Genomic DNA, 144179 nt, shown 5'->3' on the forward strand with positions numbered 1-144179 from the left:
TATTTTAAAATAGAGAACAAAGGGGCCAGCCCGGTAGCATAGTGGTTAAGTTCACACACTCCATTTCAGCGACCTGGGGTTCGCAGGTTCGGATCCTGGGTGTGGACCTACACACTGCTCATTAAGCCACGCTGTGGCAGGTGTCCCACATATAAAATAGAGGAAGACTGGCACAGATGCTGGCTCAGGGACCATCTTCCTCAAGCAAAAAAGAAGAGGATTGGAAACAGATGTTAGGGGCTAATCTTTCTCACCAAAAAAAAAAAAAAAACCTTGTTTAAAATAAATAAATATAAATATAAAAATAAAATAGAGAACAGAGACCAGACTCCAAAGTCCCTGTCCAGGACCAATTCTTTCTATCAGGCCCTGTGCCTTTATTCTGTAAAGTCCAGCTGCTGCCCAGCACAGTGACCCCCAAACTCCCCACATCATAACCACCTTGTAACTCCACGTATTGGCAAATTTTAATCGTGTAACAGTGACTGCAGGTGTTAGGAGCCGTTTCCGTCTGAGGAAACAGCCTCTCTGAGGTTACAGCTCTGAGGTGGTGGTACACCAGATCAATTTACAGTTATCTGGGAAGAAAGAGCAGTGTTCCACAAACCAGCTTAGAAATTCACAATTAAAGGATGAAAAACTTTCAACAACAAAATAACTATTTATACTCCTTTTGTTCCATAAAAGATTTTAGGTGGCTTATGAATTACTTGTATATACCTACATTTACAAAATATACTAGAGGAAAACGTACATTTTTGCTGCTATCTGAATAGTATTAAAGCTAAATTAGGTTAGAATTGACTTGTTTATAAGTTACAATAAAAACTTCAAGATATTAACATTTGAAATTCCATTCTTAAGTTTAATTAGACCCTCCATGATTTCTAGATGGAGGTCGAGAACGCCCCCGACACAGAGGAAGGCAGTCTGCTGTTGTGCTTTCTCAGAAGGATGACGCACCACCTTGGCGCCCACACCCTCCACACTTGCCAGGTGCCCGTGGAGGACCATGGCCACAGGGACACGTGTGCACCCGCTTCCAGTCACCTCTCTCTGGCAATCCGGATGGTTATTTCTTTTGAGCACACATTAAAACAGAATGAAATTCTGCCGCAATTTAAATAAAGCAACTTGCTTCCCTTATAAAGTGTGTGGGGACCAATGTTAAAAATCCGTGACAGAAATTTAATTAATGGTGGGATGTCAAAAACGAAGGTGAGTTTTAACACCAGACAGTTTTCTTTCCCTAGAAACATAATCGACTTTTAAAACTTCTCCAAAGAGGGACCAATTTCAGATTATATCAGACAGGAAAAGGAACAGCCATGATTAAACACCGAGGGCGTCAGGGCCCAATGAGGGGCGGGGGTGAGGACGGCGATCACAGCAGCTACATTTCACGGGGTGTAACTGCCCTTCCTTTAAAGAACAGAACTTCCCTCTGTGGCAGCAATGCGTTCTGGAGGTGCACCTGCTGTTTAGACGACTCCTGATGGGGCCGTCAGTTGACACTGCAACCCCAGCGCCACACCTCGCTGAACGCTGAGCTGGGAGGGAGTCTGGCGTTCATGACCGCCATGACAACGCGAAAACATCAACAAAGCACCAATACCACCTTTATTCATAAAGCTCAGATGTACAGTCCGCTTCTCAGTCGCAGTAAAGCAGAAAGTGTGGCCCATCCTAGAACCTCTCAATAGGACTTAAGACACAACATTTCTGTATCCTGGGAGATGCCAGTGTTCTGGAAACAATGTCAAACCAGAAATCATCCCGACATTTTAAGTAAAACCGACTATGTGGAGCTAGGAGTGTGATGTCAAAAATTCAAAGTGAAATGGGCAAGGCCTGAAATGACAGAGCTACTCCCTGCACAAGGCCCTGCGGCCTGGCAAAATGCCAGCACGAAGGTGACACGGCCCCTGCGTCAGGCTCAGGTCTGCACCAGGCTCACGTCCACATGTCACTGGGAACTCACAGGCATCTTCTGAGTGAGGAGGGCAGGATCCTCCCCATTCACAGATGAGGAAAACAAGTTAGAAAGTTCCGTAAACAAACATCTGAGACAGAAAGTGGGTGATGAGATCTAGAGCCAGCAATCTAGCTCTCCTTTCCATGCTTGCTGAGTACACTGGGTCCATCCATGCCTTGTCTATCAAAAGAGCATTAGCATCATTTTAAAAATAATTAGTCTTTGTCAAAAATAATGCCCTGCCAATAAGATTTCTTTTCCATTGCAAGGTTAACAGTAAACAGAGCCAACTAAACTTTAATACAGCACTGAATTGTATTCCCCCCAATTCATTTGTTGGAATCCTAACCCCTGGTACCTCAGAACGTGACTCCATTTGGAGATGGGGCCTTTAAAGAGGTGATTAAACTAAAATGAGGTCACACAGGTGGGCCCCGATCCAGTGTGACTGGTGTCCTTGTAAGAAGAGATCAGGACACAGACACACGCAGAGGGATGGCCGTGCGAGGACGCAGGGAGGAGACGGCGTCTACAAGCCCAGAGGAGAGACCAGCCTGCCCACACCTGGTAAGAGATCAGGACACAAACACGCACAGAAGGACAACCGTGCGAGGATGCAGGGAAGAGACGGCCGCCTGCAAGCCCAGAGGAGAGGCCAGCCTGCCCACACTTTGTAAGCAGAAATCAGGACACAGACACGCACAGAGGAACAGGCGTGCAAGGACGCAGGGAGGAGACGGCCGCCTGCAGTCCCAGGAGAGACCAGCCTGCCCACACTTTGTAAGAAGAGATCAGGACACAGACACACACAGAGAGACAACCGTGTGAGGACGCAGGGAGGAGACGGCATCTACAAGCCAAGAGGAGAGACCAGCCTGCCCACACCTTGTAAGAGGAGATTAGGACACAGACACGCACAGACGGACGACCGTGCGAGGACGCAGGGAGGAGAAGGCTGCCTGCAAGCCCAGAGACACCAGCCTGCCGACACCTTGTAAGGAGAGATCAGGACACAGACACGCACAGAGGGACGGCCGTGCAAGGACGCAGGGAGGAGACGACGGTGTCTACAAGCCCAGAGGAGAGAGCCTGCCCAAGCCATGACCTTGAACTTGCAGCCTCCAAACTGAGCGAGAATGAACTCGCTGCTTAAGCCGCCCAGTCTGTGATGTCTGTTACAAGCAGCCCGAGCTGACTGATGCACACGGCATGCACACGGCATGCACTATTACATGAAACACTCCTTCAGTGGTCGACCACATATATTTGATTCATCAGAGCACAACCCTTTTTAACAATACAACTGCCAAGAGGCCACCCGGTGGCACAGTGGTTAAGTTCACGCTCCTCTTCAGCAGCCCGGGGTTCTCGGGTTCCGATCCCGGGCACAGACCTATGCACCACTCATCGAGCCATGCTGCGGTAGCATTCCATATATAAAGTAGAGGAAGATGGGCACAGATATTAGCTCAGTGACAATCTTCCTCAAGCAAAAAGAGGAGGATTGGCAACAGATGTTAGCTGAGAGCTAATCTTCCCCCCTCCCCAAAAATACAATTGCCAAGTTAAAAAAAACGGCCAGTGACAATAGCTGTGGCATTTCTGTGTTTCTTACAAATGTGTGACTTAAACAAAGGGACATCTGGTGACAGGTGCAGTTTCCCGTGCACTGACACGATCCCTCCCCCACGCCTGCTCAGAGACAGGCACTCCAGCGGTGGGACAATGGAGTCCAGCCTCTGGACTCCATCCCCTCAGATGCGTTTTTCAGTCCTTAACATACTGCTCTCCCCTGCAGTACTGTTCTGAAAATGACCACAATCTTGTCCTTCGTAGTGTGACAAATCAGACCTGGGATAAATTAAGACACAAACCCAGTGGTTGAAACTACTTGACCACAGTATCACAGGATAACTCGAAGCAACATTTTGCTAAAACCGGGTTCCCAGTAACAGACACACATGCAGTAAACACAGTGCACACTCAAGCACAACTTTCGGGACACGAGCCCTGGCCCTAAGGGCCACTCTCCTTGTTTTTCTAGTGGGAATGCCCAGAGCCCCTCACACGTGTACGCACGGAACGGGCAGCAGCAGCAGCTACCAGATTTCTTACAAATCCTTTAGGAGATGAATTCAAGGGAAAAGCTTTCAAGTTATCTTCACAATCTATGTTTGAAGACAATTCGGAATGCTGAATTTCAGCCTCGAGTCGCTGATAACTCGATTTTAACGTCAGGTTTTGAAAAGGCCTTCCTTCTTATGTCCGCACATCATAATCTGCTTCAGCGGTTCCAACACGAAGACAGAGAATTGTCAAGTCCTACGTAAAGTACAGAGGATTTTAGGTAGTTCGCGTGGTTCTTCGAGCTCTTCTGTTCTCCCAAAGCATGAATTTTTAAAGCACAAACTGAAAGTAATGAAGAGAAAAGTGGAGGCGGGAACGCGCCCACACGGCATATGGCCGCCTACTCACCTCCCGGTAACAGCCAGCGTAAAAAAGAAACGCGTGGGAAGGCCCCATACTTCAGTGTCACCACTGCCAGAGCTGGCAGGTCAACGTGCCACCGGGTCCAGTGCCCTCTCGTGAAAACTAAGCAGAAAGAACGCAAGGTCATTTTTAGGCAAAATGCTGTGCCAAGTCAATCCCCAAACACCATCTGCCACTGAGTTACCAAAACTGAAAGTTTTGTGGCCAATATAAAAGCAGAGAGAGACTATCTAAGAATGTCTGGAGAAATAATTTGAAGACACCTAATTCTCTGAAACTCGGCAGTCTAAAAACTTACAAATATATGACATAGGACAAGCCAATTACCATAAAACTAGGTATTAGATTGTGTACTCTGGGCATACAAAGTCCAGGTTTTTAAAGAATATTAATTTAATGACATGTTTAAAATGTCTTTGAAATATAAAATAGTGTCTACATTCTTGCGATGAAATTATTCAAATTTCTTCAGCATAATTTCACTCCAAAATAAAAGATATTCGGGCCGGCCCCGTGGCTTAGCGGTTAAGTGTGCGCGCTCCGCTGCTGGTGGTCCGCTGCTGGTGGTCCGCTGCTGGTGGCCCGGGTTCAATCCCAGGCGCGCACCAACACACCGCTTCTCCGGCCATGCTGAGGCCATGTCCCACATACAGCAACTAGAAGGATGTACAACTATGACATACAACTATCTACTGGGGCTTTGGGGGAAAAAATAAATAAATAAAATTACAAAATAAAAGATATTTGTTTTTCCAGGAAAAAAATAACTCTGGGTTCCCAAATCTCACTACTTAAAGACAGAGATTCCTACATTCTAGTGACTAACCTTTTATTACACAATTTGTAAATAGGAAAACACTTTTTGTTATCAACTTATAAACTAAGGTTACAAAAAATTATCCACAGAAATGATTAATTATAGATTATTCAGATCACTCCAATGCAGTGGTTCAATTCTGAGGCGTGAACACAGCAGCTTGGAGCCTGCATGCACGCTGAGGGCCCGGGTCCTGACGGCCTCTCTAGTCCTGGACCAGAGGCTCAACCCCCATGCCTTCCTCATCTGGACAACACGGAGAAAAGTCATGCCTTCCTCACGGGATGAAGAACTAAATGAAATAATGGGTGGAAAGTGCTTGGCAAGGTCCTTACGAAGCACTTTCGAGTGCTGTGTGAGTGTCAAGGGCTTTGCCGTGACTATACTAAGAGAACAACGGAGAGGCAGCCCACCCCTGCAGTTCTCCACAGTGACGATTCCCTCAAACAGACACGATTCAGCAGTTTACACACAGCAGTCAGCAACCGCCAACCTTCAGACGAAACTTGCTGTGTTACCTCTGGGGGCAAGCATTGCTTGAGCCTACCTTCAACCGCACAGCAACTGACTGACCGTCAGGAAGAAGACTCTAAGACCTGGCTCAGGTGACGCCTGTGCTCCCCGGTCCATCTCCTCCCCACACTTGCCTGCAGCTCCTCCCACTAGGGCCGGAGAAGGGGCCCTGCGTCCCCCGGGCCAGGTCCTGGGCCATCACCTCGGCCATAGCAGCCACTGTGCAAGACAAGCCTCCCTTGGCCATGCTCTGGCAGGCGGCAGAGGTGACCTGTCCTGTCCTACCCTTGAACGTGGGATCCATGGGCCAAAGGCCCCAGGGAAAGAGAAGAACGAATCTAATTAAAGGCATATCATAAACTCTACTTTTTACCTCACTGGTTAAAATCACCCAGGAAGACAAAACACAGACCACACACAGGTCACAGCATTACTTACAGGTCTTTGCCCTTACCATTGAGAAATGGAGGTTTTCACTGCAGAATTGCACTGACCGGTACTTAAGTATTAATAAAAGCATTACAGGCAATATACAAAGCAAGAATAGATGTGAAAGTATAAAATACACATGATTTAATTCTATTGAAAACAATTCTTTTAAGCTTAAAATGTTATGATCAATTCAAGTTGCTCATTAACGGTCAATGGCGAGCTTTACTATTCTGTGCTGTATAGCACACCTGGGACATCGACTGCCGTCTCCTTTCAGGTATTAGTCACTCACATAAAATTCTTTCTTTCTGTTTCTATGTATATCTGACGTTTACATGTGGTGAAAGGGGGAAAAAGGTCATTTAAATAAAGTAAAACTTTAGAAACTGTTTTCAGAAGCAGGTTTAACACATCACATTTTGCTCATGAGCACAAAATTTACAGTCAAAAGTTGCACATAAAGGGTTTATTTTAAATGTTTTAAGGATAGGATAGAGTTACATCATAATTATAAAAATTACTTACAGAATTAACAGATTTATATTGTTTATACTTCTAAATGCAGAGAACAGGGGACCGTCTACACACTGTATAAAATAAAATTAAAAACAAATTCAAGCTTGAGAGATGAGGTCATTTACCTAATTTTAAAATGCGAACACGAAGACCTCTGAACTAGACACATTCGTTCAAACTGCACTAATGATGGAAAATACAAAAAGTGCAGCATTTCCAAGGAACCACAGACATTTCGACCATCGATGTTTTGCTATAATAATTGTTCCTGTTTTGTCTTTGGAGAACTTTCTTTTTTTTTTTTTTAAGACAATCAGCTTAAGAATGTTTTCAGGCACTACAATTTGTGACAATCAAAACAGTCTTCTAATGGGTCCACAGCGTTCAGAGAGTCAAGCCCAATGCACTTCGGGGTTTGGCACGTGAAACAACAACAGAAATGAAATCTGGTTTAGAAGTAACTGTGACTGTTGTAAGAATGCACAGTCCCTTCAAATGCTGCACAAGAGACACTGGAAAATCACCTTCGTGGGCACTACATTGCTTCACCAGTGCATTTATCCTACAACCACTAAAACAGCACAGTAAGCAAATATACAGAAAACTGAAAACAAAAACAAAGAGAGAAAACAAAAAACCTAAATATCTTTAACATGCAGTTTAGTTAGTTACATTGGACATTCTACTAGAATAGAGCATGCAAAAGGATGGTCTCCTGGAAGGTTCTCCTCTGAAGGTTATGTGGCAGCCGGACATCACACACGCACACACGACACAATAATACTATAGCAGGTCATGAGAAAGGCCGTTACATTTTACACAGAGATTCATGTCTTGTGTTGTCACAAGTCCCATGATAATTTTGGAAATTGATGTTGGATTCCTAGAACAAGGAACCAACATTCAGATACCAGGAAAATGCAAGCAACGCATGCAGATCTGAAACATGAGCCTAAAACGAAGCCTGAAACACTTGGCTAGGGAGCAGAAGTAGTCACAGCATCATTAAGTGTGGTTTAAGCCACCAAAAGACAAAAGAATGGAAAAAAAATGGAAAAACAAAAAAAAAACCCCCTTCCCCTTCCTTCAGCCCTAAAGACAATAAATGGAATGATGATCAAAATAATAATATGAATAATAATCCCATGTCACATTCATCTAGAGTGGCAGATCATGTGGTATTAAAGTTGCTAAAGGTACTTGCAGGAAAACCACAATGCAAGTCATTAAGTAATGCTGGAAATGTGTCACCTGACCCAACCTCTGGATTGCCAAAGGACTCTGTTTTCAGCCCGAAGTCACTGTGCTGTGTGTGTGCAAGAAACGCGCTAGACACACTCCCCCTCTGGGCCGCACACATCCGCTTGGGCTCGGCCTTGAGGTTCACACGCAGGGACACTTACAAGAACCACCAGGAAAACGGGACAGATCTGCAGCAGGACGCTGTTCAAGCAAGGAGGAGAGTCTAAGACCTGGGGACTGGCTGCGTGGAGAAGCTCGCCCCTGGCTGCCCGCGGTGAGGCACTGTGCACACTGCAGAGAACAGGGTGCTGTATTTACACGGTGTGCAGGGTTACATCCAACACGACAAGGCACAGCCTTCCTGAAGGCGAAACCTGGCATCTCGCAAACCACGCAGAGCGAGGCCTTGACACTACAGAACCTCTAACATCAAGAACGGCCCTGACAGACGTGCCCGGCCCTGCGGGGTCTGACTGACAGCACATGCATTCAGCCTTATGCCCACATCTCAGGTATGATCTCCAGAGACTGGTCTCACATACTGCCTTTCTCCTTGCTTTCAGACCACCAAGCTTACCCAAAACAAAGGGACAGATGGCTGTTTCGCTGCTAAACCAACCACTTTGGCAGTTCCATTTCAGTTACAACCATCTTGCAGGTATAAACCACGAAAGGACGTGGGGGCTAAGGGCTGCCAGCAGTCACACCCACAAGCTGGCACATGTGACGGCCCGGTCCACAGTGGACCTGTGGCAGGTCCACTGAATGAACGCACCCACATGGACAGCACACCTGAGCAAGAGCAGACCGCACCAGAGGCATCAGACCTCAGCTGCTACCTGCCTCGACTCTCTCTGTGGGGAAAAGCCTTCTGACCATTCATACATCAGTAATAATGCAATAAGAATAAAAGTGTCCCAGAGAACTTGTTAGAAGGCAACATGCCACTGAAACGGACATTTCTAATATAAACACACCATGCTCTTCCCGGAACTTACCACACACACACAGACCACTGGTGTTCTGCTGCCTTTAAATCTGTGTGTGAAACTCCAGATGACTGATGTGTGCAAATCATGGACCAAATGTGCTGTCCAGAACACACCTGCACTACACTGTGTGGACCAAGCACCTGGGCTTTCCAAAACAAGTATTTATGACCAAAAAAAAAAAAAAGTAAACAAAAAAATTTACAAAGCTTAGAATTAAAGGCAGCCTTTTACCCAGATTTCTAACTGTTTTGTAAAATTCTAAGGTGGGTCATTAACTGTTCACAAGTGATTCATGTTTCGACTTTTGGTTTAAAGCCTCCAGATTGAAAGGTGCTCTGAACTTCTGATTTTCAAACAAGCTGAACATCCCTATGTGCTTCCTGTGCCCAAATTTAATTTTAAATAAACAGCAGTAATATACTAATATGACTGACTTGGGTCAAGCACTCCTGTTAAACTGGAGAAAATTATTTAGCCCCTGTCCCAATCCACAAAGAAAGGACTGCCAATGACGTGTGTGTGTGTGTGCACGCGCACAGATCTATGTGTGTGTATATACATTACATATATATACACACAGATATAGATAGGTAGGTAGATATAGATACATATATATCTCAAAAAAGGCAATAACAAAAATACCAAACTATGCTTGCATTGTGGCAGCAGACTAAGAAGAGAGTGTTAAGAGTGAAGGGGAAAATGGATAAGATCCATTACAGTTTTAAATGACTATGATACTAGCTTAACTTTGACCAAACTTGCCTGTAACTCCCCTCCAGACAGACAGACTTCCTTTAAGAGGAAGGAGTTCCTCACACAAAATGCTTTGTGGTCACATAAATCTGTACTATTCAGAACAAAACCAGTTCTGCTGGCAGAGATTGTGGGTTCGCAGGGACATTTAAGCTTTCATTAAACTGGAAAGCGATCGAGTCTTTATGTCTACAAATTATACATTTAATAGTTCCACAAATTTGGCAAAGTTCATGATGACATCTAGGATGTTTTCACCAAATCGTAGACATAAATATGGAAATCATCATCAAACTTGATGAAATAGACAGACGGTTTGGCTTCTACTTGGTGAATGACCATGCCAGTCCTCTTGGAGCCATCTTCTTTGGCATATTCCACTTGTTTGCCTACCAGGCTGTCCACAACTTCTCCTGGTTCCCTTTCTGCTGGAGGTGAATCATCTGTATTTAAAGGGAGGGGAAAAAAAAGAATTTAAAGTCAATTTTTAGATACACACCAACTCACATGTCTATTTTAATAATAACTAAAAATGTTTTTAATATCCTGAATTCATCTTGATTATCTAGACCAAGAATCAGCAGACTCTTTCTTCAAGGGCCAGACAATAAGCTAGGCTCGAGGCCACGTGGTCTCTGCACCAGCTACTCAGCTCTGCCATCGTCAGCTGAGAGCAGCCACAGATGATACATAAATGAATGGTGTGGCTGTGCGACAACACAACTTCATTACAAAAACAGTGTGCCCACCCCCAAGACCTGGACATGTACACGATTTTGAAAATCATGACCAGAAATTCTTTTGGCTCATGTTTAATTATAGCTGTAATTACCTGACGAGGTGAGGACTAAAAGAAGGAAAGGGCCAAGGAAAAAATCTAAATTATTTAACTTCTTAAAAATAACTCTTGAGTTACTTTGAAATAGGATTTCAAAGCAGACAACACTCACTGGGGTGACTGAGAACATGCTAGGCACTTACAATGTCTAAGCATTCCTAGTCTTACCTGTGAAGCCTTAAAGCTTCTTTCTCCTCAACTTCACTGCATTACACATCGTCTTCCTAACCCAGTTTCAGAACCAAGAGACTTCCCGTGCTTTACACAACGGTGCCCAGTGAACTCCATCCCCAGCCCAATTACAACGGGATCGCCAAGGACGGCCAAAGCACCTGTCCTTTGTAAAAGGTCCCCAGGAACATGTGAGTGTTGGGAAGCACTGCCCGAGGACCCAGCAGGAAGCCCGACGTGCAGGATCACCCATCAAATGAGAGCAAACCAGCACCACCACGAAAACAAAGCAGAAGAGCAGGGGGGACAGAGCCACGCAGCTGCAGTTCCATTCCAGAAACCCTGCGTGGGCCCTGAGACACGCAAGCTCTCTTCCACACAGGGGCAGAGGGCCCTCAGGGGGGCGACCGGATATCCCCGCTTGCGGAAGACGGCACACGTGCATGCCCCTCATCCTGGCACAAGGTTAGCAGGGCACCACTTTATTCCCACACGTATCCTGGTTTGGACCATAGCATGTACTTTATGTCAACGGCAGTTTGCCTCTCTGATTACAGTTAACTCTCACTGAATGACACAATCCAAAACCTGCTATCCTGATCTCTGGTACTAACAGTCACACACAACACAAATACAATGCCTGAGCACGGTGTTATCAGTTCTTTTAAGCAGGGAAGTGAAGAGGAAACCTAAGCTACACGCTCTTCTTCAAAAGCACTGTTCCCTCGAGCAGCAGCATCACACTGCACACTTTCATGGCGCGTCATGTTAACAAAGGTGTTCCAAATACCTGACAGCTGTACGTTTCACAGTAATGTGAGCAAAGAAGCAAGAGACACAGAGGCCATCGCAGAACCTGTCTATCAGAGCATCACCACTGTCTCTAGTGGCGGATACACTTCCATACCACTCACACAATACGTAGCAGTTTGGAGAAAGAAAGGAGTGAGAGGGAAAAAACACGGTTGGGAGAGGCGATGGGCAATGTGCAAATGACCTCACACTTTGTATGATCAAGTCAACAGTCCTTACTTTGATGGGATATTTCTCTACAGGAAAGCTGAAAATCAACTTCATACAGGTTACAGAAATGCTTTTTTGTGTGTGTGTGTGAGGAAGATCAGCCCTGAGCTAACATCTGATGCCAATCTTCCTCTTTTTTCTGAGGAAGACTGGCCCTGAGCTAACATCTGTGCCCATCTTCCTCCACTTTATATGGGATGCGCCACAGCATGGCTCGACAAGCAGTGCGTCGGTGTGTGCCCGGGATCTGAATCGGTGAACCCTGGGCCGCCGCAGCGGACCGTGTGCACTTAACAGCTTGCTCCACTGGGCCGGCCCCAGAGAAATGCTTTTAAGGAATGCCATCATGATAATTAAATTCTTGCCTATTATATAAATACTTTCCATTACACATTTATAACAAATGTACACAAACTTTAAAAAAATGTATCTAAGAAGACGGCAAGACGAGCACACGAGCAGGTTCATAGACTGACTTGTTCTCAAGAAGAACTAAAAAAAAAGGAATAGAGATGCTGTCACACTGCTTATATATTGCGTGTCTGTCAGGCACATCTGTCCAGGGCCAGGGATCCACGTGTTTGAGGAAAAGCTATGGAATAGTTTAAAAAAGAACATGCTTACCCAAAAATGGAATTAAGAAAATAATCCGATTGACAACAGCATCAAAAAGAATAAAATACTTCGGAATAAATTTAACAAAAGAAGCACAAAATTTACACTCTGAAAACTATAAGACATTGTTGCTAGAAATAAAAAAAAAAACCTCAATAAATGGAAAAACATCCCATGCTCATGAATCAAAAAGCTTACCACTGTCAAGATGGCAACACTCTCCAAACTGATCTAGAGATTCAACACAATCCCTATCAGAATCCCAAGCTGACTTCTTTGCAGAAATTGGCAGGCTGGTTCCAAAATTCATACAGAATTGCAAGGGATCCAGAACAGCCAAAACAATTGTGAAAAACAACAAAGTAAGAGGATTCACACCTCCCGACTTCACAACTTATCACAAAGCAATGTAATCAAGTGTGCCACCAGCATAACCACAGACATACAAATGGAACAGAACTGAAAGTTGAAAAATACACCCAGTCCATAGTCAACTGATTTTCTACAAGGGTGCCAAAACCACTCAACTGGCAAAAGAAGAGTCTTTCCATTTTTTAAAACTGTTTCTTTTTCCATTTTCTAAAACTGTTAAGACGCTTAGAAGAAAACAGGGTAAACCTTCAGGACCTTGCATTTGGCAATGGGTCATTAGATACGACACCAAAAGCACCAGCAACAAAAAACAGATAAACTGGACTTCATCAAAATTAACAACTTTTGTGCTTCCAAGAACACAATTCAGAAGGTGAAAAGACTACCCACAGAAGGGAGAAAATATCTCCAAATCACACATCTGACAGGAGACTTGTACCTAGATACTGACTCTGCCAACTCAATAACAGAAAGACAACCCAACTGAAAAATGGGCAAGGGACATGAATTGACATTTCTCCAAGGTAGGTATACAGACACAGCCAGTAACAGACGAAAAGACACTCACCATCTTTCATCACCAAGGAAATGCAAACCAGAACCACATGAGCTACCACTTCACAACCACTAGGACGGTGGGAATGAAAACGTCAGGTTCAATGTGTGTCGTAAGGACATGGGGAGTCAGAACACTCAGACGCTGCTGCTGAGCACCTGTAACGGTGCAGCCACTTTGGAAATCAGTCTGGCAGTCCCTAGCTACACAGAGTGAGCCCTCTGACCCACTCCAGGGATACACCCAAAAGAACTGGACACACATGCACGCAGAACCTTCTACACACGTTTACAGCAGCATCTTCATAACAAGCAAAAGCCAGAGAACCACCCAATGGCCACCAACGGATGACTGAAAACACAAACACGGGCTCTCCACACAGCAGGGCTGTATGAAGTACCCACACGCACTGCAACACGAATGAGCCCCAAGTGAAAGGAGCTGGTGACAAAGGACCCCGTCCGTATCACACAGTCCATTCCGATGAAAGTTCCAAGTCCAGAGCAGGGAAATCTATACAGAAGGTAAATTATTCTTGGCAAAAGAGTGAAAAATCTCACATGACTAAAACAATAACCACTTATTCCTAACAACTAAAATACAAAATGTATCTGCAAAATAATTAATCAAATATCTTGTTCTAAAATTCAAATTCCTTTTGAATTATCGAAAATTACAGTTGTCAATATACACTTACTGGAATCAGGCATAATGCGAAGGTCGCCTTCTTTATAATCGTCTAAGAGCTGGTACATGTACAAGACAGGATCCTTCTCATAGGTGATGTAAAACCACGTGTTCATTATAGGGGCGCGAGCCAAGACCATTCCCCTCCACTCGTCTTTAGAGCCATCCTCGGTCTCAAACATGTGCTCCACTGCTTTGCCAATCATTGTGTCGGCCAGGTGTGCGTCGCTGATTCGAGAGGTTGCTGGGGACAAAAAGACAAGCAATGGTTGACAAAGGGTTTCACTGACCTCATTTAAGGAGACAACCTGAGATGTCGTCCACACAGTAACACACTGTGGAGCATCAGAACCACCTGGTGGCTTTAAGAAAGAGAAGCACCAAACTTAACTGCTAGGCCCAGATCTGATTCCACAGGAACCATTTTCTCCCAAGTCAGTTATTGAGAGAACCTGCTTTTTTTTCTTTTTCTTTTTCTGAACTCATCTGCTATCAGTATTGTACCTAAATTAGCTTTTAACTGTTCAAGGTATAAAGTGGGGGGGAGGAAGGGAGCAAAAGGGATGATTAGGCACATGTGTGTGGTGATGGACTATAATTAATTTTTGGGCAGTAAACATGATGTAATCTATACAGAAATCGAAATATAATGATATACACCTGAAATTTATATAATGTTATGAACCAATGTTATAACAATAAACAGAGGTATAAAGTGTTTTTTGTTATTGTTTATTGGTTATTTTAAATTTCGAGATAATTACACTTACAGAAGAGTTGCAAAAATAGTAGCGCTCCCATACACCCTTTACCACCTTCCCTCTGTATTAGCATCTTACACAACCACAGACCATTTATTAAAACTAAGAAATTAACCTACGCAAGGCAGAGGTGTGGACTCTGGCCCCTAAGGTCTGTTTTCCAGAGCAACCAGAGTGATCTTTGGGGCAGTTACACCAGATTGTGTTGTTCACCTGCTTAAAATACTCCAGTGCTCTCATTTCCTAATGTGAATACCAACTGCGGTCAAGATGGTGCTATCCAACTTTAACAGAAGAACACTCTTAACACATACGATGACTTTGTTTAAGTATGCAATAACTATCAAAAATTACATAGAATTCCCACTGTGCATGAAAACACGACACGAAAACAAAACAAAAACAAAATCCTACTAGTTTCTTCACACCAGAAGTTCTCAACTTTTGATCTCAGGACTCTTACATTCTTAAAAATTCTGAGGACCTAAAAGAGCATTTGTTTATATACGGATGATAACTATTACTATCTACTATTTTAGAAATTATAAATGACATATCTAAAAATGTTTATTTAAAAATATCTACATAGGGCCGGCCCCATGGCTTAGCGGTTAAGTGTGCGTGCTCCGCTACTGGCGGCCCGGGTTCAGATCCCGGGCGCGCACCGACGCACTGCTTCTCCGGCCATGCTGAGGCGGCGTCCCACATACAGCAACTAGAAGGATGTACAACTATGACATACAACTATCTACTGGGGCTTTGGGGAAAAAAAAAAGGAGGAGAATTGGCAATAGATGTCAGCTCAGAGCCGGTCTTCCTCAGCAAAAAGAGGAGGATTAGCACGGACATTAGCTCAGGGCTGATCTTCCTCACTAAATAAATAAACAAACAAATAAACCTACATAAACAACGTATTTTTAATTTAAAAAATAACTATATTTTCTAACGAAAATTTAGTAAGAAGAGTGCCATAATTTCACATTTTTGTATCTCTTAATGTCTCGCTTTACAAAAGGACAGCTAGATTCTCATATCTGCTTCAGCATTCAGTCTGTTACATGTTGTTCTGGTTAATGTATAAAATCCAGCCTCACAAAGAGATGCTGTTGAAAAAGAGGAGTATTCTATTAGTCTTTTCAGATTATTTCAGATATTCTTCGATGACGCTACGTCAAAACTCAACAAGCGGTAGGTAGCTCCTTAATGGTTAACCGCAATGAAGAATCTGAAATTATTACCGATAAACTTGTTACACTTAAATTAAAACTCATTTGTATCCAGAATATATAAAGAACTCCTACAACTCAACAACAACAAAAAAAATCAAATAATCTGATCAAAAAATGGGCAAAGGACTTGAATAGAGGTTTCTGCAAAGACGACAAACAAATGGCCAAAAAGCATATGGAAAGAGGCTGAACATCACTAATCATAAGAGAAATGCAAATCAAAACCAACAAAAAATGACAAGTGTTGGTGAGGATGTGGAGAAACTGGAACCCTTGTGCACTGTTGGTGGGAATGTAGAATGTTACAAACACTACAGAAAATAGCATGTAGGTTCCTCAGAAAATAAACGTACCATATGATCCAGCAATTCCACTTCTGGGTATATACCCAAAAGAATTGAAACAGGGTCCCAAAGAGTTATGTGCACACCCATGCTCACAGGAGCATTATTCACAAGAGCCAAAAGGTGGAAGCAACCCAAATGTCCATCCACAGACGAATGGATAAACAAAATGCGATACATGCAATGGAGTATCATTCAGCCTTAAAAAGGAAGGAAATCCTGTCACATGCTACAACATGGATGAATCTTGAGGACATTACTAAGAGAAAGAAGTCAGTCACAAAAAGAGAAATATTGTATGATTCCACTTATAAGGTATCTAATCAAATTTATAGAAACAGAAAGTAGAATATTGGGTACCAGGGGCTGGGGGGAGGGGGGAAAGGGGAGTTCTTTAATGGGGATAGAATTTCAGATTTGCAAGACGAAAAACTTCTGGAGATCTGTTTCACAGCAATGTGAACATACTTAACACTACTGAACTGTACACTTAAAAATGGTTCCGTAGTTAATTTTGTGTTGTGTGCTTTTTTTACCACAACAAAACAGAAATGCTGTCAGTCTTTGAACGGACCTTTCATCAGCACATGATTTCATAACATCATGCACTGTTCAGATAGAAAATATTGTATTTGCTGAGTTACGCAGATCTTCCGAGTAGTGGGAAACGCTAGTGTGTAACTGGGAAAGGACTAGTGGAGAGGGCAAATTACGTCTTGACGTTATTATGAAAATAACTGTGACCTCACGAAGCCCCTGGATGGGCTTCCAGGAACCTCGGGGTCCCGAGACCACACCTTGGGAAGCACTGCTCTGTGTCATGACACACTTTCAGGCTGACTGACTGCCTTTCTTCTCCACCTTCAGGTGCAGGAAGACCAAACTGTGCCTGCAGCCTAATGTGCTGCCTGAAGCACGTCAGGAAAGGCTGTTGTCTTCCTACACAGAGCATACGGGAAGGCTAAACAGTTTCTCAGACTACAGTATCATAGGGAATGTATAACTAGTTAAATTAGGCACGTGATATATTGCTGGTCTGCATAGGGGCCTCTGGATTTCTTTTTTTAAACTGCTTTGCTGTTTACAAAAGGAATCCACGTCTGCTGTTGGAAACTGAGATGCCCTGGAACTAGAAAGAAACACGTTAAGTAACTAACTCTCAGTCCCATCACCAGAGATACTTACATATCTGGGGACATTTTAGTTTGGTCAAATCAGTTTGGTCAAATCATTTTTTTATCAAGATAAAACTATCTTTTTCTGTCCTATGATGACAAAAACCCTGACTAACACGGGTCATGCAGCAAAATGCAGTCCATTTCAAATGAACGCTTAGTCTTGCCCTAGAAGGGGCAGAGACTAAAATTCTGGGTCAGAAAAAGAATGCATGATCATTACTTACTACAAATAACTGATATAAACGTTTGGATAATATTTTTAAGCCCTAAAGGACAGACTCTTCAATGTTAGTTTCTTATGTAGGAACAGACGATGTCAAGATCAAGAGGAAACAGGACGTGCCTCATGAGAAAGAACGAGGTGTCACTTGCACTCAGAACTGATAAAAACGTTAAAAATGCCAGATTTACTATTACACAATTAGTTACCTTTGGGAATAATAATACAGACTTAAATTTGAAGAAAGACTTCTGTGAAAAAGGAACTGTGTTTATACAGGATAAATACAGACTGGGCATTTGGTATCTAAAGGAAAGATGAGCAGAACACGTGCTGCTCTGGCAAAGAATCAACCTGCCGGTGAGGCGCGCGTGTCCCAGGAACACACGGCACAAAGGGGCGCAGAACTGGGGACGGGGTAAGCTTCCTCCCACGACCGTCTGATCCCAGAGATGCCCCCCCACCCCGCTCAAGTGTGCTGAGGCTGTGTTTGTTGACAACTCCAAAAGCCTGAACCAGGACTCAAGCGCCAGCAGCACCACTGTCACAGCAGGAGACCATTGCAGAGAAAAGACTCGGAAGACAGGCACGTTAATCTGGGTGCACCCTACTGATGTAAAAATAAAATCACATTCTATTTTATTCTCAAAAATAAAATCAGTCATTATTATTTAACTGACACCTTACGCCTTAAGGCATTTAAGTCATGCAAGGCAAAACTGATTCACGTGACATTTACAAAAACAGCTACTCATTTCCACAAACAGTGTGCAAACTAACCCTGAGGAATGTATACTAAAGCTCACGTTTTGATTGCTTACATTTTGGCTGAAAGAACAACTACTATTCATGTAATAATATACAATGAAAAACACTTCACATAAAGATTCTAAAATTAATGCATAAGATTTTCATTAGCTATTATAATCTGATGAAATGAGCACATAAGATATCTGAGCTAATGAGAAATATTCTTACCCATCAGAGAATCAGAGACCAGGTAAATAGTAAACAAAAGGTGAGAAATAACCATGTTAGAAATTATTAGACTGTAAACTTCTTGAGGAACAATTTTATACATCTTTCTATCCCTCACAGTTCCTTGAACTGTGGTTTTAAAACATCTGCTGATCAATTTCTGTGGTTTTAGGTGACTGATTTAAATGTATATAAGGACTGCTTCACTCCAATAAACATAAAAATAGAAGTACCAATAATGCAAAAGAATCATCAAAAAGCATCCATTTCAATAATCACTTTTAAAACAGCATATAACGCACAAACAGTAAAGAGGACTTACCAACTCTATCAGGGAGGACTTCGAGCGCAGACACTCTTTCATCTTTATTAAGTTCTAGTCCATAAACACAGTCAAATCCATCGTATTTTATAAGATACAAAGAAGGATTTACAGGCACCTGGTCCAGAACGGTTCCTTTCCACTGGGTGACAGGGCCATTCCCCTCTCTCCACCCATGCTGAATCCTGCAGCCTACGATGTTCCGCCGGGGCTGGGACACAGGTTTGCTCGGCCCCACACTGCTCCGATGTTTTCTGCATTCACACATATACACACGTAAGGTATCATCTCAAAAGTATGCACTCCTAGAAGCAACACACTACAGCTAGCTAGCATGCTTTCACCACAGATGAACCCGGGCCTGTGCTGGCTAAGGCTGCTACCCCGGGTTCGGGTGGCTCCGGGTGGCCATCTCCCAGTCCCACAGCCATGCAGGGGGGCTCACAGGTGGGGCCTTCCCTGTCACCGTGTGTGCACACAGTGTGTTGGCTACAGGAGTGTCTTGTGCACCCCAACTGTGGCCAGGCAGAAAAACATGACTCGTCAGGAGCAACTTAAGCTCCAACATTAAGCATCAGTTTTTCAGCTTCTGAGCTTCCCTTAATTCAGGCAACTCATAATTATCCAAGTTAACCAAAGAGGAGGGGTGACCACATGGAGCAATTACACATGCACATGGCTTTACAGAATATGAATTCATTTCTAATCAAAAAGAACACAACTATTTGATCTCACCCATTCTAACGCCCACATAATTCTGCCCCCACTGGCTTAAATAATAAGAATAAACTAGGCATTTAACTTTTCCTTAAACTGGAGTTCCGGCTGGCTTACATCCATGCATTATACCATCATTACTTCTCTAGAAAACATGTAATCTTACACACTTAAATCTGTGACAAATACTTAATATAATATTAAAAAGTACTGTGGCAACACCAAACTACATTCTTTCCAGATTATTAACAACTGAACACTACATATAATGTTTACAAATAATACACCTGGCTCTCGATATCAGGACAGTATGTTCGTTTCACCTAGAAATCCAAAGACAAGGCACAAGCCTTGGCTTGAATGCAAGCTGCAGGCCAAAGACACGCTGGCACACGGACGCTGCTAGACGCCAAAAATGAAGATTTAGAAATTCCCTTCCCACACGTTTAGGGGCATAAAGCTCTCATTCGGTACACCATGAATAAAACTAGTGAACAACTGGCATAAACACAAATAAGCTTTTTAAAAAAACAATTTTTTGTAGGCTAAAATATTTAAACTATAATTGTATATATTTTAAATAGACCAGCTTGGTAAATTCAGAGGGTTTGTGAGACAGAGAAAACACGTTACAGCAAACTATTAGGGCTGCCTCGACAAGGCCTGGATTAGCTGAGGCAGGTCTTCCCCCCTAAGCAGGATGGGGCACACGGTCTAGAGCACACCCAGGAGGAAAACTTCTCCAGTCCGACTGGACGAGGGCTCACCGTGAGGAGACCAGGGCTCAAGCTCTGCAGACACCCAGCACACTGCCTTCCAGGAAGGCAGGGCCTGCACTGCGGACCCTGCGAACAACAGCCTACCTGACAGGCGGGCGCAGGGAAAAGGAAAGACAGGGCAGACGCCAACAGGGCAGGGCCCAAAGGAGGCTGGCCTCACAAGGTGTGATGAGACAGACCGCACAGAGAGGCCTTATTTTAAGTGTGCCACAGGAAAACCGAGGAGCTTCGAGCTCTGCATCGAGGATAGCTGTCCTGGAACGGTCTCACCCTCTTCCTGTACAGGATCTCAGGAGAGGATCACGGTGACCACAACAGAGGACGATATGTAACAATCACGACAACGCACGACGCACAGACGGGCAGTGCAGGCAGACCAAAACATTCGCCCCATAAGGTAGATGGAAACCACCACCTGACATTACGCACAGAGGCCGTGGAAGAGGAGCTGACATCAGAACAGAAGAGCCAAGAACCAAGAGCTGCACAAGAGAAGACGTGAGAAAAACAGACTGTCAGGAAACAAGGAGGAATCTTAGAACTTGTCAGAAATGAAGACTAAACTAGAGGAACATGAGAAGAAATAGACGCCCTGGGGTATGAAAGGGAAATTGATGATAAAGAGACAGACGGGGCAAAAAATAAAGAATCAAGAGACGGTGACAGATATGAAATTCCAACTTCTATGTAACAGAATTACCCAAAAACTAAAATCAAAGAAACAGAAGACTCAAATAATTCAAAAAAATTTCCTGAAATAAAAGACTTAAATGTACAAATGTACCCCTGGAAAAACTGACCCAGAACTACTGACACTAAGACATTCTAGTGAAACAAACGGACTTTAAAGAAAATAACAATTCTTGGGCATTCAGGCAAAAGAACCATACCATGTGTAAAAAAAAGAAAATCGGAATGCGACAGTGACACTGTGTGTCACCAGACAACGGAGTGACAAACTTAAGGTTCTCAGGAAAGAAAATGTGAGCTAAGAGGTTTATAATCAGCCAAGAAATCTATACTGACCTCCAAGTAGAAGGCCACAGATAACACCGTGTGCGCATGTAAGAACTCGGGGAATACTGTTCTCACAGACGCTTCCTGAAGAAGGCACAGGACAGAGCTTCAGATAACCAAGGAACGCTGAGGGAAGTTTCAGCACGGGGCCAAAAGTAGGCCTTGAATATATCTACTGCAGGACACACAGGACTAGAACAGTACATACCTGCTACCTGCTCTGACAGCAGCGTCAACCCCACTCTGAAAAGGGGCCGGAGCGGATGTGTACAGTAGAAGATGCTCGCTGATCAAAAGGGTAACACTTGGAACAAGCTACCTTACACTGGATGCAGAGAGAAAGGAGAGAGCCGAGAGCTATTCAATACTGCCCTAAGTGAGGAACTAATCTACACCACGGAAAAATAAACACATAAATAAAAGACTCTGCAATGGAAAACGCAGCGGAGAGACTAAAGCTTACCACGGCACCATTGGGTCTGTAACTGGTAACTACTAACAACATTCCAACCCAAAGCAAGTGACCTTCCAGACCTGTCCATAATCCCCGGGAATGTGCACTACACCCACCCGGCCCTCTTTGGGAAAATGGCTGGTGGAGGTGACTACATTTCCCCTTGAGAATACAGGCATCTTTTTAGCGTTACGTTTTTCTTCAAATAGACAATCAATTACCTATCTTCTTTTGATCTTTAGGCAAAAGTCCTTGTGATTCATCCTGTGTACAGGATCAGGCTTTCTTCTCAGCAAAGGCAAAGGCTGGTTCCCAAACCTCACTGAGGAAAGAATTCAGTCATATGCACCATTTGGTAATTACACAGACATTCCACTATTACTACCAAAATCATAAGCAAATACACTGTCTTCACCAGTGTGACGGTTAATTTTAATGTTTCGACTTGGCTGGGCCACAGCACTCAGGTATTTAGTCAAACATTACATGTCTTCTGTGAAGGTATTTTTCTAGATAAAACTAACATGAAAATCGACAGACTGTCCTCCACAACGTAGGTGGGCCTCGTCCAATCTATTGAAGGTCCTTAGACAAAGGAAGAGGCAATTCTACCTTTGGACTCGAGCTATATACATACCATTGGTTCTGTTTCCCTGGAAAACACTGACTACGATCGTTAAAGGCTCTCCCCTAGATTCAGAAGCATGACACTTTTCTACTACCATGACGCTCAACAAAACCAACAGAAACCTAGCCAACGATGGTAGAAAAGGGGCCAGCGGCAGGCTCAGAGCAGTCACACATCCCGTCTACACACGTTAGTGGCGTTCCCCTGTAAGCTACAGCTGCTCCTGAGGAGGCAGACGCTGGATGCTCCCTGAGTCACCTTCAGAAGGCATGGTCCCCTCCAGTGGTCGTCCACAGGGCTCCCCTCCCTCTTCCGAGCATTACAAGGAACTTGAATCTGGCCGGGGCGGCCCTTTTCAAAGTGGCTCCTGTATGATTCAATTCTGAAGACACACGATCCTTCCTTCAGCATGGATTTTATTTTCTCACCTTCACTAAGGGAACTTTGTCACCTTGTGCTCTGGTGAATAACACGCCTGTCTCTTCTCAACATTTTGTTTTGCTCTTCTGTTTGCAACGCTGTTTTCACGTCCGCTCCTCCTCCTCCCTTTATCTGTACAGACAGGATGAGCGAGGTTTCTTTGCACCAAATAAAGCTTCTAAGAGAAACTACAGGTCTTGCTTCTAGTCTTACAGCAATTACCTCTAACATTCAAAATGTCATATTTAAACATACGTTTCTCTACTAAAATCTACAATTAATCAAAATCTATACTTTCCCTTCCCCAGCCCAACTAAAAGGACTAGCCCAAGACTGACAACTTTTTAGCCCAAGATTAAAACCTGACAAAAAATTCTTAGTAAAAGGAAAAATTGTAAAAAAAAAAACCAAACACCTCAGCACACAGTAACCCCATCTGGTCACTTTCACCACACTGCTGAAATTTAGGCTTTTGTTCCAAATTGTTATTTTTCATTTCGCTCCTACCTTAAGAATAATTTTTTTAAACACTGTCTTATTTAGAAATAAACAAGGATTTTTGTTGCTTTTTGCTTAGCATTTTCATATATTTTCTTCCCTTGTGTATTTGGCCTTTCTAGATACATCCCTGGTAAATCAGACGGAGTTCATAAATGCAAACTCTAAATTCGTGCAAGCCTCAAAATACTATTATTTTGTCCTCACCCCTGAATTAGCCAGGTATACAAGTCAGGTTCAAAACCCTTTTCCCATGGGAAAAAAGTACTTTCACGGTCTTCTCTCTTCCAGTTACAGATATCAGATGCAGTTTGGTCCTTGTTCCTTGGAGGGTAACTTGCTTTTCTCTTCCAGTCGCTTTCAGAATTTCCTTTGTTCCAGGATTGTGAAACGTCTCCAGAACATGTGACATGTTTTTAATTATCCATCACTAGGACTTGGTCAATTTAAGGAGAGCTATGCAAAATCACCTGCAGTATTTATTCTTGATTATTTTCCCCTCCATCCCCCTTTGAAACTCTTACTAGACGAATGAGCACTTCCAGATCTATCCCCCATGACTCAACTTCCCTCTCACACTGTTCATCTTCAAGAACTCCTCACCGCCATTTCTCTTGAATCAGGTAAAACAGAGGGGCTTGAATTTCAGCCTATCTACTGAATATCTGATGTAGTATTTTTAATTTCTACAAACTGACTGTTTCTTTATCTTATCTCGCAGGGTTTTTCCTCTGAACGAACCGAGAATACTGCTCCTTCCTTTCCTGACTCCTCCGTGAAGTCTTCGGGTCGGCCTCATCTGTGCTGGGTCTGAGTGCTGGTTCTCTTCAGTTTCCTGGCTCCTGGTTAGCTCTCCTGTTCCATGCACGACTTTCTTTCGTGCTGTCAGTCTCCTCAGGGGCCTGACGCCTCTCGGTGTTCGTATTTTAGATGCAGGGCACAATCCCGTGCTCGCTGTACTGCAGTGTGTCTCCTCAGGCCACGGCGGGTCCCTGGCGTCTGAACAGTGACTAGTGCAGGGTCTGAGGAAGCAGCCGTGACCCAGGTAGCTGCAGCACAGCGGGAGTGAACGGCCGGCCGCCTCATCGGGGAGGCAAGGAGAGTGTCTGCCGCCCGGCAATGCAGCCGATGCCTCACCCGTAACGCCCGCAGCAGCTGCGCCAGCCTTCGCGTCTCTGACCCACACAGATTCGAGGGGTCTGGCTCAATATTCACTTTTTGGAGGTCTTTCTGTTCAGCTCAAAGTAGCTGAGAGTTCCTCAGCTCAGATTAGTTTTTCTATAAATCTATTCCCATCTGCTTTGTATCTTCCAGAAATTTCTCAGTGTTCTGGTCTGCTGGTAGGATGACTTTTCTAAATCAATAATAACAAAAACTGTAAAATTTGAGGAGCTGTTTTAATGCAAATTATGATGAGGTACTGTTTTCTGTCTGCTTTAGAAGACACAACCCTCCTACTGAACAATTTGGCAATCCATCGTGCCAGTGATTCCATGTCTAGGAATTTACCAAAGAAAATAACGCACAAGCACCAAGACACAGCTACAGTGATGCTCTGAGCAGTGTTCATAACAGAGGAATGGAAACAGAAAACACTCAACAACAGGTCCACTGATTCGATCATTACTGGTATATCTGCATGATGAAATAACACACAGCTATTAGAATCACAGAGAAGAACATAAAGACACTTTAAAAACCCACTCATGTAGAAAATATGACCAAATGAAAAATCTTATACACACAACTATCCATACAGATATGTAGAAAAAAGACTTTTAAAATATACATTAACAGCCATAATCCCCGGATGATGGCATTAGTTGTCTTCCTGTGTTTACACCTGTGTTTTCAAAATTTTCACGACTTAAGCTTTCCACTTTTACAGATAAAACACAATTTTTAATTTAATTACTACTAAATTAACGCACTGAATATCCTAAATTCTGCAAAGAATTATATATAAAAACATTTATATATTTTAATGTTATCAATTCCAAATTTTATTTCTACTGCCTTTTTTTTTAGTCAAGGGTAATGCTACTTTTAGAATGTCATTTCATTAGTTCTCTAAGAATTAAAGAGCTAATATACTATTTCTGCCTAATTTATTTAATAAACTCAATCTGACTGAAAAGGCGGAGGCAAAAAGATAGTTTCCTCCCAATGAATACTAAAGGCTAAAAATGAGTAATTAGAACAATATACTACTTTTTAAAATCATTAGTCAAGCTTCCCAATTACTGGGCCCTTAAGACCCCAGCTGCTTGAATGCCCTTGCAGCCAAAGTTTACAAAGAAGACTGTTTAAAAATATTTTAAAATATATATTAAAATATTAAATATTATTTAATATTAAGAGAGTAGAAATATGTAAGTTGATGATAAATTGATTTAAGTTCTTCGAACTAGCATCTACAGGAAGACAAGGTTTAGAACTTCTCTAAATAACAAGTAATACACTAAGAATATCTAATATTGGGGAAAACGATAACTGCTGAAGATGGGTAACAGGCAGTCAGGATTTACTGCGTACTCCTCCATATTTGTGTCTATTATATTTTGTGTAGATTTAAAAATTTTCTATACTAGAAAAGTTAAAAATTACATACTAAACAAGTTTTTACATTTAATTTCTAATTGCTAATGTAGATTTAAAAAAATCCACAAGAAAAACTTTAATAAAAACTAAAGCTTATTTACACAACTTGAAATAGTAGCTATGAGAGCTAGTAATAGGAACACGTCAGATTAGTAGAAAAAGGTACAGAATGAACAAACACCCTTTGGTCATCTCTAGACAGTTCAATATAAGAGCAGCATAAACAGAGATGTGAGATTAACAGCTTAAAGGAACTTTCTTGATTCAAAATGAGAGCTCTGTGAATATCGTGATTTTATCTATGTTCTCCATTGACACATGCATTTTCAACAGCTCTCAATCTCGGGTATTTTCTTGGGAAAGAATCTAACATGCTCTTAACTATCACATTCCAGGAAGTCAATAACCAAACGGCAACACTGCAGGCAAATACCAAGACGCTTCACCCAACCGAGGACGCTGGAGTCACAGCGGTGCAAACCAAAGGCCGCGCGTGCTGGGAGCCAAGCGAAGATGGACACAGCAGAGAAACCGGAACTAAACGAGTCTAACAGCGTTCCTTGTCCTCATCTCCAGAAGCGTTTCTCGAAACACACGGTTCAAGGAGAAAAATAAAATGACTGAAGGTATCTGGCTTCCTTAGGGATGAAGGATCTCTGTCCCGATGGCTACCAACAGCTTTTCCTATCGTCTGAAGGGGCGTCAACACTGACGAGGACACAGTCCAACCACTCTGCTCTAGTTGTGCGTCATTTCCACACACCCTGGCGGAGTTCTCTGAGGTGCCTAAGACATCACCTCTGACAACAGAGTTTAGGCCAGTGCTTCTCAAATCCGACAGGCCTCACTCACCTGGAGATTGCCAAGCCCTGCCCCAGAGACTCCGAATGCACCGAGCAGGTCTGGAGAGGGACCAGGCTAGTTTCTAACAAGCTCCCAACACCAGCTGCTGCTGCTGGCCCGGGCACCACACCGCGGTGGCAATGATTTGGAACACTCATTTCTATGTACCTGTGTTCCCAAAAGGGTAAACTGAGCATGTCAGAGACATCCATGCACTTTGCTCAGTACTTTAAATAAGTTCTGCAAGTACCACTCTATTTTGTCATCAAGAAAAGAAACCCTGTGTGGGAAGCCCTTTCATCCTTCACCTAGACTCCCTTAATGCCTTAAAATCACCCCTATTCCTTGTCAGTAGTGAAATGTCTTGTTTTGGCAGCCAATATTTAGAGGCACTATACTTGTTAAATTTTCGACTATCACAATTCTACTATGAACCAGTAATGCCTGTCACACACTAGGTACTTTGTGGTGTGAATTAATTACTGACACTTTTTCCTTATTATCCTTAGTACTGTAATATAAAAGCAATGCCCCTTTTCTGTGTTATAGCAGATCTCAGAAGAAAATACTGATTAAATCAAATTTACTGTCTTTCTGTGAGATGCATACTAGCAAGCAGAGAGAGACAAAAACACGTTTCTGGTACCTGCTGCTTAATCCAAGTCCTACAGCAGATACTGTCATTCTCAGTTTACAGTGAGGAGTAAGCACAGGAGGAGAAAAGGGTCCGCTGTCCACCCGGATCACTGTGGCTTCCTTCATTACTCTGTCTACACCGTGTGCCCCGAGGACACCGGAGAGGTCCACAGCTAACAGCCAGATGCCTCGAGGGTCTTCCTAGGTGCTAGTCACTTCACTGTGTGAACAGCAGTTACTGCAAGCTGATGAAGAAGTATTACATGTTTTGACAAATTTAAGATTGTCAAGACCATGCTTCATCTAGACGGCTGCTCCAACAGTTATCTAATCTGTGTCTTTATGACTGAAATAACCCGTTTTTCAGATATGAGACAACAAAACAGGCAGCTTGGGAAGTATGGCGTGGCTGCTGTGTGTTCTCGTCAGACGATCCTCTGTCTGTATCCTAGCCCGGTCACCTCTCAGCTGCATGACCTCAGACAAGGTACTTAACCTCTCTGTGCACAGAAGGGCTCAGGGTTCCCACCTCGCAGGGACACCACGAGGACTACACGGACCACACCAGGGACATGAGGAGGAGGAGGACGAGGACAGTCTTTGTCAGGCACAAGTATTTGTGTCATATGAAACGGAAGGAAAACACTCCCTGGAAATCCCAATAGTCAGTGTGTGAGCTCCTGCTCCATTTTCTAAAGATATGTTAGTGGGAAATATACCAACGCCGGGTCATGTCTTCCAACAGTGCCCTGAAATGGAAATCTATCCACTATTCAAATCAGAAAAAGAAAAAACACAGATTTACATCTGAAAACTGAAACACAACCACCCTGGCTAAATTCACCCGTGACACGCCCCCCATCTACACTTTCCCCTCAAGATGTTCTTTTTTTTTTTTCCTGGAGACAAGAGCCTGTTTATTGGGCAGGTGGGTGGGCCAAACCCTCACTCCTTGAGGGAGAAGCGCATCTTGTCCATCATCCTGCGCTCCAGATTGAGGCGCCTGAGGATCCGGGCAAGCACGCTGACCGTCTGCTGGCTGCTCAGCCCATCTTCTTGGTCTAGAACTTCTTTACCAGGTCCTGGGTGGTCATGGGCTTCCACATCAGGTAGTGGTGCACGGCGTGGTCACCTGCACGTCCCCGCTGCTGGGGGTCAACTTCCCGGACCAACTGCAGTGCAGGGTCCAGCCTCCAGCGCTCGGCCATCAGCGCCTCTCTTGTCCGCTCGCCCTGCTCCAGCTTGCTGGCGGCCGCCTGCAGGGTGGAGGAGGCGGTGGCACTCTCCATGCTGGGCGTGCCAGGCCGGCTGCTGCCTCCTGAGGGCTTCCGCTCCCTCTCGGGGGGCGTCGTCTTCTCCACGAAGAGGGCTGAGGCGGCTCACTGTCACTGCCGCTCTCCTGTGAACTGTGCGACCATCGCTGCTGTCTCTCCTCCACTTCTCCTGAGGCGTGGGCACCTCCTCCTCCTCCGCGGGCGGCTTCTCCTCCTCGCCGCTCTGGCTCTGCTCTTCGATGGCCTTGGGGCCCTCCTCCTGCTGGGAGGCCTTGGGCTTGCCCTCCAGCTCGTCCAGGGAGCTGCTGGAGCCATCAGACACGTAGTCCACCTCGGGCCCTCGAGGTCCCCGTCATCGCTGTGCTCCGAGGCCTCGTCATCTGATCCCTTCTTCTTCTTTCTGCCTAAATTGCTGGGCGGTGCCTTCTTCTTGGCCTTGGGGGCTCTGCTGCCCTCCTCACCACTGGCCTCACTGTCCCAGACGACATCCCCAGGTCGTGGATGTGCAGCTCGCTGGCCTTCTTCCGGCTGTGCTTCTCTTCTCCTTGTCCTCCTCCTCCTCGTCGTCCTGGCCCTGGTCCTGGTCCTTGAGCCGCCGCTGCTGCATGATGCTGGTGGTTCAGGACGTTGTGCCGCCTCTCCCACTCCTCCTCGGCCTCCTCGGCAGTGAGCACGCGGTGCCGGGCCAGTGTGTGAAGTTGGACCAGTCATGCATAGGGAAGGCCTCGAGGGCCCCGTCGGGGCACTGGGTGAAGATGTGACAGGATGTGTTCTCTGCCACGCCTCCCTTCTTTTTGCCCTTGAACCTCCTGCCTGCTTTGCTGTTGACACGGAGCAGCCAGGGCTGGTCCTCTGGCCGCAACTCCTTGAGGATGACGTCGAACTTCTTCCTGCGAGCCTCCTCCCAAAGGCTGTGGTTGAACCCGCTGCCTGCGCCCGACTTGGGTATCTCCCCATCTTGGTAAATCTTCTTGTTGCTCAGGTCACGCTCCAGCCAGGCCTGATTCCAAGAGGCGAGGTTGACTTTATGGGCTCACGGAAGGCCATGATATTGTCTTTTTTAGTTGTGTTTTTTGGGAACTCAAACGACATACTCAGTGACATTCTGGCTGCCGGGGCCGAAGGCTGCCATGGTGATGGTCTGTGGTTCAGGTCCAGCCCGATCCAGGTCTTCTGGCCTCCCCGGGGTTCCATTTCCCTCAGTCCTGGGGAAGCCACCCTCGTGGTGTCGGTTCTCTGGCCCCGATCAAGGAGCCCAAGCCCGAGACGCCGCCGATCTTGGGAAAAATCAACCCGGAAGCCCAAGATGTACTTTCAATGCAGACACATTTCCCAACCTCCCTCCTGGGAAGCCAGGAAAGGCTTATCCATCAGCTTATCCCCGAAACACAGAGAGCGGCCCAGCCTCCAGAAGGCACATACATTTGTTACTATTGACTTTAAAAACAAAAACAAGACCCAGCCCCATGACGTTTCTGGGTGCAGCAGCCCTGCTCCAAGCACTGCAGACCTGATGCCCTGAACTCCCAGCACCCACAGGGACAGGGGCTGCTGCTCAGGATGACGGCTCTGCCGGCACTCGTCTCCTGGACGTTCCTGTCTCTCTCTCAAGCAAGTAGAGGTGTCTGCACTGGGGTTATTGCTCAGCCCCCTGGGCCAGCAGGGGAAGCACGAGGACGCGGCAGTGGCTGCACACGACGAGTCCCCAGTGCCCTACTCCCTGGAGCACCACAGTGGGGGCAGGCAAAGAATGAGGCTCCAGTTCTGCTTTTCTCTATTTGGTGTCCATAAACATTTCATTTGTAGAAAGGACTCTAGGCTGAAAGGCTGAAACCCCACTGTTCCAGCCCAACACTGACTTCAGACACGACATGAGTAAGCTGAGCAACCAGGCAGACGAAGGAACGTGCGACAGCCCACAGCTGAGCCAGTAGGCTTCCCAGGCCACGGCCAGCTCCTAGGCAGAGGCCTCTCCGCCAGCCACCAGCCCTGCTCGCCCCCCCCCATAGGCTACTAATAACAGCCATCCTTTCAGAAACGTGGAAACGTTCATTTCAGTCTTTTCTTCCACTCCACCCATCTTCATACTTGCATTAAGATTAGAAAAAATAGGAAAACACAACTGCCAACTTTTCCTTTCATTTCCACTTCTGCCTTTTGCTAAGTGACATGTTCAAGGCTTCCAGTCTGTGAGTGGGACAGCACGCCTCTTAGTAATGCAGTAGATCAAGCTCTCCGCATCGCACGACATACAGGACAAGTACCTCCTTCAGCAAGTACACACGTGAACTGCACACATTTAACAGGCAGATGTTTATTCTTTGTGCTTTAGGGGAAAAAGACAACTAGTCCACCAAAGCCACAAGTTAACGAACAACACTGCTCAGGAAGAGGAACATGACATCTCCCTCACACAAACGCATTTAATAACAGGCCCCAGAGCCCAAACCCGTGCATGTCTAAAATCCAAAGTAAACGGACTTTAATCACAAATATCTGGAAATATGTAAAAACGGATAAAACAGAATGCACATTACATTCTCAAAGCCATTGATTTTAACCTAATTGGCAAAATCTACTTTGCATGACTGTTGTGGTCTTACAAAGCTAACATAATTTGCTTTTATTCCCCATTGTATTTAAGTTTTTATCATTACCTAATATTTATGGCTTGTATTTCTGTTTTTATCGTTACCTTCTATTTGTGGCAAGAGATGGTTTCCCAAAGATGGTCATGATATGCTAGCGAGTGGAGATACACAAGTTATCAGATCTCTGGATATGGCAGAACCATGAAGGTGACGGGCAAATGAACGAAATTTGAGAAACGCTTTATCAACCCGCAGAGACACGAGAGCATACTTATGCTACCTTCACAGCTTTACTCTCCACACTGAATAGCACAGATAGCTACATGACGGATCCACGTGTTCACTTACGCAGAGGCAGGTCTGCTTTCACCACACAGTCCCTGAGGGCACTTTACCGATGCAGGCCTTCCGCCACAGTCAGGAGGCCTCTCACACCCTCCCACCACTACAGCGTGCTGACCAGGGTGTGTGAGCCTTTCCATACAAATAACTGGGCATGACTGCTACAATGAGAGGCTCGGGGTGCTAGGGCCAAGGAGGGTCTCTTCCATATTTAACAATCTATGACTAAGACTCACACAATCAGAACTGATTTGTTAAGTGGTTTCCATGTGGAGCGGCAGTCACCAGTACCGGTGGGTACCTGTGAAATCTATTAAGAGAATATAGTACAAGTGGATGTTATTATTTAACAAAGTATCTCGATTTTCTTTTTGGATATAACTATGTCACACAAAAAAAGATTTCAGGGAGAGAAAAGTGGCTTCTGCATTCTGGTACCTATGGACATTAGGATTTATAACACATTTGTCACTTAAAATACATGGCTATTTAATTCTTTCAACATGCATATGCTTTCTCTAAATTATAAGCTCTTCATTCACTTGAAAATGCTATACAGCAGTGAGTGTACCCAGCAGCGTGCCAGCCAGGCCCTCAAGCATGAGCTATGGGCTCTGTCCACAAGAAGCCCCTTGTCCAGCAGCGGATCCAAGACCCAGAGAGGAACCTGCACACCGAGAGTGCAGCCCTTTCAAGGAGAGATGCACGAGAGGGTCACCGTGCCCCACTACCCTCACCACAACTGACACTTCCATCAGTCCAGCTCCCATCAGGCTGGAGGGGAATCACTGCCCAGGGGCTCCTCAAGGTGGAAGGACAGACCGAGGCACACTTAGGACAGGCCAGGGAGAAGGGAATGGACGGGGACATGATGGCACACTCCTGCTCAACGTGCAGTGAGGTACATGAGGCTGGCCACTGCGAGCCAAGACCTCCTCTCTATAGGGGAGAGAGGGCCTCACGCAGGTGATCTCACATCCCACACAACCAAAGGCACACCTGCCACCTACAAGATAGTTTCCGAATTGCTTACTTGTGGGACGTCCTTTTCTTCATCATGCTTGCAGATACACCAGCATGGCCTAAAAGAGAAGTGAGTATAAGTCAATGAAAACTGGTTAAAAAAGAGTTCAAACTTGGGAAAAAATAAACTTCTGAAAAACTGCTATATAGAGCATGAAATGAAAATAAACTGCAAATAGCCAATATGTAAAAAGTCATTTGTTTACTTAACTTTAAAAAGGAGACATAAGGAGTTCTGGAAAGATAAATGACAGGGACACCAGTTCATCTCCCCAAATCGGCCATAAAACACAAAACCAAAATCCCATGCACAAGAACTACCCCAAAAACAAAGTGACAATCCTAGCCATAAAGCACTAAAGGTAGAGAACTTGTCTTCCTGCCACAAACAACTAGAAAACGGGACAGAAGATATGAAACACCCAGAGGCAGACATGGGGGCGACAGGCAGCACAGGCCTACGGAACCAGGGAGCTCCCTCGGGGCCCACACTAACCCGGACCACGTCCCAAGAGCAATTTGTGGACAACGGTACAGGACGGGGAAACCACGACCTGGTTTTGCTACGCTGAGTCAGACTGCAGCTGGGGAGGGCGAGGCGGCTGGAAGTCGTGGAAGAGAGTGCTGGCAACAAGGGAGATCTCCAAACACCTGGGGTGTCTTAAGTCTGGCTAGATACTAATTTGGGAAGGCATGAAAGTTGTTTGAAAGTCCACGGGGGACAGTCAGTAAAAAACACAAAAAGATGACCCCTTAGCAGGAAGGCAGCAGTGGCCTTAAGAATAAAAGCCGCTGCAGACCCATCCCAGCATCTGCTCGCCAAAACAAACTCCAATACTCACTAAAGGACATCAACAAACCCCAACGCTCCGCTCCACCACATATTTCCAATGTCCAATGCCCCAACAAAAATCACTATATGCAGAAAAGCAGCAACTATAACCCCAGAACCAAGCCAGTTATAACCAAAATGATGTAATTAACAGCCAAAGATGTTAAAAGAACTATAATAAATATGCTCAAATATTTAAAAGAAAACACACTCAAAATAGAAAAACGGGGAAAAAAGAAAAGACACAAATGAAACTGGTGAAAAACACATGATCCAAAATGAAAAAAAAAAAAAAAAAATCACTGGATATGATTAATAGCAGATTAGATCCCGCAGATAAAAAGATCAGTGAACGTCAGACATCACAATAATGCAAACTATCCAAAACAACACACAAAGGAAAAAACTGGGGAAAACGAACAGCCTCAGTCACCTGTGGGACAACATCAACTGGCTTAACGTAAACAGAACTGGACTCCACGAAAAAGAGGACAAAGTGGTGAAGGAAGGAAAAATCTGAAAAAAATAATGGCAGAAAGTTTTCCAGATGCGGTAAGTATACAACCACACAGCCAACAAGCTCAACAAAGCCAAAGTAAGATAAAAACAAAGAAAACCACGCCAAGGCACATACTGATCACATTTCTGAAAACCACTGACCAAGAAAATATTTTTAAAACAGCCAAAGAATAAAGACACATTAAATACAGGGAAAGAAAGAAAATATTGGCTCCAGATCTGCTGTCAGAAACCATGTTAAGCCAGAAGACAGGGGAATAAATCTTTAAGGTGCAGCTAAAAGAGATAAACAAAACAACCTACATGTGGACTAGAATACTATATCCAGCAACAATACCTTCAACCCAACAATATCAATGATGATATTAAATGTAAATAGTCTAGGGCCGGCTCCGTGGCTTAGCAGTTAAGTGCGTGCGCTCCGCTGCTGGCGGCCCGGGTTCGGATCCTGGTGCGCACCGACGCACCGCTTCTCCAGCCATGCTGAGGCCGCGTCCCACATACAGCAACTAGAAGGATGTGCAGCTATGACATACAACTATCTACTGGGGCTTTGGGGGGAAAAAATAAAAATAAATAACATCTTTAAAAAATAAATAAATAAATAATAGTCTAAGTGTGCCAATTAGGAGATCATACAAAAAAAGGAAGAGATAATTATTAACAACATTTTGAAATGATAAGTCAATTAATCAAGAAGCCATAACAATCTTATGTGTGTATGAACCTAATTACAGAATAGCGAAATACATAAAGCAAAAACTGACAAAATTGAAAACAAAAATCGACACACCCATAATTATGCTTAGAGAGTCTAACTCTTGTCTCTCAGTAACTGACATAACAAGTGGGCAGAAAATCAGAGGCTACAGAAGACCTGAACATCACAAACCGCAAACTTGACTTAGTTAACAGTTTATAGAACGCTAACCCAATAATGCCAAAATACACATTTTTTCCAAGTTCACATGGGACACTAACCCAGGTACATTACATGCTCCTCATAATACCAACCTTCAAAACACTTCAAACAATGTGAAATCACACTAAGTATGTTCTCTGACCACATCAGAATTAAACTAGAAATAAATAAGATACTTGGAAATACTCCAGTATTTGAAAATTAAACAACTATCTTCTAAAAATCCATGGTTCAAACACAAAATCACAATTAAAACTCAACTATTTTGAAGAAATAAAAATGAAAACACAATCTATCAAAATCTGTGGAATGCAGACAAGGAGGACTTCCTACATTGATCAAAATTCACACTAAGGAACAAGAATATCAAGAAAACAAAGGACTTCTTACCATAAACTCAGAACGGTGGTTCCCCTGGGCGGAGGAAGGTGGTTTCTGGGTTAACTGCAAAGTTTTCTCTCTCTGGCCTTATATTAAGATGTGTATTTTTTAAACACGAATTTCTGTAGTAATGTTACATTTACAATTTAAAAAAGTTAACTGAAAAAGAAGTTATTTGGCCAACTGGTGTGGGTAAGACTGTCCGTTCCGGTTCACAGATAAAGACGGCGCGACACAGCCCTGACTGCTGAGAGAGCCGCGCTCCCCCACTTTCACCCCGCATGTTTACAGGCACTGAACCAAGTGGCAGCTCATGGATGAAGATGAGACACAGATGGGAGAGAGAGCAAATCTACCTGAAGCATCCCTGGAACCTCTCTAGGCTTAAGTGGACAAGGACAAGGAGGTAAGAAATGCAAAAGCAGACGTGAGGACACAGGACTTGTTCAAGATCCCCTGGAACTGCACCAGGCGTCAGGATCCCAGCCCTCCCACACCAGATACACGAGGAGAGGGCAGCTGACCTGAGCATTCAGTACCCCTCAGCCACACCCCTGTTCCTGCATGCCTGGCAAAGCGTATCAGGCCCACACATCACACAGGTCCCCACAAAGTTGCCTCTCCCATTTAGAAGAATACCATGGCAGACACAATCTTCTACTGATCACTCAAGAAAAGGTAAGCCATTCGTAATTAATCCTTAATCCTTAAGCATGAATGGACAATGATCAAAAGTCATGGGAAAAAACCTCCGTGGTATGACCGAGAAAGACAAAAACAAGCAGCACCACTGTTCATAAAATCACCCAAGAACCAAGAAGATTAAATAACAGAATTGGCATCCTCAAGGAAACGGAAGACATTACAGTCACAAAATGGGAACAGGAGGCCATGAAAAGAAAAAACAAGAGCTCTTGAAAATGTTTAAAAAATGAATGGAGAGAACTTCTCATTTTGGTTCAGCACTTTAAAAGCCTGGAAGTCATCACTCCATCCTAATAACAGGTAAAAAGCTGAACAGGCTGAAAAACCAACAACTCTTCTTAGATGGGTCAGAGAAGGAAGGTCACAGGGCACACCGCTGCCCCCACAGCTGGAGAAACAGACCTGCAGATACAGAGAATCACGTTTCTTCAGAGCAGAGACCCACAGGGACGAGGGCTGGAAGAGGAAAACCTCCATGCTAACTGACCAACTGCCGGAGGCTCAGTGTGGACAAGGCCGAGACAGAAACTCCAGGGAATCCCGTCATTCTGGGGCATGGGGGGTGGCTCCACATTGTTATGAGTTTTACCTCCAGGTGCCCTACCAGGTTCTCACAGTAAAGATCAGAGGAAAACCCTCTCCCACCTCTAGCTGAGGGAGGGGACAAGGATGCATTCTGAAATACACCAACAGCATTCTGTTCTTAACAAGGCCTGCCCTAAAGAGAAACTATTTCATCAGAGCCTAACCGACTGGCGTTTGTATCAGGGCCCAACTGGCCTCAGTGAAGGGAAATACTCAACTCCAACTCTCTCTAGTTGTCCCCTTGTGGGACAGGAATTTCAAAGCTCAGCCCCCTAGCCACCCTGTATCACACAAGGGGGGAGGAAACTGAGAAGCACTAGTGAATAGTGAAGGTCACAGCCCAGAGGCACAGACTCACTATGGACTGAAACCTAATCACAGCAGTACAGACTGTATCGCCCATCCCACACCTCACCACCATATCACTGAAGGCTCATTTACTGGAGTTCCTTTTACCCAGTACACGTCTGGCTTTCATCACAAAATTATAAAGCATATTAAAAAGCAAAAAACACAGTTTTGATGAGACAGAGCAAGCATCAGAACCATACCCATTTATGGCAGGGAAGTTAGAATTCTCAGACCAAGAATTTAAAATAACTCTGAATAATATGCTAAGAACTCTAATGAAAAAAGTAGACAACATGCAAAAACAGATGGATAGTGTAAGTAGAGAGTCGGAAATAAGAAAAAAAAATCAACAAGGCATGGTAGAGATCAAAAACACCGTAACAGAAATGAAGAAATGTCTTCGATGGACTCATTGGTAGACTGGACATAGCTGAGGAAGGAATCCCTGAGCTTGAGGATATGTCATCAGAAACTTCCAAAACTGAAAAGCAAAGAGAACAAAGAAACAAGAAGAAAACAAAACAGAATATCTGAGAACTGGGACAACAACAGGTACAACCTATGCATAATGGGAGGGCCTGGAAGACCAGAAAGGAACAGAAGTAATAACAACCGACAGTTTCCCCAAATTAACATCAGGCACCAAACCACAGACCCAGGAAGCTCAGAGATCACCAAGTAGGATAAAGGCCAAAAAAACCCACATGTAGGCATATCATATTCAAACTTCAGAAAATCAAAGATAAAGAAAAAATCCTGAAAGAAGCCAGAGGGAATAATACCTTAACTACAGAGAAGCAAGGATAAGAATTACATTCAACTTCTCCTCAAAAACCATACACGCAAAAAGAGAGTAGAGTAAAACATTTCAAGTGTTGAGAGAAAAAAAAACCTAGAATTTTGTGTTCTGCAAAATTATCCTTCAAAAGTGAAGGAGAAATAGATTTGCTCCAACAAAAATTGAGGGAATTTATTGCCAGGAGATCTGCCCTGCAAGAAATGTTAAAAGAAATTTTTCAGAGAGTAGGAAAATGATATAGTTCAGAAACTCAGATCTACATAAAGAAAAAACATCAGAGATGGAGTAAGTGAAGGTAAAATAAATTTGATTTTTCATATTCTTAACTGATTTTTGTCCAAAATAACAGTAGCAACAATGTATTGGATGATTATAGCTTATATATACAAGTGAAAGACAGCAACACTACAAAGGACTGGAGGGAGGAATAGAGTACTTCGTTGTTATACCAGAGAAGCAACAGCATGATCCGAAAGTGGGCTTGGGTTACTTGTAAATGTATCTTGCAAACTCTAGTGCTAAACAAGTAAAAAAGAAGTATAACTGATATAAGAAAAGAGAGAAAATGGAATCATGTAAAATGCTCAATTAAAACCATAAAAGGCAGGGAAAGAGTGGAAGACAAAAATAGGAAGAAGGAACACTGGCAATGAATAGAAAACAGTAGCAAATACAGCAGATATTAATCCAATTAGCACCTTAAATGTCAATGGTCTAAATGCACCAATTAAAAGACATGGTCAGGGTGGATCAAAAAACAAGACCACACTGTATGCTGTCCACAAGAAACTCACTTTAAATACAAAGATATATTTAGATTCAAAGCAAAGTGATGAAGAAAGATATCCATGCTAACACTGATCAAAATAAAGTGGGAGTAGCAATATTAATTTCAGAGAGATTTCAGAGCAAGGGAAGTCATCAGGGATAAAGAGAGGCATTATATTAAGATAAAGGAGTCAAGTGTCCAAGACGACGTACCAATCCTTAATATACATGCGCCTGACAACAGAGCATCAAACTACGTGAGGCAAAAAGTGATAGAACTACAAGGAGAAACAGATGAATCCACTATCATAGTTGGAGACTTCAACACCCTTCTATCCAAAATGGACAGATCCAGCAGGGAGAAAACCAGTAAGAACATAGTTGAACCCAACAACACCGTCAATCAACTGGATATAATGGACGTCTATAGACTCCTTCATCCAACGACAGCAGAATACACCTTCTTCTCAAGCTCCTATGGAGCATTCATCAAGACAGACCACACTCTGGATCATGAACACACCTCAACAAACTCAAAAGAATAGTATCATACAATGTATGCCTGCAGACCACAATGAAATTAAACTCGATTCAATAATAAAAAGCTGGCTGGAAAATCCCAAAATACTTGGAGATTAAACACACTTCTAAATACATAGTTCAAAGAAAAAATTTCAAGACAGATTTAAAAATATTTTGAACTAAATGAAAATGAAAATACAACTTAGCAAAATCTGTGGGATGCAGAGAAAGCAGTGCTTAAAGGGAAACTTAATGAATGCATATATTGGAAAAGAGAAAAGATCTAAAATAAAAAAATCCAAGCTTCTATTTTAGGAAACTAGAAAAAGAAGAGCAAATTAAATGTAAAGTAAGCAGAGGAAAAGACATTCTAAAAATCAGAGCAGAAATCAATAAAATTTAGAACAGGAAATCAACAGAGAAAAGTCAACAAAATCAAAAGCTGGTTCTTTGAAAAGATCAAAACCGATAAATCCCTGGCCAGAATAACTAAGAATAGAGAAGCCACAAATCACTAACACGAGAAATGAAAGAGATCACTACAGATCCCATATACAAGATCTGGATGACGAAAACTACAAAACTCTAACAAAAGAAATCAAAGAAAAACTACAAAAATGGAGAGACATTCCATGTCCACATGAAAGAACGAATATCGTCAAGATGTCAGTTCTTCCCAACTTGATCTACAGATTCAATGCAATCCCAATCAAAATCCTAGCAAGTTATTTTGTAGATATCAACAAACTGATTCTAAAGATTATATGGAGAAGCAAAAGACCTGGAATAGCCAACACGATATTGAAGGAGAAGAACAGCTGGAGGACTGACACTACCTGACTTCAAGGCTTACTGTAAAGCTACAGTGATCAAGACAGTGTGGTATTGGCCAAGAAGAGACATCTAGATCAATGGAACAGAATAGAGAGCCCAGAAACAGACCCCCATAAATATAGTCAACTGATCTTCAACAAAGGAGCAAAGGCAATACAATGGAGAAAAGATAGTCTCTTCAACAAATGGTGCTGGAACAACTGGAAATCCACGTGCAAAACAAAAAGAACTTAGACACAGACCTTATATCCTTCACAAAAATTAACTCAAAATGAATCACAGGCCTAAATGTAAAATGCAAAACTATAGAACTCCTCTAAGATAACATAGGAGATAACCTAGATGACCTTGGGCATGGTGATGATTCTTTAGATATAAGACGAAAGGCATAATATATGAAAGAAATAATTAATAATTAGAAACTTCTGCTCTGCAAAAGACACTGTCAAGAGAATAAGACAAGCCACAGACTAGGAGAAAATATTTGCAAAAGACATATCTGACAAAGGACTGTTACCCAAAATATACAAAGAACTCTCAAAATTCAGCAATAAGAGGGGCCGACTCAGTGGCACAAGCAGTTAAGTGCACGCGCTCCGCTGTGGCGGCCCGGGGTTCGCTGGTTCGGATCCCGGGCGCACAACGATGCACCGCTTGTCAAGCCATGCTGTGGCGGCGTCCCATATAAAGTGGAGGAAGATGGGCATGGATGTTAGCCCAGGGCCAGTCTTCCTCAGCAAAAACAGGAGGATTGGCAGATGTTAGCTCAGGGCTGATCTTCCTCACACACAAAAAAAATCCTGAGGCCGGCCCGGTGGCGCAAGCGGTTAAGTGCACGTGCTCCACTATGGTGGCTCAGGGTTCGCCGGTTCGGATCCCGGGCACGCACCGATGCACTGCTTGTTAAGCCATGTTGTGGCGGCGTCCCATATAAAGTAGAGGAAGATGGGCACAGATGTTAGCCCAGGGCCAGTCTTCCTCAGAAAAAAAAAAAAAAAAGAGGAGGATTGGCATTGGATGTTAGCTCAGGGCTGGTCGTCCTCACAAAAAAAAAAAAAAATTCAGCAATAAGAAAACCTGATTAAGCAACCTCGTTAAAAAATGGGCCAAAGACCTTAACACACACTTCAAAGACATGGCAAAAAAACACAAAGAGGTGCTCCACATCATATGTCATCACAGAAATGTAAACTCAAAACAATGAGATATCACCCCACAACTATAATGGTGAAAATCCAAAATACTGACACCACCGAATGTTGGAAAGCATGTGGAGCAAGAGGAACTCTCATTCATTAATGATGGGAATGCAAACTTGTCGTTTCTTACAAAACCAACATACTCTTAACATGTGATCCAGCAATTACGCTCTTCGGCATTTACCCAAAAGAGCTGAAAACTTACGTCCACACAAAAACCTGCACGTGGATGTTTACAGTAGCTTTATTCATAACTGCCAAAACTTGGAAGCAACCATGATGTCGCTCAGTAGGTGAGTGGATAAATAAACTATACCACATCCAAACAACAGGATATTATTCAGTACCAAAAAGAAATAGTCTATCAAGCCACGAAGAGACATGGAGGAACCTGGATTGCATACCACTAAGTGAAAGAAGCCAACCTGAAAAGGCTACATACTGCATGATTTCAACTGGATGACATTCTGGGAAAGGCAAAACTATGGGGACAGTACAAAGTTCAGTTTGCCAGGGAGTGGAGGGAGGGATGAACAGGTGCAGCACAGAAGACTTTAGGGCAGTGAAAACTACTCTGTATGATACTATAATGGTAGATACATGTCATTATACACTTGCCAAAATCCATAAAATGTACAACACCAAGAGTGAACTCTAATATGAAGCATGGACTTTGAGTGATAATGATGTGTCAATGTAGGTTCATCAATTGTAACAAATGTACAGTCTGGTGGGGCATGCTGCTAGTTGGGGAGATGGGGGAGAGGGGCAGGGGGTATATGAGAAACCACTGTACCCTCTGTTCAATTTTGCTATGAAGTTAAAACTGCTCTAAAAAAATAGTCTATTTTTAAAAATCCTTTTAAAACAATAAAGAGGTACTAGACTTTTCTTCCACCATCGACACTGGGCTAGACAACAAGAGATAAGTGATGACTTCAAAGCTGAGGTAAAATGATTTTGAACCCTGAATTCCATACTCTAAATTACCAACTGACATTTACATTCATGTATGGGCTCAAAACTTACATCTCACACACATCTTCTCTCCAAGTTGTTGGAGGATACCCTTCAGGAAATAAGACAAAAAAGCATCAAAAACACAGAGGATCCGAGAAACCACAGATACAACCTCTGAGAGCAGAGGTCCAGCACGACTTCTGTAACGTAGCTGAGACTCAGAGACAGGAGCAGGAGACCAGGGACTGAAGGACGCTGTCTCCAAGAAGCCAACTCCACACGGTAGGAAGAACAAGATAAACTACTCACACCACAGACAAAGGGTAATAGCTCTAACATTAGAAGAGCTTCAGAAAGTAGAGAAGAAAAATGGGTGAGATGAGAAAAGAAAAAGCAAGGCCACAGAGGCCCTTACAAGTAAGACAAGATACTCCACCTCACACATAAAACCACACTGAGAGATCATCTCTCACCCCTCAGATGGACAAAACCCAAACATGCGACAACACACTACAATGGCAAGACTGTGGGAGAGAAAAACGCTTCCATGCTGCTTGCTGGGAGGAATGGAAAATGTACAGGGCTCGTGGAGGGGGATCCGGTGACATCTCAGAGAACCACATTTGCATTTAAGATCTGACTCAATCCCACTTCTGGAAATCTATCCCCATGACACAGTGGCAAGACAAACGGACAAGCCTATTCATTGCAGTTATTATTTCTAATCGTCCAATAACTGACTACTAAACAAACTAATAAGGAGCACTATTCCGCTGTAAAGAGCCCTGAGCAAGAACTCTCCATCCTGCTGAGGAGTGGGCACCAATACACACTGACAAGTGGAAACCGAGTAACAAAGAAGTAGGTTTGTATATATCCACAGGCACCAATATCAGCTTGTCATCGAAGTGGGTCATCCCACCCATCTGAGGATCACAGATCTTCCAGTGGAAAAAAGAACAAGGTTCCTTCCCAGGAAACTACATCTACATCTATCTGTTGACTGAAGTAAGAAAAGAAATAGAGCAATAATTTATAAAATAAACTGTTCTGACTCACAAACCAGTTATTTAAACTGTAATAAACTATGACAGGCAAGAAAAACTATATACACTCAGACTGTTCTAACAGAGCCTCATTCAGATACACATTCCAAAATAACCAACTTTTAACCTAACTTTGTGTGCACTCAGATGTTCCAAAGATAAAGACCAACCTCTGTTCCAGCAACTCATTTGGATGACAAATCCTCACCAACCCTCTCCACACCACTCACTGCTCCAACCTATCAATTCACTCACTTCTCCCCTGTGAGTACCTTTCCCTCTTGTGAAATGTCCCTGGGAGGCTGTCAAGGTGACCCTATCCTGCTGCTCAGCAAATTGAATAAGCCCCACTTGGTACGACCAGCAGTGGTCTCTGGGGATGCTGTTTCAACAGACGGTAAAGGAGTATGACACTATAACTTTAAGGGAAGAATCAGAAAATCTGAGAGGTGACAAACAGTCTCATCATACAAGAAGGAAATTGGAAAATCCATAGTAAATGTGAAAACACCCAGAAACACTGACACTTGGAGGCCCCAATGTGAGTGAAGTTCACCAGGCAACAAGGCCCACTTGGACATACAGCTTCCAGTCAACATTTTTTATCTTGCTAGAGGATCCATCTCGGATCACAAGAGATTTAAGGAAAACCTCCAGATGAAACACAGAGACTAAAAGCAAAGAGACACAAAGACACTCCTAAGAGGCCGAGCCAATTCAAGAAAGGCTTTTTAAAACACCTTCATAGCCTCAGAAACGTAAGCTACTTGCATCTATGAAACAAATATGAGAACAAAAAAGAGCTCCTAGAAATTTAAAATGCTTACTGAAAATTTTTTTAAAAGATTAGAAAATAAAGTCAGCAAACTCCCTCAGAAAGAATGAGAAGATGGAAATGAATAATTGGAGGTAAAAAAAAAAGGAAGATCAACCTAAGAGGCATAACCTCCAAGCAGCAGGTATTCCAGAGAGAAGAGAAGCAATGGAGGATTGTCAAGGCAATGAGGATGGCAAGGCCACGGAGGACGGGCAAGGCCACGGAGGACGGGCAAGGCAATGGAGGAAGGCCAAGGCAACGAAGGACGGCCAAGGCAACGGAGGACGGCCAAGGCAATGGAGGACGGTCACAGGAGAAGCACAGTCCACGTGGTTAAAGGATGAATCCAAGGACTGAAAAGCCTGAAACAGTAAGTGAAGAAGGCCCACGCTAACATACATTGTCGTAACGTTTCAGAACACAGAAAAAGACAATTCTAAAAGTTTCTAGAGAAGAAGGAAAAACCACTGGACACATACAAAGGTTCGAAAATGAAAATGGCATCCAACTTCCCCAAATAGCAACAGTGGGATCTCAAAGACAACGAATGGAGCAGTGTCTGGAAAATGCTGAACGAAAAGTCATTTCCTACCCAGAATCTTTGACCCCACCAAAGCCTGAGCATGAGAGTAAAATAAAAACAATGTTGATGCAAGATCTCAAAAAACTTCATCTTCTACATGCATTTTTGAAAAACTGTTGTTGGGGTGATGACAAACATGCACAAAAGTAAAGAACAGGAATGAATCACCACACACTCCACTTGTAGCAACTCATTCAGTGCCTACTCTTGAAGCTTCCTGAAGATGCACACGGGTCCCCTCAGCCGGCGTACACATGGAAAAGGAAGGCGTGGCATCCAGGAAACAAGGAGCAGCCAACATCCCAGAGAGGAAAAGGAGTCCCAAGGAGGACAACGTTGCAGCAGGTCAAGAGAGCAACCAACACAGGTCAGAAAAGGACAGACGGGGCTAGAGACAGTCTTTAAGGAAAACACGAACAGACGGAGTATCCGCCACGTCTGATGCGTAGGGAATTACATTGAAAGGAGTTTTATAAGGCTGTCGGAGAGTTTAAGAGACTTCAAATTGGAAAGAAAATTAAGCAAATAGAAAAAAAATAAATCACTAAACTCCAGGAAAAACAAACTGTTGTACAAAAAAAGTAATTATACTGCATTACTTGGCTCAAAAGTAATTTTTATTAGGAGGCTTTATTAGAAGGCTAATGGGAGAGGAGGATGTTATACGAAAAAAACGAAGTTCTCAACCGATATCAATACATAATATCTAAAACCGTCAGATCAAGAGAAATTTGTACACTCATATTATTTACAAATTTTAAAAATCAGAAAGAATGGGGTGCCTGCTTTTTGTGTAAGTCTTTGGCACTACTTGATACTTTCAACTGTGAATTTTTATTAATTTGATAAAAATAAAATCAACGTTTTTGAAATATTTGAATTAAACATAGCAAAAATAGTTGTTATACCTGAGTGTTAGGTACATGGATATCTACTATTATCATTCCCTGTACCTACTGGTATGATTCAAGTATGTCATTAAAGGAGAAAAACTGCAACCGTTGGTAAACTAGTAAAAATAGAAGCTAATTCTAGGGGAAAAAATATATGAAAAAAGTTATCATGTAATAGGACTTGCTGCCCAATGTCATTAGATATATATAAACTACTACTTCAGTAACCAATTAAATTCCAACAATTATATAGATACACCTAAGTTACTTTTAAAATAGAAATCCCTAATATGTTGAACTAGATATATAAAGAGAATATAAAAATTCAATTTTCAAATTTTTATTGATCACTCATGCTCTGTGTCAAGTATTGGGAGTTGCCTATGCAATCTATTTACCACTGTGGCGGTTTTAAAACACAGCCACAAATTCTTTGATGTTGCTCCCATCAAGCAAAGCACACGCTCCCTCCTTGAGCCTGGGCGGGCCTGTGTGACTGCCTCCACGCACAGAAGGCAGAAGTGAATCTGTGTGATTTCCGAGGCTCCCACAGAAGAGACCATGCAACTGGGCCTCTCTTTCTTGGGGTATTTGCTCTGGGAGCCTTCACATAAGAAGTCCAGCTGTGCAACAGCCCACAGACGAAGACAGATGCCCTAGGAGCCCTACTTGTCAAAGTCCCCCCCTACCACCTTTGAGATGGTACCAGCAGAGGACAGAAGAGCCACCATACCAACTCTGGAATGCCTCCCTGGGCTGCTTGTTGCATGAGAAAAAGAAACCCCCTTCTGGGGTGAATTTTCTTTATTTGTAAATGGGCACTTTATAGTTAGTGATACAGGGATTTAAAAGCAACAGACCTTGGTCTATGTTAACAAGAAGAATGATTAAGACAATTTTATAAATAACACTTATCAAGGGATCAGCAATCTTTCTAAATTGGGTTATACTACACAACAGTGAAAAACAATAAATGACCCATGGGCTCATATGGTAAACTAGCTAATGATGGGGCAGCCAGAATTTACAGAGTACCTACTCTGTCTCTACCCTGCGCCACGTGCTCTAAGAAATATCGAAGAATAAGAACGTACAAGCTCAAAGTACTGGCTGGGATTAACAATCTCTCCCTTAAAAACAGTAACCTCCCTTGGTTAGCTCCTTTGGTTACTTACACCACACTACACATCACTTTAATCAGCTTGATCAACTCCCAACAAGATGACTTCAAAATCAATAAAGAAAATTGGAATGTTGAATTTGGAATAGTGTGCATAAAAACTTTAGAAAATAAATTACTATTTCAAACGACAGAAACGTGGGAGGTTTATTGACCAACAAACCCTGACAGCAATTTTTGCAACTAATGAGATGAAATAAAAAATACTTTATTGTAAACAGTATGATTGACAATATTAATGCTTTCAATAGACCAACTATAATGTGCCAGGCACCTGGCTAAGCACCTAGGCACACACACACTCGTTTTTCTTCATGATGACCCCAACAGGTACACACTGTAACAGTCCCACTGTTCAGACAAGAAAACCAAGGCTCAAGGAGATAGGAAATACACCCGTGCTTAAACAGCTAACGAGAGAGCAGGACAGAGATGACGAGAGCTGGGATCTGAACAAGAAACTCCCAGATGACTTACACTTCAGTCTGCCGTCACTACTGCAAGTTGATCTTACTGACAAATATTGAACAGCTAAATTAATATTATCTTTATAAAAGAGGAACTAAAATCAAAAAGAGGTAAGGGGTACTCAAAAATCATAATCCCTGTGGTGGTTCTACAAAGGAATTCCAAATACTATAAAAAATAGTTCTAAATCACCTAGCAACCATTTCTGTAAAATTAATAATAATTTTGCTAGTATAATTCTCAGATTCATTTATCAAAAAACCTTAAAATGTTATGACAGACTTTTTTCAATGTTCAAATGTATTTCTGGAATGGAGAAGAACATAAGTCCTGGAGAAAATATCACTTACCTATTTATTGTGTAACCTATAAGATTTCCTTTGTTTTCGGGGTAGGTAAAAATCATGCAAAACCTAAACTTCTATTCTACTTGTACAGTAGTGCCCCCTCATCCATGGTTTCATGTTCCACAGTTTCAGTTACCCACGGTCAACTGCGGTCCAAAAATATTACATGGAAAATCCCAGAAATAAACAAGTTTTAAACTGCACACCTTTTTGAGTGGTGTGATGAAATCTTGTGCCATCTCGCTCCATCCCGCCCAGGACGTGAATCATCCCTTTGTCCAGCAGATCCACACTGCAGACCGCCACCTGCCTGTCAGTCACTTAGCAGCCACCCGGGTTATCAGATCAACTGTCGAGGTATCACAGTACTTGTGATCAAGTCAACCTTATTTTACTTAATAACGGCCCCAAAGTGCAAGGGAAGTGATGTTGGCAATTCGGATATGCCAAAGAGAAGCTGTAAAATGCTTCCTTTAAGTGAAAAGGTGAAAGTTCTGAACTTAATAAGGAGAAAAAATTGTATGCAGAGCTTGCTAAGACCTACAGTAAGAACGAATCTTCTACCTGCGAAATTGTGAAGGAGGAAAAAGAAATTTGTGCTAGTTTTGCTGTCTCACCTCAAATATGTACATATAGGAAAAAACACAGTACATATAGGGTTCGGTACTATCCACGGTTTCAGACATCCACCGGGGTCTTGGAACGTATCTCCCAAAGATAAGGGAGGACTACTGCATTAGCTGTGTGTCACAAAAATAAAAATTTCTATTAAATATTCATTTCACTTCTATACATTTCATTCCAGTAAAATTCTTTCAAATATACAAAAAACTCAGTTTTTTTTTCCCTTAAAATCACCGTAAATCTCACTAAATCTAATACTCATCTACTCACCTCACTTTCACTTCTTTCAAAAAGAAATGACAAGTCCTTTATTTACCACAATCCTATTAAATAGGTATACACAATTCACTTACTAAATTTACTGGACATCTATAACCTGCTGGAAGGTGAGACCACAGGAAAAAAAATTAACATGATCCCTGCCTTTCAAGAAACTAAACCTGGTTATTCACATCTATACGTGCATGAAATACCAGAAATCACAAAGCTTTAAAAACAGCAAATCTCCAGGACTTATGATGTGCAAGTATTCCTCAACTGGACAACTGCTTTACATTTATCGTACTCAAGTCCGTGTGGAAGCGCACTGCCTACCTGCATCAGCTCTGGACCGCTGGCCAGGTGTCTTCCCGAATGGGGTCTTCATTCATCTGTATTTACGTCAGCAGCAGAGCTGCTGGACTAGGGTGAAAATTCAATATGCTCCAATTTGAAACTTTTCACAGAATTTCAATGTTCTTGTTAATCCATCATCCAAGTTCCTCTTTTACAAGTTCAGCAAAAATACATGAAATCATAAGCACTCTGTAAAATATTGAAATAATAGTTCATATTACTAGAGTATCACAAGAGCAAAATTCTCCAAGTAAGCCATCAAACACGACATATAATTTTAAACTTAACATTAGCTAAAACGCACTTCACCCAAAAGCAATCAACCTTATTTCCTTGGCCCCAAGTGCCTAGGACAGCACAGAGCAGGGAGAAAAGGAGGTGCTAGACCCTCTCATGAGGAAAAGTGCAGTCCTTAGAGATCACCCGGAACAACCCAGTGTGCGGCTTCCCCCACGGTACCCTGACCCATTCTGCTGCCAGAAAAGATTTGGACCAGCATGGCCACCTCCGTGACGGGACACAAAGACCCAGCAAGAGGGGGCGGGTGGGCAGGTGAGGGGGCGAGGTCCCGGGGTGGGGCAGGGTGGAAAAGCAGCTGGAGGGGAGGCAGCACCCAGCTGGAGAAAGGTGAGTGAGCCAGCCGCCTTGGGCAAGAGAAGGGGTTATAACCACCAAGGCAATGCAGTCTCTTCCTGCTCTCAAGCTTCCAGAAACCAGAGGAAAAGACCCAGTAACTCTGGAGAAGCCTCAAAGAAACGTCCACACTCATGCAAAAGTTAAGTCATTTTATGGAAGCAGCTTATCATTTAGATCAAATTTGGTCCAGTTTACAGTCCACACAGCAAAACATCTGTGGAGACATATTCTCACACGACATGAAACGTCGACTGCAAACTTCCCTGAAGCAGCTGACCCCTCAGGTCTCAAGTGCCAGTCTTCAGGCCTACAACTTACCACCGGTGTTCACAGGTGTAAGAATAGGAGGAAATGCTGAATTAATTCTCTAGAGACTGAAATGTAACAAAATTAGTTACATTTATTTACTTTTTATTTATATTTACATTTACTATTTAATTGCTATTACTAATAGTTAAAATAATTTAAAATCTTAATTAATGAGGGAGAGAGGAATCAGTTTAACTGGTAAAAATTCTTACCTATATAAAACCTTTAATATTCAAGGAGGACAGATTTAAAGACTCATGGATTTTACGATGAATGCATTCAGTGATCTTCGCTGAGCGCCTAGTGTCTGGAGCTCAGGTAGGAGGGAGACGGTGCACAAGACAAGGAAAGAAAACAGACAGCTCTCGAGTGGCGATAAGCAACACCCCGAGGAACACGGGAGCAGCGCCTCTCCTGGAGGTGTGCTTCCTAAGAGCGGCACAGCCCGCCGCCCCGTCCCTAGCGCCTAGGGAGACAGCCTAGGCCGGCATGACAACTAGCTGGTCACCACCTCTCCCTAAAAGTCCATCGGACAGCTGCGCAGGGCCTGCAGCCCCCTACCTCTTCCAGCAGCAGCATCTCAGCTTCCCTCACTCAAAGCCTCCACACTGACCTACCCTCCCCTACGGGACCCTCCCGCCTCTCCCCCTGTCTGCCCCACCTGCTCCACTGCCTCCACAAGGCAGTCTGTCTTCAGGAAGCCTGTCTACAGTCTCCCTGCCCAGCAGCTCTCTCCGAGGTGGCTGTTCGTATTCCCGCTGCCTACACCCACACATCTCCCCTACCCAACACCCAGCGTGGAGGCACGAGCCACAGCAACAGTGATAAGAGCCAACCCTCTTCACTGCAGACATCTACCTGTTAATCCTCTAGCGTCTACACCACTTTTGAAGACTTTGGTACCTGGTTTACTAGCTTTCCATCACTATTCTCATCACATACCTGGCAACATATGATCCTTTCAACAACCTGCCCCTCGGTTCTCCGACAGCCTCACTTCCAAGTCCCCACCCACTCCAGGTACCTGCTCATCACCAAGGACTGCAACACCTCTGGAGTCTCTGACTCAAGCGTCTCACACGCAAAACCACCTCTGACCATTCACCTTTCCCTACACCCACACTCCTGGAGGCAACCACTACCTCCATCCACGGCCTGACCCTCTCCTCATGGTCCTGCTCTCTTCCTTGGGGACTAACCTCCCCCCCTCCGCCTCTGCTCCAATTCCACGGAGGCTCAGCGCCAGAGTGATGCCCTTGGTTTTCTCCACTTCTCTCCCTTCTCTTCCTGTCACTTCTGTGGCAAAGCCCTAACCCACTCCCTGCCTACTGCGCCCACAACTTCAGCCACTGAGCGTGGCTGAGAAACTTCACACACTGATCACCTCCTGTCTCAAGCAGGCACTGGACAGCACTACCCCACCCTCAGCAGGTAAGCGTGCCCTCTGCTGGGAAAGACAGGTGCTCACCTTCCCACCACCAAATTCACCACCTGACTGGTACCCTCTGCTCCTGCAAGAGCTGGTGACCATATTTAAGCTCAACCCTTTTGTGGTATCGCTCCCATCTCTGCCTTCGCTATCAATTTCCCCCTTACTACTAGAATATTCCCATTGGCATACAACAAATGATGAAGTATTTCTCAATTTTAAAAACATCCCATGACTCCACGCCCTCTCCTCCTCTTTACAAAGCTACTTCAAAGATTGAAAAATATTTTAATCTACACAAATATCAATGTATCCTAACTTTATAAATTAAATTGGCTCTATAACATGAAAAATTTAGCTTACTGATATTCTATAGAGTGTGCACCATTCTCACTAGCAGATTTAAGCTTATCTTGTAATATTTCCTACTGCTTAGCACTTCATTAAAATTTTCAAGGTTTGTTATACTTTATAAAAGTATAAGACGCTAGTTAAAGAAAGAGGTGCAGGGGGAGGACACAAGGAGATTTTAGAATAATGTAGGAACACAAAATGTCAGACGCAAGTCCTTCCCCATTTTTGAGTTGTAATTAATATTACAACCGCCTAATTTTATCCCAACTCCACTAAGACCAGAAAAATGTAGAGACGGAGCAAAAGGCAAACCCTGCAGAGAGCTAACTAACGGAACCCTGGCTTTGTTCTGATTCAACATTTGCCATATAATATGCTTTGAAAACTGCAGGGAATTGAAGGTTTCCCAAAACAAATCTCCTTCTCTTCTGACTGGAAAGGGCAAAACTTAACCTTAAGTTATTCTACTGAGTGGTTAAATTAGTAAATAAGACAAACTAAAGGAAAAAAATTTTTAAAAACTTTAAATGCTAACAAAGCAAAATCTCATTATCTCTAGGATAGCAGGAGTTTCAAAAGTTTTCTTCAAGTATTACAGGAAATGTCAAATGGAGCTTAATTTCAAGGCCATAAAAAAGACAGTCCTGTATTCAGAGACCCAAGAGATGCTGACACCACTGGGCGACAGGCTGCTGGAGAACAGTCCTGCATGGCACCAAAAGATCGCGCCATTACCCACTGATTGTGAGTGCTGCTTTACGATGGGGGATCACAGTCCAGCACCATTAACAGGGAGCCAACCACACTATACAGGCTTCCTGAGGTGAGTGACGCATGGCACACCACACCACTCACAAAGCACTCTTGTCAAAAACGCTTTACCTCATCTACTCAAGCCTCTAGACCTAATGTCCAGTTTACAGATGATGGAGGAGCAAGTGAGAAGCTTCTACAAGACAACTGGGCCACACTCTTCAAAAAGTCAGCATCATAAAAAAGAAAAAAGATAGACACACTGTTCTAGATGAAGAGACTACAGGGAGACAACAAACACAGTGAGCCAACCCTGAATGGACGGCTGAGGGACGAGCTGCAGAAGACATTTAAGATGAGTGTGGACAGGGACTAAATCGTAGATGACATGGAACTATGACTGACCTGTAAAAGCACAATAATGACACTGTGGTTATGCAAGAGATTATACTTAAGAAACGCACGCTGAAATTTCGAGCAGCAGACTCATGATGTCACAAGTGAATTTCAACTGGTTCAGGCAAAGAAAACAACATACATAATAAAGTGAAATGGCAAAATATTAATTTTTGAACCTAGGTGAAAGGGCATAATAACGTTATTCTTTGAATTTTTATGGCTATTTGAAATTTTTCATAATAAAATGTTGGGGAAAAAAGATCCTGGATTTTCCTTTGCTAAGTCCATCTTTATTAAACAAAGCTAGCTATCCAGGATTCCAATTTTGCTAACATCTTTAAAAAGCATCACGAATTTAGCTTTGAAACTCAAAATTCTCCTTCTGTGATGATCTCAAAGGGGATCACGAGATTTTCACAGAAAAGCAAGTGTCCCCAAGCGCATGCTGTGTATCACACACTACGTACAGGCATTAACTCAGAGTCCTCACAACCACCAGGAGGCACATGCTATAACTGTTCCATTTTGGAAATTAAGACACCGTGGCACAGAAGTTAAAATAGCACACGCGTGGACATACAGATGGCACAGAGCATTGCTGAGATATATTTCCTATTTGAAAAGTAAACACACAGATGGTTCCCATAAAGGAAGAGGGCACCACAACATCAGTGAGACTGTGTTCTGTCTCCACAGAGGTTAAGAAATGAGTGTTTCAACATTTCAGATACAAAAACAGTAATAAACACAAAGTAGAAGTTACATATCAAAATATTTGCTGCCAGTTGCTATCAGCAAAAAGTGCTATTGATAAAAAGAAAACAAATTTCTAAAACTGTTTAAGCAAAAATGCTAAGTCCCAAAGAAGTCTCAACCCCTGAACACCTAATGGAAAAGTACAGAGGAGCACTAACAGCCAAACACACCGAGTGTCAGCTGAAGCCTGGGCTGCCGATGAGCTGTCTCAGGCTGTCGTCACAGAGGGTTCAGCATGTGGGAGACACGCATGCTATCACATATATTTACATGAAGAAGGACATAAGGCTAAAATCTGAATAGGGCCTAAATATTAGATAAGAAATAATTTTGTTAATTATGATACTGTAGTTACAAAGAAAAATATACTTATTTTACTAAATGTCATGATGCCTGCAATTTATTGCAACTTGCAAATGGCTGAACAACAAAAATGTGAGTACAGCAAAATGTGAGCAAGTGAATCTCCATGGAGGGTAAAACAGTTACACATATAACCTGGCTAGAGCTCCAACTTTTCTACCTATACAAAATTTAATATAGTCTGGGGAAAAAAACCACGGAGGGAGGAGAGGAGCCAAGTCAGTACCTGGTGGCAGCAACACGTGTTTACTGCAGATGCTCAGAAGTCTGTAACTTACTTCCTAACACATGATTGTTAAACACAGATTAAGAAAAGATGGCAAAATATTTGCAGTTCCTGAGTCTGGGTGCTGAGTATACAGATGTTCAAATTGCCCAGAGTAGTTCCCTCATCCACAGTTTCACTTTCCACAGCTTCAGTTACTCAAGGTCAACTGCAGTCCGAAAATAACGCTACGTCACAATGCCTACCTCCCTCGCCTCCCTTCATCTCATCATATACGCACTGTATCACATCACAGTGTCACAAGAAGAGTATGGGACAATAAAATATTTTGAGAGAGAGAGAGAGACCACATTCACCAAACTTTTATTACAGTATATTGTTAGAACTGTTCTCTTTTATTGGTAATAGTTGTTAATCTCCTATTGTGCCTAATTTATAAGTTAAACTATCGTACGTACGTATGTATAGGAAAAAACATTGTACATATAGGTTTCAGTACTATCCTTGGTTTCAGGCATCCACTGGGGGGTTCTGGAACGCATCCCCCATGGGAAAGGGAGGACTATCGTATTTCAACTTTTCTATATGCTTGAAAATTTTCACAACAAAACGTTAAAAGAGCAAAAGGGTCAATGCTTTTAGATTTTGTAAATCTGGAAAGAAAAAGCACTGGAATACAACTTAAAACCTTCCCAGGTACCTAAAAGAATTTACTATAAAGTCCTATCACAAATCTTTCAACGGATGGTTCCTCAAGACAACGTTCTAGAGGCCTCAAGACAACGTCCCTTTGGCTAAAACCTCAAGATGAAAATGAAGGGCTCAGTCTGAATACTGCATTGTTAATTACCGAGTGTTTGGCTAAAACACATTCTAAGTGGATATCTGAAAGGCCTTCAGAGCCCCAATCTCTCACATCAATATAAACATAATTATTAAACAGCCTAAATCAATAAACATCTGAACACCAAGTTCTAATACAGGAGCTCTTAAGCTTGGACAAAATTCACAGGTATTATGACTTTGGATGAGGGAAAAATTCTATATTCATTTTCTTAACCTTCACCTGAAATATAGCACTTCCTTCCATCATAAATGCATGCACTGTACTACAGTATTATTACTAGTACCTCCGACTTTCTCAGCAAGAAATTACAGATCTTTCCATCCCACTGCATTTGTTGCAGATCTCAAAATAGCTTTTAAATTCATCAACTACTTCTAAATTAAGTTACTAGGCCTGCCACAGAACAGACATGACCAGAGTGGATCAGCCATCAGGTCATTAGTCATGAAACTGTGACAGCAGAATGGGTGACTGTTACACAACAAAGAGTTTGGCTGGCCCTTGTCCCAGTTCCTGGGACTTACCCTCTAAATCCTTGGCATTTCCTGAGTGACAGGAGTCTGATTCCTGGTGGATCTCTAGATGGTTTATGCTAACAAGACAACTCAGGATGGGGGGTAGCCACATCAGAAAGATCAATTACGGGATTAGAGGATTGGGACTTTGAACCCCATGCTAGCAGCCAGACTTCCAGGGACGGAAGCTAGAGATGGAGTTCAACCTCACGGCCAATGATTCCATCAGTCACGCCTCCATGAATGAAACCCCAATAGAAACTGGACAACGAAGCTGGAATGAATGTCCCTGGTCAACAATCCTCGGATTCCACGCACAGTTACACATCCGCAGGCAAGAGGGTGATGTTCAGGGCTCCACGCAAGAGGACTAGAAGCTTCCCATTTGGAGCTCTCCCAGGCCTTGCCCCACGCGTGTTTTCTTTCGGCTGGTCCTGCTTTGGACCCTTTTCTACCATAATGAAACTGTAATCAAAAGTACAACACTTGCTTGAGTTCTGCCAGTTGTTCTAGCAAATTATCAAACCTGCGAGGGTCGTGGAAACCCCTGAATGTGTAGCCAGCTAGTGTGAGCTGTGGGAGGCTTGGGGGCCCCGAGCTTGTGGCTGGTGTCTACAGTGAGGGCAGCTGTGTGGAGGACGGTGCCTCAGCCTGTGAAGTGCAACCTCCCTCTGGGCAGCCACTGTGCCAGGAGTGACAAAGATCTACAATGTTCTCTAGTATTCTCTATCATCAATTATTTGTCGATCAATATGTGAAAGGAAACAAGTCAAAGACCAATTAATTTTTTTATAAGCAGCAAAAACCGTCATTTTAGGGCCGGCCCCGTGGCCTAGCGGTTAAGTGCTCGCGCTCCAATGCTGGCGGCCCGGGTTCGGATCCCGGGCGTGCACTGACGCACGGCTTCTCCAGCCATGCTGAGGCCGTGTCCCACATACAGCAACTAGAAAGATGTGCAACTATGACATACAACTATCTACTGGGGCTTTGGGGGGAAAATAAATAAATAAATAAATAATTATAAAAAAAAAAACCCGTCATTTTAGTATCTTAGAATACAAAATTTTAATTACCTGTTTGCTAACAACATTGTCTTCTCACTTAAAATATTAATAAAGAAACCATATTACTACATTAAAATTGTCTTCCTATTTTTATAACTATTTAAATATAATTGATTTCTTTTGTGATCCCTTGTAATTTATTTATTGTATTCAGAAACAATTCGAGAAGGCACCCACAGGTTTCACCAAATTGCCAAAAGGCCATGGCACAACACCCCTGCCGAAAACCACTGGCAACAAGCAACTCTGAATCCTTGATGGGTCTTTAAAGGCCACCTGCAGGCATCAATGCAAAGAACGGACAACTCCCGGTAGTGACAGAATGGTCACTTAGACCACTCTCCTGGAAGCTAGAAAACCAGAAGAAAATCTAAAAGAATAGCCCTAACAAAAACTGTCAGGAAGCACGATTTCTTACAGAAATGGTTAACTCCAGGTCAGGGGCAGGAAACTCACGAGGAGCCTGAAACATCTTGTTGTGCCAGAAGCCAGGAAGACATCACTGGAGTGGTGTCAAGGAGACAAAGGGGGCTCTTCTACACTGTCGTCTTGACTTCTGTATATGACTGAAAACTTCCTTGACAGGTACTCGAACACACACACCGAAACACACACTAAACACATGCCTGAGGGCTCCAAGACCGTGAAGGCAGGAACGCTCAGAGGCAGGATCTAGGGAGGTAAACTCCATATATGGAGCTACTTTTGCCCCTGAGAGCGAGGCCAAGTGTTAAGGAGCAGCTGAAAGGCTGACAGCTTTGCAAAGCAAGGAGCCACAGACCAGAAGCCAGGGACTATCAAAGGAAGGAGGGAGCTGGTGAACCCATGTTGCTGTGAGCCGGAATCCTGAACTGCGCTCAGGAGCTGAAGGAACGGGAAGAAGCCAGAGCTAAGAACTGCAGCCCAGCGTCCAACTCATCTGTACCCTAAGACTCAGCTGAGGTGACCCCAGACTGCCCACTCCCTCAGATACCATCAGAAGCAAGCATAAATCCTCTCTATATAACCACCACTCCAGGCCCCAAATTATTTCAAACGATTTTTAAAATGTAATCGGCATGTGCAAACATGCAACACACATGCAAACTAGCCAACAAGGAGACAAAATAAAAACTAGCAGAAACAACAGGTAAGAAACAAAAAATAAGCAGACCCAAGGGCTGGCCCAGTGGCACAGTGGTTAAGTTCACGCGCTCTGCTTTGGCGGCCTGGGTTCGCAGGTTCAGACCCCAGGCACAGACGTACACCTCTCATCAAGCCATGACATGGCAGGGTCCTATATATCAAGTAGAGAAAGACTGGCACAGATGTTAGCTCAGCAACAACCTTCCTCAAGCAAAACAGGAAGATTGGCAACAGATGTTAGCTCAGGGCCAATCTTCCTCACCAAAAAAAAAAAAAAAAAAAAAAAGCAGACCCACAGAGCTGCCAGGCATTGGAGTTGCAAAATCACACTTTAATGTAAGCTGGGGGAAAAAGGTACAGGAATAAATAAAATTATTTAAAAAAAAAAAAACCTAACTGTAAGCTTATGTTCAAAGAGATAAGCTACAAGATATAAAACTTTGGTAGAAAACTATCAAAGAACCAGATTTTCCAGAAGCGAAAAAATACAATATACTCAATGGATGAGTCTAACAGTAGGCTAATCTTGCTAAAAACTAGTGAACAAAGAGAGATCAGAAGAAAATATCCAGAATTAAGCATGGAAAGGGTAGGAGACTGGGAGGGTCTAACATGAGTTTAAATGGACCCTCAGAAGGGGCAGAGGGACAGGACAGCAGAAATACTTTAAAAGATGATGTCTGCGAACTTTTCAAAAGAATGAAAGACATGACCACGATTCAATAAAACCTATAAACACAAAATACAAATGAAAAGAAATATATACCTAGACATATCAAAGTAAAACTGCTAACACCCAAGACAAAAAAAAAAAAAATCACAAAAGCATGAAGTAAGACAGATTCCATTCATGGAAGCAAATATTAAACTGACAGTTTACTTCTTATAGAGAGAATGAAAGTTAAAGATGTAATTCAATTACTTCCTTCAACACCTGATAAGAAAACTGACAAGTCAGAACTCTATACACATCAGAAACATCCTCCAAACAGGAAGGTCAACCAAGGACATCGTTAGACTGACACACAGAATTCACTAGGAGCGGTCACACAACAGGGGGACACGAGGAGTGCTCTTCAGGAAGGATGATGTTGGAAAAGGGAGGACTGGAAGTGCAGCAGGGAGTCAAGAGTGATGAAAAGGGTAAATCTAAATGGCTACCCACTGCAGAAGTTAACCTGTTGAGACAAAACACACGGGGCCAGCCCGGTGGCACAGCGGTTAAGTGTGCGCGCTCCGCTGCGGTGGCCCAGGACTCACAGGTTCAGATCCTGGGCGCGCACTGATGCACCGCTTGTCAGGCCATGCTGTGGGGGTGTCCCATATAAAGTGGAGGAAGATGGGCACAGATGTTAGCCCAGGGCCAGTCTTCCTCAGCAAAAAGAGGAGGATTGGCATTGGATGTTAGCTCAGGGCTAATCCTCCTCACCAAAAAAAAAAAAAAAAAAAACCCACACAGAATTAAAACAGCGCAACAGTGGTACATAAGTGAAAATGAGATAAATGGAGTGCAAGCACCAAGAAAGAGAGGAAAATAACCAAACATTAGATTTCGATAAGTCAAAGCTGCATGTTTTAAGTAACTTGCAAGTTAACAGAGAAAAGGTAATAAAAAAATAAGCACCCTATGAAAGGCAAGAAAGGGGAGGAAAAGGCACATAAAACAGGTACAATGAACCGAAAGCACTTATTAAAACAACAGATGTTAACCCAACTACAGCAGTTATTTTGTGAAACGTCAATAAACGAAATGTTCCAATTATAAGAAATATTGTCAAGACTAGATTTTAAAAATTCCAACTATATATTGTTAAGAGACTCATGCCATATGTAAGTAAACAGACAGACTGGAAACAAAGGGAAGAAAGACACACACTGCACACACCAGCCAAAGGACACAGTGCAGCTATGCTGATACTCGGGTAAGGAGACGTCACCTCTAGGGCTTTTGCCCTAAGGAGGGACACAGGGATTTTAAAAGACTCAACTGATGAGAAAGATATACAATTCTAAACATGTATGCACCTACTAACATATCCTCAAAATATATAAAGAAAACTCATCAGAGCTAAGGAGAAACAAGCTGAAAATCAGAGCATTAACACATTTCTCTTGGTAACCAATGCAACCAGCAGACCAAAAGGAAAAAATAAGTAAGGAGGTAGAAGAATTTAACATGACTGACCAAGCAGAGGGGCCGGCCCGATGGCACAGTGGTGAAGTTTACATACTCCACGCTTCAGTGGCCTGGAATTTACAGATTTGGATCCCAGGCACCACTCATCAAGCCATGCTCTGGTGGCGTCCCACATACGAAACAGAGGAAGACTGGCACAGATGTTAGCTCAGGGCCAATCTTCCTCAAGCAAAAAGAGGAAGACTGGCAACAGACGTTAGCTCAGGGACAATCTTCCTCCTCCCACCAAAAAAAAAAAAAACAAAAAACCAATATAGACAAATATAGAACATTACATCCAAAAAATGGAGAAGCGCATTCTTCCCAAGCACATACAGGACATTTACAAAAATTGATCACATGCTGGGACATAAAGCAAGCTTCAGAAACTTTCATAAACTTTTAATTATATAGTGTTCTGGCCATAATAAAAATAGAAATCAGTAAAAAACAAAAAGGCAGAGCACAGAGGATTCTTAGAGCAGTGAAATTATTCTGTATGATACTACAATAGTGTATACCTATTATGTATTTGTAAAACCGCACAGAATATACAATGCCAAGAATGAACCTTAAGGTAAACTATAGACTTTGGATAATAATGATAAGTCAATGTAAGCTCATCAATTTTAACAAATGTACAATCTAGTGCAGGATGTTGATAATGGGGGAGGCTATCTGTGTGCGGGGCGAGGCCCTATAGGGGAACTCTGTACTTTCTACTCAATTTTGCTGTGAACCTAAAACTGCTTTTAAAAATAAAGTCTATTAAAAAACAAACAGGTTTATCTGTCAAGACAGGTTAAGAAGTATACTATGGTTACAAACAACTCCAGAAATCTTACTTGCTTAAGACAAAACACCCACTCACCACACCCCTACCCTCCTCCTCTCCCTCTTTTCTCCACCCTCGTCCCTGTCTCCTCTCCGTCCTTCTCCTCTCTGCTCACCATAGACACATAAGACCTATACCGAGGAAAGCTCCATCTGGAAACATGATCACAGGCAGGAGGAAGGGGATGTGGCAAATCTCATCACTGCTCTTAAAAGTTTGTGAGCAGTCTCTTCTGCTCACATTTCACTGGCCAAGACAAATCACATGGCCACACCTAACTTAGGAGGCAGGAACCAGAGTAAGACACTACCACACACCCACTGGAATGAATAAACTTAAAAAGACCAACAATGCCAAGTATTGGGGAGGATGTGGATCCACAAGAAGGCATTCACTGTAGTAGGGACAGAAACTGGTATATCGACTTGGAAAGGTTTGGCATTATCTACTAACACTGAACACAGGCACAATATATGACCCAGCAATTCTACTCCTAAGTCTACCCAACAGAAAAAAGCATGCAAGAAACAGGTACCAGAATGTTCACAGCAAGTCCTCTCACATGAGCCCCATGACGGCCACAAGAATGAGCCTCTTGGATCATCTACCATGGGGAGCTGCTCCACTCTGAATCCACCGTCACCCTCCACTCGACCCCACACTTCCCACAGGCTGTTTCTAGCCAATGACTGGTTGTAGGTGGGATGCTGAAGCAGGCCTATTCCCGCAGGACAAGCAACTCCTCTGACCCCAACTTCGGCTGGAGGACTCCTCACTGGCCCTGTTTAAACCTTCTTACAGGGCCGGCCCCGTGGCTTAGCGGTTAACTGCGCGTGCTCCGCTGCTGGCGGCCCGGGTTCGGATCCCGGGCGCACACCGACGCACTGCTTCTCCGGCCATGCTGAGGTCGCATCCCACATACAGCAACTAGAAGGACATGCAGCTATGACACACAACTATCTACTGGGGCTTTGGGGGAAAAAAATAAATAAAAAAATAATAATAATAAACCTTCTTAGAAGTGCACTGCAATCAAAAGACTTCTACCGATGGAATGACGTCAGCATTACGCCACAGTGACCTCTTCCCTTAGGCTCTCCCCCCTAAGATACAACGAAAAGGACATTCCTAAACCAACACAGGACATTCGCACAACACCATAGACATCTGAGAGACCCACAGAGCCATATGTCTGAAGGTGGGGGTGCTGGACCCCCCCAGGAGGCAGTGGAAGGAGGCAAGGGGATTGCCTCTCCCTCCCATGCAGCAGCCACCTAGGGGTGGGACCTCATGGCAGTGCACAACCCTGAGAAGAGATGGAGAGAAGCCAGCCCTCCACAGGAACGCTTGCGCTCTCCAAGTTACCTCCCAGCCCGTGGGAACGCCCCACACCAAGGCGGCTAAGCAATTGCGGTGGTGTCTGCACCAAGCCAGGCAGACAGTGAGCGTACAGCCCAGGTGCGTGGGATCACACACATGAAAGAAAGCACCCCTCCCTCCCGCCTGGTGCACCAGCTTGGCCCGATGGCCTGAGCAGGGGATCCCCAACAGAGTGCCTGCGCATACGTTTATAAAGCAGCAGCCAAGAGCGGGCAAACGCAGATGGGCCCTGTCAGCACAGCTTCCAAAGGACAGGCACAGCTGCCAGAGATTGCAGCAGGCTCAGAATACATAGCTCCTGCCCGCCCCCCAGTGGCAGCAGGTGGACTCTGTGACCAGATACTACCACTATACCAAGGCACAAGTCAACCCCATCAAATAGTATGAAGAGGTATATTAATACTCCAGACAGGAAGAAAAATGACAAGCACCCAGAAATCAATCCTGAAGGCACAGAAATTTACAGTCTAAATGACAAAGAATTCAAAATAGCTATCATTAAAAAACTCAACAAGTTACAAGAACACTCAGACAGCTCAATGAAATCAGAAATAAAATTAATGAACACAGGGAATTCTTCACAAAAGAGACTGGAACTATAAATAAAAACCAATCAGAAATGTTGGAAATGAAAAACACAATGAATGAGATAAAGAAATACCTGGAGTCCTTAAATAACAGAACTGATATTATAAAGCACAGGATTAGCAGTTTAGAGGAAAGAAATACAGCAATGCTTAAGATGGAGGAGGAGAGAGAACTAAGACTAACAAGAAATAAAGAAATTCTCTGAGAATTATCCAACTCAATTAGGAAACACAACATAAGGATTATAGGTATTCCAGAGGGAGAAGAGAGGGAAAAAGGAGCAGAAAGCTCGTTCAAACAAATAATAGCTGAGAACTTCCCAAACGTGGGGAAGGAGATGGAATTACAAGTAAAAGAAGCTAATAGAAGTCCTAATTACATCAACATAAAAAGACCTTCTCCAAAGCATACGTTAATAAAACTGGCAAAAGTGTATAACAAAAAAAAAAAAAAAAAATTAAGGGCAGCAAGGCAGAAGAAAATAACCTACAAAGGAACCCCTATCAGGCTTTCAGCAGATTTCTCAGCAGAAACCTTACAGGCTAGGAGAGAGCAGAGTGATACATTCAGAATTTTGAAAGACAAAAACTTTGGGCCGAGAATACTCTACCCAAGAAAATATCCTTCAGATATGAGGGAGAAATAAAAACTTTCCCAGATAAACAAAAGCTGAGCGAGTTCACTGCCACAAGACCACCCCTTACAAGATTTGATCAAGAAGGCCCTCATACTGGCCCGGTGGCGCAGCAGTAAAGTGCGCACGCTCTGCTGTGGCAGCCCGGGGTTCGCAGGTTCGGATCCTGGGCGCACACCGACGCACTGCTTGGCAAGCCATGCTGTGGGGGTGTCCCATATAAAGTGTAAGAAGATGGGCACGGATGTTAGCCCAGAGCCAGTCTTCCTCAGCAAAAAAGAAAAAAAGAAAAAAAAAGAGGAGGATTGGCAGATGTTAGCACAGGGCTGATCTCCTCACAAAAAAGATAAAAAAAAAAAAAAAAAAAAAGGCCCTCATACCTGAAACAAAAAGAGTTTACAAAGCCTTGAGCAAGGAGACAAACAGGCAGACAAAATCAGAAAACTACAGCTCTCTATCAGAACAGGTTAGCAAACATTATAATGTCAAAGATAAAAGGAAGGAAAACATCACAAATAAATATAATCACTTCATTTTAACCACAAACTCACAACAAAAAATGGAGTAAGCTGTGACAACAATAATTCGGAAAGGGAAGAGGAAAGGGATGGAACATGCTTAGACTAAGGAAATAAGAGGCTATCAAAAAATGGACTATCTCATGTATGAGATTTTTTTATATTAACCTCATGGAACCACTAAACAAAAAATGAGAACAGAGACACATATGATAAATAATGAGAAAATGGAGAAAACCATCATAGAGAACTAGTAAACTGAACTGGCAGTCCGACATACATGGGACAAGAAACGAGGGAAATACAGAACAACTGATAAAATGGCAGCATTAAGCCCTCATAAATCAATAATCACTCTAAATGTAAATGGATTGAATTCTCCAACCAAAAGACAGAGAGTGGCTGAATGGATTAAGAAACAAGACCCAACAATATGCTGCCTCCAGGAAACACATCTCAGCTCTAAAGACAAACAAAGGCTCAGAGTGAAGGGATGGAAGACAATACTCCCAGCTAGTGGCAAACAAAAGAAAGCAGGCATTGCCATACTCTCATCAGACAAAGTAGACTTCAAGATAAAAAACACAATGAGTGACAAAGAGGAGCAGTATATAATGATAAAAGGGACACTCCACCAAGAGGACATAACACCTATAAATATATATGCCCCTAACACAGGAGCACCAAAGTACATAAAGCAATTATTAACAGACCTAAAAGGAGATATTAACAGCAACAAAATAATAGTAGAGGACCTCAACACCCCACTTACATCAATGGATAGATCATCCAGACAGAAAGTCAATAAGGAAATAGTGTAATTAAACAAAAAATTAGACCAGATGGACTTAACATATATATAGAACACTCTATCCAAAAACGGCAGAATACACATTCTTCTCAAGTGTACATGGAACATTCTCAAAGATACACCATATGTTGGGAAACAAGGCAAGCTTCAATAAATATAAGAAGACTGAAATCATATCAAACATCTTTTCCAAACATAATGCTATGAAACTAGAAATCAACTACAAGAAAAAACCTGGGCAAGTGACAAATATATGGAGACTAAACAACATGCTACATAACAACCAATGGATCACTGAAGAAATTAAAGGAGAAATAAAAAAATACCTGGAGACAAAGGAAAATGAAAACACACCACACCAACTCATACGGGATGCAGCAAAAGTGGTCCTGAGAGGGAAATTCATGGCAATACTGGCCTACCTTAACAAACAAGAAAAATCCAAATCTTAAACTACACCTAACAGAACTAGAAAAAGAATAAACAAAGCCCAAAGTCAGCAGAAGCAGGGAAATAGTAAAAATCAGGGCAGAAATAAATGAAATTGAAACAAACAAACAAAAAAAAACAGTAGAAAGAACCAATGCAACTAAGAGCCAGTTCTTTGAGAAGATAAACAAAATTGACAAACTCTGGGTCGGCCCAGTGGCGTAGTGGTTGAGTTCACGCACTCCACTTCAGCGGCCCGGGGTTCGCAGGTTTGGATCCTGGGCGCGGACCTACACATCCCGCTCATCAAGCCATGTTGTGGGGGCATCCCATATACAAAATAAGAGGAAGATGGGCACAGATGCTAGTTCAGGGCCAATCTTCCTCAGCAAAAAAAAGCAGAAGACTGGCAACAGATGTTTGCTCGTGGCCAATCTTCCTCACCAATTAAAAAAAAAAAACTGACAAAACCTTAGCCAGAATCACTAAGAAAAAAAGAGAGAAAACTCAAATAAACAAAATTAGAAATAGAAGAAATTACAATGAATACCACAGAGATAGAAAGGATTATAAGAGAATACTATGAAAAACTATATGCCAGGGCCGGCCCCAGGGCTTAGCGGTTAAGTGTGCGCGCTCGGCTACTGGCAGCCTGGGTTCAGATCCCAGGCGCGCACCAACACGCTGCTTGTCCAGCCATGCTGAGGCGGCGTCCCACATACACCAACTAGAAGGATGTGCAACTATGACACACAACTATCTACTGGGGCTTTGGGGAGAAAAAGGAGAAAAAAAGGAGGAGGATTGGCAATAGATGTTAGCTCAGGGCCGGTCTTCCTCAGCAAAAAGAGGATTGGCATGGATGTTAGCTCAGGGCTGACGTTCCTCACACACACACAAAAAAACTATATGCCAACAAATCAGACGACCTAGAAGAAATGGATAAATTCTTAGACTCATACAACCTCTCAAAACTGAATCAAGAAGAAATAGAGAATCTGAATAGACTAATCACAAGTAAAGAGATTGAAAACAGTAATCAAAAACCTCCCAAAAAATGAAAGTCCAGGACCAGATGGCTTCTCTGGAGAATTCTACCAATATTCAAAGATTTATTACCTATCCTTCTCAAACTACTTCAAAAAATTGAAGAAGATGGCACACTTCCTAACACATTCTATGAGGCCAACATCACCCTGATACCAAAGCCAGTCAAGGACAATACAAAGAAGGAAAATTACAGGCCAATATCATTGATGAACATAGACGCAAAAATCCTCAACCAAATATTGGCAAACCAAATACAGCAATACATTAAAAAGATCATATACCATGATCAAGCGGGATTTATACCAGGGTCACAGGGATGGTTCAACATCCCCAAATCAATCAAGGTGATACACCACATTAACAAAATGAGGAATAAAAACCACATGACAATCTCAATAGATGCAAAGAAAGCATTTGACAAGATCCAACATGCAGTTATGATAAAAACTCTCAATAAACCGAGTATAGAAGGAAAGCACCTCAACATAATAAAGGCCATATATGACAAACCCACAGCCAACATCATACTCAACAAGGAACAACTGAAAGCCATCCCTCTGAGAACAGGAACAAGACAAAGGGTGCCCACTCTCGCCACTCCTGTTCAACATAGTACTGGAGGTTTTGGCCAGAGCAATTAGGCAAGAAAAATAAATAAAAGGTATCCAAATTGGAAAAGAAGAAGTGAAACTCTCACTGTTGCAGACGACATGACTTTATATGTAGAAAACCCTACAGAATCCATTGGAAACCTATTAGAAATAATCAACAACTACAGAAAAGTTGCAGAGTACAAAATCAACTTGGAAAAATCAGTTGCATTTCTATCCTCTAATTAAACAAACTAACAGAAAGAGAACTCAAGAATACAACCCGTTTACAACTGCAACAAAAAGAATAAAACATCTAGGAATAAATTTAACCAAGGAGGTGAAAGACCTATACAATGAAAACTATAAGACATTATTGAAAGAAATCGATGATGACATAAAGAAATGGAAAGATATCCCATGCACATGGATTGGAAGAATAAACACAGTTAAAATGTCCATACTACCTAAAGCAATCTACAGATTCAATGCAATCCCAATCAGAATCCCAATGACATTCTTCACGGAAATAGAACAAAGAATCCTAAAATTCATATGGGGCAACAAAAGACCCTGAATAGCTAAAGCAATCCTGAGAAAAAAGAACAAAGCTGGAGGCATCACAATCCGACTTCAAAACATACTACAAAGCGACAGTAATTAAAACAGCATGGTACCAATACAAAAACAGAAACACAGATCAATGGAACAGAATTGAAACCCCAGAAATAAAACCTCACATCTACGGGCAGCTAATCTTCGACAAAAGAGCAAAAAGCATAAAATGGAGAAAGGAAAGGCTCTTCAACAAACGGTGCTGTGAAAACTGGACAGCCACTTGCAAAAGAATGAAAGTAGACCATCTGCTTTTGCCATACACAAAAATTAACTCAAAATGGATCAAAGACCTGAAGGTGAGACCTGAAACTATAAAACTCCTGAAAGAAAACATAGGCAGTACACTATTCATCACTGGTCATTAAGGGATCTCAAATTCCATGTCTACTCAGATACGGGAAACAAACGAAAAAATAAACAAGTGGGACTTCATCAAACTAACGAGCTTCTGCAAGGCAAACGAAACCAGGATCAAAATGTAAAAACAACCCACCAGCTGGGAGAAAATATTTGCAAACCATATATCTGACAAGGGGTTAATCTCCATAATATATAAAGAACTCACACATCTGAACAACAAAAAAACAAATAACCCAATCAAAAAATGGGCAGAGAATATGAATAGACATTTCTCCAAAGAAGATATACAGATGGCCAATAGGGATATGAAAAGATGTTCAACATCACTAACCATCAGGGAAATGCCAATCAAAACTACACTAAGATATCACCTTACACCCGTGAGAATGGCTATAATCACCAAGACAAAAAATAACAAATGTTGGAGAGGATGTGAAGGAAATGGAACCCTCACTCACTGCTGGTGGGAATGCAAACTGGTGCAGCCTCTATGGAAAACAGTATGGAGATTCCTCAAAAAATTAAAAATAGAAATATCTTATGATCCAGCTATCCCACTTCTGGGTATTTATCCAAAGAACTTGAAATCAACAATCCAAAGAGGCTTATGCACCCCTATATAGCCAAGACATGGAAGCAACCCAAGTGTCCATCAACAGATGACTGGATAAAGAAGATGTGGTATATATATACAATGGAATACTACTCAGCCATAAAAACAAGACAAAATCATCCCATTTGCAACAACGTGGATGGACCTGGAGAGTATTATGTTAAGCATAACAAGACAGAGAAAGACAAACACCGCATGATTTCACTCATATGTGGAATATAAACTAACACACGGACAGAGAGAACAGTTTGGTGGTTACCAGGGGGAAGGGAGTTTGGGGATGAGCAGGGGTGAAGGGGTGCATTTATATGGTGACTGACAATGTACAATGAAAATTTCACAATGTTATCAAGTATTATGACCTCAATAAACTTTTTTTAAAAAAAGGATCACTTCTAAAATCAAAAAAAAAGAAGACCTCTACCAGACACTCCCTCTGTCCCTTCCTCCTCCCCACCCATCAGCCTGCAAGGGACTGACAGCTACCTCACACGTATTCCCCCAATACATCTAAGTCTAATCCCAACTCGCTGTCTTCTTGTTCTTGGGGGACCTGAACTAACAGTCCCAAACTGGGAACAACCTAATACTTATCAACAGGAGAGTGAAGAGCCATGGATAACACATGAATAAACAAACTACAACTACATGTGACCACATGAGTGAAATTCAGAATGAAACGAGTGGCAGTTCCACAGATGGTGTCACAAACCATGGATCTGTACCTACTTCTGTACTTACGGTATATGTCACAATAAAAAAGGTTAGAAGAAAAGGCAAGACTCAGAAGTCAACAGTCCTGGGGCCGGCCCCGTGGCTTAGCGGTTAAGTGCGTGCTCTCCGCTGCCGGCGGCCCGGGTTCGGATCCCGGGTGCGCACCGAGGCACCACTCCTCCAGCCATGCTGAGGCCGCATCCCACATACAGCAACTAGAAGGATGTGCAGCTATGACAGACAACCATGTACTGGGGCTTTGGGGGAAAAATAAATAAATAAAATCTTTAAAAAAAAAAAAAAAAAAAAGAAGTCAACAGTCCTCAAACCAAAGGGGAATCAGCTTCTATTAACTGCAACTGAGAAACTATTTGGAACCACGCTGTTAGTCTCTTACACAGAGCCCTCCTCCCCGCTTCCTCCATCAGTCCCAACCCCAGAGGTAACCACTGTTAAAAGACTGCTGTGCGTCTAACAACATACTGCCGTACAAATACTTCAAGCACAGTACATATAGATTTACAAACATCTTACACACACACGCAAGTGAGAACATACAGTTCTACAACTTGCTTCATTTACTAAATGTTATGTTTTCCATGCAGTGTAGTAAGATTTTTCCTCGTTTTTGTTTTCCTTTTATTTTTAATAGTGACAGAACTTTCCAACATATGGATATAAAGATCACATATTTTATCCTGTCAACCCCAATACTGGACAGGAGTTTCTAAGTTTTCAATATCACAAACACTGCTATAATGAAAAAATCTTAGACACACAGACTTGTACTCTTGTGCAAATGCATCTATACAATAAATTCCTAGCAGTGGAACTGCCAGGCCAGAGCACGTGCATCTTAAATTGTTTAAGTATAGTGAGGCTGCCTTTCAAAAAGGGTCCACCAAACTGTAGTCCCACCAATGATATAAATTACAGTAGTTCCCTTTATCAGTGGTTTCGCTTTCCACGGATTCAGTTACCCACGGTCAACTGCAGTTCAAAAATATTAAATGGAAAATCTCAGAAATAAACAATTCATAAGTTTTAAATTGCACACTATTCTGAGTAGCATGATGAAATCTGGAGCCGTCTCGCTCCATCCTACCCGGGACATGAATCACCCCTTTGTCCAGCGGATCCACACTGTGGATGCCACCCGCTCCTTAGTCATTTAGCAGCCACCTGGGTTATTAGTTCAACTGTCGAGGTACTGCAGGGCTTGTGTTCAAGTAACTCTTATTTTACTTACTAATGGCCCCAAAACGCAAGAGCAGTGATACTGGCAATTCAGATATGCCAAAGAGAAGCCATAAAGTGCTTCCTTTTTTTTTTTTTTTCTTTTTGTGAGGAAGATCAGCCCTGAGCTAACAACCATGCCAATCACCCTCTTTCTGCTGAGGAAGACCAGCCCTGAGCTAACATCCGTTCCCATCTTCCTCCACTTTATGTGGGACGCTGCCACAGCATGGCTTGACAAGCAGTGCATCAGTGCGTGCCCAGGATCCGAACCCGGGCCGCCAGCAGCGGAGCACGCGCACTTAACCACTACGCCACAGGGCCAGCCCCATAAAGTGCTTCCTTTAAGTGCAAAGGTGAAAGTTCTCACCTCAATAAGGAAAGAAAATATATTGTATGCTGAGGTTGCTAAGATTGACAGTAACTTTTATTACAGTATATTGTTAAATTGTTTTATTATTGTTGTTAATTTCTTACTGTGCCTAATTTATAAATTATACATTATCACAGGTGTGTATGTAAAGTATAAAACACAGTATATATAGCGTTTGATACTATGCTCAGTTTAGGCATTCACTGGGGTCTTGGAATGTATCCTCCACGTAAGGCGGGACTACTGTATTTATTCTAGGTAAACCTTACTTTATGGAATAAAATTTTAAAAACTGTAGTGAAGAGTAATTATGAATGTAAAGTACACAGGATTGCTTTCTTGCTGAGTCAATTTAAAGGAAAAACTTTACAGGGTTAAACGATAATACCAGAGTAAACCAAAAAATTTTGTTGTAACCCAGAGATTAATTCTAAATAAAAAAGACCATTCAACAGAACTGCCACCCCAGGATCCAACTTTCGCCACTGTATTTCCGGATCTGGTTCAGGGTCAGCAGTTCCCACTGTGATTTCTGACCTGCAGAGAAGTGAGCAGAGCCCTCCAGGAGACTGGGGCCCCCCTCACCAATGTCTCACGGCTGTGGGATAAGGCAGGGCTCGGAACCCTTCATGACAAATCCACTCCAGCACTCCCACCTCCCCAGGCCTCGGGATCCCTGCCCCTGTGGTACACCAAGGCAGTTCGGGCATCTCAGCTTGGCTTAGCACAGGCCACCTCTTGGGTTGTTGCAGGCAATCAACAGAGCCCTTGCTAACCCCTCAAGCTACAACATGGAATCCAGCATCTCTGCTTATGGGCCCATATCAACAAATTCGGCCTAATCCAACTTGACGTTCCTTGCACCATTATCCCACACCCTTCAGATCCATTCTAGCAAACATTCCCCAGGCTCCTATCTATATAGTGGCCACCCAGATAATCTTTCGGAGAGTGGCACATCTCCTCATGGGTCACACTTTGTACCTCACCCTTTGGGGTCTGCTGGAACTACCCTAAGGAAAGCCAATTATAGGTTTTTCAGGCAAAGGGAGATTAGGTCCCTCAGGCAGGGGATGGAAAGGCCGCCTCTACCGGCAAAAGTAGTCCAGCAGAATTTAGGGGTTCAAGGTTTCCAGCTTAATTGGAATCTGACCATATGGCCCAACCCAATTTTCAAGATTCCATTCTTTACCAATCAATGCTCTCACCTCACTGGGAATTCAGTGTGCACTTTGAAAGCATCATAGAAACTTTCAGGTCTCTTATACAGAACCTGAGCTGAGAGTTGAAAACCCTGATGTCATCACTTTGCTTTGTAATGTTTTAACGTGGCTAGGCTGAACCACGTCCCCAGAATTTCCTTCCCTCTGTTTCTGGTTTGGGCGGGCCAACAGAGAGACTCCTGTGCAGCAGGCAGGAGGTGCACCTGAAGGGGCACATCTGGAAGCACATCTGCAGCCTGCCCGCACTGACGAACGCAGGGCATGGGTGGGCCTGCAGCGCTGCCACGACTCTACCCTCGCCAGGCTCCCGGGCTTCTCTGCCTGCTGGGCCTAGTGTGTGGTTAGCTCCATGACAAGGGCCCAGCTCCTGCCTGACGCCCACACAACCAAGGTCAGAGGCAGCAGAACTGACATGGCATTCAACCCGTCCGGCTGTGGCTCCCAGCCTGCTCGTGTTCTTCCGCACTGTACACGAATCTTCCTTTCCCAAATGCTCGCCCTAGGGACCTCGAACTCCAGCATCGGGCGGGCAGACACCAGCCTCATCTATAAGCTGCTCCGTCAGCTCCTACACCACGTTAACTCTGATCCCTAAACCCCCCTGTCTCAGACACCCCTGTGCAGCACCCGAGACACAACCGCCCGGCCTCCCTCTTCCCTTGGACAATTCTACTGACCGTCCAGGCAGTTTGAGCACTCACAACCCAGGCACTGAACGAAGTACTAGCAAAGTAATTATGGGCAAAAACAGTCTCTGCTTTCATGAAGCTCAGCATTTTTGGGAAAACAGAAATGACGTAAACGAATGTAACACTGTAATTTTGATAAGCACCAGGCAGGACAGCAATGTCTCTACCAAGAGGACGTGACTTCAGGCAACTCAAGAAAAAAAGTCAAAAACTTCAGAAAACTGATGGCTGCTGTAGCGAGAGATGGATATATGGGTGTTCCCTGGACTATTTTACGTTTATTATGAAAATCTGCGAGCTCACACAAAAATAATGTCACGAAAAACTGGTGCTTGAGCCAAGCCCTAAGGAAGACTAGGGATACGTGAAACAAGGACAGAGGCATTCCCAGTGGAGGAAAAGGAGTGCACGCTGCCTGGTGCAGGAGATGGCGGACACAGGACACGGAAGAAGGCCCGCCTGGCTGGAGCAGGGAAAAGGGGGAGATGTGGGGCAAGGGAAGCCCGAGGCCCCAAAGGCTGAAAACTGTGTGTGCCCTGGAGGCCGCGCCGTGAAGTTTTACTTTTAAAGCAATGGGAAGCCACTGAGAGTTTTAAGTAAAAGGTGATATAATCAAATCTGCCCTTTTTTTTTAAATGTAATTTTTTGACACTAACAAAATTACAAACATATTTACTTTTTACCCAGCAATCTCAATACCTTAAAGCTATACCTGCACAAATACAAAACAATACATCCACCAGGTTATTCACTGCAGCAATATTTACAACAGTAATAGAATATAAACAACCCAAATGTTCACCATTAGGAGATGAACTGTAACCACAAAAGAATGGAAAAGAGCTTCTAGTCAGTGATCTCCAGAAGACAATAAGGAAAAAGGAAGAAACAAAACAATGTACGTAGAGTTCTGTCTTCCGCTTAAGGAAAAAAGCAAAGCAAAAATATATGTATGTGCTTATATTTGCAAAAACAAACACTGGAAGAATAAAGCAGAAACTAACAAAAATGGGGCAGGAGGGAACAGTGCAGGGACAGGGATGGAGGTCAGACTGGGAACATACCTTTGTTATCCAGCTTTGACTTCTACCCCACATAAATATTTTACATACTGAAAAAAATACATTAAATAAAAAATTCAAGCAACTCTTAAAAGTTAAGGATTTCAGGCAAATAATGAAACTAATAATCAAATTGGTAACATAATCAGAGGGAAAATATTTTCAAATGATTTTATAACACAGAATGTCAACTATACATCCTTATGTGGATATATTTTAGGAACAAAAAGAACTGTAATAAAATATAAACCTACAATCACTTTATTGTTACCGGTGTTTTCAAACTACTACATTTATGTTGTAGGATAAATTAATGTTGCTAAGAACGCAAATTTTCAATGTTAGAGAAAAAACGATAAACTCCAAGTAAAAACCATGTAATGTTAAATACGAATTGGAAACATCAATACAAAATCAAAATTTATATATTTCCCAAGTCTGTCCAATGAAAGCAGGGGCACCCTTGTAGCAATAAGGCCACGCAGCACGAGATTTTGCTATCTAAATTCCTCTCTCCAGAAAAAGGAGCTAAAAGGACTGGCTGATCGGTATTGGTCAGGGAAAGCATAGTGAGTGTCAAATATCTGGTGCAGAAAGCAATAAGATTAAGGGGGTCCTACCCAGTGAAGAGAACTAGCTTGAGAAGACCTCGCCATGCCCCAGGTGGCACAAGCAGAGGAAAAACACACTGAAAACACAAAACTCCATGGGTCCAATGATCCTCAAAAGAGAGAAAGCAAAAAGAAAAACTACCAACCACCACCACCACCCAACGCCGCACACAGGAAAAAGAATATTCTTACCACTTGTGTCAGGACCTAAAACTCAAGCTATAATATTAATTCAAATATAAAATTAGTTAATATATAGATATATAGATCACGTAGATATATATGTCTATAACATGTATATATACCCGTGTAAACATATATATGTTTACATAGACCATTTATAGATACAGAGATCATTTGTAGACAAGTCCAAAAATTAAACCTAGGTTATAAGGATTTGACTATAAGTAAACTGAACAATCTACTATAAATGAATAGTCTAAGTTTAAAAAAGTTGTTCTGCCTTTTTTTCTTAAGACATTACTACAATCTAAAAACACCTAATATGGTATTAAAAAATGCTTTTTACTACTAGTCTTCTCATTGACTCAGCATTTGGATAAAATAATATCCATAACAAATGGATCCTTCCCCACCGCCCCCCCCCAAAATGGTAACGCATTTAACATTCTAGGGGCTCCAGACGGATTCCCCCTGCCTCAAACAATATCATCTGCCTTCTCCAAGAGGCCAGACCCTGTAGACTAGAGAACCTACACCGGCACACTCCCCCAACCCACTTTTCACACTGTTCAATGCCTTTCAACGGCTTGCGCCCAACCACAGGTTAAACACCAACTGCTGTGACGCAATGTGATATGTAGAATTGCTTAAAATCTGGCCCCAATTCATCCCTAGACAGACCGGCCATGCCAAACTACAGGTAGTGTCTGCCATGCTAGCATCATCATGACCAATACCCACAAGGCACTTACTACATCCAGGAGCCCAAGGAATCACTTCACCACATAGAGGCCTGCACTTGACGAGGTTGGCGTTCTCAAACCCATTTTACAGATAAATACCCTCATGGGAGTAAACGATAACACGGGGCGATCTTTTGGTTAGAATCCAAATCCAAGACGGTCTCACCCTCTCTTCCTGCCTCCGCTCCGGCTGTCCCTCCATCTACACTTCCTTCCTCTCCAGCTTTTCTTCTTCTCCCTGCTGGAGCATCAGCTTGTCTTCCCAGACACTCTCAGCACAGAATTTCCTCATCAGATGCACACATATTTTCCCTACCTGACTGCAAGGTCTGTAAGGACACATCTTTATGTATTACGCCCATACATGACTTGTTCTAGAAAGAACTTATGGCAATTTTAAGGCCATAAAATAAGCACCCAATAAAGATTTAATTAAAAATTAAATTGAATACTGGGGCACAACTAAGCAAACTGTTCCCTTCTACATGAAAAAAATATGCTAGTAACTACAGCCAAGTTCAAAAGCAGGAAGGGGAAGGAAATCAACAATGATTGGCACCAGCTGCTGTATTTCAGGAACTGCACTAGAACTCTACAAATCCATTTCATTTAATTCTCCTCACAGCCTTACGTGATAGGTTTCATCGCAGCTTATGGCTGAGGAATCGAAAGTCTAAGACAGCTACGTCATGACTCAGCTATGTGGCTCTGGACCAGTCAGGAGTGGCGCTGGATCTCAAACCACCTCCGCAGAGCTGAAGGCCATGCCATCTGCACCTTCAACTCCAGAGCTCACGTCCTTTCCACAGCACCATAATGCTGCCCAACTGAACACAACACTCGGGCAAAACAGTTCATTCCCTTCTCCCCATTTCCTTCATTCAAGGAAAAGGGAAAGAAAACATTTAATTAAGCATCTAATAAACAGGAGGAAGTACCTCCATGGATATATATTAACTGCTCTTTCTCAGCAAACTAAGCTCCTGCTAACAGCTAAGCCAAAAGAAATACCTAACAGCATTATTTTTAATCTCTAAATAATCCAGGTGATTAACTCTTCAGAAACAGTAGTATCCTTTTCACGTATTTCTAATATACCAGGAAAAAAATGCTAACAATTCAGGAGTGCAGTCAGTGAGGTCGTAACTGTGTGTGCAATCGGGTCAGTCATTAGGAAGTGAAAACACCATAATTTAATTTCTTCTAGTGAAGACTTCAAATTAATAACTCTCATAGTATCTTACCAATAGGAAGAGAACTAAATTTGAGGTACTGCCCATAAGACGCACAGGCACACAGAAACCACATCAACCTCCCCGTTCACAACAAAGGGAAAAGTATCATTATCTAAAATACATTATGATGACACCCATGCCCAACATTTCACTGTAACCTGGATTTCATGGGTGTTAAGAGATACTACACTAAAAAAAAACAAAAACGGATCTAGGGCCAAATGTGGCAAACTGGACTGCAATTTCTCAGAGCCCTGCATGTGACTGTGACCCTAAGGGAGAAAGAACACTGCACTGTTTCCCAAACTTAGGTGACCAAGGAACTCTTCGTTTTTCTTGTAGCATCTCTCAGAACTAGTGTCACAAAAAATGCCACCTTAAGCAGCAGTGCCTCAGACAGGCCAAAACTATGTAAATATTGTTATTGTGTTCCGATTTGGTAATGAAAGGTACTGTCAGAAGCAAGACTAGGGGAATTCCAGGAATCATTGAAAGTCTTTAAAAAAAAATTCTAAGTTAAACACAAACAGATGACTAAAGGCCTTTTTGCCTTACCCATTTCAAAGGAACCATTTCGTTACTCAGAAGATTAAAAACGAAGAAATTCTATCTCTCTCAAGAAACTAATACCTACGACCCAGAATTCAGACATAGACATATTGTGCAATCTTTATATATAATTATCAAGTCTGACGATGAACGTTCTGTAAATTACTAGCTACTACACTTTTCTGGTGTTTGCTCATTAACGAAGGCTGGGGGAGTGGAGGTGGGGAAGCCTCCTCACTTCCCTTGACCTCCGTCTGAAATTGCACAACCTCTTCAAGATGTTCGCAACCTCTAAGAGTGCTCACACGCTCAATCCGTCCCGGTGTACACCCCGAGGGCAGGTTTAATCTTCACTTTCTAAGCAAAGCTATGTAGAAAGCAGGGACGGCACTCTGCATCCATCCTTCCAGGCTGCAGTTCCCTTCCAGAAAATTCCAACAGAAGGAGGCTGCACAGGTATTCGCATTTCGATAGGTGCGTCGTCCTTGGCACAAGTCACGTTAGATGGTGTAATCCCTGAAAACACCGAACTGCGTCTCGTGCTGCTTTCTGACGCACTCGCTAAAAGAGCCCAACGGCCGTGCCTGCCCTCTCCCCGCCCGGCGCGGGCGCACCCCGTGAAGCAGCGGCGGCCGCCACGAGCGTCCGCCCCGCGCTGCCGCCCAGGCCGCGTCCCTGCGCAGTGTCCGCGCCGGGCGCCCGGGCTCCGCTCCGCACCGCGGCCGCGCTCAAGGTCACCGCGCCGGCGAGAAAAGTGCGTGTGTGCGCGTGTGTGAGTGCGGGTGTGTGCGTGAGGGCGAGGCCGCGCGGGTACGGCGGCGGGCGCCCGCGGACTCTCGCCTCCTCCGCCGGGGACCCGCCCGGGCCGGGGGCGCCGCGCCTCGCGGAGTCGACCCCGGGGACCGAACCCCCGCCCCCGCCGGCCCTCCCCCTCCCCCGACGGGGGTCCCCTCCCCCGACGGGGGTCCCGTCCCCCGCCGGCCGGGTTACGCAACAGCCCCGCCCCCGCCGCGTCGCCCCCCCGCCGGCGCCGCGGCCGCGGGAACAAAGCGGCGGGCCGGGCCGGCCGGGCGGCGGGCCGGGGCGGCCGCCATGTTGGCGGGGGCGGCGAACAAAGACGCGCGGCCCAGGCCCCCGCCCGCGGCCCGGCCGGCAGGGGCGCTGTGCAGGCGCCGCCGCCCGGACAATGCGCCCGGCCCGCCGCTCCCCGGCGCTGCCGCCCGCCGCGCCCCGCCCGCGCCCCCGCGCGGCGCCCGCTGCCCGCGGCGCGCGGGCCTCACCTGCCGGCCGCCCAGGCCGCCGTCCGCAGCCTGCGGGCCCGCCGTCCCGCGCCACGCTCCCGCCCAGGCCCGACCGAGCCAGACGGCGCCGCCCCGCCCCGCCCCGCTCCGCTCCGCGGCCGCCGCCGCCCGCCCCCGGCCGCACGGCGCACGCGCACTGCGCCCGCAGACTGCGCCGGCCGCGCCGCCCGGCCCCGGCCCGACGGGCCGCACTGCGCAGGCGCCTCCGGCGGCGGGGCGGGGCCTGGAGGGCGGCGGGGCGGGGCCTGGCGGCGGGACTAGGCCCGGCGCTGCTCACCTGGCGGCGGGGCGGGAAGGAGCGGGGCGGGGCCTGGCGCACTCACCTGGTGCCGGGGCGGGGCCGGGCGCCGCTCTCACTTAGCGATGGGGTTGGCGGGCGGGGCGAGGCGGCGCGGGCGGGCGTAGCCTGGCGGCGGGGCGGGGCGCCCTCTCACCTGGCAGCGGGGCCCGGGGGCGCGGCGGGGCTGGGCCCTAGGTGCGCACGGGGGAGGGGCGGTGTCCAGGAGGCGGGGGCGGCGCCGCTCGCGCCGGAAGTCAGGCATCCTGGAAGTTTCATTTTCGCGTGGTGGGAGGACTTTCGCGGCAGGACCGGCCCTCCTTGTCCTTGGATTTAAGCAGCCAGGCGTCCTGGGGCGCGCTCGCCGCCCCGGTGCCCGAAGCTGGTGCAGTGGCAAGGGTGTCCGCGGGCTGAGCCCCCGGCGGCGGCCGCTTCCTGCGCGCGGACCCTGCCGCCGCAGTGCGCCACCGCCGCCGGGACCCAGGCCTCGCCACCCACGCCTCCCCCACTGCCGGGGGCTCTGCAGCCCCGCGCCCCAGTGCGCACCGCCCCGGGCCTCGCCACCCACGCCTGCCCCACCGCGGGGAGCTCTGCAAGGCCTGACCCCACCCCCACCCCACCCCGTGCCCAGCCCCCGCCACAAACGGGAGAACTCGCCGGTTTGTCTTCACAGGTCAGGAGCCAGGCATTCCTACGGTCGCTTGTGAACTTGTTTGACTTGTTTCACCCAGGATGCCCTCTGAGCCTTTGTTGGTTGTCTGCAGGAGGAGGGGGACAGGAAAGCCGTTTTGACTCCTGCGAAATTCAGTGCGGGACCTGAGGCTGAATCCCGGGTCTGAACCCAAGTCGCCCCACCCCCTCCCCCAGCCCTGCGCTCTCCCCTCCCCCCGGCCTGCCTCGCTCCCCCACCCCACCGGCCCGGTGTCTTCGAGCGGAGCGGGTGACAGGGCGGACGTGGTTCCTCGAGTGCGACAGTGGGCAGCCACCTGGAGATAAACCGCCTCCCCGAGAGTTGTCAGGTCGGATGACAGGACATGTTATTGGAAAGCACTGTACGCTGTAATCTACAACACAATTGTTAGTTAGCAATGCTCCTTGAGATTTTATTGGCACCTTTTCTTCAAAATAAGATTGATACGTGCCTGCTCAAACAATTAAAGTGCTCATCTCAGATGACACACTTGGCAGGCATGGGAAGTTCACAGGCCAAGGAGAGAGCCGATTTAGACACAGACGTACAAAGTGTATCACCGTGCTTAGCAGTTAGGAAGTATTGAAAGTAGTTACCCTCGTTTGTGTGTTTAATGTTCGTGGTGCAGACAGTAGGAGAACGTTTCAGGAACAAGGAAGGATGGGAAGGAGGCGGGGGCCAAAGAGTCAGCTGGTTGAAACACTGCAGTGGCTTCCCCTGGGTTTCTCCATCTCCCCACTAGTGACGTTTGGGGCCAGATGATTCTTTTTTAAGGAGGAGATTTGCCAGCATTCCTGGCATTTACCTGCTAGATGCCAGTAGCACACCCTCTGCCCCAACGTTATGACAACCAAAAATGTCTGCAAACAAGTCCAATGTGTTGTCCCACCCCCTCCCTCCTGGAGAACCCCTGGTTTAGATCTTGCCTCACTGGGAGCTATCAAGAATGCACAGGCCAGGGAGGTCAGCCCTCCCTATGTCTGAAAGGACCACTCTAATGAGGAGGCGACCCTGCTGCTAGAAGTGTCTCAACCACCTGCAGAGCCTGGCTCATTAGGATGCTGAATGTTGAAAATTGATTTTTTACATCACCCATGCACGTCTGCCAAAAATGTTTAAAACGAATCTAGACACGGGGAAGAAATCTGACAAATCCAGATTGAGAGCTATTCTGCAAAACGGCTCCACCGGACTCTTCAAAAAGTCAGTGTCAAGAAAAACACAAGGGGCCGGCCCGGTGGCATAGCGGTGAAGGTAGCACTCTTCCGCTGCCCGAGATTCACCGGTTGGGATCCCGGGCGCAGACCTATGCACTGCTCATCAAGCCACGCTATGGTGGCGTCCCGCATGCAAAACAGAGGAAGATGGGCACCGCGTAAGCTCGGGGCTAATCTTCCTCAGCAAAAAGAGGAAGATTGGCAACGGATGATAGCTGAGGGCCAATCTTCCCCACCAAAAAAAAGAGAAAACAAAGCCAGGAAATCTGCCCACACATAGGAAACCACAGCCCATCCATTGCATGACCCTTGACCCTCCACCAGGTTGAAGGAAAGAAGCTATGGAAGAGGTTTGGGGACAACTGGAGCACTTCGTATGTGGAACACTCATTAGAGAGAGTGTTACTGAATCCTCATTCAATACCTAGGTGTGAGGGGGCTATTTACGAGAATGCCCTTCTTAGCAGAGGTGTTCTGAGTTCAAGAGTCCCGGGGTATTTTCAAATGGCTCAGAACAGATGTATTTGATCTAGAGATAAAGCAAATGTAGAAAATGTTAACAATTGGTAAATCTAGGTGATGGGTATATGTGTGTTCCATGTGCAGTTCTTTCAACTTTTCTGGAAAACTGAAATTTTTCAAAAGAACAGGTTGGAAAAGTGGAATCAAAGTTATTTCATGAACTTCTAGGATGCTGAGTAAGCCACATTGCTTCAGCTGTCTTCCAACTTGCTAACCAGGCATTTCCAGAAATTTAGATAGATAGGTAATTTCTTTATAGTTCTCAACCACACTCAACTTCTGGAGATTAGGTCAGAAAGGCCTACATATATTTTTCCTCCTGCAAGAAGTCTATTGCTGGCAAATATAAATTGGCATGTTATAATTTCAGCCAGTACTAGGCCTGTGTCTCTTTTAATGCTGGGTCCTTGGGCTCCTACGTGGGGAGAAGGGGATTTCTGCCCCAGCGCTGAATACACTCGTGATGTGGGAGTGGGGTGAGCTTAGGCCCACAGTGGACATTGGTGTGTTCACCCCATTGGCATTGATGTGATAATTGGAAACCAACCCTCAGGAGCCTTTTCAAATTAGTTATATTTATTATAGAATTATTCAACTACGAAACACAGCAAAAAATATTCAGTATCCAGTACACACACCCCTCACACACAGATCATTCTTTGCATTAGCCCAACCTCCTAGGTGGGTGCATCATGGGCCACCAGTCACCTTGTAGGTAAGGATGCTCTCTCCCCAGTGGCTGCTTGGGTCATCCCCTGATTGGTCCCATGGCCTGCTACCACTGGCCAGTGGGAGCAAAGGTCGTTGAACTGGGAGCACTCAGGGTTCTTACCCCGACGTGTTGGCCCTCATGATGGGGGCTCCTGCTGGCTTTCCCACCCCCACCAGTGGCTATAGGTTTGTGGCTCTGCTGATTAGGCAGCCCTAACGTGTGAACCCTGATAAGATGGTGGCCTCATGAGGACAGAGGCAGCTCTTCTTTGCCAGTCCTGGTAAGGCACTGGGGCCGGATCTCTGACTCAGAGCCACGTTGATACACCCTCTATAGGAGGAAACATGAGATCTAGGGCTGTTGTTCAGGATGGTGGTGACCAGAGCCTGCCTGGATGGCCAGCAGTGGGACCAGAAAGAGGGGAAGGGGTAAGGAGAACTCTGGAAGGGGCAGGGTCAGCTCTGCTGGGAACTCCTCCAGGTATTTAGCCAACTTGGAGCTCTAGGGGCTGTAATGGGTGGGGATGGATTCTCCAAGCCTCTCCTCACTCTCTGTCACATTATCTCTTCTTTTGAGGAAGATTGGTCCTGCACTGACATCTGTTGCCAATCTTCCTCTTTTTTTCTTTTTTTCTCCCCAAAGCCCCAGGACGTAGTTGTGTATCATAGTTGTAGAGTTGTAGCTCTTCTATGTGGGAAACCACCTCAGCATGGCTTGATGAGCCACCGGTGAGTAGGTCCGCGCCCAGGATCCGAACTGGCAAACCCCGGGCCAGTGAAGCAGAATGCACGAACTTAACCACTACACCACCAGGCTGGCCCTGCGTTATCTCTTCTTATAAGCTCCTGGAGGGCAGACCCTTTGTTCCTGTTCTCTGCTGGATCTCCACTGCCTAGACCAGAGCCTAGTGAGAGAGCAGTTCCTTCAAGACCCTACGGAAGACCGTTGGTAGCCTGTGGTGGCCTCCCCAGGTTTGCTCCACAACTTCAAAGCAGAAGTTATTCTTCCAGGAGAACTAAACTGTTAGGAAAAAAACCCAGGTTCCCCTGAGATGCTAATGTGGACTCTGGAGAAGGCACACCAGTCCTAGGCCCAGCCCCCTCCCCTACCACCCCAATGCCCTCTCTAGGTGTTAAAGAACCAGGTTCATTTTGCGGCTGCATGATTGTGCCAATCACTGAGATGACGAGTTTGCAAAGAGAAAGGATTTAGTCACAAGACAGCCAAGTGAGGAGGCGAGAGAACCAATCTCAAATCCGCCTCCCTGAGCAATGGGAATTAGGGATATTTATGGGATAAGGGGGCGGGGTTGGTCTGAAGTAGAAATAGATGATTGGAGGTAAGGAGAAGTGAGGTAATTGATGATCTGCACGAGCGTAGTCAAGCTTCATGGCTCATCATAGGACGCATGTTCACAAAATGGCGGCATTACCATGATCTGAGAGTGGAGTTTTCAGCTTGTTGACATCAAAGGGTCACTTATTGGTCACCCGCACATGCCACTTGATGAGTTGGTGGTCTCAACTGGCCTGAACCAGAGAAGGAGTCGACTCTCAGTTCCTGAAAAACTTAGCAACCCCATCCATTGCCATGGTGACCCAAGACTCAGAGATGTTACCTATAGGGTGGGCTTTAGTAATGCATTATCTAAGTACTTTTGCAAACAGACAACTAACTGAGTATAGTTAAAACAGGTTGGCCTCCGGTTTTGTAGAGTCTACCACAACCAGGAGGGTATGAGACCCCCCTTTCCCACTCTGAATAGAGGCATCTGGCCACCTTGCTCCCAGGAAGCCTCAGGCCAGGTAGACCCCACACTAAAGCTTCTTCCTATTAGACGGGGAGAGAGCTGGCCTGTTGAAATCCTCTCTCCTTGGAAGTCTGGTGGCAGTGGGACTGGAGGGTCAAGGAAGGCTGCTCTCCTCTCAGGAATCCTGCCTCCTAGAAGGTGCACTCTCTCCACACTCACTTTTGGTTAATAAGTTGCTCCTGGAACTTCAGCACCATGCCCCTCCCAGGCATCTCTCAAACGATTGAAACTGTCATTGTCACACACTGTTGAATGAGGAGCAGGACCACCGGAGTCTTTCCACTTCCTGGCTCAACAAATATCACATGGCCCCTTTGGAGAGTGAGGCACCACGTTAGCCTCTGGAGGGGACCCTGTGCCTGCACACAAGAGAGTTTACACTCCGTGGAGGGAATGTTGCATGGTGCTAAGGAGGTGTTTGCTGATGAAGCCTCCAAGAGAGAAGCAGGAGGAGCAGAGTTCAGCCATCTGGTCAACTACACAGCTGTCTCTCTTGGCTCGCTCCCCCCTCTCTGCAGGTCATTTTCTGCACAGCAGGCAAATAAATGCTTTTAAATGTCACCTCCTCAGAGAAGCCTCCCCTGACCACCTGCACAAGTAGATTGCCCTGTATACTCTCTTTTATTATTCTTTGTAGCACTGATTCTCTTTTGTAATTACATACAGTATTGATTTGGTTACTTGTGCATTGTCTGTTCTCCGCGTGGTTATAAAATCCAGAGGTCAGAGACAATAGGTGTTTCTCTTATCACTTAACCTCCTAGAATACAGTCAGGGTTCAACAACCACTTATTATAAGAGAAGGCCTGGCTCCTTCCGGGACTCCTGGGCCACGTGGCTTTATTAGGACACAGGGCTTGTGAAGGGCCTCAAATACCAGGACACTGAGGGATTTCAACTCTCCTCCCAGCGCTTCCTGGGTTATGTCAAGGATGGAAATAAGTTCTGTACAGACCCACCCACATGTAAGGGAGTTTCACCAGCCAGGAGGAAACAACTTAAGATGTTCAGTCAGGTTTGTGAGGGATTTTGTTGAATCAATCTGGTGCTATCGAGAGGAGAATTTGGAGTGAGAATCTCAAAACATAGCAGACCCTGTAGAAGGCTACTGGAATAACTTTGGAGGACAGGATTTGAACTTGATGGAGTGCTTATGAAAAGGGAAATATAATAATTTTCAAACGGCAAGCAAACTGGATACTTGATGAGAGTAGGGAGTTATAATTTTATTGGGGAGGGGATGATGGTGGCATTGTGGTTAGGTTGAGAATGAGGGAGTCCTCAACATTTAAAGAACCATCCTGAAGGATTTTCATTAAATGATATGATGGTACAATTATGCTGATTTTTCTCAACAGACTGGTTTTGCCTGTTCTTAAGCTTTATATAAATGGTATCAAACAGTGGCATGCCTGCAGATCCCATAGTCCTTCAGTATTGTGTATGCATCCCTGGGGACAGTATAGGCAAACTGGAAGACAGCAGCTGTAGGATGTATTCCTAAAAGTGCGGTTGCTGAATAAAGAGTATGAGTATTTGTGTGGATAGATACCACACCCCTACAATGATATCAAGATTTTAGACCTTGGCCTATTTGCTAGGTGAACAAAACCATATCAAAGATAGTTTTTATTTGCATTTCTCTCATTATAAGAGAGGTTGGTCTCTTTTCATATATTTAAATGTCATTTGATCCTAAGGAATCCACTATTACTTCTAACTTACTATTAGAAGTAGTAAACAAGGTCAGCAAGGTTGTGGGATATAAGATCAATATCCAAAAATCAATTGTATTTCTATATAGTAGCAATGAGCAGACTGAAAGCGAAATTAAGAAAACAATTCTATTTATAATAGATTTCAGAAGAATAAAATAGGAATAAATTTAACAAAAGTAGCACAAAACTTATATTCTGAAAATTACCAAACAATGTTGAACAGAATTGAACAATTAACTAAGTTTGAAAGTACCCTTTGGGGGCCGGCCCGGTGGCATAGGGGTTAAGTGTGCACGCTCTGCTGCGGCGGCCTGGGGTTCGCCAGTTCAGATCCCGGGCGCGCACCGACACACCGCTTGGCAAGCCATGCTGTGGCAGCATCCCATATAAAGTGGAGGAAGATGGGCACGGATATTAGCCCATGGCAGGAGGATTGGCAGATGTTAGCTCAGGGCGGATCTTCCTCACAAAAAAAAAATACCGTTTGTTCACGGATTGGAAGACTTAATATTTATAGATGGAATACTCCTCAAATCAATCTACAGATTCAACACAATACGTGTCAAAATCCCAGCTGACTTTCTTGTGGAAGTTGACAAGCTGATCCTAAAATTTTTTTTTAAATGTTTATTTTCTAAACAGTAAAGTTTCTTTTTCTTTTTTTTTTTTTTTGAGGAAGATCAGCCCTGAGCTAACATCCAATGCCAATCCTCCTCCTTTTGCTAAGGAAGACTGGCCCCAGGCTAACATTCGTGCCCATCTTCCTCCATTCTACATGGGATGCCACCACAGCATGGCCCAACAAGCGGTGCATCGGTGCACGGCAGAGATCCAAACCCGGGCCACCAGCAGCGGAGAGTGTGCACTTAATCACTACGCCACAGGGCTGGCCCTGATCCTATAATTTGTATACAAATTTAAGGGATCCAAGGTAGCCAAAACAATATTGAAAAAGAAGAATAAAGTTTGAGGACTCATACTTCTCAATTTTAAAACTTACTACAAAGCTACAGTAATCAAGACAACATGGTACTGCCATAAGAATAGACATACAGCTGGATGGAATAGAACTGAGAATCCAGGAATAAACGCTCACATTTACAATCAATTGATATTCAACAAGGGTACCAAGACAATTCAATGGGGTCCCAGTCTTTTCAGCAAATGGTGCTAGAAGTGTTTATCCATGTGTAAAAAATGAAGTTGGACCCCCATCTCACACCATATGTAAATATTAACTCGAAATGTATCAAAGACCTAAATGGAAAAACTATAAAATGCTTAGAAGAAAATATAGGTGTAAATGTTTGTCACCTTGGATTAGGCAATGGTATCTTAGATATGACACCAAAAGCACAAGCAACAAAAGAAAAAATAAGTAAACTGGTGATCACTAAAAGTAAATCTTTTGAGCTTCAAGGAACACCATAAAGAAAGTGAAAAGACAATCCATAGAAAGGAGAAAGTATCTGCAAATCATAGATCTGAAAAGAGATTTGTACATAGAATATATAAAGAACTTACAACACAATAATAAAACAACAAACAGCCCAATTAAAAATGGACACAGGATCTGAATAGTTCTCCCAATAAGAGAAGCAAATCACCGATAAGCACAAGAAAAGATGTTCAACATCGTCCGCTATCAAAAGGGCCACACATTGTATAAGTCCATTTATATGAAATGTCCAAAATAGGCAAATCTATAGAGACAGACAGTAGGTTAGTGTTGCCTACGACTGGAGGGACAGGAAGATTGAGAGGTGATGGCTAAGGGGTGGAGAGTTTCTTTATGGAATAATGAAAATGTTCTAAAATTGATTGTGATGATGGATGTATAACTACATTAAACGCTAAAAGCCAATGAGTTGTACACTTTAAATGGATGAATTGTCTAGTACATAAATTACACCTCAAAAAAAGTCGTTACAAAAAGAATGAAACAGAGAGCAGTTGTAGGGGAGGAAGACAATTCCTCTACCCTCTAGGTCCTTCTGGAGGTCTAAGAATTAAGTTGACACAAGAGAGAATAACAGGAAAAAATCAAACGAAGCTTTATAACATGTACACATGGGAGAAACCCGGGAAAACTGAGTAACTGCTCAGAATAGCCAAAGCCGTCACCTTAAATACTACTTTCAGCTAAAGACAGAGGAGGATGGGGCCGGCCGGTGGCTTAGTGGTTAAGTGTGCGCACTCCGCTGCTGGCGGCCTGGGTTTGGATCCCTGGCGCGCACCGACGCACCATTTCTCTGGCCGTGCTGCAACCACGTCCCACGTACAGCAACTAGAAGGATGTGCAACTATGGTGTACAACTATCTACTGGGGCTTTGGGGGAAAAAAAAAAAAAGACAGAGGAGGATGTTGGGGGTGGTGCTTTGGGACTTCAAAGGGGACGAAGGCAATTCACCTGGAGATGGGGCAGCAACTGTTTGTTAAACAAGTGTTTGCTGGGCCTTCTGTAGACAATGTTATCTTACAGTATTAGCTCCTTCTGGGAATGGACCTTCTATCTTAAATTCTTTCAGGCAGTTGGGGGAAGGTCAAAGTTTCTTATAGAGTCTTTTGTTCTTAAAAATAATCAAGGCAAGGAGACACATTTTGGGGTGGCCAATTCTGATACCCCACAAAGTCATTTCACGTTTATTTCTTGTGAATTGTCCATATCCTTATTCTATTCCTCTATTTGCATTTTTGTTTTCTTTTTCTCCTTTATTCATAGTTGCTCTTGTGAAAGATGACATGAGTGGAGCCATGTTAAAGTAGAGCCGGGGCAGCCATTTCAGAGGAATTACCTCGCAGTCTTGTTATCTTTATCTTCCAAACTGGACCAAACCACCAACATTCCAAGAAGTCAGTAAGGATGAGAATGTGTTGTCTGTAAGGACTGATGGAACTGGACTTTGCTGATGACTGAATTGCTACCAATCAATGAAGCACAAGTCTAGCCATTTGCCTGATGACCAAATCTCAAGCCAATCTATGAAGTATAAACCTAGGCTTACCTCATCTAGCACCAATGAACTCTTCTTTAACACAACTGACCTCATCTTCTTCCTTTTTTCCCCTAAAAACCCCAAGCCCCTCTCCTATGATTGAGATACTATTTGGGTTTCTATCTGAATATGTGCTCCCCAAAATGCAATTCTATGATCCCAAATAAACACTTTGCCTTTTAAAGTGGTTTCTGTTTTTGTAGGTTGACACATTGAAGCATATTACTTTTTTGTCATATATGTGGCAAAATTTTTACCCAATTTTGGAGAAAGGAAAGTCTCTTCAATAAATGATGTTGGGAAAACTGCACAGCCACATGCAAAAGAATGAACGTAGAACACTATCTTTCACCATACACAAAAATTAACTCCAAATGGATTAAAGACTTGAAGGTAAGATGTGAAATCATAAAACTCCTAGAAGAGAATATAGGCAGTACATGCTTTGACATCGGTCTTAGAAGCATCTTTTTAAATACCATGTCTACTCAGGCAAGGGAAACAAAAGAAAAAATAAACAAATGGGACTACATCAGACTAAAGAGCTTTTGCAAGGCAAAAGAAACCAGGAACAAAACAAAAAGACAACACACTAAATGGGAGAAAATACTTGCAAATCATATATCTGACAAGAGGATAATCGCCAAAATATATGAAGAACTCATACAACTCAACAACAGAAAAACAACCTGATCAAAAAATGGGCAGAGGATATGAACAGACATTTTTTCCAAAGAAGATATACAGATGGCCAACGGGCACTTGAGAAGATGTTCAATGTCACTAAATTATTAGAGAAATACAAATCAAAACTGCAATGAGTTATCACCTTACACCTGTTAAAATGGCTATAATTACCAAGACAAAAAATAACAAATGTTGGAGAGGTTGTGGAGAAAAGGGAACCTTAATTCACTGCTGGTGGGAATGCAAACTGGTGCAGCTTCTATGGAAAACAGTATGGAGATTTCTCAAAAAATTAAAAATAGAAATTCCATACAACCAGCTATCTCACTACTGAGTATTTATCCAAAGAACTTGAAATCAACAATTCAAAGAGACTTATGTACCCCTATGTTCATTGCAGCATTATTCACAATAGCCAAGACATGGAAGCAACCCAAGTGCAGATTGACTGATGAATGGATAAAGATGTGGTATACATACACAATGGAATACTACTCAGCCATAAAAAAGACAAAATCATCCCATTTGCAACAACATGGATGGACCTTGAGGGTATGATGTTAAGTGAAATAAGCCAGACAGAGAAAGACAAACACCATGTGATTTCACTTGTATGTGGAAGGTAAACAAACACATGGACAAAGAGAGCAGATTAGTGGTCACCAGAGGGGAAGGGGGTTGGGGGGTGGGCATAAGGGGTGAAGGGACTCATATATATGGTGACTGACAAATAATAATGTACAACTGAAATTTCACAATGTTATAAACTATTGTGACCTCAATAAAATAATTTAAAAAATTTTTACCCAATATTTCATTTGGCTTATTCTTTTTCCCGAAAAGGTTTAAAAATTTTATGTAAACAAATTTGTCACTCTTCTTATGTTGCTTCTTCATTTTTTACCATGTTTAGAACGGTCTTCTGTCTTCCCTATAGTGCGTTTTTTTCCTCTCACGTTCAGAAGCATTTTTGTTGTTGTTGTTTAAAAACTTAAAATTATAGAATATAACTTTAAGCATTGGAAAAGATTAATTTTGACTTTGTCTTTAAATAAACATTTTCTCGTGTTTTTAATGTGGCTTACACCGTCAAATAGTCAAAATCTCCTACTTACATTTTCTATCACAATATTAGCCTGTGTCAGCGACAGAAGACTTCCCTAGAAATCAAAGACAAGCTTTCCGGAGGGTCACTAGTTCTGGGTGTGTATCTGTGTTGGTGCATGTCTGTCCCTGTGTGTGTGTGTGTGTGTGTGTGTGTGTGTGTGGTTTTCCTTGTTCCTGGGGTGCACACCTTGCTTAGGAGGCTGTAGAAAGAGCCCACCCCCTCTTCTCCTGGCTGGACATGCTTAAGGGCATAAAGGCATAAAAAATCACTTTGATTTGAAACTAGAAGTAATCAGCACATAACGGAAGAGATTAAATCTATGAAGACACGATGCTTGCAGACAATCACCCTGGAGGGTGATTATTTTCACAATTTGCCTTCAAGACTAGGTTATCCACCAACTTCAGTCAGGTGTGTGTGGTAAGTGTCCCAGCCAAGGGTGGTGCTGGGCCTCAGCACACCTCCTCTGGGGGTGAGGATGATTCAGAGAGTTTGAGCAAACCCCAGGCACATGCAATGAGCTTTGGCATTCCAGTGGATAAACGCTCGAGGTGCAGCCTGAGGCCAGGACGGGACCAACACCACGGGAGAGCTCAGCTAAGACACTAGCAGCGGGCAGTGGCAGCCTATGGCCAGAGAGGCTCCCACCACGAAAGATCTGTCCCAAGTCCTGACGCGAAGGCCGTCTACCTTTCACAACGTCACTGGTCTTTTCCTGCCTGGGAGGAAGTGGGGCGGGCTGGTCTCAGCTGTTCTTCCCATACCCCGCCCCCCCAAATCTGTGTGGTCTTAGGGGTTTGCCATGTGAGTCTCAAACCCAGCTTGTAGACTTAACAAGTTTTTTTTCTCAAACTAAAATCCCTGCCTTGAGACCTCAGAAGCCTGCTTTGTAAATCAAAAGCCAAGAATTTTGTTATCTTCGGTCTTCTGATCAACCCTCCTTTGAGGCAGGAGTGTTGGAATGTTCTGAACAGATGAATTCCAGACGTGTTTGATCTGGCAGTTAAAACCCTTTGGAGCCAGCATCCCCCTGTGGGAATGTGCGTCCGTGTGTACTAGCGCTAATCTAGACACAAAAACTTGGCACAACTTAGCTCTTTTTCCTGCCTTGGACATCGATTCAATTCAATAGAAGGTACCCAGTTAGAGCGCCTGCAGTGACTCTGCTGGTGATAATGTCGCGCTAGTAGGAGGTGGAGGCTAAGAGGAAGAATTTTCAATACGTCTGGGAGAGAGGGATTCTGGTTCTCAAGGACAAAAGTCAACTGGCCCTTCGAAGCTCTTCTTGGAGTAGTAAAGGCAAATCTTTCCACAATTACCCTAGTTCACCTTCTGTGCTCTGGACAATCAGCCCTCAGTGGGGGAGGCTGCTCTGGACCCCTCCCCTATGACTGCGGAGGAAGAGCTGGACTCCTTGGGAAGAAAGGAGAGATGAAGGATTTTGTTTTGTTAAAACAATTTCTTATTAGAAAGGTGATGCATACTTGCTGTAAAAGATACAAACAATACCAGAAATGTATAAAATGAGTGTGTCCCCCCCTCCCCCCCGCTGCTCAGGGCAGGCCCCTGTGGACCTACAGAGTACTTCTTTTGATACTGACAAGAGATTTTCACATATAGAGGTATATGGGGTAACTATTCAAGTTCAAAACTGATTTGTTTTGAACTAAAGAAGCCTGACTTACGGCCTATCAAACATACATTGTCCATCTGCTTTAACCATCAAAGTGAAGAGTGCACTATCTTAAGGTAAGAATGCAGACATTCCCTCCTACACCCTATTGGTAACGCCCCTATTAGTCTCTTTCTGGACAGCAGGGTCATGTTGACCTGCTAATTTGTAATTGAATACCTCTTTGAAACTCTGATGAATATGTATCCTGGGCGTGTTGGTTGTATGTTGTTTGTTCTCAAAAAGATATAAGACTGTACTGAAAACCATGCTTCTCCAGAACGCTTTCTTCCTTTGTGGAAACTGCCTTCCTGATTATAACCCTCACCTTGGCTCAAGTGAAACTCACCTTGTCTCTCTTATCTATAGAATGGTTATTGGTTGGGCCAGCCCCGCGGTTTAGGGGTTAAGGTTTAGGGGTTAAGTGCTCGAGCTCGGCTACTGGCGGCCCCTGGGTTTGGATCCCAGGCGCGCACCGATGCACAGCTTGTCCAGCCATGCTGAGGCCAAGTCCCACATACAGCAACTAGAAGGATGTGCAACTATAACATACAACTATCTAGTGGGGCTTTGGGGAGAAAAAGGGAAAAAAGAAAAAAAGGAGGAGGATTGGCATGGATGTTAGCTCAGGGCTGATCTTCCTCACAAGAAAAAAAAAACACCAAACCAAACAAAAAAGAATGGTTATTGGTTATTTTGCATCAACAACACTCAAGCTACTTTGTGGGCCAAACTTTATATTTTAAATCAATATTTGCCTTATCAAAGTTATAAATTTAAAATTAATGAATTCTAAAATGTAAAAACCTAGTTATTTAGGTTAAAATTATATTTCTTATTTTTCTATTTATATATCTAACAAATCTTTAAATCATTTTTAAGGAGGTGCTTTTATACAACTTAGGTTTCCTTAAACATTTTACAATACATTTGATTTCCTTTGTAAGAGCTTGAGTTGTTTGATTAATGAACAGGATTTTCCCAAGTAGTCAGCCAACCTTAACATATTCATAAATTTTAAGTTCTTTTAAACAGTCTGGTAATGTTTACGAAAAGTAAGATTTTGTTTTAAAATTAAAAAAATCTAAGCAGTTATTAAATTACACATTTTGAACTGAAATCACAAGACTGCTGGGCCCAAAAATCTCTTCAACTTTAAAAATACTTAAAATATCAAGTATGCACAAAGTATTAATACTATTACTATTTACTATTAATTAATATTAATATTAATACTATGTCATCAGGTTTACACCTATTTTTAAATCTTCCTGGATTAAAATACATTTACACAACAAAGACACAATCATGTGAGCCCACCCGAGGTGGGGGCGAGGGCATCTTCTGGAGCAGTGTTATTTCCTCGGCTCCAGAAAACCCAGGAGATCCTTCTCAAAACAAGGGACACATTTCTGGGCCCGGCCCGTGTTCTTTTTTTTTTTCTCTTTTTTTTTTTTTTTATTAATTCCCCCCCCCCTCCCAAAGCCCCAGTAGATAGTTGTATGTCATAGTTGCACAGCCTTCAAGTTGCTGTTATGTGGGACGCGGCCCCAGCACGGCCGGAGAAGCCGTGCGATCCGAACCCGAGCTGCCAGCAGTGGAGCGCGCTCACCTAACCGCTAAGCCACGGGGCCGGCCCTGGGCCCGTGTTCTGATGACTCAAGTTGTGCATGACCAAATTCTCCCAACTGATAATTCTGCAGTCTCCCCTTTAAGACAGTAGCTAACCACCTTGCATTTGGGATTTTTGTCGTTTTGTGGCTCCTAAGATATCTAACTGACATTACTTGGGTTCTGTATTTCCTGAGGTTCTGTCCAAGTCTGCACCCACAAATTCTACGGTCTTTTGAAGGAGTTCAGGACATGCCACCCCAAAATAGGTCTATTTGGTATATTGATTATTTTGAGCAGAAGGCATCTGAAGAAAGCCAATGCTGGGAAAGGCTTTCTCTGAACTCTCCTTCTCTGCCTACAGACGAATGCTCCAGAAAGAACTCAATTGTCATCAATCCCCTACCGGGAGTTTCAGCCCCTTGGGAAGATTCTCTCTCATCACAGGAGAGGACACTAGAGTCACCACCACACCCGGATGACTTTGTCCGGAACGTCACACCTCCTGTCTGTTCCTCTCAGGGCCCAGTCATCTTTCCCGGGATCATCTCATCTCTCCTAAGCGGCCACGCCTGTCTCCCTTTCCCTGTTGAGAGGATATCTAAGCTCAAATCTCACATTTTGGGTATTCATTTTTATTCCCTGTGATGCCTCGTTCACATAATATTAAAAATCAAATTTGCACACCTTTGTTCTGTTACTCTGCCTGTTGTCAGCGTATCTCATAGACCAGCCTTGGGACCTAGGAGGGCAGGGGGAAGGTCTTTTCTCCCCTACCCCTGCCCAGCACAAACCTCTTCAAAGACAGCTTGGAGAGACAGGCACACAGAGTTCGGGGAGAAGGTGACACTCCTCTGCGCTGCCACATCAGTAAAATGGACCTTGGCAATCAGGAGTCCACAGCATCCCCTCCTGTCCCTCACAGGAGCTGGCCTGTGAGCCAGGCCCAGGAGGAGGGATAGAGGAGGGACAGCATCCCAGGCAGAGGGTCCCAGGCCACTCCTCCCCCCTCCTCCTCCCCTCATCTCTTCGTTCCTGGGGAGAGTCTCCTTCATCACTCCCTTTAAGCAATTTTATTGTGATATGCAGACAGATTTCTGGAGTCATCTGTGGAGATGTCTCCTCTGGGGCTCTCTGCCCTGTGAAGTCTAGCCACCTTGGCCACCCCCATCTCTCAGCCCTGTCCCCTTAACTCAGGGGGCTGGCCACCCCCCGGGCTACCCTGGGCACCCCTCCCTGCTCTGTGGCCAGCAAACTCTCCAGGCAGCAATCCAGGGACCACTGCCCTGCCTGCCTATTGTCCAATGGCTGACACTGTTGTTTCCTATATCTGGTCTGTTTCTTAGTCAGATAAGGTGGTAGATAAGTCTGTCTCCATTGCTCCACTCTTACTGGAAGGAGAATCACTCCCTTCATGACCTCTGAATGGCCAGTCCTCTAGGCCCTTCATTCTTAATGAGCATAGGGCTCATGGACCGCCAGCAGCGCCTGGGAGAACAACCCGCTCTGTGAGTCACTGTCTTCCATTTATCCATCTCTCCTGCGGCTTCATACACAAGTTGTGTGCTGCCCCAGAAACAAGCTCAAGAGCAATAAAATCCACATTCTGGTTTAAATAATACACCAAAACCGAATGGAATTCGAGTTAAACAACAACCCCACCTACAAACAGCATGAGAAACACTGTATTGTTTAGCTTGCCCAAGGTCTGGAACAATTACTGCTAAATTATCACTACAACAGAGATCCTTGATCACATATTCGTTTTAATGAATTTGGCCCAAGATCCTCCTCTTTCTTGGTCTCATTTTGGTTTTACTACAAAGCTATTCTTCCTTGTAAAGCTCTTTTAATCCTGGAGCGAACCCAACACTGAGCCTCAGACGTCTCTTCATTCACTTCCCCTACAGCCCATGTTGTCTGCAGCTGGAGAGCCCACTTACATGGGGCAAGGGAAACACGTGACACCGTGCCAGTTACAGGGCATTTTAACTGAACCAATGGGGAGTTCATTTTGGGGAGAAAGACTTAAAATTACCTGGTTTCCCATACCTGGCTGTCAAGCAGACAAAGGGATCCGGCAGGATAGAGGCTCACTTGAGCGTGTTCCAACAGCAGGCATGTTGTTGTGCAGGTGAGCAGCCGAAGTGCTCATCCTTCAGAGCATCTTATTAATAAGTGCAAAATGGAAGAGTGCATAAATGCTGGCAGGTCGCTGTATGTCCATTTTAATCATTAATTCATTCATTTCCTAAATGCAGTAATCCATCTGATACAATCCCACTCATTCAGAAACGTGACTGCCACGTTTTAAGTGATCCAATTCTTTGGACCACAGTCACATGATTATGGTGGGATCTTTACATATTCATTGAGCATCTACATTGTGCCCAATTGTGCTTTATTCTGATAAATTTACACCTCACACCCAGGAAATTCAGAGAGTCAGAGGCACAGAACTAGTGGACAATGACCAAGTAAGCTGGTGTCCATCCACATACAAGAGAAAGCGCCTCAAAGCTAATGAGCTTATAGGTTTAATAAAACACTAAATAATGTACCCCAAGTTTCCATGTTATAGTAACATTATTGTGCAAATTTTATAGCGATAATTGTTAAAAGGCTTGTTCGTAAAGCATTTTAAGTGTTTTTAGTAAAGTTATTAGTAAGCTATTCTGTGTAATTTGTACATCTATGTTCAGTGTATCTGGAAATGGAGAAAAATATTGTGCTCAGATGAAGGAACAGTGGTAACAGAGTTCTTTATGGGGTCAAACACCATTCTGGCAAATCCTACTCTAAAACTATCCCAGCATGTAATAACAGCCAAATATTAACAAGACTTTTAAAAAAGTAAATAAAAAACCACTAAAATGAAACAATATGACCCCTGCACATGGAGATCTCTACAAGATGCTGCCATTTTTTTGTAGTCTTTTATGCCAAAGGTGTAGAAATAACAAAGTCTGATATTTACAGTTACAGATACCAGGCTTCCCGCCCTGCCCTCCTGCCCTTATTCATTTAGCAGATATTAATTGGGTGCTTTCTGAGTTTTTAGGCACTGTTAGGTGCCAAGGATATCGTGCTTAACAAGATGTGAATAATGCCTGAAAAAAATGAAATGCGACCACAACAATACAAAACAAAAGGCTTTGCTATCCTGGACATTCCATGTAAATTGTTTCCATGAATTAAACATGTAGAATAGTTGCATCCTTTGGCACCAGAACATCTGCCCATTGAGAGACATGATGAGGCCACACGGATCAGTCACCTGAGCCTCGAGGTAGGAAAGCATGTTAATCCAAGTGCAAGCCCCGGAAATCCAGAGCACGTGTGGTGCAAATTAACCTAGTGCCTAAGTGCAGAGGATGCATTCTCCTTGTTTGTCTTTAAAGCATTTGTCTAGGTTTCGATAAACCTGATTGAACGCTTTTCTAAAAAGATTTCACTGTATTTGTAAGTTAGGAGGGCTGGCCTTTTGAACATGGAACCTTACAGGAGCAATATCCCATAGGACATTTCAGGATAACCTTACAGGTCTGTGTAGCACCCGTGAAGAAAAATTGATTGAGATATAATTCACATCACATGCAATTTAAAATGTATAATTAGATGGTCTTAGTATGTTCACAGAGTTGTGCAACCATGACCACAATCAGTTTAAAATATATTTATAACCCCCAAAAGACCCCATACCCTTTAGCAATCACTCTCCATTCCCTCCTCCCGCAGCCCTAGGCAACCACTAATTTACTTTCTGTCTCTGTGGATTTACCTATCCAAGACATTTCATGTAAATGGCATCAAACAATATGTGGTTTTCTGTGAATGACTTCTTTTACTTAGTATAATGTATTCAGGGTTTATCCATGTTGCGTTGTAGTGTGGATCAGCACTACAGTCCCTGTTATTGTAGAATAATATTCCATTATATGTATATATCACATTTTATTTATCCATTCATCAGATGATGAACATTTGGGTTATTCTGTTTTGGGGCTGTTATGAAAAATGCTGCTATGAACATTCACACACAAGTTTTTCTGTGGTCTTACGTGTTTATTTCTCCTGGGAGATGCCTAGGAGTGAAATTGTTGCCTTATATAGTAACACTGTGTTTATCATTTTGAAGAACTGCCAAACTTTTCCAAAGTGATTCACTATTTTACATTCCCACCAGCAATGTGTGAGAATTCCAATTTTTCCACATCCCTACCAACACATTTTATCTTCTGCCTTTTTAATCATGGCCTTCCTAGTGGATGTGAAGTGGTAGCCCATGGTTTTAGTATGCATTTCCCTGATGGCTAATGATGCTGGGTATCTTTTCGTGGGCTACTTGGCCATTTGTATATCTTCTTTGGAGAAATGTCTATTCAAATTGTTTGCCCATTTTTAAATTGTGTTATACATCTTTTTTAAACTTAAACTTTCTATTTTGAGACAATTTTAATGTATATGTTTTGTGTATGTGAAGAAGATTGGCCCTGGGCTAACATCTATCTTCCTCTGCTTTATGTGGGATGCCGCCACAGCATGGCTTGATGAGCAGTGCGTTGGTGCACGCCCGGGATCCGAAACTGCAAACCCCAGGCCGCTGAAGTGGAGCATGTGAACGTAACCGCTATGCCACCAGGCCTGCCCCAAGACAATTTTAGATTCAAATGCAGTTGTAAGAAATAATAAGGAGAGATCTCATTTAGGCCAAATGTAACATCTTGTGAAACTACAGTATAATATCAAAATCAGGATATTGACACCGGTGCATCAAGATTCAGAACCTTTCCATCCTCACAAGGATTCTTCTGGACACCTTCTTGTAGCCACACCCACTTCCCTCGTACCCTTATCCCCTTCTGAACCCCTGGCAATCACTACTCTGTTCTCCATTTTATAGTTCTGTTGTTTCAAGAATGTTATACAAATGGAATAGTACAGGACATAACATTTTGGTATTGAATGCCTTTTTCACTCAGCATCTTTCCCTGGAGTTTCATCCAGGTTGCTGAGTGTATCAATACTTGGTTGCTTTTCATTGCTGAGTAGTATTCCAATGTATGGACGTACCACAGTTTGTTTAAGCACTCACCCACTGAAGGATATCTGCGTTGTTTCCAGTTTTTGTTCTGAGAAAAATTGTTATAAACATTCATGCACAAGTTTCTTTTATTATTATTATTATTTATTTATTTATTTTTGGAGAGGAAGATTGGCCCTGAGCTAATATCTGTGCCAATCTTCCTCTATATTGTATGTGGGATGCCACCAAAGCATGGCCTGATGAGCGGTGTATAGGTCCATGCCCAGGATCTGAACCCGGAACCTGAGAACCCCAGGCTGCTGAAGTGGAGCGTGGGAACTTAACCACTATGCCACCGAGCCAGCCGCGTACACAGGTTTCTGAGTGACATAGTCTTCATTTCTCTGGGATAAATGCCCAAGAGTGCAAATGTTGGGTTGTATAATAGTTGCATGTTTAATTTTTTAAGAAACTACCAGACACTTTTCCAGAGTGGCCATACCACTTTACTTCCCACGAGCAGTGTATGAGTGATCCCGTTTCTCAACATTCTCACCAGCATTAGACATTGTCGCTATATTTATTACAGCCATTCTGATAGGTATGTAGTGATCTCTCATTGTGGCTTAATTTCTATTTCCCTAATGGTTAATGATGTTGAGGACCTGTATTAGTCAGGGTTCTCCAGAGAAACAGAAACAATAGGATGTGTACATATGTATAAAGAGATCTTGAGAAATTGGCTCATGAGATTGTGGGGCTGGCAGATCTGAAATCTGCAGGGCAGGCTGGAGACTCAGACAAGAGTCAGTGTTGCAGCTCGAGTCCAAAGGCTGTCTGGGGACAGAATTCCCTCCTCCTTGGGGGACCTCAGTCTGTTTATCTTGAGGCCTTCATCTGATGGGATGAGGCCCACCCACATTATGGAGGATAGTCTGACTTACTCAAAGTCTAGTGATTTAAATATTAACCCCATTGAGATAGGTAGCTAGCTAGACATGAGTGGGGGATCATAGCTGGAGACCTTGCTGCATCACTGAAGCATCTTGCTGGCATCCCACAAGATGCAGATAAAGGGGAACTGAGACCTGCCTGGCGCCACCACCGGAGTTTGAGGCCATTGACCGCGACGATAAAATAACAGGTGCACAAACAGCACATACAGACCCTTCTGCTCTACACCTCTAGAGGACATGGATCTTTCTTTAATTTACATACAAATTCCATTTGTATGGCATTAGCCCCCCTTCCATGGGGGATTACCGCCATGACAGTTGCGGAGATTCCCCTAGAAGGTCAAGAACTTCCCCTCCAGATGTGTGCTTGGAGGAAAAACCATTATTGGCAGATAACCAGATAATGCTAATTCTCTTCTAAACAGCCCAAATAAAAATAAAACTAACCCAAGACTTGGGGCAGATGCGTTCTCTGCCACCGCCCACTCCTCACTTGGAGTGTATCTGCCCTTTCCTCTAATAAATCTTTGCTTGCCTGCTGTTGCCGTTGTGTTGGTGTCTGAATTCTTCTCTTACGCTGACCAAGAACCTGGATGATCGGACTCCTCAGTCCAGTCGCACCATCTAAGGCATACCTTCACAGCAACATCTAGACTGGTGTTCGACCAAACATCTGGGTATGATGGTATATTCGTTTGCTACGGCTGCTGTAACAAACGCCACAGACTGGGTGGCTTAAACGAAAGAAATTTATTTTCTCACAGCTCCGGAGGTTAGATGTGCAAGATCAAGGTGTTAGCAAATTTAGTTTCTTCTGAGGCCTCTCTTCCTGGCTGGCACATGGCCGCCTTCTCCTGTGTCCTCACATGGTCTCTCTTCTCTGTGCATGTGCCTCTGGTGTCTCTCTGTGTGTTCAAGTTTCCTCCTCTTATAAGGTCACCAGTCAGACTGGGTTAGGACTTAACCTAATGGTCTCATTCTAACCTAGTTACCTCTGTAAAGACCTTATCTCCAAATACACTCACATTCTTTTTTTTTTTTTTTTGTGAGGAAGATCAGCCCTGAGCTAACATCCATGCTAATCCTCCTCTTTTTGCTGAGGAAGACTGGCTCTGAGCTAACAGCTATTGCCAATCCTCCTCCTTTTTTTCCCCAAAGCCCCAGTAGATAGTTGCATGTCATAATTGCACATCCCTCTAGTTGCTGTATGTGGGACGCGGCCTCAGCATTGCTGGAGAAGTGGTGCGTCGGTGTGCGCCCGGGATCCGAACCCGGGCTGCCAGTAGCGGAGCGCATGCACTTAACCACTAAGCCACGGGGCCGGCCCCTACACTCACATTCTAAGCTACTGGGGAATAGGACTTCATCATGTGACTTTGGGGTGGACAGAATTCAGCCTGTAACACGGCCTAGTCAAGTTGACACATAAAATGAATCGTTACGGGATCTTTTCATGTGCTTGTTTGCCATCTGTACATCCTCTTTGGTGAAATGTCTCTTGATGATTTCACCCGTTTTCTAGGTGGATTATTTGTTTTTTTATTGTTGTTTTGAGAGTTCTTTATATATTTTAGATACTAGTCCTTTGTTGAATATGTGGTCTGCAAATATTTTCTCCCACTCTGTAGCTTGTCTTTGAATCCTCTTAAGAGAGTCTTTACAGAACAAGAATTTTAAATTTTGATAAGGTCTAATTGCATGGATTAAATTGTGTCTCCCCAAAAGACATACTGAAGTCCTGAACCCTGGTGCTTGTGAATATGACCTTACTTGGAAATAAGATCTTTGCAGATGTAATCAAGTTAAGATGGGGTCATAATGGATTAGGGTAGATCCTAAATCCAATGACTGGTTTCCTTATAAGGAGAGAGAGACACAGAGATACAGAGACACACACAGGGAGAGCACCATATGAAGAAAGAGGCTGAGAATGGCGTGGTGTGTCTGCAAGCCAAGGACTGATGGCAATCACCAAAAACTGGAAGAAACAAGGAAGGATTCTTCCTGAGAGCCCTCAGAAGAACCACGGCCCTGCCAACACCTTGATTTCAGATTTACAGCCTCCAGAACTGTGAGAGAAAAAATTTCTTTTGTTTTAAGCCACCCAGATTGTGGGAATTTGTTGTGGTAGGCCTAGGAAACTAACACACCAATTAATCAATGTTTCCTGAAATGGATTGTGCATTTGGTGTTAAGTCTAAGAACTCTTTAACTTGCCCTAGATCCTGGAGATTTTATCTTATGATATTTTTCTAAAAGTTTTATAGTTTTACACTTTACGTTTAAGTCTATGACCCATTTTGAATGCTTTTTTGTAGAAGGTATGAAACTTAGGTTCAGATTCATTTTTTTGCTTATGGACGTCCAATTGCTCCAGCCATCTGTTGAAGAGGTTTTTTTCCCTCTATTGAATTGCTTTGTACTTTAGTGAAAAATCAGTTGGGCACATTTGTATGAATCTGTTTCTGGGTTCTCTGTTATGCTCTATAGGTCCCTCCGTCTGTCCCTCTGCCAATCCCACACGGTCTTGTTTGCTGTAGCTACTTGATAAATCTTGAAGGCAAGTAAACTGATTTTCCTACTTTGTTGTTTTCCAAAATTGCTTTAGCTGTTCCAGCTCCTTTGCCTTTCTACATAAATTTTAGAATGAGCTTGTCTATATCTACAAATTATCTTGCTGGGATTTTGATAGGAATTGCATTAAACTGGTATATTAACTTGGGGAGAATGGCCATTTTTACTATGTTGAGTCTTCCGAGCCAAGAACATGAGCTGTCTCGTTAGTAGTTATGCAGCTATTCAAATTTTCTATTTCATAATGGGTGAGTTGTAGTGGTTTCCCTATTTCTCCCGCTAAGTACAATCGAAACCTCTGGATGTTATATACAAAGCAACATCACAAGACTCTGAAAGGTGGAGAGAAGGCCAACTGGGAGGGACCTCAAGATGCGAGGAATGAATTACTCGGTGGTGAGTTCCCTGGGGTTTTTTTGGCCTCCTATCAACCAACTGTAGTCTAAATTTACTTAATTCTTTTTTCCCCCTTTTGCTGTTATGTTATTTCCAAGAAATGTGTATCTTTGTGTTTAGTTTAATTATGTTTGAGTAACTCCTCTGGGGTCAGGCACCATGCTGGATGTTGACACTATACAAAGTTCTCTTCTCCCAAAATAGTTTACAATCTAGTTGTAGAAATAGTTACATCATGTTTAAAAACGTAGACTATTAACAGAGAATTTGGAGTATAGTAAGGCCAATCAGGAGATGACTGCCATTGAAAAGATAGTTTATTACTCATATTCCAAGAGGAGGGGGGACACCACACCATGGGGGGCCCATGGGGCAGCACCAAGTCCTGTCAGGAGGCAGAGTGAGGGGGGACTGTGGGCACGAACCTTTATTGCAGTTTCTGCGAGAAGAAATGGGCAAGGCAGAGTGAGTCAACTTATGACTGGTTAGTTTGAGCAGTTTCAGCGGGCTCTGGGGCACAGGGGCTGTCCCTGGTTCTCTGGCACCCGGCCCTGGGGGGATGAGGGCAGAAGAATGGCAGCCTGGAGTGTGAAAGCCCATAGAGGAGGTTGGGGGGGGGCTCTGGACGGGTCAGTTTGTATTGAAAAGCATACTCACAGGAGGAGGACTCCTCCTGAGGGGGTGAGAGGAGTGGTGACGGGGGCAGGAGGCCAAGGCCAGGTGACCCAGGTACAGTACTGTTACTGCCCAAGGGGGGTCATCTGCCCACCACAAGACATGCCAATAGTCAAGAGGCAAGGAGGTAGGAGAGAAAGGATTTTATTACAGCTTGCTAGCAAGAGGGAAGGTGGCCAACTAATGTCCAAAAGAACCATCTTACAGAACAAAGATTACAGGCCAGTTATATAGGGGGCTGCTCTCCAGGTGGGGCAGACATCTGGTCCTGATACCGGCTCAATACAGGGTTGACATAAAGGAAACCGTATTGTAGAGGGGAAACCACATTGTGACTTGGAATGACCTCTGACTAACTCTAGACTTTATGGCCCCTCCCAGCTGCTATAAGTTGATAACTTTGTTCTTTTGAGTTCCTTAGGAATGTGATGTGATGACCCCTGGGCAGAGAGTCTATGCTGACAGCCATCATCAATGACAACTGAAAGATCAGAGTAGAGGGCGTTGCTCCAGTCCCTGATGCATATCAAGTGAAACAAAAGACTGCCAGGAACTAAGACCAGATGGATGCCCCCACCCTGAGACCAGATGCCTCTACCCAGTAATCAGATGGATGCCCCCACCCTGAGACCAGATGCCTCCACCCAGTAATCAGATGGATGCCCCCACCCTGGGGACAGATACCTCTACCCAGTAATCAGATGGATGCCCCCACCTGGGACCAGATGCTTCCCTCACTAGGAGACCAGCCCTCTGTATAACTGGCCTGTAGCCTTTGTTCTGTAAGATGGTTCTTTGAGACATTAGTCAGCCATCTTCCCCCTTGCTAGCAAGCTGTAATAAATTGCCCTTTCTTTTCCACCATCTTGCCTCTTGACGATTGGCTGTTGTCTCGCAGCGAGCAGATCGTACCCTTTGTGCAGTAACAGTCTCCAGGTGGGGGCATCCATTTGGTCTCCAGGTGGAGGCAGATGTCTAGTCTCAGGGTCAGAACATCCATCCATCTGGTCTTAATCTTTGGTTTTACTGGATATGCATCAGAGACCAGAGCAACTCCCTATAACCTGATCTTTCAGTTGTCATTGATGATGGCTATCCATAGACCCTCTGCCTCGGGGTCATCACATTCCCAAGGAACTCAAAAGAACAAAGTTACAAACTTATAGCAGCTGGGAGGGGCCATAAAGTCCATAGAACATGTCTGGGCTAGTTAGTCAGAGGTCATTCAAAGTTACAATATGGTTTCTTTTCTATAATATGGCTTCCCTTATGTCAACTTTATGTTGAGCTGGTATCAGTACCTGGCTGTCTAGAACGAGGCGTGTCTGGCATATGGGCAGAGGTTAAAGCACAAGTCGATAGAAGCTAGAACCATGGCTGATATGCAGAAACATATATTGTCACTGCACAACAGTAAATTCTGGGTTGGGCGAGCACTCCCACAGAGTACTCTGGGAGCCAAGTGGAGACTCTGAGCCCCACCTGCAAGTATTGTCTGAGTTGGGGTTTTTTTTGGTACATTAATGGTAGATTTTTTGTAGATGCTGTTTATCAATTGAGGATGTTCTCCTCTATTCCTGGTTTCTTGAGATTTTTATCATGAATGTGTGTTGAATCTATCAAATGTTTTTTTCTGCATTAACTGAAATATTCACATGGTTTTCTTCTTTTTTCAATGTAATGTAGAGAATTACATTAATTGATCTTTGTGTGTTAAACCATCCTTCTAGGATAAGCCCCAGTTGACCATGATATGCCCCAATTCTTTACATATCGCTAGAATAGACTTGCTAATATTTTGTCAAGGATTTTTGCATCCATCTGTAATTTTTTTTATTTGCAATGCCTTAGTCAAGTTTTGGTATGGGGATCGCACAGACCTCATAAAACAAGTGGTGAAGTATTTCCTCCCTCTCTATTTTCTGAAAGAGCTTGTATAGTATTGATAATATTTCCTCCTTAAATCGTTGATAGAATTTACCAGTAAAGCCCTCTAGGCCTGGCCCTTTCCATAGAGTGAAGGTTTTTGATTCTGACTTAAATTTCTTTATAGATTTGGGACTGTTTATGTTCTTGTGTCATATTTGCTAATTGTATTTTTCAAAGAATTTTTCTGAGCTGATTTAACTTTTCAATGTGGGTTACAGACCAAAAGATGGACAAACATGTCAAGCACAGAAAATTGTATGGTCAAGGCGTGGAGTGTGTGCATGTGGGTGGGTACAGGCAATTGTGGCTGGAGCATGCAGTGAGAGCTGAGAAGTGGTGGAAACGGAGATGAGACCAAACCGTGGACGGGCTCCTCTGAGCCCTCTTTTCAGCTAGGCCTTGTCTTTGGGCCCTGTCCTTTGCCTGCCAAGTCCAGTTGTAGCCAAAATCCTGCTAAGTCAGTTTAGAGAGACTCCCCCACCCATGATATTGTAGGGGAGGAAGACTTTCCCTCTGTGCTCCTAGGTTCCATGGCTGCTCTATGAAATACACAAACAACAGGCAGACTAGTAGGAGAAAAGGTGTACAAACTTATTAATTTTTAATACTACGTGTGAAGAGGAGGAAGACTGTCCTCTACCCACTCTGGGTCCTTTCTGGCTGGGCTACGAATTACATTGACACGAGACCGAATAGCAGGAGAAAATCAAACAAAGCTCTGTAACATGTATACATGGGAGAAACCTAGAAAAACTGGGTAACTCGGCAAGTGGCAGAGGTTCTCATCTTAAATAGCACATTCAGGTGAAGACAAAGAAGGATGTTGGGAGTGTGGGGGGGTCAGGTATGGGAGATTACCAGAAAAGCACAGTAAACAAGAGTAAGGTTATTATGCAGATTTAAGTCCTCACCTTCCGCATTGATGAGAGTTTCTAGAGATAAAGTCATCCCCCCTTCTTCCCAGTACAGAGAGGGAGATACCTTTACAAATGGAGATTTCCCTTGCAAATGTAAATGTTTGGTAAACAGAACTTTGATAAGGATGGGCTTAGCAAGGACCCTTCCAGTCTATGGCTACCCAGAGTTATCTATGGTGATGGCTTGTCCCGGGGCCAGGCCTTTTATCTTAAATTCTTTTAGGCAGTTAGTGGGGCGGTGGGGAGGTTAAAGTTTCAGAGAAAATACTCAAGGTAAAGAGACATCTTTTGAGGTGGTCAATTCTGATCCCTGACACGTAGATGGAGGCATCACAGGAAAAAAAGTGAATACCCCTAAAGCAGTGAGAGCTTAGATACCCTCTCACTAGGGGAAGGGAGGGGGTTGTGGCCTCTGAGGAGAGAGGAAATGATTCTTAGGGAAGATGACTGGGCCCTTAGAGGAGCAGGTGGGAGGGGTGAGAGTCTGGGACAAAATGTATCTGGGTGTCTTGTCAACTTCTAGTCCCCTCTCCTGGTGGATGAGTTGCGGGAAGGCGCTCGATGACAACTGAGTTCCTTTGGAGGACCCGTCTTTAGGTGGATGAGGGGAGTCCAGAGAAAGCCTCTCCCTGCAGTTGCTGTTTTTCCAGTGACTTCAGCTTAAAATAATCCATATACCAAAGTGGCATATTTTGGGGTGGCACGTCCTGAACTCCTTCCGTGTCTGCTCACCCTGGATATCTGATCAAACTGCTCATCCCCCACCCTTGAGTCTGACCATCCCAGCTTGCCTCCAGCAAGAATCCCCCACCCTCGACGTCTCCTCTTAGTCGTTTCCACCCACTGACCCCTCCCTCTGTTCATTGGCCATTTCGATGCAAAATAACCAATAACCATTCTGTAGGTAGGAGAGACAAGTCCCCCAAGCCTGAGCCAGGCTGGGGACTCTAATCTGGGAAGGCAGTTTCCACAAAGGAAGAAAGCGTTCTGGAGAAGCATGGTTTTCAGTACAGTCTTATACCTTTTTTAGAACAAAGAACATACATTAAACATGCCTAGGATACGTATTCATCAAAGTTTCAAAGAGGTACTCAGCTCCACTTAGCAGGTCAACACGACCCTGGCGACCGGAAAAGGAAACTTATCACCAGGAGTACTGATACCAGTGTTAGGAGGGGAAGTATGCATTCTTATTTTAAAAGAGTGCATTCTTATACTTTGAGATAGTGTTTAATGCACTCTTTACTTTAATGGTTAAAGCAGATGTACAATGTATGTTTGACAGGCCATAAGTCAGGCTTCTTTAGTTCAAGTGGCATCAGTTTTAAACCAGAATATGCCTCAATATGTGAAAAATCTCTTGTCATTCATAAACCCCCAGCTGCCTTTGCTACATTTGGAGTAGGGCCCCATCTCTCACCCCTATTGCAATAGTCTCGACACCTATCACCACAGTCATGAATAAAGTCTTCCTTACTGTTTTTTTTTGTGTACGTGTGTGAGGAAGATCAGCCCTGAGCTAACATCTGCCAATCCTCCTCTTTTTGCTGAGGAAGACTGGCCCTGGGCTAACATCTGTGCCCATCTTCCCCCACTTTATATGGGACACCGCCACAGCATGGCCTGACAAGTGGTGCACGGGTGCGTGCGCGGGATCCGAGCTGGCCAACCCCGGCCGCCGCAGCGGAGCGCGCGCAATTAACCGCTTGTGCCACCGGCCGGCCCCTTCCTTACCGTTTTAACAAGTGTCAGAATAATTTTTTCTTTAACAGGGCCATGGTCTTAAGAAGTTTGGATTGGATTTTCTAAGCTTTGAGAGGTTAGAAAAACATCTAACTCATGGTTAGATTTTTCAGTATAAAGCTTCAAGTCATGATTCCTTCTGATGGGGTTCGGGACATCAGGGCACCTTGGCATACTGAATATTTTAAGGCGAAGAAATTTGAGAAATGACAGATGCTGGGAGGGTTCTCTGACCTCCCCTCCCCCCTGAAGTAGGTCATAAGACCCTCTTGTAAGAGTGCCCTCTCCACCCTGGGAAAGGAGTGAGGCCAGAAGATTCTGAGAGAACCGTCCTCCTGCCCCCCTTCACTACAGCGACGTCACACCTTGTCCCATCCTGCTCCTTCACGACGTCCACTCTGAGCAACCAAACCTGGTGTAACAAAACTCAGGTTTAACCGTTTCTTTGGGTCTTCATTTTCTTATGAAGGCTCCCATGTCATGTAAAACTTATATTAAATAAATTTATATGCTTTTCTCCTGTTAATCTGTCTTTATGAGTTTAATTTCCAGACCCAGCCAGGGACTCTGAGGGGGTCAAGGACAACTTTTCCCCTCCCCTGCCCTTCCTTAGGATGGCTGTATTGGGATTTTTCATTGTGAGCACACTTAAGTGAAATGAAGTTGATGGCAACTTATTGTTCCCAAAATGGAAGGAAAGGCTAGAGACTCAGTTTAGACAAGACGAGGAGCTGGAGCAGCCCGAGAGGCCCAGAGCAGGAAGAGACGGGGCCTCCTCGTGGGGAACTCGGCCTTTTTCAAGCCCTTGATGGCTCCGCTCGGGGCTCCTCCGGTGAGACTGGGGTTTGTTTGATCTTCAGAGCCGCAAACCCCAGCTGTGCCTGCACACCGGAACCTCCGGAAGTTTAAAAAACAGCACGTGGGTTTCCAGCCCCGCCCCAGAAATTCTGATTCACGGCTTGGGCTCCCGCTGGGCCTTGGTCTTTTCCAGAGACCCCCCACCCACACCCCGGGGTGTGGGGGGCACTCTTTAGGTGCTGAGGGAAGAGGAGATCTCACTGGGGCCCTGGAGTCTGCACCCACCTGCAGCTGCGCTGGGGCAGGTGTGCTGGGGCAGCTGCGATGGGGGGTTGCTCTCTGCCTGTGTAGAGAAATCTAATTGCAAACTAAATCTCCTCCCACCCCAGAGAACCGCTCCGCAGAGGTAGAAGAGAAAGAAAACAACATTGTTTTTGAATAAGCATTCAGCCAGAATGGGACGCCCACCCCAGGAACCCCGCTAAAGGGATGCCAAGACAGAAGGAAATCTCGCTGACACAGCCAAGTGGAAACAACCCATCCCATTAGGCGGGCTTTGCCACGTGGAGTCAGGTGACAAGTCGGTCCACCTCCTCCCGGGCCCTGGGGTGGGGGCTTCTCTGCCTCCGTGAGGACGTTTCAAAGAGATGCGCCCAGGCCTTAGGAAACATTCCTGAGTTGTAGGACTGGCTAGAGGCTTACTTTGCCATTAGAAAGACTTACATCCATTTGAAAAGGACAAAGAAATTCCGAAAGATAGGGGGAGGAGGAAGTCTCTCCCCTCCTTTTCACTGGGAACCATTAAGCCTCTCCAGTCACATTGCATTTGCTGCAGCGGGAGCCTCTCGGCCCGCGCCGGCGCCCCCGTGGGCGGTGCCTGCGCGTCCAGTCCGCGTTTGCTGTGAGCCAGGCCCACCCACCACCTGCTCCCACGCCGAGGGGCCCGACTGAATCACCTGGCTGGCCCCAGGGGGTCACTGTCCTGGGAGGACGGGCTCAGTAATCGTCCTAAAGTTTGGCCCAGCGGGGCCCGTGGCCGAGAGCTCTCCCGGCGGCCTGGGCTCACGAGGCTCCAGCGGCCCGTGGGCGGCCCTCGGCCAGTGAGAGCTCGGGAAAGGGCTGTAGGGCGCTGGCCGCGACCCCAGAGTCTCGCCAGCGCGCAGAGCCAGAGCGTGGGCAGCGCGGCCGCGCGGGTGCTCTCGGAGGTTTCCGGGCCCTGCAGGCCCTGCCCGCCGGCCGCTTGGAGCATTGAGCAAAGGCCTGCGGCGTCCTTGCCGGGCGTCATGGTCAGTGGCAATGCTCAGGCCCTTGACCTTTTACAAGGGCAAACGTTATCTTCTCCGTCTAATGGAAGGCGTTGATAAGAAAGAAACTCCCAGAGCCGCCGGTGAAAGGTTGTCCTGTCCTCAAGAAAAGTCTCTTCCCACAGCTAAGTGGCACCATGGTCCTTCATCGTGGGACCTCCTGCTCCAGGTCACCCGTTCAGTAAGCCCCGGCTGCCTCTCAGAGCCGCGGGGAGGTCTGGAACAACCTGGTCAGGGGACTTAAGGGAAGGTTTTCAACGTGCTCTTTGGCCTCATCTCCGAGTCTAGATGACCAGGATCACGTGTACTTATGGTGGATGCCCCGAGGGTCGCTCAGCCTCCCGGAGTCCCTGCTCTGCGCCAGCCCGATGCCCAACCAGCTGAGGTGACAATAAGAGAGAATCCTCTCTAGCGGGTGAAGGATGCCGGGCCTGGGGGGGGTGGGGGGGTGGCTCTGAACCACCCCTGAGGGGCCCATGCAAAGTGGCAAGTAAAAGACAATGCTGCACGTGATTGGCGACATCATTCTCTTTCCTTCTTGTTAAATTTTCCTCAGAAACACTGATTTCTCCACATCTTTGCCCTATTTTATCAAGGGAGCTACATATAAAAGTAGTGTTTCTTGTCAGTGCATGCTTATTCACTTTTATGCTAACTTTCAAACAAGTACATTTCTGGCACAAATTCGTCTTGTTGGCACTATCCCTGGCCTTACCTATTTTTTTTAATGCTATTTGATTGAATATTTTATTGTAAAGAAGCAATTTCATTAGAACTTTGACCAGATCTCTTTGCTATAAAGTTATCCTACATCTTTAGTACATTTTTTAAAAGTAGACTTTATTTTTTAGAGCAGTTTTAGGTTCACAGCAAAATTGAGAAGAAGGTACAGAGAGTTCCTGCATACCCCCTCCCCTACGCATGCACAGCCTCCCCCATTATCAACACTCCCTACCAGAGGGTACATTTGTTATAACCGATGAACCCACATGGACACGTCCACCCAGAACCCATAGTTTACACTTGGGTTCACTCTTGGTGTTGGACATTCTGTGGGTTTGGACAAATGTATAATGACATGTATCCACCATTATGGTATCATATAGAGGAGTTTCTCTGCCCTGAAAATCCGCTGTGTTTCACCTGTTCATCCCTTCCTCCCCCACCTCTGGTAACCGCTGATCTTTTTACTGTTTCCACAGTTTTGTCTCTTCCCGGATGCCGTAGAGTTGGAATCACACAGTATGCAGCCTTTTCAGACTGGCTTCTTTCACTTAGTGATGTGCATTGTAGGTTCCTCCGTGTCTTTTCATGGCTCGATAGCCCATTTGTTTTTAGTGCAAAGTAATATTCCATTGTCTGGAAGACTAGCTATTTTTATATCCCAAATTACTTTACAAACTATTCCTTTCGTTAGTTCTTACACTAAAATGTATGAGGAAGTAGAGAAAGTAGGTGTTATTGGGGAGGGGGGCTCTATGGTTTACTACTCTTTTGTCAAGTTGTTCAGAACCCCAGTGGACAGAAGGGATACAATTTATGGGGTGCCCCTTAGTGATCTCCTGATATTCTTAACCTAATCTGTGACTGACTTCCCATCCTTGTAGTTTTTTGTTTTAAGTGAAATAAATCCTACCGTGATTTTTTCAAAGTTCTTTTTTCTCTCTGCATCCTTCCTTGTAAACTATGTTTGTGTGATAGTTTCTTCACCTGTGGTTTTCTGTCTGGGACTAAATACACTTTGTTGCTTCTTTCAGCGAGATTAAAATTTCCTTATCCAGATACAATCCATAAAGAAATACACTCACCCCATAGTTCACAGGGTTTCTATGACTGCAAAGTATTGCTAAACTCTTTCCAATTAATGGCCAATTAATAATAGCTGACATTCCTGGAGTGAATATGTGCTAATTAACATGTAAGGATTTTACATATGCTAATTCATTTGTTTTTGCAACAGCTCTAGGAGGTACATGTAATTATCACCTCCACTGAATAATGAGTAAACTGAGGCCAAGAGAGATTAAGGAATGTGTCCACGGCTCCACCACAGCCAGAATTTTAGACTCTGGTCCACTACTGGGATCTGAAACCATGTCAGCACGATTGTCCTTCAACCTGGGCAGTGTATTTGGCCAGCATTCAAAATTTGGGATTCTTAAGGGCTGTAGGAGATCAGAGCATGCCACCCCACAATATGTGGCTTTGACATAAGGACCATTCCGAGCTGAAGACAAATGAGACACAGCGGCGGCCAGACAGAGCTCACTGCCCTCCGCCCAGTGCCTAAAGCAGGGCCTGACTCGCCATTTGTCAGTTGCACCGAGAAGAGTGTGATGCAGACTCCTGATCCCCCGAGAAGATTCTGGACTCCGAGCAGAGCAGCCCAGAGGCAGCAGGAGGGGTGTGGACATGACACACCTGCTGACACCACCATCCTCTTCCCTGAGAGCCCCATGCTCACCTTCCCAGTTTGAGCCCCTAAAAACCTGAGCTCCTTTCCCTGTGTCTTGTCACGTCTCTGTAGATGTGCTGTTCTTTGTTAAGATGCTGTGTCAGCAAGCTCTAACCACCACTTTGAGTCACCCCACACGGAGTTTCCCGGCGTCCATGCGTGCTGCCCACATTGATAACACTCTGAGTTCTCTCCATCTGACTCTGTCAGCCCCTGCTGGAGAACCAGGGAGGGAAGAGAGAAAGGGAGTCTTCCTCCCTGCAGAGCTAATACCTTTCCTCATAGTGGTGTTGGACACCCTCTCAATGTCTTGGGGACCCGCTTGGTGACCCAGAATACTAAAGAGCAGCAGCAAAGAGGACACAATGTTGCCATGCCAGCTGGAAGCTCGTGGCGCACAAAGTGGTGCCTTCCCTCCACGTTCTGAGAGGAGGAATGGGGTTTGTTCATTCACAGAACAAAACATCTTTTTTTGAGCACCTGTGTGCCAGGCAGGCTGCTAGGCACTGGGAAAGGACTGGGATTAAACAAAGCAATTCTCCTAAGGCAGGGGGGAGGGAGGAGGGAGGAGGGAGGCTTCTCTGACCTCTCCTCTCCTTTCCTTCTTTCCTCCCCCCCATCTTGCCTTCCTCAGCTCCCTGGGAGTGTTGATATCTCCCCTTCCCTCCCAGACCACAGGCCCCTCAGGAGTGGGGACCGGATCCTCAGCACCTTCTCAGGGCCCGGCTCAGAGTAGGTGTTCAGTAAGTGTTTGTGGACTAAGGACCGAGTTCTCCCCTTAGGGCTAAGTGTGGGCGGGCTGTACAACAGGGCCTGTGGGCCACCCCCCACCCCATTTCATTTCCTCTAAATTTCCCTGGCTGGTGTGTCCCTGGGAGCAGATGATCATCACCAATCTTAATTTTAATCGTTATTCCAAATAACTGGTGGAGCAAACCTCTGCTGGTTCACATCTCTAGATGGAGGCAGGAGACAAATCCCCACGCAGCTTGGAGTAACGGGGCCTCAGGGAGCAACTTGTCTCATCTGAAAATACACTTGTTTCTGCCTCTTCCATTTCCATAATTAAACACACATCTGTACACACACACGCACGCATGTGCACACGCACACCCACACACACGCAACTAGCTGCTCCAATTCAACTCTCCTGGTTCACAGAGACTCTCCCCCTGACCAAACTTCAGACAGGCTCTGGAAGCCTTGGCCTTGGCCTTCTGAAGTCTTGGCCTTCGGAAGACAATCTCAGCAAAGAACCTGCTGAGTCAGTTTAGGGGGCGCCCCCACCCCTGGTATCTGCTCACCCTGGACGTCTGATCACACTCGTCATCCCCCACCGGGCCGTCTGATCCTCACCAGGGAGACAGAACTGAAATCACCAGGTCCGTTAAAACTCAACAAAATACAGTCAAGCCTTTAGAGTTTTCTTTTTTCTGAGTGATAGTGAAGGTGTAGTTATTTGGGAAAAACGAGAGATTATCCATTTTTCTTCTAGACATTAGGGCTTGATGAAGGGTAGCAGAATATGCCTCCCCAAATATGCCTCTTTGGCACAAGGATTGTTACTGAGCAGTGGGCTCGCTCTGCTTGCCCAGATCCGAGCCAATTAATCACAACGAGTTAGGGGTCCAGAAGGGAAGCTTTTATTCGATTAGCCAGCATAACCGGAAGATGGCAGACTAATGGGGCTCAAAAAAGCATCTTAAAGAATTATGGAATCTCGAGGAAGTTATATAGGGAAAAAGGGCCGTACGTAAGGAGGGGTTTAGAAATGTTGGCCTTCAGGCGTGAGGGACTCCAGGGTTCCTCATTGTTCTTTTCTTCTGTCAGTGATGATGAATACCCTACAGGTGTTCCTTCTTCCTGGAGGCCTTCTTGTTCCTTGGGAAAATTTGTTAAGAGCAAAGCTATCGTACCTCAGCAGGGGTATGTGCACAGGATCAGGGCCAGAAAATCATGAAAGCGTGTGGTAATTTATAATGATTACATGCTAGAAGGGTTTTAACTAGGAAAGGGTCATTGAACGTAACAAGATGGCCTCACTTATGTTCACTTACAGGATTATTTGGAGAAACAGCAGAGGCGGGAGAAGCTCTGAACACAGAGTAGAAGTTGCCCTTTTGTGAGGGACATTCACATCTCTAAAGGCAATCTCTATTTGTAGCCGTCTCCCTCTCTGCACCAGGAGGAGGAGGCTGACTCTAAATCATGAGAGAATCTGGTCAGTGGAGAAGCACTGACTTCAATGTCCCCTTGTTTATTCTGCTCTTCCTGGTCATTCCCCAGACTCGCCTCCCAACACCCACATCTTTTAGCTGAAGATGGTGTACGGGAGCAGAATTTGCTACCCCAAAATGTGTCTCGGGCTTCATTCTTTTTAAGAACAGAAGATTCAGGAAGAAACTTTGACTTACCCCCTAACTGCCTAAAGGAATTTCAGATAGGCCTGTTCTAGGAAGGAGCTAACACCACAGATAACTACAGTATAATATGAGCTAGGTGTGGTGGACAGGGAGAACCTAGCGAGGCCCCTTGAATCAAAGTCCTCTCCATGTGTCATCGTCTCTGCATGGTATGGCAAACGTTTGTTTACTAAACCTTTCACCAAACCCTTCCATCTCCGTGTGAACTGCCTTTCTCCTCTTTGAAGTCCCGAAACACTACCCCCAACATCTTCCTCTGTCCTTAGCTGAAGATGATATTTAAGGTGGTGGCTTTGGCCATTTTGGCGAGTTACTCAGTTTTCCTGGGTTTCTCCCATGAGTACATATTATTTATTTATTTATTTATTTATTTATTTGTTTGTTTTTGTGAGGAAGATCAGCCCTGAGCTAACATCCATGCTAATCCTCCTCTTTTTGCTGAGGAAGACTGGTTCTGAGCTAACATCTATTGCCAATCCTCCTCCTTTTTTTTCCCCCAAAGCCCCAGTAGATAGTTGTATGTCATAGTTGCACACCCTTCTAGTTGCTGAATGTGGGACTCGGCCTCAGCATGGCCGGAGAAGCGGTTCATCGGTGCACGCCCGGGATCTGAACCCGGGCTGCCAGTAGCGGAGCACGTGCACTTAACTGCTAAGCCATGGGGCCGGCCCTGAGTACATATTATTAAACTTGTTTGATTTTCTCCTGTTATTCTGTCTCAGGGCAATTTAATTCTTAGACCAGCCAGAAGAACCCAGAGGGTAGAGGAATATTTCTTCCTCCCCTACAATGGTATTTAAGGTGGTAGCTTGGGCCATCTGGAGAGTTACTCAGTTTCCCTGGGTCTCTGCCATGTGTACATGAGGTATACGTGTTAATAAACTTTTACATTTTTCTCTTATCAATCTGTCTTTTATTACCAGGGGGTCTCAGCCAAGAACTCATTGTAAAGGGAAAGTTATTTTTTCTCCCCTAACCTGCCATGCGTGGATTTAAGTTCCCTAATTAATTGCTAAATTAGTGATAAATATTAGCTTTGCCAAGTCCAAGTTTCTGACCTCAAAAATGAAAGAGGAAGGCCAGCAGCTCAAGTATTTGTTCTATGCTCCACGACCTGTGCCATTTGTGGTTTAACAGTCTTTCTAACGAGGATGGCTAGGAATTCTTTTGTCTTGTGTCCGTTGAACAAGTGATCCCACTGACTGCCAAGAAGGAAGGGAAACATTTCCCCTCTGGTCTTCAGGCAGGGCTGTCATGGGAGCAGACAGGGAGGGGTTAACGTCTCCCCCCACTGACCCCCAGCAGGGACTTTCTGGCTTCAGCTGAAGGAGCAGGGGTGTTGTCACCTACTTCCTGGCACTGATGCCACAAGTTGCTTGGCTTCAGGCGGCTGACTTCCCGAGGGGCTGGAGCACAGAAATCAACAGTGGGGCTCCGTCTTATTACCTCACCGGTTGGGGCATTATCCATACACCTTCTCCTCAGAGGAGACGACGGAGGGTGCCTTGGGGGACAGGGTCATTAGTCCTCACCTCCTCCCTGGGGAAGACTGCTGTTTTCCTTTTAGGTCTTCAAGGTAGCAGTGCCTTTGGGGGTGCTGTGCTTCGATTGATATAAGTTATAACAATTGGGAGGCTGTTCCTATCATTCAACAAGTGTTCGTCAAGAGGCTGCTCTGCAAAGCCCTCTGCCAGGTGCTGCCTCGGACACAGAGCAGTCGTATGGTGTAACAGGAATGCATCTGTCGGGGCTGCCTCTGGCTGCACAGAACCCAAAATAAGATGGCTCAAATCACCAGGGGCTTCTGAGAAAGCAGGGTGGGGGGCTGGTGGTGGGTGGAGGGCCACCGCTGCACTGTGTGGTTGAGGTCGCTCTACCTTGCGCCTGCCTCCCCTCTGGTCCCAAGACAGCTGTTGGTCTGCAGCAGACACGGCCCAAGGCACGGCCCCAGACGTCCAGCCAAACAGCTCTGTTCACACCTCCTTTGCTACCACCAGCTGCAAGGGAAGCACGCCAGGTAACAGTCAGAAGCCCGTTCTTTGTCTTTGATTATTCACTTTTCATAATATCCTGGTTTTATTTTTCACATTGTAGTAAAATACAGAGAACATAAAAGTTACCATCTTAACTGTTTTTAAGTGTGCAGTTCAATGGCGTTAAGCACATCCACACTCTCGTGCAGCCATCTCCACCGCCCAGAACTCTTTCCATCTTGCAAAACTGAAACTCTTCCCCATTAAATACTAACTTGCTATTTATTCAGGTTTTATTTTATGGTGAAAAATCTCTTAAATCTTTTGAAGTATGTTAGAAATTTTATAACTTATATACTGTTCCTCAAATTATTTTTGTCTCCCCACCCCGGGCATTTGTTTATATAAGTATTTCCCTTGTAAATTCTTGGTGCTTTTCTTCTGCTTAGCAATCTGTGAATGTTTGTAACAGGAGGGCTCAGTGGCCAATGGAATTTTGTGCTGTTGTTTCGGACAGAAGTTGTGTTCCGCCAGGGATATGTCCAGTGAACTTGGTCTAGGAGCTCAGGGGACCGCCCACTGACTGCAGACTGCACTGTAGGGCTGTGGGCAGGGAGCCCTGGGGTGAAGAAGGCATTGCTCAAGGCATGAGGTCTCAGAAGGGGGGAAGGCCGTTATGTGTCATTGGTCTGCTGTCCCAAACTGGAATTTCTGATATTCTTTTTAACCACTATATAGTTTTCTATAGTATTAAAGTGACAGAGTTTATCTAAAGTCCCCTTCTGATGGATAATTAGGACGTTTCCAGTTTTTATATGATGAACAACACTTCTATAAACATCCACTTATACACGTGTATTTCATGGCGACAGCTTTTTAGAAATGTAATTGCTATCATAAAGTACATGTACACTTTAAATTTTGATAGATGCTTCCAAATAGTTCTTCTAAAAATCCTATACCAATTTCCTACCAAAAATGTATGAGAATAAGTCTTCCTCCCCATTCTGGGTATGTCACTTTGGGAATTAGGATTTCAACATATGAATTTTGGGGAGACATTCAGTCATAACAGTACTTTCCCACCCAACCATCATAAAAAAAATTCTCTTTTTCCTTCTAGCACTTTCATAATTTTACTTTTTTATATTTGGGTCCTTAATCAATACAAAAAATTTTAAGAACACGTGACATAAGGAAGACATCCCAATTTTTCCAAGTGGACAGACAGTTGTCTCAACACCATTTAGAAAATAATCCACTCTTTCTCTACCTTTTTGTGCTGTGACCTTTGTCATGCGCTCAGTCCTGTGGTCAAGGTGCCTCCAGCAGTGGCGGCCACGCTGTGCCCACTTCAGAGCCAGGCAGTGCCGCCTGTGACAGGACAGTGCACTCTTGTTGTCTCTCTCTCTAAAATTTTCTCAGCATATTTTCTTTATTTTCTCTTTTAGGAGAATTTTAGGATTCACTTTTCAAGTTACATTAGGTTTAGAATTGGTTGCACTTACTGATCAAGTTTGGTACATGTTTTATAGTTTTTTTGGGATTATTTTTCATCACCTTTTCTAACTGGATTTCCTTGTGTATAGGAAAGCTAGTGGTTATTGTTGCTGGAACCATATCTGCCCACCTAATGGGACTCTCCTAGGACTTCCACTAGTTTTTCTGTTGATCATTTTGAATTTTGTGTGTAAGACAATCACCATTCCATTTTTCATACTTCCTAGTTTTTTCCCCCTTATCTTATTACATTGGTGAGGCCCTCAACCACTGTGTATTCTTATTTTATTTGAATATTCAATATTATAAATTAAAGTACACAATTTTATTTTTTATAACATCTTCAAAATAAGATTTGTAATTTTGAACTGAAATAGTCACTACAAATAGCAAAAAAAAAAAAAGAATACGTCACTTATGAAATTACACACTCAAATATAGAACATTATGAAATTTCTCCTTGGTAGTTAAAGGCTTCCAACCCCCTCCCCGATGTTCAACATTCTAAATTCTGAAAAAAGAATCCACAGCACCTCAGGGGCAAAAATATTTTCAAGAGATACAAAAATCAGTGAATATATTGGATACAGGCCATTTATCTTATATGAAGCTACAGGGCTATGCCAAAGCTGTTGAATATTGTGTTTTCGCAATCACAAAGAGAGCACCAATCTCAGATGAAACATGCAACCTGCAGAGAAGCAGGACTGTGGAATCCGCCGGACTGCTTGCTGTGAAGACGAAAACTCCATCCGTGTGCTGTTCCCAGGAATCTATGATCAGATCTCTTTTGTTCGAGGAAATGGCACAGTAGTCCGGGGTGACAATGTTATTATTTGTAATCACAGATTTCTCATTTTAGTCATAACTTGTCAACCGGCTCCACACCCGAGCCCCCTTAATCTGGAATGTTCTTCTGACCCTTCACCTGTCCGCTTCTTTGGTCCTGCAACTCTCAGCTTACCCATCACGTCAAGGCGGCTCTCCCCACGCCTGGGCTGGTCGTGTCTCCCAGGGGCGCCCCAGCTCTCTACCTCACGCTCCATCTGCAGGCCCCACGGAAGGCCCTGCTGTCAGAGGGCAAGCTCTGTGGGGCGTGGACCGAGCGTGCCCCCGGCTCCGGCAGAGCGCCTGAGTCCGCACCCGGCCACATTTGGTGGAGGGCATGAATGGATCCACTACATCTCGAGTTTCCTAAGAGTTCTTGGTTTATCTGTTATTTATTTATTTTTTTATTTATGGTATTTATTTATTTTTTTTGTGAGGAAGATCAGCCCTGAGCTAACATCCATGCCAATCCTCCTCTTTTTGCTGAGGAAGACCAGCTCTGAGCTAACATCTATTGCCAATCCTCCTCCTTTTTGTCCCCAAAGCCCCAGTAGATAGTTGTGTGTCATAGCTGCACATCCTTCTAGTTGCTGTATGTGGGACGCCGCCTCAGCATGGCTGGAGAAGCGGTGCGTCGGTGCGCGCCCGGGATCCGAACCCGGGCCACCAGTAGCGGAGCGCGTGAACTTAACCGCTAAGCCACGGGGCTGGCCCTATCTGTTATTTATTTATATGTAATCATCAATTGCCTCTTTTGCTCTCTGAAGGATGCATTTCCTTCCCTGCATGCACTTATCTTCGGCAATGACATCAGGTCCTGAAGACACAGAATAATGGAGGCTCGAGTCCCCTGGTGGTGGAGCAGGGCATCACCAGACATCTCAGCAAAGGTCCTGTATCTCAAGTCTTACTGGTATTTAAAAAAAAATAGAAAACTTATTTTTATATGTACCACCCACTGGTTTTGGTTTTTAACTTTACATGAATGGTGTTACAGATCTTATATAAGTGGTTTGCAACTTGCTTTTTCAATAACATTTGTTTTCACACTTTATCCACGGTGACGTGTGTCGTCCTGTGCACGTTCTTATTTTGTATAATGTTCACAGTATGAGCGATGCATTATTTCTAGTCCATTTTCCCATTGGTAGACATGTAGGCTATTCCCGTTTGTTTTGCTCCCACGAACAGTGCCACATAAGCTGCCTGTGTCTCCTGTGCGGGGACAGGTGCCTCCCACCCCCCCACGCCGTGTTGCACACCCGGCCAGGCGCTGTGGCGTGGCCGAGCGGGATCAGAGCAGGACGGCGCCGCTCCTGGGAGGAGGTGCGGAGCCGGCTGTCCCGGCCGCCAGGCCCTGCCAGCCTCCTGAGGACGGAGACTCAACCTCAGCACGCGCGCATCGGGCACCCCAGGGCCTCGGGTCTGGATGCTCCGTCCTAGAGGCTGGACTCACGAGGGAAATTACTGCGCGTGTGGACAGCCGGCGACAGCAGTTACTGCCGAGTCTCTCTTCCGGGTGCTGTTTATACCCTTCACGCTCTTTCAGTCTGGGGATTGTGTTCTCCTTGCTCTTGGAAAAGTTTCTATCATTTATTTGATAATTTCCTACCCTTCATTTTACGTTCTCTTTCTTTCCTTCTCTCTCTTCCTGGAATTCTTGCTAGTTAGACCGTGCACCTGGATTAATCCTGCTTTAGTCATCTATATCTTTTTTTTTGTTTTTGGTGAGGAAGATCAGCCCTGAGCTAACATCCACGCCAATCCTCCTCTTTTTTTGCTGAGGAAGGCCGGCCCTGGGCTAACATCCTTGCCCATCTTCCTCCACTTTATATGGGACTCAGCCACAGGCATGGCTTGCCAAGCGGGGCATCAGTGCGCGCCTGGGATCCGAACCCAGGCCACCAGCAGCGGAGTGCGCGCACTTACCCGCTACGCCACGGACGCCACGGGCCGGCCTCTAATCATCTATATCTTTTACTCTGTCGTGTTTTCTGTCTCCTTTCTTTCTCCGTGTTCTCTGAGATTTCCTAAACATTCCTGTCTGTCCATATTTACCATTTTACGTTTGGGGAAGCCTCACTCTAACTTCCGCGGTTCTGGGGGTCCTCACACGGCTGGTTCGCGGGCTGCTCTGGTTCCGTGGGTGCCCCATTCCCTAACGTCTGAGGACGCTGATCGGATGTCCTTGGTCTTATGTCCTGCGTTCCCCGAGTTCCCCGTTTCCTCGGAGGTAAGTTGCTGTCTCTGTCTTTCTCGGGGGGTCCTGGTGGCTTTCCTTCATCCACAGGTGTCCTCCAGCCCCCGGCGGGCCCTCCGAGGCTGCCGGAGGCGCGGGGCGCGCGGGGACTCGACCCGGACGGCCTCCGCGGGGCGGCAGAGCGGCCCGCGGGCGCCAGCTGGGGCTCCGCCCGGCAGCTGCGTCCCGGCCCCCGCGGCCTCCCCGGCCTGGGCGCCGGCCGCAAGTCCTCCCCGGCCTGGGCGCGCGCCCGGGACACCGGGGCCTGGCCGCCGGCCCGGCAGCTCTGTGCCCGCGCTGGGGGAGGGGAATGGACCGTTGTGGACACAGATCTGCAGACAGTGGCTGCCTTTCAGCCCGGGGCCCACCCGCCTTCTACGGCAGAGCAGGCTCCTCCACGGCCCGCCCCGCCCCGCCGCGGCCCGGAGTCTAGCTGTGGTTTCCTTTGCTATTTCCTCTGTCAGCGCTCCCCTGTCTGCGTGCAGTGTTCCAGAAACGCGCGGTGACCCCTCCTCTGCGGATGCCCGCCCGTCAGCCTCGCTCCTTCTCCCAGTGTCTGCTCTTAGGTGTCTGTTTACGCCCGTCCTTTCCCTCCCCGTCCACACTCCCGCTGGTGCCCCGAGGGGAGTCCCAGTCCACACCCAACAGACACGGAGATCCAAGGACGCAGTGAGCCCAGGGGAAGCAGAGGGGCTCTGAGGCAAGTCCCGGCCGCAGATGCACACGTTTAACAGGTCGCAGAGCTCTGAACGTTTGAGTGTTGACGGGATGGGTATAAGTTTGAGACAAGGAGAGAAAAGGTTTTGGTAAATGGCATGGTCATTGACTGAGATGGAGGAGGGGGAGATCTCGAGGCAGGAATGGGGCAAACTCAGGGACTCCTCAATATGCTAAGTGGGAGAAGCCTCTCATTGTTTTTGGGGTTCTGAATAGGTCACCCCAAAAGGTGCCACTTTAGCATATTGATTATTTTGAATTAAAGGTACTTGAGAAACAGCCAGTGCAAGAAGACTCTCTGACCTTCCTTGTCCCCCCCGACAGCAGGAGATAAATCTCCCCTGTGCAAGGTACCCCCCTGTCCCAGGAGGAGGGGAAGTGTCCTTATCACCAGACAGGGAACTGACGGCTGAGACCGCTGTGCACAAACCTGGTTACCTGCTCACCCGTTCCTACCCGGAGCCCAGAACCTTTGTCTTGTTGATTCTTTTTTTTTTCCTTCCTTTTTTAAAGATTTTATTTATTTATTTTTTCCCCCAAAGCCCCAGTAGACAGTTGTATGTCATAGCTGCACATCCTTCTAGTTGCTGTATGTGGGACACGGCCTCAGCATGGCTGGAGAAGCAGTGCTTGCCTGGGATCCGAACCCAGGCCGCCAGCAGCGGAGCGCGCGCACTTAACCGCTAAGCCACGGGGCCAGCCCTGTCTTGTTGCTTCTTCACAAATTTATTGTTTCGTTGTCTAAAAGGTTTAGAAGCTTCCTGCTTTGGTCTCTTCCTCGAGTCTCATATCTTTGTGGGGCCCCAGTACGTACATGTGTAGACGCAAAGTTACATTTGTTTTTCTCCTGTTAATCCATCTTGTGTCAGTTTAATTATTAGACCGGCCTCAGAACCTAGAAGGGAAGGAGGGAGAATTTTCCTCCACGCGTGGTCCTTGTGGAGATGTCTATTTGGGAACTGGGTGTGCAAGGAGGGAGCCGGGGTGTAGGTAAGTCTGGGTGTTCCTGGGCACAGGCAATATTCGAGTCCACGGAACGGGACGACATCGCTTAGGGAGTGAGTGTCCATGAGCCAGCGAAGAGGTCTGAGGACAGAGCCTTGTGCTGCCCTGAATTTAGACTGGGAGGAGGAGGAGCCAATAGAGGAGGATGAGTGACTGGCACAGAGAGGGCCACTGAGGCCACGGCCGAGACCTGGCGTCAGATCCAGCTACTTGGGAAGCTGGGGCTTTATGGGCATGGTGGGGACACAGCCTGCCTGGAGGGTGACGGGGCAGCCAGGAGGTGAGGAAGTGGAGACGGTGCGGTTAAACCACATTTCTGAGGAGCAGAGATGGGGCACAGGAGTCATTTCTGTGGGGGAGCTGTGCTGACTTGCTGGCAGCCTGCTGGGAGGATCTGGTGGAGAGGGACAATTGACGATGGAGGGAGGGTGGTGAGGACCTCGGGACAGGGGCCCTGGGGGCGGGGAGAGGGGGTGAGGGCTACAGCAGGATGCCGACTGTGGGACGGTGGGAGGGGGACCATGCGGACAGACGCGGGCTCTCAGACAGACTTGATGCCGAGAAGGCGAGCGAGCGCTCCTGTCACTGGAGGTGATCCCTGGAGCAGGAGAGGTGACCCACACGGCGGGGAGCCAGTTGTCGTTCCTGCTTCTCTTTAGGAGGGCCATTCTCCCCTCCAGACCACTGCAGATCATTGACACTGTGACCTTGGGCAGGACAGAGGGGGAGTGGCTGGGCTCTCCAAGGTGATTTCGAACTTAGCTACCCTGGGGGCTTCCCTTATATCCTTACAGCTCCCCTTTTGAGCCTTTATATCCAGATCTGTATATCTATAACTGTATTTTTTTTTTTTTATGTGAGGAGGACCAGCCCTGAGCTAACATCCAATGCCAATCCTCCTCTTTTTTGCTGAGGGAGACTGGCCCTGGGCTAAAATCCGTGCCCATCTTCCTCCACTTTATGTGGGACGCCGCCACAGCATGGCATAACAAGTGGTGCGTCGGTGCACGCCCGGGATCCAAACCGGCGAACCCCGGGCCGCTGCAGCGGAGGCGCCTACTTAACCTCTTGCGCCACCAGGCTGGCCCCTATAACTGTATTTCTATCTCTCTATCATCTCTCTCTCTCTCTGTTTAAAATGCTTATTTAATTTTCGGCCCGTAGTGTCTTCCTCTGAAATGCTGTGTTCTTTCAGATTTGCTGTGTGGTATGTGCAGTGATTCAGCCCGTCAGTATTCTTATGCTCATCTTATTAACATGTCACTGTAATTAGTATTGTTTTAAAAAGTTTGCCTCTTAGAAGGAGAGGGACGGGGCCTTCCACGTTCACACTCTTTTTTGGTGCATTTCTCGCATCCATCTCGGGAGCGCTGCTGACGTCCTCTCCTGGGTCATCGTGTGTGACTGCTGTGCCAATTACTCTTTCCTGTCTCCATGCTGTTCAGATGGTTCTAGGGCTTCTTGGCTGGGATCGACTACATATAAGTCTCCCAAAGACGTCCGCATCCTACTCCCCGGAACCTGCGAATGTGACCTTAAATGGGGAAAGGGGGTTAAGACAAGGAAATGATCGTGGATTGTCCAGTTGGCGTTGGAGAGAGAAAAGGTAATGACAGAAGCAGAGGCTGGAGGGGTGGTACGATGCTGCACTGCGGGCTTTGAAGACGGAGGAGGGGACCACAAGCCAGTGAAGGCAGGTGACCTCTGGAATCCGGAAAGACGAGGAAAGAGATCCTGCCCTCGAGCCTCCGGAGAGAGCCAGCCCTGCCCACACCCTGATTTTAGCCCACACCCTGACCTACAGAACTGGAAAATAATAAATTCATACTCTTTTAAGTCGCTAAGTTTGTGGTCATTTGTTACAGCAGAAACAGGAACCGAATATATTAGCTCACACATAGTTCCTGGTATTCATTCTTTTTCTTACACATATAGGGCAGAGCTCAGCCCCGTGCATAACAAACAGATAAATGTGTCACAGAAGAAACTAAGCATCCAAAATCCTCCCCTGCCTATTAAAATTAATTTAACAATCTGACTGCATAAAAATATTTCATGGCCAAAACTCCCCCCACAAAAACAAACCAATAAGAAAACGCACCATAAGTGAAGTCTCAAGGCAAACAACGTTTCTCTTGACGAGTTGAGAAAATTTCTGCAACCGATAACTTCCTGTTTCAGTGACTATGCTGCGTAACAGACCCTCCCGCATGCACGAGCGTCACACAGCAGCCGTTGAGGTAGCTCATAGCCCTGTGATCTGGATGGGGTTGGTGGGGGGAGCGGGCCCTACTTCACGTGCTGCCAGCCGAGGTGACCAGACGGGGACGGGGCCCATCTTCATGGCCCACTCACACAGCCAGCAGGGGGTGTTGGCCGTCAGCTGGGAGGTCGGCAGAGGCAGTGAGAGTGAGGCAACCACTTCTTTCTCTGAGTCCCTTCATGGCTGCTTCACGAACCACGCCCCTCGTGGTCCCAAGAGTCAGAAAAGGAGCTGTGGGCCCGGGCCCTGAACCTGGCCCAGCATCACTTCTGCCACATTCTATTGGTCATGCAGCCACAGGGCCCAGGTTAGAGGGGAAGGGGCAAAGAACCCATCTCTCAATGGACTGAGGGTCAGAGAATTTGGAGGCTGTGGTACGCAGAATTCTAAGATGTCCCCCAAGTCTCCCGCCCCCTGGTATACACATCCTGTATAATCTCCTCTGATAGGGTGTGGGCAGGACCAGTGGTTATGATGGAACATCACCCTCATGATTATGTTATCAATCGACTTTGAATTAATCAAAACGGAAATTATCCTGTGTGGGCCTGACCTAATCAGGTCAGTCTTTTAAAAGACGGTGAAGTATCAGAGAGATGCTCCCCTACTGGCCTTGAAGGAGTAAACTGCATGTTGTGGAAGGGACCCTGTGACAGGACCTGGGAGTGGCCTCTAGGAGCTGAGAGCCGTAGCCAGCTGACAACCGGGTTCCTCGGCGATAGGACCACAAGCAAGTGAATTCGGCCAGCATCCTGGGGGAGCATGGAAGCTAACCTTTCTCTAGTTGACCCTCCAGATGAGGATGCAGCTGCCTGACCGTGGTTTCAGCCTTGAGAGATCCAGTGGAAACGTGCCAGACTTCTGACCTTCAGAATTGCAATTGTTTTCAGCTGCCAAACTTGTAATTTGTTACTCAGCATAGAAAAGTCATACAGGGACCATGTTTTAAAATTGTCACACACACACACAAAAGGATAGTATTTTTAATATATAAAGAGCTCCTTGAAGCCAATAAGAAAGTCCCCACAATCTAATAGAAAATCTAATAGAAAGTCAAATAATTTGAAGAGGCAATTCACAGTGAGGGAGAAATAGATGGTGTCTTATGGATGGTCAGTCCGTTTGGGCTGCTTTAACTGAATCCTGGGTGGCTTATAAGCAACAGACGTTTATTTCTCACAGTTCTGGAGGCTGGAAGTCTGAGATCAGGCCAGCATGGTCGGGTTCTGGGAGAGCCTCTTCCCGGTCACAGCCGGCGCCTTGTCCCTGTGTCCCCACGTGTGTAAGGGGAGAGGGAGCTCTCTGGGGTCTCTTATAAGATAAGAGCACGAATCCCACTTATTTAGAGGCTCCACCCTCATGACCTACGGCGCTCCCAAAGGCCCCACCTCATTATCATCTCTGGGGGTTAGGATTCAACATATGAATTTGGGGGGACACATTGAGACCAAAGCTGGTGGCTTCTAAATATATAAAAAATTCTTCCTAAGAAAAATGCAAATTAAAATTACAGTGAGACACCATTTTTCACCTGTCTGATTGAGAAAACCTGAAAGTCTGAAAGCGCAGCGTGCTTACAAGCTTCTGGGTAAAGGGATACTCACATATACTGCTTTTTGTAACTCAATTTATTTCAGTTAAAGGGAAAAGCTTTTATATACTCAGAGCGTCGCAATGTGGTCCCTGGGAGTCCCTATACGCTAGTTCTTCTGTTCTTAGCATCCTTCTGACGTGGTGGCTTCCTGGCAACAACAGGAATTCTAGGCCTGCTGTGAGTTTCCTCTGCCTTGAGACATGGGCTCAGCTCTTCTCCAAGATGCCCTGGATCTTTCTAGGGGAAGACACAACAGGAAACTGAAGGATGGGTGTTCGGGGTGCACATGAGAAATGATGGGCAGAGAGGCGATGGTGGCTGTTGAGCCAATTTTTGCAATAGGAAAAATACATTTGCTTTGTGTTTGTGAGTTCACACTGACTTTTCCAATTTGAATTTAGATATGGTTTTCTCTACCACACATTTACTAAAATCTTAGACCCTCAGGCAAACGATAATTGTACCTATATGTCTTACCCATCACCATTGGGTGGTCAATTTTTTGAAACGTGATAGATAAAATACTTCACAAAAAGCATATGTATATATATATTTTTTGAGGAAGATTGGCTCCGTGCTAACATCTGTTGTCAACCTTCCTCTTTTTCTTTTTTTTTTTTAATTCCCCAAAGCCCCAGTAGTTGTGTATCTTAGTTGTAGAGTTGTAGCTCTTCTATGTGGGACGCCACCTCAGCATGGCTTGTTGAGTGGTGAGTAGGTCTACACCCAGGATCCAAACCAGTGAACCCGTGGACACCAAAGCGGAAGGCACGAAGCTAACTGCTGTGCCACCGGGCTGGCCCCCACAAAAAGCATGTTATTAAAAATTTTAATCTAAATCCTTCATTTCTTTTCTATATTAAAACCATTCTTTTAAGTCCTGCATTTTATCTGCGAAGGATCCCAGGTAACTGGCATTTCTCACTGTCCCAGTATAATGGGGCGGGAACGGGAGGCGGGAGGCAGGGTGAGAGCTGAATTGATTCCTTCCCAGCGTCTTTCATCTCCTCTCAGCAGGGCCTTGTTTGTTTTCATAACAGCTTTATTGAGATATGATTCACATACCTTAGAGGGGAGGAAGAACTTTTCCCTCTACCCGTCTTAGGGTCATTGGCTGGGACTGTGTAAGTTAAGGAAACACAGAGTAATAAGAGGCGAACAAACAGAAATTCATACAGAGGAGCACGCTGAGAAGACTGACTCAGAGGGGTACCTTGGGCTTATCTAGCATCTCCACAAACAACAATACGTTTGCAGAGAGGTCACAAGACGAAGGAAGGACTTTGAGTTTTCAGGCACAGCAAATTGTGGGAAGGTAAACATGTGGGGGAATTAACGGAAGATCAGAGCTACTTGCCATGTAGCCTCCTCTGCTGCTGATAAGGGCCCAGAGCCATCTGGTGATTAACTCTGTCCTTCCCGGTGGACAGGGGAGGAGGCGACGGCTTCACCAGTTTATGTCCTGCTTTTAGGCAGATAGGGGAGGGCAGAGAGCTTTTCTTGTATCTGCTGCGTCTCAGTTCCTTCCCCTCAAAAGAATCCTTATGCCCAAGTGGCATATTCGGGGTGGTGTGTTCTGATCCCCTTCACCACACAATTCCCCACTTAAAGTACGTAATGCAATGGATTTTAGTACATTCCTAGAGCTGGGCAACCATCACCACAATCTAATTTTAGAACATTTTTGTCCCCCCTCCAACCTCCATATTTATCAGCATTCAACCCCCATTCTCCCCCAACCCAGCAGAGGCACTATTTTACATTTGGACCAGCAACGTATGAGAGGTCCAATTTCTCCACATTCTTGCCAACCCTTGTTCTATGCTTTTGTGACTACGTCCATTCTGGGGAGTGTGAGCGAAGTGCTCTCTCACTGTGGGTTTGACTTGCAGTTCCCTGAAGACTAATGACATCGAGCATCTTTTCATGAGCTTGTTGACTATTTCTATATCTTCTTTGGAGAAATGTCCATTCAAATCCTGTGCCCATTTTTAAATTGGGTTATTTGTGTTTTTCTTATTGAGTTGTAGAAGTTTGTTATCTATGCTAGATACAAGTCTGTTATCAGATATATGATTTGCTAAAATTTTCCCCCATGCTCTGAGTTGTCTTTTTCACTTGCTTGATGATATCATTTGCAGCACAAAAGTTTTTAATTTTTTTGCTGAGGAAGATTAACCCTGAGCTAACATCTGTGCCAATCTTCCTCTATTTGGTATGTGGGTTGCTGTCGCAGCATGGCTGATGAATGGTGTAGGTCTGTGCCCAGGATCTGAACCCACGAACCCAGGCTGCTGAATTGGAGCACACAGCACTTTAACCATGGGGCAGGCCCTAAGTTTTTAATTTTGATGCAGTCTGTTTTGTCTATTTTCTCTCTTGCTGCTTGTGCTTTTTGGTGTCATAGCTAAGAAACCATTGCCTAAAATGAAGTCATGAAGATGTCCTCTGATGTTTTCTTCTAAGAATTTAATAGTTTTAACTCTTACATCTAGGTCTATGAATCATTTTGAATTAATTTGTGTATATGGTGTGAGGTAAGGGTCTAACTTCATTTTATTGCATGTGGATGTCCAAGGACCATTTGTTAAAAAGACTATTCTACCCCATTGAATGCTCTTGGAACCCTTATCAGAATCATTTGACCATTAATGTGAGGGTTTGTTCCCAGCCCCTCAAGGCATCCCATTGTCTGTAGGGGCTGGGCCTATCTGTCCCATCTGTGCATAGACCCGTGTTGCTGAGGCTCATTCTGAACCCATGTAGGGTCCTCAAGCCCCTTGCCTCCAACTCTGTGGATTTGAGTCTGTGTCTGCTGGCATCTCTGACTTTAGGCCTGTTCTGGTCACTGCGTCTCTGCCCATTGTAGAAGCCGGCCTGTGTGGCTGAGGCCCTAGGAGGTGAACTCCTGTCTGCCTCCTCCGCAGTGACTGCTTCGAGGCCCCTCTGGGCTGTGGGCCTGTGATAGGGGATAATGCACTTGTGTGGCTCGAGGCCCAGCCATTCATGCTTCGCCTCCCGGTGTGTCTTGGTCCCCTGACACGTTCACTGCCAGGCTGCTGGCACTCCAGCTACATCCGGTCATGCGACTATTTCACTGGATGACAAACCACCGAGAGACTGGGTGGCTTAAGATAACACCAATCATTTTATTTGTGCAAAATTCTGTAGGTTGGGAGCTGGGGTGGGTTCAGCTGGGAGTCTGTCTTGACATGAGTACAGCCATGTTTGGCCACTCCATTGACTACAGCCACCAGCACAAAAAGAAATATAAAAGCTGCTTTCTGCATGGTGGGAACTGGCCCTTCTCCCACGGAGATAGTTGCAACGTGTAAAAATTTCAAGGCCCTTCAGGCACCGCAGCCTGGGGCAGACTGGCCATCTGTGCCGGGCTGGGACAATAACCAGGGTAAACAATGCACGTACACAACTGCCAGGCTGGGACGATAGCCAGGGGGCTCAGTGCACGTACGCCACTGATAACCATTTGTGCATGGGAACACTGAATGCTTGCTCTGTAAACTCTGTAACTGCTTATATAAACTGCTGGAAACTGAGGCCTGGTGAGAGTCTCACCTGTGGAGGGGACTCCTTGCCCAGGATGTGTGATCCCCACCCAGCCGTGTCAATTGAAGGGACTCTCCCGGCAGTGGGGCGTGGATGTTGTGAGTAACCGATCTGATGTGTTCTTTTTTCCGTCAACCTGGTGTTTCTCTTTCCAGTTGACTTGTGTCATTTCCCTTCAGTCGATGTGGATGTTTTCCCTTTCCAGTCCAGCTGATGTTTTTCCCTCTTATTATTTGACCTATTCGGACCTGTTTGAGGACTATCACCCTTACTCTCCTCTATATAATAAAATATACCTTCAGTCCATTTGTTTGGAGTGGAAAGTTTCTTATATGTCTCCGATCAAATCCCCGAACCTCTCATAACAGAGTCCTGCTCCATGTGGTATCGTGGTATCGGTCAGCAACTTGGCTGGGGGCTGGGACCCCTGGGGCTGGCACTTGCAGACCTGGCCCTGCCAGGGTGGCTGAGGCCTGGGGGCTGGCTGGATCTGTCTCTCCCGACGTGGCTCTTTATATGGTGTCAGGGCTCTGGAGGAGGAAGAGGAGCTCAGCTCCCCATGACCCTGTCTTGGCAGTCACACTCCTGCATCCTCCAGGTCAAAGCCTGCCCAGGGCCAGCCAGATGCAAAGGGAGGGACTCAACTCCACCTCCTGACGGAGGAGCGGCAGGTCCCATTGCAGGAGAGCAAACGGGGTGGGAGATATTGCGGCGGCCTTCTCTGGAACACAATCTACCACCTGGACCCCACGCTGCCTTTCCCTGGGGGTGGCCCCTCCCTGCTGGGCTCCGTGACCAGTGGCCCAGCTGTCAGCCTTGGTCACTTGCAGGCTGTTTGGTGCAGGATGAGGAACGTGGCTATGCCTCTCCAAGTCCTGAGACAGAGTAGAAACACCTCCCGAATCATTAAATAAATGTTTGGACAACATTGCCCTTATCATTTTTCTTGTAAAGAAAAGTGATTGTTGCAGAGGGTTTGTCTTGGTAAGCATTTTTGCTGAGGATTGTGCTCCAAAATTTTACTGTCAGTTTTGCTGCTGTTTACTTCTCCCTGTTAGGAGTTCAGTGGAATTCCCATGGAACACGTTCAAATGCTGTGTGAAATAAAAAGTATGCAACTAGGCATCTCTTCTCCCAGACTGGAGGTTCCAGGGGAATTTAGACAGAGATGGGCATACAAGAAGCAAAGCTGCACAACCAGAAATGAACCCACCTCCATCCCCGCCCCTGCAAAATAAAGCTCAAAGACGCACCGAAAAACATGCTTTTATTTTCTCTATAAAGTGATAAGAGGCAAGTACGACGCTGGGTGAGCCAGCAGAGTGGAGGGGAGATTCCCCATCGCTGAGCGGGGAGGCCTTAAGGGAGGCTCTGTCCCTTTGGATGGGGGACTAGGCAGACGAACACCCACGTCCCTGCTGCACGGCCTCGGCTATGACAGAGACAGACTTCTTCACCAAGAGGTGACATAGCAGATACCAAAGGCTTCAGTCAATGATTCAGATGGTTTTCTACAAAGTAAAGGATCTAAAGACTAATGTCGGCATCTGGGGACACGATAGCCTCATAGAACAGGCGTGAAGCCTGCAGATCACTTCCAACCTGATGTATTTCTTCTTGTTCCAATGCATTAAGGTTAAGTAATGACAAACTGAAAATGCTGTAGACAATGAATTCTCCGTGGCAGGACCTGGGGACAGCAGAAGAGGCTTTACATCTTAGGTTTACACAATGCAGTTGGGTGAGCACTGGCCGGTAGGCTGGGGTCAGGCCAAGCAGGTCATCCAGAGACTTGGGCACAAACCCAAACTCATCATAATTCAGGGAGAGTTGGGTGCCAGCCTCAACGAGTCAAGTCTGTCAGATGAGTTAGACACACCGGAGGCTGCCGGCTGTTCTTCCTTGACCAAGAGAGGGTGTGATGACACTGTGACAGGGTCTTAGCGGGTCTGTGGGTCAGCAGCCTCTCCTCTAGCAAACACCTGTGACCCTACGTAATAAATACCCAACGCATTCTCGTCAAACTGCAGCCATCAGGAAAAATCCTTTACATAGACATTGAACAAAAATTTAAAAATTAAGTTGAATTTCCATATCTGTAAGAGTTCTACCTTACAGTAAAGAAATAACTTTTTTCTGCATAAAAATTTGCAATTTGAGAGCCAATTTCGTGTTCACATTCAGTCTCTCTCTCTCTCTCAATCCTCTGTCTCTGTTGTCTCTGTTCTGTGAAAATGGGCCGCACGGTGTTGAGGGGACAGGAGAGGCAGAGGGAGGATCTCTCTGAGGTCACTCAGAGCCTCTCGGGCCCCACAGCTGCCAGCTCCCTCCTGTGGGCCGGGCCCTCAAGGCCGCAGACATCAGGGAGGTGGACGTGCAAAGTCCGAACTCGAGGCCACCAGTGACTGCTGCTCGGACTCGGAGCCCGAGACTTGGGCTTGTTCTCTCACCTCCTCACATGTTGCACCGTTAGCGCCAGAGCAAGTTCCGGGTCCAGGGACCTGGTCCTCCTGCCCTCGACCCTGCACGTTGCCGAGCACATCATCAATTCCCCTGCAGTCAGAGAAGTCCCGCCTGGAGACAGACACACGGACAGAGTTCCTGTCCCTCTCAGGGCTCTCGGGGAAAAGAAGAATCTCAGATAAAACTGAAAACACTCACTCACTCCCCACCTCCCACCCCATTCACACCTCGGAGCATCTGGAGTAGAAATCCCCCCTTCTTCCCCAAAGGAGGGAAACTTCGGGACTCAGGGGCTGATTTTCCCTGGCTGGACACAGAGTGTGACCCCGGGGTAACTTCAATACTAACCGGAGGGTCACCGGTGCAGGGAAAATGAAATGAGAAGGAATGTGAGTACTTCATAAAGAGGACAGTGCCAAGTGAGGACACCAAGACCCCAGGACAGCCCCTGCGAGAGTGCCAGGACAGGCGGCAGACCCTCCCTGCAGCGGGAGCCCCCGGCCCCCCAGGTGTCGCCGAGACCCAGGCTCCAAGTGTGAGGACGCACAGCCCTGCCTCCGCCCACGCCTGCAGAAAACACTCAAACCCTCTCTTTGAACGTCCATGGAGGGTTTTAAAAAACTGACTTGGAAAACAAAAACAAAGCCCAAAGCTGTAAAACTCCACAGCTAACTTTGAATTTTCAACCTCTTCCTGTCCCTTCCAGAAAATAAAATTTCTTATAGGTCGTTCTAGTTTCCTAGGGCTGCTGTGTCGGAGCGCCACAAAACAGGTGACCTGAAACAACAGAAGCTTATTCTCTCACAGTCCTGGAGGCTGGAGGTCCGAAATCAAGGTGTCTCGGGGCCACACTCCACGCAGGGGGAGGATCCTCCCGCCTCTTCCGGCTCCTGGTGGCCCCAGGCTCCCCTTGAGTCTTGGCCGCATCCCTCCAGTCTCTGCTCCCTTTTTTCATGGCTTTTCTGGTCTGTGTCTCCCCTCTGCCATCTCTCATATGGACACCAGTCATTGGACTCAGGGCCACCCTAATCCAGGATGATCTCACCACGAAATGCTTAACTTAATCACATTTGAAAAGATCCTTTTTCCAAGTAAGTCACATTCACACATTCCAGGGGGTAGGATCTGGGCATATCATTTTGAGGACCACCATTCAATCCTCTACATAGATATGTGAAATATACCCTAAAAATTGGTGAGATTAAATACAGTGTGAATTTAGTGAAGTCTTAAAATACAGAGAAATATATTTTGAGTAATTTCCAAATACTACTATTTGGCTGAGATTTTGAGCTTAAACTTTTATTTCCTGGTCTGTTTGGTTTACTCAAAGATTCCAGACTAGCGTCTCATGTTCTCTCCACTCAGATCAAGGAGTCCAAGGGGCTGGTCTGGGGTTGGTGTCCCTGTCAGAATGGGTGTCCCCATTCCCTTTGTCAGGACGTCCCCTGGAAAGTCTGCAAAACCTGTCCTGGACCACCTCTGCCTTGTAAATCAATTCTCTCCTTACCAATTCCCCAGACGTGCCTGGTCGGGGCTGACCTTCTCTGATGGCCAACCATCAGCCCCCATTGTGTTATGAGTCACCCACCTCAAACCCTCCAGAACTCAACCGCAGACCTACCCCTGCTGTCTGACCCTGGTACGGGGCAAGCTGCTCTGAGGTGCAGCCTGACAGGAGCAAACTTTGGAAACATGACCCCTTCAGGAATCAAGGCCAACGTTCCCTTGGAGACAACGCTCCTTTTCCCAAAAAACTGCAGCATGAAATGTTCTGTTTATTGTTTTTCCAGATGGCGATTCTCAGAGCACTTCTTCTCAGAGGCTTGTTAAGGTCGTTTTTCTTGATTAAGCCAATGCATTAACTCATTTTTTACCTCCATTGTGAGTGGTGACCCACACCTCTCCAGTCCTGGCCCAGGATGTGTGGGGTGCCAGACGTGAGCTGCAGGCTCTTAGCACAGAAATAAACTGTTTGGCGGAGATGCCTGTGTGTTGAGGGGAAAATTTGGTTTAGTTTTTCCCTTTAAAATCTGAAGCTCTCGACAGAAATAAATCTCACTGACTCTGCGTGCCTGCTGTCTGGTTCTGCTCTGCCTTTAAATCTGATCCCTTGAACCACCTCTCTGTCCACCACCTTCACTGAAGACCAACTCTGCACCGGGCATTGTGCTCGGGCATGACGCTGCTGAGAGAAATCTACCATTTATTAAGGAGAGGAGACACACGAGAGAAGAAGTGACGACGACATATGGAAGACAAATCAGGCTAAGGAAGGGCTGTGTAAGGCCAAATGCCCGATGAGCAGTGGACAGAGGCGTTATACTCTTGACTGCACAAGGACGGCATTGGGATGGTTTGAAGCAAACAGCCGAGGGTTGGCCGACCTCTGGTTGCTGTATTGAAACTGCCTCCAGAAGCCGGATGGGAGGCCAAGTTCATCACTCCAATTGGACGGTGAGGAGATTAGACTCAGCCCAGAGAAAGACCTAGAAACAACCGGAGAAGTAACAGACAATGGACACATTAATCAAGTGTTGTTCTTTTTACTTTTTCTAAGTGCAGAGACCTCATAGGATCCATCAATTAGCTGGTACTTATTGACGAAGGGGAGCTAGAGTGTGCCGAGAGCTGCAGGTCGCCTCAGGAAGGACTGACTTCAGGCTCAATGTGCCCGAGTCGTTCGGAGGAGCCTGGGGCGGAGGGCGGGGCTGAAGCCGAGAGGAAACCTGAACTAGGAGAGTTCTGAGAGGTTCTGGGGACTCAGAGGTGACCGAAGGCCTTTCGTCTGAGCCCATGTTTCCGAGGCGTGTTCCTTAAATCTTTGACATGCTAGTCCCGAGAGATGCCCTGAAAAGGGAAAAAAGAGAAAAACAGAAAAGACAAAGATCTGGGGTCGAATCAGGAAGCCTGCAGAGTCACGGGAATTCCAGCCTCTAGGTCCAGAGTTCAGGCAAGGCTGACTTTCCCTGTGAAATCCAAAGACTCAGTAAAAAGTTAAAATGGAGTCAGCCCTGACGATGTAGTGGATAAAGTTCAGCACGCTCCGCTTCGACAGCCAGGGTTTGGTTCCCGGTCGCTGGACCACACCACCCCTCTGTCAGTAGCCATGCTGTGGCAGTGGCTCACACAGAAGAATTAGAAGGACTTACAACCAGAATATACAACTATGTACTGAGGCTTTGGGGAGAAAAAAACAAACAAAAAAATAACAGGTTAAAATATAAAGCTGAAATCATTTTCAGGTTGCAATTCAAATGTCTACTCTACAGAGATGTGAAACTGCGTGGTTCTTAAAATAAGGATGAAGGACGAACGTTCAAAGGTGTTTGGTGCATTGGGCTCAGGCCTACAGTCGCAGGAGGTGGTGAGGAAGGTAAAGTATGAACCTGAGACACAGTGAGCCCCCGAGCCAAGGGACGGCCCCCCCAACCCAGTGGCCAAGAGGTAAGAGCCTGGTTTCTCCTCTCACAGGCCACCTGACCACCAACCAAGGCTGCTCCAGGGTGCGGGGCCCATCTACACACAAATTTTGATGAGTAAACGCATCATGAGACTCCTGCCCTGTGGGAGGTAGAGCGCTTTGTGGACCAGGCTCGAGAGTGACAGGCAGAGAAGCGGCACCTGTGTGCTTGTTCACAGAAGGTCGTGTGATGTGCATGTGGAGGCTCCACGGCGTCAGGCCGGGTCTCCGTCTGTTTGGGCCCAGGAACCATCTCTCCACGTTCGCTCTTCCCAGCTGACTCTGTGTCTCCCACTACGAGATACAGGTGGCAAACACCCCTCCACTGTCTGAGAACATTACTGTGTGGCCAGAATACCACTGCCTTTCACAAGGGTGACCCAGACATGGAGCTGAAAGGTTAGGTTCTATTTAACACAAGGCGTCACTTATTTCCTGAGTATTTCTGTGCCAAACGCCGCACCAGTTGTTTCACCTTCTTAGATTCTCTGCTTAGAACACACAGACTTTCAACAAGAGTTGTTGTTAAAGTTTCCAAATGGGTGTTCCTCAGTTACCTGAGCAATTTACTATTTTCACATATTTTTGAGCATCCCTCCATTGATGGCCGCTCTAGTATCACTATCGTGAGCTCTGAGTGTGATGTCTAATCTCATAAGTGCAATCTATACATGTCTGTTGTGATGAGGCCCCCTCTTGTTTGGGAAAGAGCACATAATAAGGATAAATTAGATTCTGAAGGCTGTGAATTTAAGTGTGAATGCCCTGGTTGTTTTTTAGCTCACCCCTGAAGTCATTAGACATGATAATGAAATTGGTTCCAAAAGTTGGGAAGTGTCGAAACCATGGAGATGAAAGACGCAGCGAGAACCCAGGTGGACTGCTTAGAGACCGCCGAACGCAACTCGTTGCCAACCTCAGGGGCTAAATTTAGGTGTGGCAGGAAAGCGCATGGTGGGAGGAAGCTGGCTCCTCTCCTGGTCTGTGGATAAGACAGGCACAGGGTGGGCAATAACCAGACCTGCAGGGGGAGGTTACTCGGCCGGGTGTCCCGGTCTCTGCCGACAGACCGCGTTGTCTTGGCACATCCCCTCTCTGGGCCTCAGTTACTCCCCTGTAGGCTGGGGGGTGTCCCAGCTTTGTTAAAGCCTAAGAACACTCAGAACCCAGAGAATCGCTTTGTTCGTGGGAAGATTGTTCTTGGAAGAGAAATCCCTAAAACGGCTGTAAGTCACAGCCATTGCGGCTGTGGGAGGGTGTGTGTGTGGGGGCAGCTGCTTCCCCCCACTTCCCATCCGCGTGGTCCTGAGTGCCAGAAGAAGGACTGGCCCTGAGAAAGCGAGACCTGAAACCTTGGGTGATGTGAGCAGAACCGGCTTCTCCAGACCCCCAGCTGCACGTTGCTCCGTTTCGACCGCTGTGGCGGCCCTCCGGAGCGAGCGCCTCGCTCAGGGCCACTCCGGACACGCACAGGCCCCTGGGGAGGGGTTCGGGCCGGGTTCCCACGGCAGTTCTTGTGCTTGCTCAGCGGGGGTCACTTTGGTACGTGGCTGACAGGCTGGCTGGTCCGGAGGATCCAAACTCTGTCCCCTCCTGTGTCTGTGCCTTGGTGGGGACGTGGAGGCTGGGATCTGGCAGTGTTGTCACCCGCCATGCATGTGCCCTCTCCAGCATGACAGTCTCGGGGACCTGGACGTCTTACACGGCAGCTGCCTGTCTCAGGGCCAGCGTCCCAGGATGTCTCATTTGAACCCGAGGGATTTTAATTTATGGAGGTGGCCAAGTGACGACACGGAGAGGCCACTGGCCTTGAAAGAGGAATTTGTTATGTACATTTCCCGAGAGGAGGGGGCAGGCCGTGCCGGGGCACAACACGCAGGGCCACGGGGGTCAGGACGCAGAAGCAGGAGTGAGGGGAAAGCTTGGGCCATGGCCTTTTTTGGGGTTTCCACAGGAAGGCAGGGCCAGGCAGAGTAAATAGCTTAGGGGGGCGAGCTGGAATAATTCCGGCTCAGGCTATAGGGGTGCCTGGCCCTGGGGTGATTTAGGTCTGGGGGAATATTGGCTCTGTGTGTGAGAGTCAGAAAAAGGGTGATTGGGGTACAGACTCAGGATCGGTTGGTTTGCATGTGAAGGGGGTGCTCCTGGCAGAACTTTTGCTGTCTCTAGGAAGAGGCTAGCCCTGGGAGGGGCCGCCTCTCCCTGGCCAGCAAGCTGTGTAAGTTGTAAAGACACCATAAGACAGAAAATAAAAACCATGATTAACCCACATGAGAACGTGGATGAAGCCCCATCTCCTTTATGGCCTGTTTGGCGCTCACAGTCTCTTTCAGCACACTGTTTTTAGGCTGAAACAGTCTCAAACCTGCCCCAATTCACGGTCTGGTGACCAACGACCCCACTGGCCCAGGCCATTTGCTGGGATTTGGGACTTTCCTTGCTAAAACTGGGAATGTCCTGGGTGAACCGATTGTCCAGGGGGAGGAGATATGAACCAGCCCTCCTCAGGAGGGGTGCCAGGTCACGTCGTGGAAGTACGTGTCAGCTGGGGGATAAGCATAGCCTTTGGAAAACACAGCCTGCCATGGCATCCTGAAGGGAAAGAGGCAGCATAGGGAGGTCCCGGGGCACAGATCCTTGCCTGCTTCCGAGTAAGGGTGCCAGCTCCCAAAAGAGAGATGAAAGAAAGCCAAAGATGGACTTAGAAGTAAATGTTTGTCCGAGACCAGATCAGACAGCCATGCAGAAAAGCACCCTGATTATTAAGTTATCATTAATTACCACATTAAAGTTAGTGCACATATGAGGTTCTAAAATGAATCATTGTAATATACACAGTTATTTATTTTTTGTGTGTGTGATGAAGATCAGCCCTGAGCTAACATCCATGCGTATCCTCCTCTTTTTGCTCAGGAAGACTGGCCCTGGGCTAACATCTGTGCCCATCTTCCTCCACTTTATATGGGACGCCACCACAGCATGGCCTGACAAGTGGTGCGTCTGTGCGTGCCCAGGATTCAAACCTGAGCCACCAGCAGTGGAGCGCTCGCACTTAACCACTACACCACGGGGCCGGCCCCGTAATATAAACATTTAGAGTTGAAGAGCTTATGACAAGCAGTAGGAGGTTTACAATTTGCTTTAGTGGCATCATCAATTAGACGTCACATCTGAATATCTGCAGGGATTGATTGAAGGGGTTATATTTGGAAAATTTCCTCAAGCCAAAAAAAAAAGGACTTATAAGACATTCTTAGGCAGCAAAAGTAAAATTAACAAATGGGACTACATCAAACTTAAAAACTTCTCCACATCAAAGGAAACCATCCACAAAATGAAAAGGCAGCTACTGAATGGGAGAAGATATTTGCAAATCATATATCTGATAAGGGGTTAATATCCAGAATACATGAAGAACTCCTATAACTCAATAGCAAAAACCAAATAATCCAATTAAAAAGTGGGCAGAGGATCTGAACAGAAATTTTTCCAAAGAAGACATACAAATAGCCAACAGGTCCATGAAAAGATGCTCAGCATCACCAACCATCAGGCAAATGCAAATCAAATCCACAATGAGATGTCACCTCACACCCATTAGAACGGTTGTCATCAAAGGAGTTGCTGGGAGGGTGGTGCGCCCAGAGAGGGTGTGGAAGCTCTGAGTACCTTGTCCTTGGCATCTCTTCTATCTGGCTGTTCCTGAGTTGTTTCCTTTATAACAAACCAGTGATAGTAAGGAAAGCACTTTCCTGAGTTCTGTGAGTCATTCTAGCAAATTATCATACCTGAGGAGGGGCTTGTGGGGACCCCATGAATTTATAGACAGTTGGTCAGTACAGGTGACAACCTGGGACTTGCAACTGGTGTCAGAAGTGGGAGCAGTTTTGTGGGACTGAGCCCTTAACCTGTGGGGTCTGCACCAACTCCCGGACGCCCAGCTGGTGTCAGAGAGTGGGAAAAGACACCACGCATTTGGTGTCAGAAGCGTTGTGAGGGAAACCCCGCCCAGGTCCCCACAGCTTTTCTCAGCCTGTAGGAGGGGGGTGGACAGGTGGCTGCTCCTCAAAGGACTCAGTGCAGGCGCCGACCTGCAGGCCCTCAGGACGTCTGACTCTCCCTTCCTCCATAGTCCTCCACTCACCTTCTCTGTTATGCAGCCCAGAGCTCCTCAAACTGTAATGTCTGCATGGACCACCTGGGGGTCTTGTTAAAGTGGAGGTTTCCATCCAGCTGGTCAGGGTGGGGCCTGAAAGTCTGCATTTCTAGCAAGCTCCCAGGAGATGCCACTTCAGGTAATAAGGTCCCTCAGTCCTCATGGATGTTTCTTACATCCAGTCTCAGCTGCTGGCTCCTCTCACCTCCTTCCCAGCCCCTAATTTATGCAGAAGATGTTTAGCAAATGCCCTTCTGTTATCACCTCACAGAGGCAAAATGATGCTGTGTGTAAAAACCATGCACTAGAATTTACTTTCATCAGTGAGAACAAGCTTCAGTACAGGTACCAATAAAAGTGAGTGGACTCTTGGGGTTTCGCCAAGCAGTGGACAAGGTTTCCACGGCATCGCAGAGCGGAGACGGAGGCACTGCACAGGTGGTGGTTTGGGAGCAGGGCGGGAGGGACTCTGATGATGTCAAACGTGTCCCCCAAGTTGATGGGTCAGCCGCCTGAGACCTGCCCAGCAGGCTTGGAAGGGCACCCGAGTGGAGGAAAGGGTTTTCGTGACGAAAGTTTTTAGAGGGATTCTCACTGAGAATGCTGAAAGCACCAATGTCAGGGGTGAGTCCAGAGGGAGGTGGAGGCCCTGGAGGTGGCAGAGGGGACGTGGCCAAGAGGTGGCGTCAGTAACAACCGGGAACTTCCAAGAGGAGGCAGGAGCATCTGAGCAGAGGTGACAGTGGACAGATGGATGGGATCGCACTTCCTGGCCCATGACTGAGGGGTGGGGGAGGTGGTGGTCTCTTAGAGATGGCCTCAAGATTGGGGACAGTGTCAAGGAAAACCAAGCTGCATCATAGGAGTTTAGGGGACTGGAACTTATCACCCCAAATGTGCCATGTGGCGTAGGATTGTTTAGAGTTGGAGGCAAATGAGAATCAACAGATGCAGAAAGACGCCTTCCTGGAGCATCCCTTATCTGACTAAAACCAGAAACTTCTGAGAAATGAGAGTGCCATAAACGCCCTCTCCTGGGAAGTTTTATGGCTGTGAAGATGGAAAGTCTGCACCAAGATGGGCCTGCACAAACAAAGCTTCCTCCCTTCGTGCCCCATGTATTTACCCTGCCACAGTTTGCACCTTTCCCTTTTTCTTGTCATTTCTCTACAATCCATGTTCTTCTGCTATCAAAGCCCCCATGTTGGAACCACCCCTTTGAGTAACTCATCATAAGTTTCTCCTGCATTTGCCCCCTGTGTGTGTTAATAAACTCTGTTTGCTTCTCTTGCTGATCTGTCTTTGGTCAGTTAATTTGCAGGCCCCAGGTAAGGAACCTAAGATGGGTAGAGGAAAAAGCTTTTTCCTCCCCTACAGGAGGACTTGGGAAGGGTTTTTCTTCCCCCATCTAGACAATGGAGATTTATTTATTCATTAACAGATCAGAGAGGAGAATATAGAGGTAACTAGAAGGAGAGATGGCAGTGGAGGGCACAGGAAGGAGTAGGAGCCACCTGGCGGGGTCACTTAGCAGGGCTGAACCATGCAGGGGAGAGATGACCTACCTCACGTGCCCATCAAGAGTCAAGGAGCCGGGAACCACAGAGGAGGACTCGAGGGGAGGGCAGCCTGGGTATGAATGAGGGGTGCAGGGTGGACAGCCTTCAAGTCCAGCTGGGGTGGATCTGGCCGGGCTGCAGCTCTCAGCTCTGGGCAGGGCGCTGCTGGCCCCTCTCTGCCTTGCTCACGGCTGTCTGCAGGACCGTCTCCAGGGCTGCTCTGGGCGAGTGGAGAGTAGGTCACTCTTGGAACGCTTCTTTGGTGAAGACTCGCTGAGGCAGGGGAGGAAGACTCGCCCTTAGAGGGACATTTAGGTGGGATCTCATGTGTATTCATGAGCACATTTGATTCTGGAAACTATGAAATCGACTGAAGAGCCAGCCTCCAGTACATGGATGCTGGGAAGCCCGCCTTTATTCATTTGTTTTTTTATTACTGCTGCAATGTTTTGAAAATGAAAGGATCACATTCTGCCGTATTTCAAAGCATGATTCAAAGGAAAATTATTTGCAGCCAACAAAGAAAAACGATGAAGCTCCTAGTGGTGTTCTTTGATAAGCAATTGAACTGGCGGTCGTCAGTGATTTATGTGACATCTGGGATTTACTGCGGGATAATGCAGAAATGCCTTCATGTAACGGCCCAAAGGTGACCGGGTCTCAAAGGCGCCTGGGCATGAGGTCGCGTTCTAGCTGCTTGTGTAGGGTTGGGGGGGGGGGCGTCCTATTGCCACAATCACGAGGCACTCCAGGGGGGGAGTGTTGATGCTCACACTTCTCTGTTGATTTCCTCCCACTCTCAGTCACAGACTCTGTTTCCCCACAGTGACCGCAACTGCATTCTGGTCCCACGGGCTCTTCCGGAGCCTGGTCACTGCCCACCAAGAGGTTACGTCTCTGTCCTTTCCCCGTGGACCTGGAGGGCTTTGTGACTGTGGTGGATGAGGTTGGGTCAGAGAAGGTGACCCGGCTCCTGCCTGGGCCTCCCTGGGGACCCCTGCCCTGGGATGGTGGAGCCACTGTTGGGGGATCCGGCTCCGCTGGAGTAGCTGTCCTGGACACCCACATGGAGCGGAAATGCGCCGTCCCCAGCGAGCCTGCCCACACTGCAGATCTGTGAGCTACATAGGTGATGGCTGTTCTTTGAGATCTCTGAGTTGGGAGGTTTGTTATACAACTACTGGGAACCGGAAGCATCTCCAAGTAGCTTCTAGGACCCTCTCATTTCAGGATGTTTCAGAGACCGGGAATGAGAGAGCACGAAGGAGGAGATGCAGTCTCATGTTCGTTCCCGTCATAGATCTCAGTGTGTCTGGTTTCTAAACCTTCTAGAACTCTCAACCAAGACCCTAGGGCTTTGGGTCAGGTCACTTTGTTGTCAGATTTTTAAGGCTTTTTGTGTATGTGTGTGTTTGTATGTTTCTTCTTAATACGTGAAGATGCAAATGGCATCCAGGAATCAAAGGACACAGGGAGACCAGTCGAGGGTCCAGCTGTGTCCGTCAGGGTCCTGGTGGGACACACTCAAGATCGTTTATCTGAAAAGAGGTTAATAAAGAGACTCTGCAGAGTTGAGTAAAGACACCAGCAAGGAGGGAGGCACCAGGGACCAGCGAGAGTTACCTCCAGGCCTGGAAGATTCGAAGGACGTGCGCTGATGTCAGAGCCTGGCGAGGACTCGGAACCGTGACTAGGGCCCACACAGCACATCCCGGGTCGACTGCAGTGGGGCAGAGAGGTGAGATCGAGAACCTCCATGACTCTCTCTTCCTGACCCCAGGCCTCTCACTGGCTGAGCCTGGCAGGAAGCCAGGAGGTGAGGGAGCCCAGGTGATATGGGCGCAGGATCAGCTTCCCGGGGGAGAAAGGCAGAGGTGAGTCTGGAGTGGGCGACGAACAGCCAGGCCAACCTGCCTCTGCTGCACTGTGGTCCAGGGAGATGCTCAGAAAGCAGGGTTTAGGCTTCCTTAGGCTTCAAACACAAGGGAGTTTTTGAGAGAACACAACCGTGATAGCCACCCAGTGATCAAGCCCCTAAACGATGAGTACCATCTTGGAAAGAAAAGTTTGCTTCACAAGAATACCAGATGAAGAATTTCTTGTAGTCGGATTCTTCAAAGCCTGATCTTCTAGTGAGCACCAATTTTGTACAGATTTTTACCCGAATTAACTCTGTGGTAGGTAGAGTCTGAAATGGCCTTTGGGATTCCTGGCCCCTGGTGGACACACCTCTCCTCTCAGTTATCCAGTCAAACACTAACCTAAGTGTGAAGGGATTTTGCAGATGTAATTAAGGTCCCAAATCAGTGACTCTAGGGGGACATTCTCCTTGGGGGCCTGACACCATCAGGCAAGCTCTTGAAAGGGACAGGACTCTTCTTGGAGCAAGAGATTTGAAGTGTGAGAGGGATTCAATGCATGGAAGATTCTCCACTGCTGGCTTTGAAGATGGGAGGCACCCTGTGACAGGGAATGTGAGTGACCTCTAGGAGCCAGGCAGCCCTGGCTGATAGCCAGCAAGGAAATGGCGACCTCAAT

The 144179-nt window shown here is 45.4% G+C and overlaps 1 protein-coding gene and 1 pseudogene across 3 annotated transcripts; both read right to left on the minus strand.

The window, feature by feature from the left end:
• Positions 1 to 6678: 6678 nt before the first annotated feature.
• Positions 6679 to 79139, minus strand: SPIN1 (spindlin 1). Of its 3 annotated transcripts, none has more exons than XM_087444793.1 (6): positions 79031 to 79139; positions 48780 to 48989; positions 32861 to 32909; positions 19028 to 19281; positions 14006 to 14239; positions 6679 to 10176 (listed from the first exon to the last, which is right to left on the minus strand). In XM_087444793.1, exons 2-6 carry the CDS (start codon positions 48829 to 48831, stop codon positions 9977 to 9979), a joined length of 789 nt encoding a protein of 262 aa, XP_087300919.1. In that variant the 5' UTR covers positions 48832 to 48989; positions 79031 to 79139; the 3' UTR covers positions 6679 to 9976. The 3 variants fall into 3 exon arrangements, with proteins under 3 accessions (XP_087300919.1, XP_087300917.1, XP_087300918.1); XM_087444791.1 differs by lacking the exon at positions 79031 to 79139 and adding an exon at positions 78076 to 78175; XM_087444792.1 differs by lacking the exon at positions 79031 to 79139 and adding an exon at positions 77101 to 77356.
• LOC147914468 (general transcription factor IIF subunit 1 pseudogene) lies at positions 22216 to 32854 on the minus strand (annotated as a pseudogene).
• Positions 79140 to 144179: the final 65040 nt, after the last annotated feature.

This window comes from Ceratotherium simum, chromosome 20, assembly GCF_057802395.1.
Source record: "Ceratotherium simum simum isolate JZ-2026a chromosome 20, ASM5780239v1, whole genome shotgun sequence".
Classification (NCBI taxonomy): Eukaryota; Metazoa; Chordata; class Mammalia; order Perissodactyla; family Rhinocerotidae; genus Ceratotherium; species Ceratotherium simum.

What these genes read in the sequence shown, in the direction of transcription:
- SPIN1 (XM_087444793.1), bottom strand. Translation starts at nt 48,831, where the DNA reads ATGAAGACCCCATTCGGGAAGACACCTGGCCAGCGGTCCAGAGCTGAT. An exon ending in GCGGTCCAGAGCTGATGCAG is followed by an intron (nt 32,910 to 48,779) that starts GTAGGCAGTGCG and finishes CTTCTCTTTTAG; the next exon opens with GCCATGCTGGTGTATCTGCA. An exon ending in AGTCCTCCCTGATAGAGTTG is followed by an intron (nt 14,240 to 19,027) that starts GTAAGTCCTCTT and finishes TTTTGTCCCCAG; the next exon opens with CAACCTCTCGAATCAGCGAC.